Source organism: Marmota monax, unplaced genomic scaffold (assembly GCF_021218885.2).
Source record: "Marmota monax isolate L192 unplaced genomic scaffold, Marmota_monax_Labrador192_F-V1.1 WCK01_AAM20220418_F8-fsc00068, whole genome shotgun sequence".
Lineage (NCBI taxonomy): Eukaryota > Metazoa > Chordata > Mammalia > Rodentia > Sciuridae > Marmota > Marmota monax.
In genome coordinates, this window is record NW_026692352.1 from 1,302,514 (window position 1) to 1,446,692 (window position 144,179).

The following is a 144,179-nucleotide window of genomic DNA, read 5'->3' on the forward strand; positions in this document are numbered from 1 at the left end:
ATTTAACTTTTTGTTGTTTTCTTAATTTTTGTCTTAAAGGTTTGGCTAACAGCTTAAAAAACAATTATTTATAAGAAACTTAAAAACAATGCACTTCTATTAAAAATAAATTGGAAACATTCTAAATTAGAATGTGAATTAAATTGATGCAATATAAATAAAAGACTAAGTTGATAAACAACTAAAGTGATATTAGTGTTGTAATATTTTTAACTTTGTGAGACACTTTTATATTCTTCATTTTAAACTTATTAAAAGAGTAGAGAAAGAGGATTGAGAGAGATGGAGGAGGAGAGTGCATGGGAAATGAAAAATTTTTCTTTTTCTATGACAGTTGTACTGTTTTTAACCAATATAATCACTAAGCCCTATTAGTGAAATTTAATTAAATCATAGAATTTTATAAAAGTCTTGCTTTCATATTCTTATTTTAACATATATCATATTTTATGGTTTATATTTTGAATGGATCAAATATATTTATGACTTGTATTATATAATTCTTAAATTTGTAAATATGCATTTCCTTTCAAAATACTTAACATAAATTAAAATATTTAATAAATATAATAATGCCTTATTTCTATAGAAACATTTGTTACTATTAACCCCCAATTATGCTACCCATACAAACACACACACACACAAAAAAAAAAATACACAAAACCATTAAGTTCTCTTTCCCTTTACCCACTCCCCAATTAGACTTTATCAAATACTCTGGAAATTCAATACTTAATTATTATTTATTGAGGTACTTTTGGATTTCATTTTTGTCATAAAATAATCCATTATTCCTCCATAGTTCTGATACCACCAGTTATCGGTGACGAGTTCTGCTCCCTCGTATGCTGAAGTATAACATTAGAGAAGCATGCCAAGGCAAGCATATAAAGCAGGATTTATTTAAAAGGGGTAGCATAGACTTCTCCCAGGAGGGAGAAATGAGCCATCACTGGTATCCTGGTATCCCCAGAAGTGAAGTGTTCCACCTTTTTTATATGCCCTTCCTTTGTTTTCCTGCGCTCTTTCCCTTATCTCTCTCTTTCCTGAGTAAGTGACTAGGTCCAGGAGATGCTCTAGTGGGATGGCCAAAAGGTGAGAAGCAGATGGGCTGGAGGACCTAAGATACAGTGATTTGTGCAGGATGTGGGGCACTTTTATACCTTCCTGTAGGGAGGAGAAATTCCTGGGATAGGTTACCTTAGCAACAGGTTGGAGCAGGAGCAGGTAATCTTGATAGGATGGAGGAAGAGCTCTGAAGAATTTTAACATTTCAATTCCTCCATTCTCTGGATTCTACCCTTGCCTATCTGCCACTTGAATTCTGGCATCAGTACCATCATGCTTTCACATAAAATATCAATAGGGCTCCTAAGTCCCTTGTCAGAATCAACAATTTACATCTAAACATTCTAAGGAAGAACCACAAAACAAGTCCAATCCCAGAAACGGAGGACCAGGGTATGATTAAATTTAGCTTCCTTTTCTTAAGCAAAATCTCTGCTTTCTGGCTTGTTCATCCTCTCAACTCTGCCTACAATGTTGAAAATTTTATCATGCCGGTCCTGCTATCTCAGAAATAATCCTACAGGATACCAAATGCTTTATATTCAATGAAATAGAAGACTCTGTACTCTTGATGTGGTTTGTTATTGAGAGTTTTCCCTGAGAATGCTTCTCCCTCTTCTACCCAAGTAGCTGAAGCATTCATTCAATCATTACTGCCCATTATATAATCATGATTATCACTATTAACTAATACTAATGACCAGCATTTTGTAGGTATAAATGATGCAGTGACTTCAAAATGCTCATTTTTTTCTCCATAGGAATCAGACCTTGAGAAGTTCAGATTAGGGATGCCCTCTTGTAACAGCTCTCTCCCCCAGCCCTTGATATTTATTCTGGCTGGAATTCCTGGCCTGGAATCTTCCCATGGTTTCTTCTCTGTACCTTTTTTCTTGATATTTGTTATTACAGTCATGGGCAATGTCACCATCTTATGTATCATCCGAATGGAGAAGAGTCTTCATGAGCCCATGTTTCTCCTCCTAGCCATGCTCTCAGGTGTTGACCTATGCCTGGTCAGTGTCACTGTGCCCCGCATGCTGGGCATCTTCTGGATGGATGCCAAGGAAATCAGCTTTGATGCTTGCCTCACACAAATGTTTTTTATTCCTTCTTTTTATGTCATGGAGTCTGGGATCCTCCTGGCTATGGCTTTTGACAGATTCGTGGCTATCTGGTGCCCTCTGAGATATACAACCATCCTTGATAACAGCATGCTTGTGAAGATGGCACTAACTGTCCTAGCAAGGGCAGTGGCAGTGCTAACCCCAGCACCCATCCTGGCAAAAAGACTGGAAAGCTTCCAAACCCACATCATTGGTTACTCCTACTGTGCTTATATGGCTGTGGTGATGATAGCCTGTGGAGACATCTCTGACCACATTATCTATGGCCTCATGGTCATTGTGGCATCTGTAGGATTTGATTTGCTTTTCATCATTCTGTCGTATGGACTTATCCTTCATGCTGTCTTTCAGATACCATCTTGGGAAGCAAGAGGCAAAGCTCTTAGTACATGTGGCTCTCATCTTTGTGTCATTGGTCTTTTTTATTCTCCTGTTGTTTTCTCTGTTCTGGCCCAGATTTTAGGCTACCATATGGCTCCTCATCTACAGATCATCATCGATAATCTCTACTTCCTGGTGCCTCCCATGGTCAACCCCTTGATTTATGGAGCACGTACCAAACAAATGAGGGAGTGGGTATTGCGAATATTCCACTGTCAAAGAGACTGAGGCTGATTGATGCCTTTGACAGACAGGAGGCCTGGTTATGTGGAGCGGGAAGTCCTATTGGGTTGGAGGTAGAGATAATCCCTTAAAGGTTTGGGGCTTCATGAGGAAATAACCAATGCAAGAAAGAAAACTCATTCAGTATGGGAATGTGATGGAAGCATGTCCTTTCTACCAGGACGCAGTTGAGAACAAAATTCTTATAATGAGAATTCTCCCAAATACGCACACATGCAATAATATAGGAGAATATTCTATTGTTAATTTGACTTTATTGAATCACAGCTTTTCCTATAAACTAGAAATACAATTTTCAAATAAGAAACCTTCAATTTAGGTATATTAATTAAGATATAGGGACAAAAATAATTATCAAAAACAGTGACAATTTAACATTTTCTCTTTTGCATTCATGTTTTAGCTATTGTGTAGAAATAATACTAATGGAAATAGATATACATTGATATTCACTAGCTCATAAATAATTGATTATATCCTTTCCTCTGTATAGAGGACTTCAAGAGAAAATGAAACCATTTTTAGTAATATATAGTAGATTTCACCTGAAGATAGGCATTTGACATACAAAGAACCTTACAAAGCCATTTTTTCCTTCTAGCTTTACTTCTTACTTCATCTACATCATTTCATATATTTTTACAAATTTAAGATACCCAAATATATGCCTTAAATCATTTTGTCTGTTTCCCAGAAGATAAGTTGCAAAAGACTTGTGAACCCTTTTTCATGGGCACCTTAAACTTAATGTTCTAAAATTAGAATCCTAAAAATTTCATTTTATGTGGTAAAAGCATCTGAGATGTACCCACATAAAAGATACTTATGCTATATAATACAGTACATGTGCATAGCAATACTGTACTGCATACAAACTAAGCCCCTCATCTCCTTTCCAACCATAGGGTATTCTGTCTTCACCATATTTGTTCATTTGACTTGAGCCAAATTCAATTTGCAACCTTGAAATTATGTAATTATTTTTATTTCTGTTTCTTAGTCCAACTGATCACCAAGGTTTCTCTGCACATTTCCAGTAACTTTTTTCGACCTCACTATTATCTGACTTGTATGCATCTCTAAATATAAAATCCATGTACTTAACCTGTCTATCTTTAGTGGTTTTCTTATTCAAAGTTGTTAACATTGGAATTGAAGATGTGTTTCTCAAACACCTCATTTCATCTACTTAAAAATCTTCAGCATCCTGTTCCTCAAGGTAGAGGAGACATGCATGACTAGACTCCAGTATGAATAGAACCAGGAGTTCTCTTCTAAAGAAATCATAGAACAGGCATCAATCCAGCCCAACATGACTGCTTTGCTTCTAAAAAAACTCACATTGCTTACTATTCTAGCTGTTGTGATATTTAGAAGCCATTTCCCTCAGTCTTTCTTAGTTAAAATTCTTCCCACCTCAAGAGGCACTTCTTCCAATGGGCTGTCCTTAACACTTATTTGCAAATGGTGTCAACCATTCCTTTTCTTGACTTTAGCTTTCTTTGAGATTCATCCAGTATCTTCCCTGTACCTCAGTTGTTTATTTTCCAACCCTGCCATTGTTCCTCCAGTGACATTTTGTTAAGGACTAGGGACATATCCAGAAAATCAGTTTTTCACAGACTTTAAATCTATGTCATATTTTTTAAAGTTAATACTTACTTGTTCTTGTAAAGAACAATTTCTTGTAAAGAAAGGGTCTAGACATGTAAATAATATTCATCTTCCCATCTCTGATGCTATAGGTTGAGATATCCCCAGGTCTACCTGAATGAACAGAATTATGGATGATATTTACTCTCATGAATATATATAAATATACACACTTTTTAAATACATTTTTTCAATAATTTTATCTACAAACAGCATCTTGGCTCTGTCTCTCATGCTTACATAATTATATTTCTAAACCTCACCTGAAGTATGCATACATACACAGGAATGTGTCCTTGTACATAACCTAAATATGCATATTCAATTTCATTTTAAAATATGCAAAACCACTATTAATTCTCTCAGTTTTCATGTGTCAGTTTTCAAATGCATAGATTTGCTCAAAGAAATTGACAACCTTTCACATGCCTCAGAATACTGTCTTTCACATACCAATCAACATAATTAAAGATGATGAGAACTTTGTATGTGTGATTTGATTCCATTGGAGTTAATTTGATGATCTTGCTAACATCTGCAATTTAAAAACAATCATTCAGGAGTAATGTTTAAATTGGAACTAAAGGTGTAAATGTAAGATAATTTCATCACCAGGCAGGCATTTTCATTAATTCTGATGACAAATGGTGGACATTTGCCAGTGAAAACAAAAAAGAGAATGATTGAAGAAAGAGGATAATTATGTTGGAATGGATTCTACTGTCATGTACAACTAAAAACAACCAATTAAAAGAGCAAGAAAGGAAGAAAGAAAGAAACCCTTTAGTCTTTCAAGCTGAAATAAAAGGACTCTAGAAATAATTCAAATTCACATGAAAAATAAAGAGCACCATTAATGGTAATGAAAAGCATAAAAATAAAAGTGTAAACATGCAAAAAAAAAAAAGGAAAAAAAGAGCATATTAATCTACTTAGAAAACCTGGATTAGCCAGGCATGGTGGTGTAATGCCTGTAATCCCAGGGGCTCTGGAACTGAGGCAGGAGAATCTAGACTTCAAAGCCAGCCTCAGCAATGGCAAGGCACTATGCAACTCAGAGACCCATCTCTAAATAAAACACAATATAGGGCTGGGGATGTAGCTTAGGGGTTGAGTTCTGCTGATTTCAATCCCCAATACAAAAAAAAAAAAAAAAAAAAGAGCTGGACTGATGGGTTTTCAGTATCAACTTCATAACTGTGTTAAGACAGAGTCTACACAGCACTACTTAAGAGGAGAGATGCCTGTGGCCTGTGGCTCATGATCTCACTTTCATTATAAATTTCTCCTCATGTGAATTTTAGTTAATATTAGAGAAGTATAAATATTTTCACTTATTTTTATAGCAATGACAACACATATCATGGAGTAGTCAGAAACTAAGGGCTACAAATCACATAAATGTTCCAACAAGCCATTACCTGATAGAATCATTCGGTGAATATATACTGAATACTGAACTCCAACTATGACTCAGTCTTGGCAAGGGTCATGTGAATCACATGGAACCCACACTTCATGTAATGTGTAACTGATGCGGAGGGCATATCTGGGAAGCTGCATAAAACAAACTAACATATATATTTAGCAAATAACTTCACATTGTAGAAGCATGGAATATTTTGTCAACCATGATGTATTAACAGAGAACATGAAATTGGGGCAACATTGGACAGAGGGTCATATTTTCTCTGAGTATAGATCTGAAATATAATGGATAAGTTTTTTAAAAGCTAGGGAAAGAAAAGTCAATGCAGAAAAATTAGTAAGAAACATCTTAGGCAAGGCACTCAAGCAAAGCTCAAGTTGTTTAAGGACATATGGTCAACTAGTACACCAGGAATGAAACAGACATTTGAAAGATTGGTGCTATTGTGGCTGAGCAAGGACATTTGTGGAGTTCAAGGGACCACCAATGTCCTTGTTTAACTGCTCCTGTGATTGTGCAGAAAGATTTCAGATGCATGGCAGAGAGTAGCAGGTATGAGTTAGAAGAGATAGGAAATGGGGAAAAGGGGACACTCTCAAGGAAGAGCAGTGAATCCTTTCAGAGAGGAGAGGGGTGGCACACACCTCTTGCCCTCTAGTTGGGGACCCCAGGGAAGTTGACAAAGTGTCTTGCCCAGCTGTACTTTAGACTGTTGACAGCAGAATTTTTATCCAGGCTTCCAAGTCCCCACTGCACATGGTCTTACCCCATGGAGGGGAGTATTTACTACTGTAATGACATGTTAAAGATCCAAGGCAACTCTGGGTCACAGTGGCCCACGCTGACCAGCTCTAATTTGAAAAAGTTCTTTCAAATTTTTAGGTGAGGTGTTTTTGAGTCTAGTTATCCTATCTCCCTGAGTTCTAGAATCCATTCTGCATAAAGCTCCCCAAATTCCCCTCACTTGGGATAAGCTGTGTTCTTATCAACACGGAGGAGCTTTGGGGGCTTGTATCTCTCCTGCAGATAACAGGATATTGCTGAGGAATGTGACTTAATCGAGGTAGGGCTGCAAGTAAATTACTTTTAAAAGAAAGCATTTGGAGGACCACAGAAAAGGCCCAGTTTATAGAATTATCCCCTTAACCTCATGTTCCCACCACTCATGTCTGTCTGTTGTTTATCTCTGTGGCCTCTGTATATTAACCCTTAAGATTATTTTCTAGCACAATGAACTGAGGTAGATTAGAATTAAGGGGGCTTGTGTCAAACTCAATTTTTTAGCATAAAATCTTGAAACATAGCTCAAACAAGAATATTTTAAGCCATTTATGGTCTACCTGCAATGCATATCCAGTAAAATTATACCCAACATCTGTAGCCATAAATAAAATAAATAAGGAAGTATAATGATGAAAGGCTTATAGGGCCCTTCAGAGTGCTTTAACCAAAAGACTCCCCCATGATGCAGCTTTAGCCATATTACCTAGACATACCAGCTTTCCTTTCGCCTTGAATTCCCTGGTCTCCCTTCTTTATTCTCCAAGTTGACTATGGTCCCATGCAGAATGTCCTCCCATTCCTCATCAACATTCAAATCTGTCAGTGTGTAATCCAAATAAGTCTTATGCATGCCATTGTGACCTCAAATCCCTCAAATCTTTCTGACTCTCTACAGTGTCACATGATGTTACATTAAATCTGTAGGCATTTGTTAATTGCGTTGCTCTGATATGAAATTTTAATAGATCTTCTCTATTATCATTGAGATGCCAAAAAGATATAGTCAAAAATAGATCACTAAATTAAGTTTCCACAGTGGAAAGATAGACTTCAATTGTTTTGTGTATTTATATTTTTATGATTAATATTACCTAATAACTTAGAGTCATTCTAGGTCTTTAAATTTAAAACAGTTTAGCAACGTGGCTCCTGGAGAGACTGTACTAACATTCCTAGGAGGTGGAGGAGAAGAATCCCCTTTTGGTTTGCATAAAGGAGTGGATGAGGAGGGAATGGTCTCCTTTACTTCTGTAAGCAGAGAAAAGCAATTTCCTCCTACATATTCCGCCTATTGACTGTCTAGATGTTTGAGTAGGAAAGTAATCTGAATTTCACACCACTTAGATCGGCCACTCTGGTAAAGGGAAACTGATTTTCTTATGGTTGCATTGAGTAAATTAATATAAATCTAACCATAATCTGTCTACATCGCATAACACCTGCTATTCACACTCAGAGTAAAATTAGTAAAGGCGAGAATACCCAAGAGGTTATAATCACTTCAGAATGGAAAAGATAGTTTAGGCACATATAAGAATCTGATGTTGTCTCTCTTGCTGGCTGAGGCAGAGAAGATGAGGAATGAATTGCTGAAGATGCAGTACAGAAAAAAGCAAGCTGGAAAGATATGAAACAGCAGGTAGGGAACTTTCTGACCTAAACATGAGTTATGAAAGAGTTTAACTTAGTGATGGAATCTAGGGAAAAGATGTGAGAAGTTACTAGTAATTAAATAGTGAACAGGATCTTTGGGGATGGTAGAGAAACAATTATTTTGTGGCACTGGATATCGAACCCAGGGCATTATGCATGCTAGGCAAGCACTCTGCCACTGAGCTACACCTGCTGCACTTTTCATTTTTATTTTGATACAGGGTCTTGCTAAGTTGCCCAAACTCATCTCAAACTTGCAATTCTCCTGAATCAGCCTCCTGAGTTGATAGGATTACATGCTTGCACCCCCTTTTTATCTGGAGAGAAAAAAAAATTAAAGAACTAAATCATTGAAAATCTAAGCAATTGAGATAAGAACGATTTTAGAGAAGCTGAAAGGGGCTGGCAACTGATATGTACAGTGAAGGGGCAATGTTTCATAATTCAGATTTGGAAGACAGACTGTCAGTGGCAAATCATGAAAACACAGGCAACTTCTTCCTAATTCTTCCTTGAAGAAATGACATCCATCAGTAAAGTCAAAATGAGTAGAGAACAGAGAAGGCATGGGCAAGGGAGATGGGAAGAGCATCAGCAGCAGAAGCAAAAACATGAATTAGTTCTATACAGGAACAAAGCACAAAATGCAATTTGGTTGAGACTCAAGGAAAACTGAGGATGAGCTGAATAGCAGAAAGTGATGACAGAGAGGGAAGAGGACCCAGATTGTATAGGCATTGCTTATCATTTTGGATAGAGTCACTGTAATCCATGGTTTTAAGCATTTTGCACCAGAAGAAGTATTTACTTTACTCTGGCACACATCGTTTTTTTAATCTTAGTGGTATAGTAATTCTAACAATTGAAATTTGAAGCCAGAGATATCTGGATTCAGTTTCTGGCTTTGCCTTTATTAGCTGTAATGTTCTTTATAAATTTTTAAGTCTATTGTTCTTTATTCTCATCATTTATTGCGGTTTGTATTCCAAAGACTTCTGAAGATGAAGTGACAGAAAGAATTTTAAGCACTAATCCTAGAGTCTAATAAATAATGGTCTCAGTACATAAATTAGACCCATTTTTTTCTTTGTGTATGTGTGGGGGCATCTAATGTGTTATATATTTTCTGATACATTGAAAAAACACATTCCATATCAAACCACTCAGCAGATCATTGGAAATAATGCCTTCATCAATTATCTTAAGGGATAGTTCATTATAATTACTCCACCTAAAAGTAATTTAGATCTTGTAGTTTGGGAAAAGGACATTTATCCCCAGAAGGCCATCAATTTTCCCACCATGTACATCCTTTAACCAAGTGGAATCTGTAGTCAGCCATAACTCTAGCTCTTGCTCACTGAGGATGCTTTACATCTGCTCCTTATAGAGGTGACTCTCTGGAGGAATGCCAGTTTGGGGTTTGGTTTTGGTGAGTGAAGACAGAGATACAGAACAGGAAAAGAGAGAAGAGAGCTGTATTCAAGTATGTGCACTTACAGAATTATGAGATCCTCAAAAAGATAATTTTCAATTTTTTGAAAAGCTAAAGTTAAGAATAAAAATCACTGATGCATAATAATAAATATTAGGAAAAAGGAGGTAGGGAAAGGAAAGGTAATGGAAATGAGATTGATCAAATTATGTTATGTGCATATGCAAATAGCCTAATGAATCCCACTAATATGCAAAACTATAATAAAATCAATAATTTTTTAAATTTCAAAGCAAAGTTATACACTCTTATTACTGACATGCTTATTTTTACCTGTCTATTTGTTTTTAAGTATGGAGTCATATATACTATTCATTTGAATGAAAATAACATTATAATGCCATTATAATTATTTGTCCTGGGTAATTCATAGAGCAGAAAGAGCTGTGAACAAAAATATTTGTTTCCTCCCGTTCAGAGTTAGAAGTAATCCATCACGGTGACTCTCATAGGAGGAATAATATTTAGGAAGAAGCAAGAGGTGTCTAATAAGTTGAGGTTCTTAGTTGAATATGTATATTACAAGCCAAAGCTAAAATTTTCTTTCTACATTCTTTCTGTCCAAAACATCTACATCACTACACTCCCTTAGTTACAATAACTATTATTTTTAAAAGAAAAAAAATTTAAACACAATTGTATTAATATTGTCAATTTTTAAGCTATTTAATCTATTGAGACTAAGGTGAGAGACTAAGAATTAGAAAATATACTACAAACTGAAACTTTTGTGACATGCAGTTTTATCTAGAGTGGATGTTTCAACAAAGGCTATTCACATCTCCCTGTTCACTCCTTCTCCACCCAACCTTGATTTCTGGGGTAAAAGACAAGAAACACTAATGATTCCGAGGTAAAAATTAGAGAATGTCTTAATTGGTAAGACAGGAGTTTTTCAAGTGTTTTAAAATATGATTTTGTTTAAATAAATCTATATATAGAAAATAAATTTGAATATTTGCATAGTGTGCTTGAAGGCACCTTTACATGCTATTAGAAAAATTAAAGAATTATTTTGTGCTTGGATCTCTGGATATACAATATAAATTTTTATGATTCCATGTTAAAAAAATCAGATTTATAAAACTCTTGTTTGTTTCCCTCTCTAGGCATGTGGGAGTAGAGATATTTAGATCTTCTCTGGATTAATGTATCTTTAAATTTTTTTTTTGTTAAGTTTGAGAGTCAATAAAATATTGTAAAGAACTTTGTTTCTTTGCAAGTGGGCATATGGGTAATCAAGATCCTCCAGCTCTCAATTAGCAGTAACTGGTTTGGAATCCAGCATCAATTAGATCCCTTTTTTGTTCCTGGATTCTTTGCTTATAAATGTGACAGAACAAAGCAGATAAAAGAACAAATCTTTTTACATCACTATAAGAAGAGGTGGTAAGGACAATTCTCTTTTCTTAATTCATTTATATCTATCTTATATTAATTGAAGTGAATATTAGAAATGTAATTCCATTTAGTTAAGTGTCAGGTAGCAGCATAAAATGGCACTTAGACACATGACTTTGGAGTCAGACAAAACATGCAGTTGTAAAGATTTTCCTACTAATAATAACCCTGCACTGGTCTTTGGGCCGGATCATGATATTTCCTAGTTTTGCTAGAGTTTCTACCCTAAAAGCAATTTTATCCACAAGGGAGTTACTTTTAGGGTAATAATATATTAATGAGTATTGTGCTCTGCAATTTGATAAGACTATCAAAAATGTAAAAGTAAAACAGTTAACATATTAATAACAAATTTCTACTTAAGGTAATCCAGCAAAAAATCATAGATGATATTCCAATTGAACTGGATATTAAAAATAAGCAGCTGTTTGTAAAGGGAAATGAAGGGGGTTAGGGGCATGACCATCAAAAGAGTATGTGAAAAAGGCACAATATTTCAATGCAGCATGGTATATTCAGAGAATAGTTAGAAATTCAGTATTAACCAGTGAAAGTAAAGAAAGAGTAATTGTCTGAAAGGTTGGAAAAATTGCTTATTTTGTTATTAATGTGCAGCTCTGAGTTTGTTGAGTCTTTTCTCAGACACCATAGTGGAATCACATTACCTACAGAATAATGAAGACATGAACTCTTTCCAGTGCTTGATTAATTAAATTCATCTTTGCGTTGGGTGATATTCTAAGTTGTTGGCATGCTTTATTTAGTTAATTCTCCCAGAAACTTTTGCTTTTCCCACTGTACAGACTGGGAAGCTGAGGAATGAAATATAATTAACATGTAGAGAGCAAACCAAACTTCATGATGGAAATAAATGCATTTAGTAAGAACATAGGAAGAACATATGCTGGGAACAAAAACAATTAAAAGGAGGAAAAGGAGAAAATTGAAGAGACAGCATTGTTGGTATGATTTGATACATTTTAAGGTTTAATGAACTTTATAGCTTATAAGCTATATATCATAGTAATTGAATAGAATTGTGTAAATAATCATTTTATAAAGCCCAGGACAGACTAGGATAATTCCTAAATAACATTGACAGTATTTCTAATCAAGCATGCAATTGGTTTAACATTCTCCATATTTACTCAAAAATATTTGCTCATATGAGCATATTTATAATTGTAGTATACCTGGCCATACCTTGCAAGCTACAGTGGGGTAAAAAGAATTCATCATGTATAACTTCATTATTATTAAATTCAAAATATTATTACTTAATCAATAGCATATAGAGTATGCTTATAAGAATAAACCTAATTTTTAGAAGGATATAAAGGAGTCTGCAAATTACCTAAACATATTTCAAATTTATATTTTAATAATTTTTTTTCCTAGGTGACTGGGGATTAAACTTATGAGCACTCAACTTCCAAGCCACATTTCAGTTCTTTATTGTATTTTGTTTATAGACAGGGTCTCTCTGTGTTGCTTAATGTCTTGTTTTTGCTAAGACTGGCTTTGAAATCATGATCCTCCTGCCTCAGCCTCCTGAGCTACTGGCATTACAGGACTGCACCACTGTGCCTGATGTATTTCAATAATTTTTATACATAGGTAAAAAATCAGCAGGCAATTCTGATGGAATTAAAGTTCTGAACAGTGATAAATGCACAAAAATTAATTTCAAGTTGTTACCTAAAATAATATAATTCATTAAGTTGAAGAGCAAACCCTAGTTGTTGTTTTTCCCCCCTGTTTTCGGTTAATGCACATTAACTACACAGAATATGGGGTTCATTGTGTTGTATTCACATATGCAAGCAAAATAAAGGCAATGTTTAAATATTTGCTTAAATCTTGTTCTGAAAAGTGATTTAAAGTAATGTAATCTACTGAAAGTTTAAAGGTGACTATATATTTAATGTCTGCCACAGAAAATATTGTGTTTGGCAAAACATAAAAAAACATGAGCCCTGAAGGCATGAATTGTGTTAGAGTTCTTGTTTCTCAGTCACTCTGTGATGCTCTCCATTTTCTATAACTTTCTGGGCTGCTATTTGAATTGATACAATTCGAAAATAATATACAGCTTATATATTATTTCCAAGTTAAAATTGACACATGCAAAGGTCTAAGAACAGTGTCCTTTTCATGTTAGGAACAACTAAATATCATTTTTCTTCCTCATTTTGCATGTGAATGATATGAACTGTGATCATACATATAGTGCAATTACCAAAAGGAGTACTAGGTGAGTAGTCTCTGATGTGACTAACATGTTCAGATACACATGATGAAATTTAAGAGGTATAGGGCACATGGGAGAGTGTATAGAAAAGTGTAGGAAGGAAACAGATTTCTGAGAATTAAACATAAAATAAGTGGGTATTTTCACTTGAAAAAGAATTTTGTAGAAACATGCATGTTACTCTCAACTGTTACCACACAGAAAGTCCATTAAACCTGTGGAGCTCAAGAGGTTTGGGTCAATGTGTCTCAAGGTTCCTGAGTATAGCTTTTGGGAAGTACTAGGAAAAACAAATATGCAGTGGACTCTCTACAAACTGAATAACCTTACCTAAGAGTACTCAGATGTCAGCTAGAAAATTGTCTTTCAGGATAATAAAAATTAAAAAATGGGATTGAGGATTTCTAAGACCCTTTTCATTTATAAAATCTTATATCAAAAGTTAATTTGGCTTATAATTAAGAAAAAACTGAATTCAGAGAGCACTATTCAATTTTTATTTTATTGTTCACAGATAATTAGTATAGATTTTTTAGAAAATTCATTAGATTCTTGAATTGCAGCTGGTGCTTTGTGTCTGGCTAATGCTTAGGGCCACTTGGTGTGTACCTAGTGCTTAGTGTCACTAAGGATTTTTACTCTAAATTACAAACCAGAAAGTTTTCTAAAGTGAGCCTTTGGATCTTTCAGCATTTGTTTTCAGATTTGTGGTAATGACATTGGCAGAACACTTTTGCTCTAACCTGCAGAGAAGACAGAAGGCATCTGCACCATGGAACCAGCCAATAAGTCTGAAATATCTCCAAACAGCTTCTTGCTGATGGGCATCCCAGGGCTAGAGCACTTGCACATCTGGATTGGGATTCCCTTCTGTTCCATGTATGTGGTGGCTGTGGTGGGGAACGTGACCATCCTGGCTGTGGTGAGGGCAGAGCAAAGTCTCCATGAGCCCATGTTCCTATTCCTGTGCATGCTCTCAGTGACTGACCTGGTGCTGTCCACATCCACGCTGCCGCGCATGCTCTGTCTCTTCTCGCTGGGAGCCCACCACATAGCCTTTGAAGCTTGCCTGGCTCAAATGTTCTTCATCCACAGCTTTACCGCCATGGAATCAGGCTTCTTCTTGGCCATGGCCATTGACCGGTACGTGGCCATCTGTGAACCACTGCGCCATGCCACAATTCTCACCCACAGTCGCATTGCCAAAATGGGAGCTGCTGTGCTGGTGCGGGGAGTAGCCTTCTTTTCCCCACACCCCATCCTGCTCAAGCAGCTCCCCTACTGCAGAACTCGAATCATCGCACACACCTACTGCGAGTTCATGGCTGTGGTGAAGCTGGCGTGTGTGGACATAGGAGCCACCAAGCGTTACAGCCTCAGTGTAGCATTTATGATTGGTTCCTGTGATTGTCTCTTCATTGCTTTTTCTTATGCTCTAATCCTCCGTGCAGTCTTTCGTCTTCCCTCCAGAGAAGCCCGTCTGAAAGCTCTGGGCACATGTGGCTCCCATGTCTGTGTTATCGTTGTTTTCTACTCTACTGCTGGCTTCACTTTCCTGACTCATCGCTTTGGACACAATGTGGCCCCCCAGGTTCACATCTTCATTGCAAATATATACCTTGTGGTACCCCCCTTCCTGAACCCCATTGTTTATGGTATTAAGACAAAGAAAATTCGAGAGCATGTTCTTAGTTCTCTAAGGGTAAAACTTTCCTGATTATACTGAAACTATTTGCAGAGATAGTAAGAGATCAAGAAGGAAACACAATAAATAACCAATCACTTTCTCATATCTGACATTAAATATTTTTTTAGTGGATATCAGATATTTCATTAGATTTTACTGGGAAACAATGAATACATGTTATATGAGTTCCCTTATATTATGAAACCAACAGGTGTGATATTTCTTATGTGCTCCTGATCTTATTTAGAGCTTAATGTACAATGAGAAAATCTCCTGTTCATTGGTGGTACCAACTGAATGAGATAGTACAATTAATGAGTTCCATCTAGGTTTGGGTTTTTTTTGTAATGCAATAGGTCACCAGTTAAGGTTTTTTTCCAAATTTAAAGACCACTTCATAAAAATGAACTGTAAAACATTCCAAACACTTCATTGATCCATCCTGGAGACAAAAAATGGAAATGGTATCTCCTTTCTATCTCCTTCTTATGAACCACTTTTTATAAGCATCTTTAAATTAATGTTTTAATCAAACTCTCTACGAATGGTTGTTTTATTGTAGTAAAAATATTTTATATGAGGTTTGCCCTTTAACAGACATATGCTGTATAAATACAGTACACAAAGTATATAGTTCTCAGGAAGATAAGGATAATTCCTCCTAACCATAAAATCTGTAAGAATTTATTGTTAAGAATCCAGTTATAACTTGTAAGCATGTACCAGTATGACCTAGAGGTTAATGTACAATGGCGTAATGTACAAGGGCCTAATGGCCCTTCCTCAGCAGCTGATGCACTCGGCCTACAGGGAACTGGAGACCCGCTCGCGAAGAACGCAACTTGGCCTTATTGCCAGTCTTGCCGCGGCTGGACATAGTGCGCTAGGTAGAACAGTTATGGAAGTAGGACTTGAAAATCTGATGCCATCTTGCCATAGTATTCACTATACAGTTCACCTTGTTGCCAACCCTATGGCGCTCGGTACGCCCCACATTTATTATTTTGATAGGGGACGATAAGAACATGAGGTTAAGGGACTACTTTTATTAAATGGGCCCAATTTGCTGAATCCCAAATGCTTTCTTTTCCAAGAAACAATTTATGGGCAGCCTTGCCTGGCTTAAGTGGACAGTCTAGATCACATTTCTCAGCAAACTACCTGTTATCTACAGGAGAAATGAAGACCTGAAAGAATAAGAAATAAGAAGAACCCACGTTACTCTAGAGGAGGAGATTTTGTGACCCTTTTCATTAATCAGATCCTAAAATTCAGGAAGATAAGGATAATTCCTGCTAACCATGAAATCTGTAAGAATGTATGGTTAATAATCCAATTAGAACTTGTCAACATGAGTCAGTGTGACCTAGTGTTGTCATGGCAGTGGGCCTTGAAAATCTGATACCACTTTTCTATTAGTTATAAGTCAGGCAGTGGATTTGGGTAGGACTCTTGGGAAAAATTTCTTGGATCCCCCATAAAACCGGAGTGAAGGTAAGACATGTTGTCTCTCTCTTCTCTAAGAGGACCCACTCTCTCCATTCAGAGTATCCTCTTTCCCTTTTCCTATCCCTTCAATAGACTCATTCCTGTTTATCCGAACAGCATCTCTGAAATCTGTCTGACTTAATTGCAAGAATTGGAGTTTTGTTTGGGTGGGAGAGTCTTTGAGCTGTTTCAGTTTCCCATAAGGCCCCAGGCCTCTAACAATTTGACTTAAGCTAAATTCAACCTGCAGCCTTGAAATTACATAATTATTTTTATTTCTGTTTCTTCATCCAACTGATCACCAACGTGTCCCTATACATTCCCTCGACCTTTTTATCTACCACACACTTGTATGCATTTCTCACAGATTAAATCTTTTCAGCTTTAACTTCTCTCATTTTCAAATTAATAGTAATGAAACTGAAGTCATTTTCTCAAACACCGTCTTTCATCCACTTAAAATCTTCGGCATCCTGTTCCTCAAGGTAGAGGATGAACTCCTTAGAAGAGCCATTGCATGACTGGACAACAGTATGAATAGAGCCAGGGGTTCTCTTCACAAGAAATCATAGAACAGGCATCAATACAGCCCAACATGACTGCTTTGCTTCTGAAGAGCCTCACATTGCTTACTATTCTAGCTGTTGTGATATTTAGAAGCCATTTCCTTCAGTCTTTCTTAGTTAAAATCCTTCCCACCTCAAGAGGCACTTCTTCCAATGGGCTGTCCTTAATGTTTATTTGCAAATGATGTCAACCATTCCTTTTCTTGACTTTAGCTTTAAGATTCATCTAGTATCTGTCCTATACCTCAGTTGTTTGTCCCTCCCCCACCCCCCACCACCATTGTTCCTCCAGTGACATGTTGTTAAGGGCAAGGGACATATTTAAAAAATCAAGTTTTCACAGACTTTAAATCTATGTCAGAGTTTTTTTTTTTTTTTTAAATTAAATTCTTGTAAAGAAAGAGACTAAATGTGTAAATAATATTCATCTTCCCATCTCTGATGCTCCAGGTTTAGATATCCCCAGGTCTACCTGAAGGAACATAAATATGGATGATATTTACCCTCATGAATATATATATATAAATATATACACTCTTAAAATATATTTTTTCAATAATTTTATCTACAAACAGAGTGTTGGTTTTGTCTCTCATGCTTGCATACTTATATTTCTAAACCTCATCTGAAATATGCATATATACACAAGAATGTGTACTTGGATATAACCTGAATATGCATATTCAATTTCATTTTAAAATATGCAAACCACTATTAATTCTCTCAGTTTTCATGTGTTTATTTTCAAATACATAGATTTGCTCAAAGAAATTGACAACTTATTTCACAAGGGACTTCCACATGCCTTTATTCAACTTTTAGGAATCATATCTTATGCATACTTACTTCTTTCAGTCTTTCTTTTCCTCACCTCTCTTCTTTACCTTCACTCAAAATTGTTTTCCTTTTATTTGGTCTCTAATACCACCCATTTCTTCCTCATTCATGACCCAAATCGTTCAATATGAAATATTCTCTTTGCATGATCATGTTCTACACTAAAATGAATGGTTTCTATTCTTGTTCTTAAAGAATCTAGAATTTTCATGACATATAAGATAAATTTTATTAGTAGAGCAAGTAAGTCTTATCTTAAAGTAGCTTTGCTCTTGAAACTAGAAGATCACAAATAATGCACAAACTTCTACATTCAGTCCATCCACTAAAATAAAAGAATAGGAGAACAAAACTGTTGAGGAAAAGGAAGAAATTAAATAGGAAGAGAGGATAAAGGAAGAAGTATAGTGAGGGAGGGCAGGGAGCATTATATATTCCAGTTGATTTTCCTCTCCCCTTCTGAATGAAGTGGAACTATGTGGGTTATACCTGTGAGGTACCCCCATGGATCCTCTAACTCACTTTGATTTGATTCTACACCCTCTTTCTTGAAAGGAAAGCATATACTCTATGCTCATATTTCTGGTTGTATATACTCATTTTTATCACACCCCATTTGACATTGTAGTGATTAGGTTGGAATATGCTAATATATATTGTAACATATATATTACAATATATATATGTAAAATTCTAAAAGTGGAAGTAAAAGGAAGAATTGAAGACTACTGCTTCATAAGACATATTGCTCAGTTTTGAATTTCAAAACAACAATTCACTAGCTCTGGTGCTCTTTATCAAGACAAATCTCAGTAACTGAATTTCTTAAATAGTTGTACATGCAGATAATATTATTTCAGAAAATAATTTAAACTTTAAATATTTTTCTTTCTAAATTATGCTTTATCTATAGTTAACACTAAGAGAGAGAAATAGTTAATGTATTAATGACAGACAGAATACTCTTTGTTACATACCAATCAACATACTTAAAAGCAATAAGAACTTTAAAAAATTCTACATGAGTCTTGATTCCATTGGAGTTAATTTATCATGATCTTGCTAAAATCAGAAATTTAAGAAGAATATTTCAAGAGCAGTGTATAAATTGTAACCTAGAGTGGTAAACTTAAAGTAACTTCATCATGAGGAGGAGATTTTCATTAATTCTGATGACAAATGGTGGAAATTTGCCAATGAACAAGGAGAAGAGAATGATTCCAGAAAGAGGATAATTATATCAGAATGCATTCTCCTATCATTTATAATTAAAGAACCAATTAAAAATGAACAAAGGAAGAAAGGAAGAGAGGGAGGGAGGAAGAGAGGAAAAAAGACAGACTTAAGGTGGTCTTTCAAGCTGAAATAAAAAAGGACTCAAAAATAATACAAATTCACATGAAAAATGAAAAGCACCATTAAAGGTAATGAAATAGATAAAAATAAAAGTGTAAATATGCAAAAAAAAGGCAATTTAAATGCTTAGAAAAAACTGAGCTGGTGGATTTTCAGTATCAACTTTATAGCTGTGTTTATGCATCATCTTCACAGTGGTATACAAGAAGAAAAATGCCTTATAAGTTTATGTTCATGTGAATTTTAGTTAATATTAAAGAAACATACATATCTTCACATTTTTTTTTAATCAATGGCAACATGTTGGGGTTTAAGTGTGCAGAGTTTAGCTCCCTCAGGCCTGACATTTTGCAAGAGCTGTGGCTGTGATTTAGGTCAGCTGAGGCAAACCTCAGCTAGGAGGAGGAAAAGTTCTCTTCCCCTTATCGCAAGTCACAAGTTCTGCATGGTTTGGCCAAGAGGAAGAAGCTTCCTGCATACTTATCCTGGGAACAGTACATTCTGAAGAAACAAATGCATCCTCAGAGGAGTTGATAATGTCTACAAAGAACTTTAGGAGGGTACTTATCAAACAAACAGGAACAATTTGAATCTAGCTCTGTGTATCCGCTGAGGCATGATATTTGGACAATGTGGGTAAAGTGTTATTGAAGAATTGCTTGCTTTGTTAGAAGAAGTGTATAAAAGGAACTTGCAAATAAACTTCAGCATGCAGTTGCGATTGCTGCCTTGGCTCTGCATCCCCTGTGTCCCGGTTATTTCGTGACCCTTACCCAGGGACCCGAACGCTCTAGACGTTCACAGCAACACATATCTTAGAAGAGTCAGGAACCAAGGCTACCAATCACATAAATGTTCCAGTAAGACCTTACCTAATAAACTCATTCAGTGAAAGTACACTAAACTCCTACTATGATCTAGTCTTAGCAAGGAACATGTAAATCACATGGAAACCACGCTTCATGCAGTATATATCTGATGGGAAGGTCATATCTAGGAAGCTGCAAAAGACAAACTAAATTATATATTTAGCAAATAACTTCACATTGTAGAAACATGGCATATTCTGTCAAACATGATGTATTAACAGAGAACATGAAATGGGGGCAACCTTGGACAGAGGGTCATATTTTCTCTGAGTATAGATCTGAAATATAAATGGATAAGTTTTTAAAAAGCTCGAGTTAAGAAAAGTCCATGCAGAAAAATTAGTAAGAAATATCTTAGGCATGGAAGTCAAGAAAAGCTCAAGTTGTTTAAGGACATATGGTCAACTATTATACCAGGAACAAAACAGACATTTGAAAGATTGGTGCTATTGTGGCTGAGCAAGGACATTTGTGGAGTTCAAGGGACCACCAATGTCCTTGTTTAACTGCTCCTGTGATTGTGCAGAAAGATTTCAGATGCATGGCAGAGAGTAGCAGGTATGAGTTAGAAGAGATAGGAAATGGGGAAAGGGGACACTCTCAAAGGAGAGCAGTGAATCCTTTCAGAGAGGAGAGGGGTGGCACACACCTCTTGCCCTCTAGTTGGGGACCCCAGGGAAGTTGACAAAGAGTCTTGCCCAGTTGTACTTTAGACTGTTGACAGACAGCAGAATTTTTATCCAGGCTTCCAAGTCCCCACTGCACATGGTCTTACCACATGGAGGGGAGTATTTACTACTGTAATGACATGTTAAAGATCCAAGGCAACTCTGGGTCACAATGGCCCATCCTGACCAGCTCTAATTTGAAAAGGTTCTTTCAAATTTTTAGGTGAGGTGTTTGAGTCTAGTTATCCTATCTCCCTGAGTTCTAGAATCTATTCTGTATAAAGATCCCAAAATTCCCCTCATGTCAGGATAAGCTGTGTTCTTCTCAACACAGAAGAGCTTTGGGGGCCTGTATTTCTCCTGTAGATAACAGGATGTTTGCTGAGGAATATGACTTAATCCAGGTAGGGCTTCAAGTAAATTACTTTTAAAAGAAAGCATTAGGGGATCAGCAGAGGAAGCCAAGTTTATGGAATTATAACCTTAACCTTATGTTCCCACCACCCACATCTGTCTGTTACCTATCACTGTGGCCTCTGTATGTTAACCCCCAAGTTGTTAGTTTACCACAATGGGCTGAGATAGGTTAGAATAAAGGTGGCATGTGTTGAACCCAAGTTTTTAGGATAAAATCTTTACACATAGCTCAACCAAGAATATTTTGACTCATTTATGGTCTACCCGTGATGCATATCCAGTAAAATTGTACCCAAATCTGAAACTATAAAGACCAAGGACTTAAAGGACCCTCAGAGTGCTATAACCAAAACATTCCCCCATAATGTGGCTAAGCCATTACCTACACATACAAGCCTCCTTTTTGCCCTAGAGTTCTTGGCCTTTCTTCTGTATACTCCCAGTTGGTTATAGCTTCTAGATGGTCCAATACAAAGAAACTTCCTCCCATTACTCATCAACATGCAAACCTGTCAATGTAAAACCCAAATAAATCCTGTGTATGCCAATGTCACCAGAAGGTAAAACAGTTTTGCTTGATCACCCCCCAGATTTCTCCGAACCTCTACAATGTCACATGCCCTTAGGTTAAATCTGTAGGCATTTGTTAATTACACTGCTCTGATATGAAAGTTAAATAGCCCTTCTCTATTATCATTTAGATGCCAAAAAGTTATTATCAAAAGTAGATCACTTAATTCAGTTTCCAAAGTGTAAAGATAGGCTTCAATTGTCTTATATATTTATATTTTTAAGAGTAATATTACCTAGTAACGTGGAGTCATTCTAGGTCTTTAAACTTAAAGCAGTTTAGCTCCATGGCTCCTGGAGAGACTATACTAACATTCCTATGAGGTGGATGAGAAGAATCCCCTTTTGGTTTGCATAAAGGAGTGGATGAGAAGGGAATTCGCTCCTTTACTTTTGTAAGCAGAGAAAAACAATTTCCTCCTACATATTCCGCCTATTGACTGTCTAGATGTTTGAGTAGGAAAGTAATCTGAATTTCACACCACTTAGATCGGCCACTCTGGTAAAGGGAAACTGATTTTCTTATGGTTGCACTGAGTAAATTAATATAAATCTAACCATAATCTGTCTACATTGCATAACACCTGCTATTCACACTCAGAGTAAAATTAGTAAAGGCGAGAATACCCAAGAGGTTATAATCACTTGAGAATGGAAGATAGTTTAGGCACATGTAAGAATCTGATGTTGTATCTCTTGCTGGCTGAGGCAGAGAAGATAAGGAATGGGTTGCTGAAGATGCAATACAGAAAAGAACAAGCTGGAAAGATATGAAACAGCAGGTAGGGAACTTTCTGACCTAAACACAAGGTTATGGAAGAGTTTAAGTTAGTGATGAAATCTAGGGAAAAGATGTGAGAAGTTACCAGCAGTTAAATAGTGAACAGGATCTTTGGGGATGGTAGAGAGATCATTATTTTGAGGTATTGGATATTGAACCCAGGGCATTATGTATGCTAGGCAAGCACTCTGCCACTGAGCTACACCTCTAGCTCTTTTTATTTATTTATTTATTTTATTTTGCGGTAGGGACTTGATAAATTGTCCAAACTCATCTCAAACAATTCTCCTGAGCCAGCCTCCTGAGGTGGTAAGATGACATGTATGCATCCCCATGCCCAGCTAGAGAGAAAAAGTAAATAAAAGAACTAAGTAGTTGAAAATCTGAAGAATTCAGATAAGAACAATTTTGGAGAAGATGAAATGGGCCAGCAGCAGATATATACAAAAGGGGCAATGTTTCATAATTCAGATCTGGAAGACAGATTGTTGGTGGCAAATCATGAAAACACCGGCAGTGACAGTCCATCTGTAACCTTAAAATGAGTAAGGAACTGAGAAAGCATGGGCAAGGGAGATGGGAAGAGCATCAGCAGCAGAAGCACAAGCAAACCATACAAAAATGCAGATTCATTGAGACTCAAGGAAAATAAAAGTTGAACTGGACAGCCGAAAGTTATGCCAGAGAGGTTGGTTTACCCAGATTGCAAAGGCATTGCTTATCACTTGGATAGTTTCACTGTAAACATGGATTTAAGCATTTTGTATCAGAAGGAGTATAGACCTTCATTCAGGCATACAACATTCTTTGAATCTTTCTGAAATATTTGCATTGGTTACTGGCATTACCTTTAGTAGCTGTAGCGTTCTCAACAAATTTTAAGTCAATTGTTCTTCCTTTTTTCTCACTCATTTAATTTTAATTTGTATTCCAAAGACAGCTAAAGATGAAGTGAGGGGAAAATTTTTAAATATGAATGCTAAGTCTAGTAAATGATGGTATCGGAACATAAATAGAACCCCTTTTTTGTGTGTGTATGTGGGAGTTCTAAAGTGTTATATATTTTCTGATACATTCAACAAATATATACCATATCAAAGCACTCAGCTGACCCTTGGAAATAATGCCTTCATTAATTATCTTAAGAGACAATTCATGATAATTACTCCACCTCAAAGTAATTTAGGTCTTGTAGTTTGGGAAAAGGACCTTTATCCCCAGAAGGCCACCAATCATGTATATCCTTTAACTAAGTGGAATCTGGAGTCAATCATAACTCCAGCTCCTGTTAACTGAGCATGCTTTGTATTTGCTCCTTATAGGGGTGGCTCTATGGGAGACTGTCAGCTTTGGGTTCGGTTTGAGTGAGTGAAGGCAGAGATATCAAACACTAAAAGAGAGAAGAGAGCTGTATTCAAGTACGTGCACTTACACAAGTATGAGTTTCTCAAAAAGGTAATTTCCAACTTTTTGAACACCCATGGTAAAGTTAAGGATAAATACCACAGATAAATAATAATAAATATTAGAAAAAAGAATGTAGGGAAAGAGAAGGTAATGGAAATGAGATTGATCAATTTAGTTATGTGTATATGCAAATATGACCTAATGAATCCCACTAATATTCATAATTATAATATAATGGCCATCAAAAGAGTATGTGAGCAAAGGTATAATGTTTCAAAGAAGCATAGCATGTTCAGAGAATAGTTAGAAATTCAACATTGCCCAGTGAAAGTAAAGAAAGAGTAGTTGTCTAGAAGGTTGGGGAAATGGCTTATTTTGTTATTTAATGTGCAGCTCTGAGTTTGTTGAGTCTTTGCTCAGACACCTTAGTGGAATCACATTACCTACAGAATAATGAAGACATGAACTCTTTCCAGTGCTTGATTAATTAAATTCATCTTTGTGTCGGGTGATATTCTAAGTTGTTGGCATGCTTTAGTTAATTAATTTTTGCTTTTCTCACTGTACAGACTGGGAAGCTGAGGAATGAGATATAATTAACATGTAGAGAGCAAACTAAACTTCATGATGGAGATAAATGTATTTAGGAAGAACCTATGCTGGGAATAAAAACAATTAAAAGAAAGAAAAGGAGAAAACTGAAGTGTCAGCATTGCTGGTGTGACTTGATACATTTTAAGATTTAATGAACTTTATAGCTTATAAGCTATATATCATAGTAATTGAATAGAATTGTGTAAATAATCATTTTATAAAGCCCAGGACAGACTAGGATAATTCCTAAATAACATTGACAATATTTCTAATCAAGCATGCAATTGGTTTAATGTTCTCCATATTTACCCAAAAATATTGGCTCATATGAGCATATTTGCAATTGTGGTATACCTGGCGAGACCTTGCAAGCTATATGGGGGGTAAAAAGAATTCATCATATATAACTTCATTTTTATTAAACTCAAAATATTCATTATTACCTAGTCAGTAGCATATAGAGTATGCTGATAAGACTAAACCTAATTTTTAGAAGGACATAAAGGAGGCTGCAACTTACCTAAACATATTTCAAAAATATATTTTAATAACTTTTTTTTTCCTGGGTGACCAGGTATTGGTTTCAGGGGTACTCAACCTCTGAGCCACATTTCAGTCCTTTATTGTATTTTATTTAGAGATAGAGTCTCACTTAGTTTCTTAATGTCTTGTTATTGCTGAGACTGGCTTTGAAATCATGATCCTCCTGCCTCAGCCTCCTGAGCCACTGGCATTACAGGACTGTACCACTGTGCCTGATGTATCTCAGTAATTTTTATACATAGTACAAAATCAGAGATAATGCTGATGGAATTAAAGGTCAAAACAGTGATAAATGCAAAAAAATTAATTTCGAATTGTTACCTAAAATAATATAATTTGTCAAGTTGAAGAGCCAAGCCAAAATTTTTCCCCTCCTTTTTGGAGGGGAATTGGTACAATTTTTTTAAAATTTTAAAAAAAATTTTGGGTTAATGCACATTAACTACACAGAAAATGGGGTTCGTTGTGTTGTATTCACATATGCAAGCAAAATAAAGGCAATGTTTAAACATTTGCTTAAATCATGATCTGAAAAGTGACTTGAAGTAATGTAAACTACTGAAAGTTTAAAGGTGACTATGCATTTAATGTGTGCCACAGAAAATATTGTGTTCAGAAAAGCAAAAATAACATGAGTCCTGAAGGTATGAATTGTGTTCTAGTTCTTGTTTCTCAGTCACTCTGTGATACTATTTCTTTTCTGTAACATTGTAGGCTGCTATTTGAATTGGTACAACTTTTTAAAATTAATTTATATATTTTTTACAATTTGTTATTTATGATGGCAGAATGCATTTCAGTTCATAGCACACAAATGGAGCACAATTTTACATTTCTCTGGTTGTACACAAAGTAGAATCACCCCATTCGTGTCTTCATACATGTACCTAGGGTAATGATGTCCATCACATTCCACCATCTTTTCTACCCTAATGCCCTCTCCCTACCCCTCCCTTCTCTTTGCCCTATCTAAAGTACCTCCATTCCTCCCATGCCCCCCACTCCCAATATGGATCAGCATCCACTTATCAAAGAAAGCATTCAGCCTTTGGTTTGGGATTGTCTTCCTTCACTTAGGATGAAATTCTCCAAATCCATAAATTTACCTGCAAATTCCCTGATTTTATTCTCTTTTAATGCTGAGTAATATTCCATTGTGTACATATACCTCAGTTTCTTTACCCACTCATCTATTGAAGGACATCTAGGTTGGTTCCACAATTTAGCTATTGTGAATTGTGCTGCTATAAACATTGATGTGGCTGTGTCACTGTAGTATGCTGTTGTTAAGTCCTTTGGATATAATCCAAGGAGTGGGATACTTGGGTCAAATGGTGGTTTCATTCCCAGTTTTCTAAGGAATCTCCATACTACTTTCAGATTGGTTGCACTAATTTGCAGTCCCACCAGCAATGTAAGAATGTGCCTTTTTCTACCAGTAAGATAAGAATATGCCTTTTCCCCACATCCTCACTATAACTTATTGTTGCTTCCATTCTTCGTAATGGCCATTCTGACTGAAGTGAGATGAAATCTTAGAGTGGTTCTGATTTGCATTTCTCTAATTGCTAGAGATGTTGAACATTTTTTCATATATTTGTTGATGAATCATATATCTTCTTCTGAAAAGTGTCTGTTCACTTCCATGTATTGATTGGGTTGTTTGGTTTTTTACTGATAATTTTTTTGAGTTCTTTATATATCCTGGAGATTAGTGCTCTATCTGATGTGCATGTAGTAAAAATTTGCTCCCATTCTGTAGGCTCTCTATTCACCTCACTGATTGTTTATTTTGCTGAGAAGAAGCTTTTCAGTTTGAAACTGTCCCATTTATTGATGCTTTATTTTATTTCCTAGACTTTAGAAGTCTTGTTAAGGAAGTAAGGGCCTAATCTGTCATGATGAAGATTTGTGCCTTCTTATTCTTCTATTAGGCTCAATGTCTCTGGTTTAATTCCTATGTCCTTGATCTACTTTGAGTTCAGTTTTGTGCATGGTGAGAGATGGGGGTTTAATTTCATTTTGCTGCATATGGATTTCCAGTTTTCCCAGCACAATTTGTTGAAGAGGCTATCTTTTATCCAAAATATTTCTTGGTGGCTTTGTCTAGTATGAGATAACTGTATTTATGTGTGTTTTTCTCTGTGTCCTCTATTCTGAACCATTGGTCTACAAGTCTATTTTGGTGCCAATACCATGCCATTTTTGTTACTATTGCTCTGTAATATAGTTGAATTTCTGGTATTGTGATGCCTCTTGCTTCACTTTTCTTGCTAAGGATTGCTTTGGCTATTCTGGAACACAATATTCAGCTTACATATTTTTCCAAGTTAAAATTGACACATGAAAAGTTCCAAAGACAGTGTCCTTTTCATGTTAGGAACAACTAAATATCATTATCTTTTATTATTTTGTATATGAATGCAATTAACTATGATCATACCAATAGTGAAATTATCAAAAGAGTACTAGGTGAGTAGAGTAATCTCTGTTGTGACTAACATGTCAGGATACTGTTAAGGTGCTACTTCAAAATCCCAAATAAAACCTTGGGTCTTTTTGAAGCAAAGACTGTTAGAGTCTGTAAACAAGTCAAAATAACACCTGGCATTTTGCCAGGGGAATGTTAGAGTTCGTAAACAAGTCTGGATGGTGCCTGGCAAAATGCCAGAGGGAGTGGTTTGAGAAGTAACAAAAGCGAGCCATTAAGTGTGGAGATTCCTTATTGGTTGACTGATGTATCTAGTTTATGCTAATTAGATAAGCTGTGTGGAATGTATAAATACTGCTCCTGTCCTGCAATAAATGGCTCCTACTCCTGCTGTATCAACGTACACAAGTTATTCGTCACCCCCCTGATTATTTTGCTGCATCTGGACTGTGGCAAAAGACAAAGGATGTATTCTGGCCAGGCCCAAGGAAGCAAAAAGCAGAGAGTTCTGTAGCCCGAGGCATTGAACATTGGTGGGAAGCTACTTAAAAACAGAAAAACCATAAAAAATGGGGGGCAGCAGAGGTAAGTTCAATCATAAGACACATTTCATAGAGTGCAAAGCACCAAGTTAAATACATTCTCAGAATTTACACCTTTTTGTACCAACTCAGGAAGCAAGCTAGAGTAAGCTCCATAGTTTAAAGACACTGTGGTCAGGATGCAGTGGGTGGAGGTGGAGATGCCAGCTTCTATGCAAGTGGTCACATGTGTAAAGGGGAGCCAGCTTCACCCAGGTGACATGTCTGAACAAAATGGGGTCTTCCTGACCTAATTTTTAAATTAGCACATAACAATACACATGATGAAAGTTAAGAGGAACAGGACAGATGGGAGAGTGTATAGAAATGTGTAGGAAGGAAACTCAGATATCTGAAAATTAAACATAAAATAAGTGGGTATTTTCACTTGAAAAAGAATTCGGTAGAAACATGCATGTTACTCTCAACTGTTGAATCCATTAAGCCTGTGGAGCTCCAAAGGTTTAGGGTTATATTCCTCAAGGGTCCTGTGATTACCTTCTGAGAAATACTAGGAAAAACAAATATGCAGTGGCCCCTCTACAAAATGAATAACCTTACCTGAGAGTACTCAGATGTTAGCTAGAAAATTGTCTTTCAGGATGATACTAAAACTAAGAAAATGGAGTAGAGGATTTCTAAGACCCTTTTCATTTATAAAATCTTATATCAAAAGTTAATTTGGCTTATGATTAAACCAAACTAAATTCAGAGAGCATTATTCATTTTTTACTTTATTGTTCACAGATAATTAGCAACAATTTTAAAGGAAATTCTTCAGATTCTTGACTTGTGCAGCTAGTGCTTTCTGCCTGGCTGCATGGTTTTTTGTTAGTATCACTAAGTTTCCCCTCACCCTCCCCACTCTAAGTTCAGAAAGCTTTCTAATGTGATGGTTTGGAAACTTCCAGACACGTTTTTCATTTGTTTTCAGATTTATGGTAATGACTTTGGCAGAACACTTTTGCCTTCAGAGGACTCTTTCACAGAAGACAGAAGGCATCTGCACCATGGAACCAGCCAATAAGTCTGAAATATCTCCAAACAGCTTCTTGCTGATGGGCATCCCAGGGCTAGAGCACTTGCACGTCTGGATTGGGATTCCCTTCTGCTCCATGTATGTGGTGGCTGTGGTGGGGAATGTGACCATCCTGGCTGTGGTGAGGGCAGAGCGAAGTCTTCACGAGCCCATGTTTCTGTTCCTGTGCATGCTCTCAGTGACTGACCTGGTGCTGTCCACATCCACGCTGCCGCGCATGCTCTGTCTCTTCTGGCTGGGAGCCCACCACATAGCCTTTGATGCTTGCCTGGCTCAAATGTTCTTCATCCACAGTTTTGCTGCCATGGAATCAGGCTTCTTCTTGGCCATGGCCATTGACCGGTACGTGGCCATCTGTGACCCACTGCATCACGCCACGGTTCTCACCCACAGTCGCATTGCCAAAATGGGAGCTGCTGTGCTGGTGAGGGGAGTAGCCTTCTTTTCCCCACACCCCATCCTGCTCAAGCAGCTCCCCTACTGCAGAACTCGAATCATCACACACACCTACTGCGAGTTCATGGCTGTGGTGAAGCTGGCATGTGTGGACATAGGAGCCACTAAGAGTTACAGCCTCAGTGTAGCATTTATGATTGGTTCCTGTGATTGTCTCTTCATTGCTTTTTCTTATGCTCTAATCCTCCGTGCAGTCTTTCGTCTTCCCTCCAGAGAAGCCCGTCTGAAAGCTCTGGGCACATGTGGCTCCCATGTCTGTGTCATCCTTGTTTTCTACTCTACTGCTGGCTTCACTTTCCTGACTCATCGCTTTGGACATAATGTGGGCCCCCAAGTTCACATCTTCATTGCAAATATGTACCTTGTGGTACCCCCCTTCCTGAACCCCATTGTTTATGGTATTAAGACAAAGAAAATTCGAGAGCATGTTCTTAGTTCTCTAAGGGTAAAACTTTCCTGATTATACTGAAACTATTTGCAAACACAGTAACAGATAAAGAAGGAAACAGAATATATAATTGATCCATTTATCATATCTGACATTAAATATTTTTTTTAGTGGAAATCAGATACTTCATTAGAACATATTGGGAAACAATGAGTACATGTTATATAAGTTCCCTTATATTATAAAACTAACAGTTGTGATATTTGTTGTGTGCTCCTGAACTTATTTAGAGTTTAATGCACATTGAGCAAATCTCTGGTTCATTGGTGGTACCAACTGAATGAGATAATGTAATTAATGGGCTCCAATTAAGGTTTTTTTTAAAAAAAATTATATATATATATAATGGTTTTCCAATTAAGTTTTTTTTTTCAAATTTGAAAACTATTCCATAAAAATAACCTGTCAAACATTCCCAACATTTCTGTCAATTATTCTGTCCTAGAGACAAAAATGGAAGAAGTGTGGTTTCCTTTCTATCTCCTTCTTCCTTCAGCTCCATTAAATACCACTGTTTGGCCTTCTGCTTCCCAGGAGGACAACTTCAACAATTTCTACTGAAGTTTGCAAAGCAGTAGTTTTTAATTGCTATTTCAAGTCCAAATCTGTGTCATAAACCATGAATTATAACCATGCTCTAGAAAGCAAATTACAATTTATGTAGCACTTTTTATAAGCATCTTTACTGTTTTGCAAATTAAACTCTCTTTAAAAGTTTATTTTATGGTGGTAAAAACATTTTATGTGAGGTCTACCCTTTAGATGCATGCTACATAATACAGTACCTGTGGATAGCAGTTCACCAAGTAAACTGTTCACCTCCTTGAAATACCTATTACCCTTTGTACTCCCCACATTTGTCTTTTTGATAGGAGGTGACTGAAACATGAGGTTAAAAAGATAATTCTATAAATGGGCCCAATGTGCTAACCCCCATATGCTTTCTTTTCCAGGATGCAATTTACGTGCATCCCTGCCTGGCTCAAGTGGATAGGCTAGGTCACATTCCTCAGCAAACTACCTGTTATCTGCACGAGAAATTCAGGCCTGAAATAATAAGAAATAAGAGGAATCCACGTTAACCTGGAGAGGGAGAATTTTGTGACCCTTTTCATAGACCTGATCCTAAAACTCAGGGAGATAAGGATAATTCCTCCTGTTTAAAAAAAAAAAAATCTGTAAGAATTTATAGTTAAGAATCCAATTAGAACTTGTCAACATGGCCAATGTGACCTAGAGTTGTCATGGCAGTGGGCCTTGAAAGTCTGACGCCATCTTGCTGTTAGTCAAAAGTCAGGAGGTGAACCTGGGCAGGACTCTCTGGTAACTTCTCTGCAATCTCCTATAAAACTGTAGCAGAGGAGAGGCACGTTGTCCCTTTCCTTTCTGAGAAGACCCACTCTCTCTTTAGATGTCCACTTTCCCTTTTCCTATCCGTTCAATAAACTCATTCCTGTTAATCTGAGTGACATGTCTGATAACTTTCTGACTTGATCCCCAGAATCAGGGTTTGGTGGGGGAGGGGATTCTTCATGCTGCTTCCTTTTCTGTAACAATTTGAATTGAGCCAAATTTAATATGCAGCCTTGAAATTACTTAATTATTTCCTTATTGTTTCTTCACCCAACCAATCACCAACATGTCCCTGCACATTCCCACTACCTTTTTTCCTACCTCACAAGTGTATGCATCTCTAAAAAGTTTTAGCCTTTTTAGTTCTAACTTCTCTGTTTTTCAAATTGCTTGGAAACTGGAACTGAAGTCTTCTTTTTCAAACAGACACCTCCTTTCATCCAGTTAAAATCTTCAGCATCCCGTTCCTCAAGGTAGATGTGAACTCCTTATTGGAGTCATTGCATGACTAGATACCAGTGTGAAAAGAGTCAGTCAGGAGCTCTCTTCTCAACAAATCACAGGACAGGCATATCAATCCAATCCAACACTATTGCTTTGCTTCCAAAAAACTTACATTATTTACTAATCTATCGGTACTTCTGGTATCTGGAAGACATTTCCGTCAGTCTTTCTTAGTTAAAAATTCTTCACAGCTCAAAAAACACTTCTTTCAATAGCTGTCCTTACTGCCTGCCTTCACATGTCAACCAACCCTTTTACATATTCATAGATTCATCTATGACCTATCCCATACCTCAGTTGTTTGTTTCCAGACTTGCCATTGTTCCCATAGTGACATGTTTTAAGGGTAGAGCCATTCCCAGAGATTCTGTTTATTCAGAGGCTTTAAATCCTGTCATAGTTTTTGTTGTTGTTGTTGTTTGTTTGTTTTGTTTTTTGTTTTAAAAGTTTCTAAACAATTCAAACACCATGGATCTCCTTATCCACACAAACATGCACAAATACATATTTTTCTTTCCTACACATATTTCTAAGTCATTTTTTATCTATAAACAATCTGTTGGCTCTGTCTCTTTTTCTTTCATGTTTTCCCAGTACATTCATGTACTTCACCTGAGCTATGCATACATATACACAAATTGCATATGTTTATATATTAGATATGCATATTAAAGTGTTCTGACAAATCTCACAGCCTGTAGATGCCACTTTCCATGTACATAAATTTGCTTAAATAAATTGACAATTGTTGGGTTACAGTGCTAGGCCAGCTACGCCTGACATATGTTGTTGTCCATTTCAGAGGTTCCCAATGCCACACATTTCTTCCTCATTCATGATTAATATCACATGGTATAAAATATTCTCCTTGAATTATGAATAGTTTGTCGGTTCTTGTTTTCATAGAATCTGGAATCCCTGTGGCATGTAAGTTTGATGAATGTTTATACAATGGGTAAGTCTCATTTTAAAATAGCTTCTCTCTCAAAAAACAGAAAGATCATAAAAATACACAGGCTTATACATTCGGCCCATCCACCAAAATAAAAGAATAAGAGAATGAAAGAAGGGAAGAAAAGAAGGGGTGAAATTGAGAGAAATAGAGTGGAACAAGGAGAGAGGGTAGAAAGAAGCATTTTGTTTTAGCTGATTTTTCTCTCCATCTTCTGATAGTGAAGTATCAGCTGTATTTCTAAGTTTTATTTAAAAGATGTTCTTTTACCTTCAGCGGACCAATGTGTTCCTTGAATATAGTCTCCTTCTCAATTATTATGCTTACCTTTTTCAGAAGTATAAACAACTGCAGGGTTTAGAGTTTGGGTTGGCTATGATTAATTGAATCTTCTCTTGAGTTTGGTCACATGCCGATGGGAGGGGGAATGGGGCTGGAATCAGTTGAGTGTCTGAGGAGGATAAGTATTCAGTATGACATCCTCACTGATAAGCCTGGGTCCTTTGAATTCCTTGCCATTGTTTCTTCCTCATAATAGCCTTGTTTTCTTACATGGTATTCCAGGACTTCAGTAGGTAAAAGATTCAAGTGCTAGACCAGCTTTGCCCAACATGCAAAACCCTTAGCATCATTTCCACAGTATTTTACTGCTCAAAGCAATCAAAGAATCTGCTCATATTCAGAGAATGGGAAGTAGACTCCCTTCTTGATGGTTACATTGCAGAATGATGTGGTTTGAAAAATACTGTTGTGAAAAACAGTGCCATAGATCCCTTTCTGCCTACATGAATTCATGTCCCTTTCATGTGGTATTCTTTAACAAATATTTAGTTAAGATAATCCACATCAAATAAAATGAATAAATGGTAAATGGCAAAACAGATGCGTCAATTTTGTGTATGAGACTATGGCAGGAGGATTGAAACTATCCTCCACTAGTATATTCTATTCTTCAAAGACAATTACTTTATATTATCGAGAAATCTAACTCCCTTGATCTATTGTTTGTGTATCTTTCTATAAAAGGATATAAATGGAATTCTATTTTGTACACAAAGTATACAAAACAATTTTCATTAAAAATATTAAGTCTAGTATAAGAAGGTGATCCAATATGACTCAGTATTTCAGACAAGATTACAAAAATAAAGGTCCTCTGACCACTATCTTATGTCCCTGGAAAACTAAGGATGACTCATAATTTTTAGTTAAAAAAAATACTATAACAAAACACCACTTTCCACTAAATCTGGTTACCTGTGGAGTCTTTACTGGAAATATGGTGTTTCTCTTACACTTCTAAACAGCTGGCACTTTAATTTAGATTGCTTAACACAAATATTAGACCTCTTAGTATCTAATGACAAAATATTAATTATTTTACAAAGATAATTTCACAGGGAATGGGAGTTCTTTGCCACTGTACAATCTATGATGTATCCAACAGAGTCCACTACTTTGTTATCTTCCCCATGAAATGATGAAGGAAATTCAGAAAATAAAACTCCTGCCTCCATATTTTTGTAGTGTGTTTTCCTAGTAAATACTTTAAAAAAAAATTGGTGCTTTTTAAAAATTGCTCATATTCTCTCAGACTAATTTAGAAGTTGCTTGTAGACAATTCCTGGCCAAGCCAATGATTTCCCATGACTCTGGTATAAGACCTTTCTCTGGTTTGGGGAGTAAGATCTACCCAATTGCAATGTGTGCGAAGTGTTGGGAATGTGATATCCTAGGAGGTACCATCGGACAATCAAGAATGGGATCACTGAATAAATATCTCATATTTCTAGCCACTCTGTAGGCCAATGTGGAGTCCTATTTCTTATGGTTTTTTCCAAGTATCCCTAGCAAGAGAGAGCTCTTATACTCCATAGTAGTTACTTATTCAGTAGTAGATATTTATTGGCTTTCTCCCATTACTGTCTTGCTTGCTCCCACTTCCACAAGATTTTTCTTGAATCTATTTCCCAAATGTACTATTTACACCCAAATTCTTTTGGGTTTGCTTTGTATGGACACTTGATAGGAGACCCTTGACATTAATCCACTGTTTTAGATTGAGACCATAAGGTGAACTTTGATCTTCCTTTCTTATTCTAGATTATAATATAAGCCATTAAAATTACCATCAAAAGGGGAGGGGAAAAAAAACGCTATAGTGAGTGGAGAGACCAGATGAGTTGCTATAGTGTTCCCGTGGCGGTAGTCATGGTGGTGTATATGTGCTCAAGTAACAGAGGCTCTGGAGAGGAAGGTCTGACATGACAGGAGACTAACGAAGATAGGGTTAAACTTCAATGTCTTGGGTTTTCTTCACCAGCTTCTAAATCCTTTTGATCCATAGGGATAAGAACATGTGAGAAGACAATGCCATGGGTTCCTCATCACAGTCTTTCATTAATTTAATTGATCGGGTCTTAAAACTCTTGAAATTATCTCCTAATGACTTTTTGGTAAAAAAATAAGTTTATTAAGAGTTTCAACACAAAGGTGGATAATGGGCTTCATCCAAGGACATCAGAGGCAATTCTGGCCTGAGAAGTTGAATTGTTTGCTCGCCCAATAAAATCACTTTGTTTTTTCAGGTAAATAAAACCGAATATTAGATAACTGGAATATTAATACATAATCCCCTGCTGCAGAAGGATTTGTATGTTTTGGTCACTGATGGAGAGATGAAACTGTTTTTCTTGATTTGTAGTATAACTCATACCTATACATCTATGGGAATTATAATGATAAAAACTGAATTTAAATAATGATAAATAATATTTCATCATCTGAATAAAATGTTTTTATTCAAATATCACACTTCCCATGACTACCTCTGAGGTCTTCTACTATTTCTTAAATTCTACACTAGTTGCTCCTCATAGTGAAATTAATTTTTTTTTACCATAGCCTAACTAAAATTAAAATACGTTTGTACGATATTCTTATATCATCACCATAGAATCAAAGAATATGTTCTTGGGTCACATTCAAAAGATAAATTACCTTTAACATTACAGAAATACTCAATAGATATATGAATAGGAAGGAATTAAAAAAAGAGGAAATAAAGATGGAAAGAAAAAAGACAAAAAGGAAGATCAGAAAAGAAAGGGATAAATGGAGGGATGATAAGAATTTATGAGACACATACAAACTTTTTTGCCAGGTTTATCTCCCGTTCTGACTGTTCATCTTTGTAATATAAATTTTTAGGGGGCATTGTAATGTAAAAATTTCACAAATATGGCCACATATAGTTCACCTTAAACAGGCACATTTATATTTTTCCTCTGACATATTACCTGTTGGCTCATTGCTGGGTGGCAGACTTTAGAACAAACATCTGAGCAACCCTTCTACGGATCTCCCTGGTCTTCACACCATAGACAATGGGGTTGAGGGCAGGGGGCACAAGCAGATAGATGGTGGACAAGAGGATGTGGACATAGGGTAATACATGACCAAAACGGTGACTGAAGAAGGAAAAAAAGGCAAGGATATAAAACTCCAGGAAGACAACGATATGAGCAGTACATGTGTTGAATGCTTTGATTCGTGCCTCTTTCTGGGGAAGATGAAAAACAGCTTGAAAAATCAGAATGTAGGAGATGAAGACAAAGATCATGTCAAAACCTAGAATTGCAAAAGCCACAAAGAGCCCATATGATTTGTTAATACGGACATCTTCTGCAGCCAACTTGACTACAGCCATGTGCTCACAGTAAGAATGCACAATAACCAGAGAGTGGAAAAAATTCAGTCTTTTGAGTAGAATGGGTAAAATACCAACAAGCACTGTTGCCCGAATTGCCACCATCAGCACCACTCGAGTTAGAAAGAAAGGTGTGAGAATGGATGTGTGGCGCAAAGGATTACAGATGGCAACATAGCGGTCAAAGGCCATGGCCAATAGGATGCCAGACTCCATGCTCTGCAAGGCGTGAATGAAGAAGAGCTGGGTGAGGCAAGCATCAAAGGCCATGGAGTAAGAATCAAACCAGAAAATGGCCAACATCTTAGGAGCAATGGCCACACAGAGACCCAGGTCAGTTGCTGACAGTACTGCCAGGAAGATGTACATTGGTTGGTGCAGACTGCGTTCTATAGGGATAATGATTAGCAAGAAGGTGTTCCCAAGGAGAGCCACCAGACATACACCAAGGAAAGGAAATCCAATCCAAAACTGCACATGCTGTAGTCCAGGGATACCAATCAGGATCACTGTCTTTGGGTTCAGATATGACATGTTGGTGGATCCCATGGGGCTGCTAAGTCTTCTAATCATTATTTATTCTCTTACCTATCAGAGAAAAATCATGAATGGGAAGGAAGAAGGTCACTCCTTTATATTTCCTCTAGGAATAGGATAAATATGGATGAAAATGCCACCAAGTGACTTTAAATCTTTGGGCATTAACTTAGGTCAATATTAGAATAGTGTTCTTGGATATTGTTTTAAAAAGCCAATGTGTATGGTATGTGCATGAATAAATGTATCACACTGAAACCCATTATTCTTCATAATTAATATGCATTAATAAAAAGCCAATGTGATATCTGTGGCTGAGGAATGTGATTCAGTGTTCATCCCCTGGAAAGTGTCTAAATGAAAATTATGATTCAAAAATAATTGATTCTACTAGGCTTTGGAGTCTTCTCAAAATGTCACAAAGGCAATTATAATTTTTTTTCCATATCCATCTCCAAACTCCAGACATATATCATATTAAGTTAAATCCCCTTGCAACCTTTGAATTTGTAGTGTAGATTCTCAGTCTCATAACATTATTCCATCCATTCAAAGCTCAGAATCTTCAGGTAGTCTTAGCCTTGCCCAATTTTCCCATGTTCTCTAGATTAGGGTGAACAATACCTTCTCCCACATTTTAGGAATTGCTTCTCAGATCAGGAAACAGAATATTGTTCTTTCAACAATATTGAATGTTTACCTACATGTATGTCAATTCTCCAGGCTCTTATAGGCATTATGCAGGAGTTATTCTTTTACTAGTAGCTGTTGAGTCACTGAGTTAATTCCAGTTCATGAATGTAAGCAGAATAGGGTGGGAGGTGAAGTCCATATTCACAGATCTTAGAGGAGATAGCAAGTTGAAGAGATTGATAAGAAATCTATTGAATAAAAAAGTATATCATAAATTAGGATAAGATGTAGCTTGTCAGGGACTAGAAGGAAATTCTCCTTCAAAAAATAGCCTGACAGCCCCCTAGGAGACATCCTGCCTGGGAGACATCCTGCAGCTACCTATCTCCCTGGAACATCCTGAGGTTATCAGGATCATCAGACATCTTTATCAGGATCATCAGACATCTTACAGCTGGCAGTTTTACCACCCACATCCAGCAATTGCTGATTAGAGAGCTTCCCCATCCCCAGCATATAAATACCCCTGTGTGGACAATAAAAATTTGCAGCTTGATCAGAACTCCTGTCTTGCTGTCATCCTTTCCTGTCTCCTGTCTCTTGTCCCTTCATTCCTGCCCATCTAGGTTCCCTGCCCACGTTGATGCGTCCTGCTGCTGCCCACATTGATGCGTCCTGCCTGACGGGGGACAGTAGCTCACAAAAGCTAGCCTGTTGGATAACCTCATAGCTTAAGTATTTTGATATTACTGTTCCTTGGATGAATAAAGAATGGTGCTCTGCTGTTTATAATGGAGCTCAACCTAACTTAGGTTCCTCTTTTTATTTTATTTTTACCAGTTAACAGTGAATATAATTTGTTTGGGTACTGGGAATTGAACTCAGGGGCACTCAACCACTTTGCCACTTTGAATATATTGTCCCACTTCACACCTGCCCAAATATCTGATATTTTATAATTTTCTTGTTCTCTTTCTTTTGAAAATTCCTAACTAAAGTTTAAAGCAACCTTATATAACCTCTCATTTAATTTTTTCATTAACCATTTCACAAGCTGAAAATCATACAAACATCTTATTCCATCTTCTTTATGATTGTATCATAACAAGATATATTGATTGAATAGGGAGTATCACTCTAAATAGGATTTTATGTATTTTTATTAAAAGAAATCTAAAGAGGTTACTTATGTAAAATTTTGGAAAATAATAGAACAAGTTACAGTAAGTAGGAATACATACATGAGTATAATAACAAACTCCCTAACATTAAAAATATAAAATGTTTTTGTAGTTGATGGAGAGTAGGAGGTCCTGCTAACTGAACTCTGTATTTGTAAACATCAGATATAAAACATTCTAAATTTTGTTAGAAGAAATTTCTGTTGACGCCCATTATGACTGGAGGTTAAATCTAAGAAGTGGTGAATTCCTAAATGTGATTGTTGATAACAATGAGCACATCTTGTTTAAATGGCATGAGCTGCTAAAGGCAAAGCCTAGTGGAGCTACAGAAAGAAAATATATCTGAAATCATTGTGTATAAGTTGCCTGATAAGCTAGGAATAAAGGTCAAAATTAGCTCCAGGCTTGCATAACACACAATAATGTAACAATCACATTAATTTTTTTCTGTAAGTGTTATATGTAAAATTATGGGACATGCATTTAGAAATATAATTTACAATCCAATCACAGATCTACATAAATGGGGGGCTAAATCACTTAACTCATGGATTACTGGGAGGACTAAATGAGCTGTTCATGAGAGTCTGAGGACAACTTATGGGAAAGTATAACATCCAATATCTGACAGGTAATTCTTGCCAAACCTGTGGAGAACTTTTATGAAGACAAACAGGCACTGATGTCTTCTTGAAGAAATGTAGAATAAAATACATAAATGAGGCAATTTTCTCAAGAAAACATTATATAAGTTCCATTAGAAGATTAATTTTCTGGAGCTTCAGGTTACTGTGATTGGTCAGTCATATAAGCAGAATACACAATTACTTTTGCTTATTTAGTTTTTTTATGTGGTGCTGGGGAAGGAACCCAGTGCCTCAGGCATGCTAGGCAAGTATTCTACCACTGAGCTACTACCCCAGCCCCACATGATTACTTTTTTAACACAAAAATGACATCCCATTTATATGTATTCCTTGATAAAAATCAATAAATTCCACTTATTTAAACTAGCTTTGGGCACATCACCTGAGAAATATACATTTCCTTTTAAAGTTTTACTAAGTAGATGGGAACTGCATGAATAGGAACACACACTTTTAAAAAAAATCATTAAAATGTTTATGGGACAGCAAAGGGATTCATTGTGTGCCTCTTAGCTTTATGTGATAATGGGATCAGAAAATGTCATTTTCTCTGAATGGAGAAAGGAATAGAAAGGAGAAAAGAATAGAAACATTTCTTACATAAGAGAGGGCAAAGCATAGGACACGAGAACACAAGAAACAAAACTAGGAGATTTTAATATCCATGATACAGAAAAGATTGGCTTTCAGGGGATGGGAGCTGAACTGTGGTCACTGTGGCCCAAGGAACAAAGCTATCAATGACAAAAGGATACTTCATCTCTTCATATTGTTAGATTTCAAACTACACACAAACACACACACACACACACACACACACACGCACGTCCCAAACCACAGACTGTCTTTTCATATTTGAAAAATATTAGTAAATTTAGAACTACTTAGTAGGTGAAAAATAGAAGAGGATCCTGAAAATCTTATTCTCATCTTACTTTTGCTACTAATTGAGGAGAGCATGTCCATTTCTTCACATGCAGTTAGAAAGATGTTATTAAATCACCTTTCTATCTCTTCCACCTTTAAATGACAAGAATTTGGTCTCTCTCACATATTGTTGATAAAACAAACGAGCAAAAAAAATTGAGGCCAGATAGAGAAAATAATTATGCCAAAAGCAAGTTTGTTACTGAGAGATAGAGGATTAAGATAACCTGGTTTGGTATTTTTTCTTCATCCTCTTAAAATTTGCTATAATTAGAAATCCTCAGCTAAGTATAGGTATAACAAGTGGAGAAGAAACTCACCCAGATAAACAGCTTCCTAGCTGGAAAGTAAGAACAATGGATGGAACATATATTTTCTGACAGGTCATGGATATAGAAAGGTATTAATATCTAAGTGTCTTTCATCATCTGCTTTTAACTTTTTTGTTTTGTTTTGTTTTGCTTTGAATCTATTTGATCCCAGGTTAATGCTGTAGATCTGGCCTCTGGAGGGGTCATTACACTTATGAAAATCATTTGTGCTTTGCAAAAGTATATATTCATTACTTGAAAGTAGACAGAAAGTACTGTTACCTCATGAGAAGTTGTTTCCAGGGATAGCAAGGAAATATTTACAGTATGATGGATCTGAGATCATTTAACATGTGGAAAAAGAAAATCTGAGAAATGGAGAATTCGTAGACTGGAAAAACAACAACAACAAAAAAAACCAGTCCTTTTTTCCCCCCAATTTTCTGACTTAAGAATAATTTTATAGCTTAAGGAAACAAAAATAATACCATTTGTGTTTGTAAATATGTTGTTATAACTGTGATTTACACAGCTACAACTACTACTATTGCAATTAATATAACTATTACTAATAAAAATCACCAAAATCATTGTAGTGCTTTTCAAAATTGTAGCATTTCAAAAATAATGACATTTTCACTCTTTTATCTCCTTAGCAGAATGACACTGCAAACTTTTCCGGTTGCTTAGATCAATTTGAGAATGTACCACTCTGTGTTTTTATTTCATTTTGATATCACTTGGTACCACATCCCTGGTAATATTTATAAAATCTTACAGAGAAAAGTTATGCAACTCTAATATCAAAATATTCTTCTCAATATCTCTATGTGATGAATTTCATACAATCTTGAATATTTCAAGTATAATACTGGTATTCCAAATGCAAAATCATTGTAGTACATTTCTTTGCCATTGAATGCCATTAATTGTATGCAATATTGAAGCCAGAATTAGACAGGCAGTCAGGGTAGATAGGTAAATGGAGTCAGATCAGATCAAGGAGGCCAATTTTGAGTGAGTCTGGGAAGTTGGAGTCTGTCCCCTGAGGGATTGAAATGTTAATTCCTTCAGGGCCCTTCCTTCAGCGCCCTTCCTTCACCCTTATCAAGAACCTGGCCCTGCTCCAACCTGTTGCCAAGGTAACCTGTCCCAGGAATTTCCCCTCCCCACAGGGAGCTGTAAAGTTGTTAATGTGTACTTAGCTACTTCATCCTGCCCTTCCCCCTTCAGCCCACCTGTTTCCCACCTTTTGGCCACACCACCCAGCATTCCTGGGCCTAGTCATGTATGCAGGAAGGAGAAAGATAAGGGGGGAAAGGCAGGAGAACAAACGAAGCTTGGGACATAAAAAGAGCAGAGCACCTCACTTCTGGGGATACCAGGGTACCAGCTATGGCCCCCTTTTCCCTCCTGGGAGAAGTCTATGTTACCCCTATTAAAATAAACCCTGCTTTTTATACTTGCCTCCGCGTGCTTGTGCTTCTCTAATGTTCAGACTTCAACATGTGGGGAAGCAGAACTTGTCACCCATAACCGGCAGTCTCACTGGGACAAATAGTCTTTTTCAATGTTTCTGTTATGGCAGCTCTGATTCTGGGATTACCTTTATTTGACATATATAGCAATAAGAACATTTTACATCTAAAGTTTAAAGCATATAGCAATAATACAAAACTATATTTTTGTTGACCTAATAGATTCAGAACCAGAACATCTCAACAGTACTACTTTATTCACTATGCATTAGTAGATCTTGGCCTAACAGAAGAACCAGCCTCCCCCTCACATTCCACCCCTTCTCGCCTCTTCAAAGTTGTAAGGTTATGGACTTATTTAAAGACCTCATGATTTAAATTATTTCAAATGCAATAATATATACTATAATGTCAGGTCAGTGGCAGTGACTTAGGAACAAAGCACCAAGCAGCCCAGAACCGCTGGTCAATCCTGGATCTCAGCCAGTTGCCCCATCAACTCCAGTGGGACAAGGGACTCTAAAAACCTCTTTTCCTGTCCCAAGCCCTCCCTTCCAGCATAAGCTCCATAAAATTCCAGTCTGGTGGAGCCCCCACAAGGTTTCTCCCCAGACTCTCTTCCTCTGGGCTCTGTCATTAAAGCCTGGTTCAGTGGCCTTTTAAAATCTGCCACCTTTTGGTTGCCACCATTGCCTGACCTTGCATATAATAGGAAATATTATGACCTGGTAATCCTCTTATTAGAGTGTTCTTGCCAACTAATGTTCACTCAGTGCCCAACCTGCCCACAGACTCTCTCCATATCAAAACCCATCTCTTACTGTGGTTGATATGAAATCAGTTCATTTGGTGTTCAGGATTACTCCCTTTGGACCCAGGCAAACCTAGGTTAATGTTTTCACTCTCCTATTTAATAATGACCTTAGAGAAATCATTCCCTTAGCTTAATTTTATTTATCCACAGAAGTTGAAAAAGTGATAGTATCAACCTGCATCACTCTACTGGTAATTAAAAAAAAAATGTTGCATATCAGGTACCTAAACAATGTCCTAACACCCGATCTCTACTAACAATTGCTGGAATAATGAGCCATTACTATTATGGCTGTGGTTCTTTGCACTAATATTTGTTTACTAAATAAAATGTAACATTTTACTAATAGTATAGACAAGAAATTCATTATCCATGAAGGGACAATGTAAATCAAGTCCCCATCATTTAGTCTAAGTTGAAGGTTAGCAAATTCATCCAATTAGATGAGGAGTCTGTTTTAAGGCATATTCAATATATTCTAGGCCCTCATAGCATATTTAGTTAGGTAACAGAAGTAAAAACCTTTAGGATTACTTTAAGGATACCCACTAGGGAAAGTCATTTTTTCTGGAGGAAATTTACAAATAACTTCAATTTTATCCTGAAACATGGAATGTATAGAATGGAATTGGCTTCATCAAACAAAATGGAATTCTGTAACTCAAATTTGCTTTTTTAAAAAAATAACTGAGACTATAAAAGCATTGTCATCTTTATAGAATATGAATACTGAACACAGATGCATACACAAGTAGAGCAAGTGTGGCAACTCAGAGTGCAGAGCCAACCCCAAAGCCTTCCAGCTGATAAGAAAAGCAACTGTTTCCAGGAGAACACCTGATGACTACCATACTCATCTGTCAGGTACAGTCCATAGATCTGGACACTTGTCACTCACCAGGGCCCACGTCTGCAGTGAAAGTGCACTTCTTGCAGTGTCTCTTTCTGCAGGGTCAGGCTGGCCTTTGTGCCCAGGATCCCTGCTTTTATGCCTGTCAGGAGGATCACTATGACAAGGCGGTAACTCCCTGGAGAAGAACAGCCTGGCTCAATCTGTTCAGGAACTGAAAGCATCTGAGAGCTTGGGTCAAGCAATCTGATCCCTGTTGGTTCAAAGCTATATCTAAGGAACCAGGAATCCCTGTTGAATGTTTTCTCATAGGCACACCAACTTTTTATGTGGTTCATTTTAACATTTTTGTCTTCATTAACTCTATTTTAATCATGTTTTCTTCTTTTGCACTTGGAATCTACACTTTTTTTCAAATGTGTCCTTTCATTCACTTTTCTAACAATAGCTATGCTCATTGCTTTTTAAAATTCTATTTTTAATTATATAATAGCATGTAGACTCCTAGAATTGTCTTAACACATAATTGTTTTTATTATAGTCTATTTCTACATTAAGTCATAAGTAGTAGGGATATTAAAGAAATTGCCCCGGAACTCAGAAATTTATTTCAAATTCTGTTACACAACAGGTATATGGTTATGTGTAAGTTGCTTAAATTCTGAAGCTTAACTTACTATGAAGTGTGAACTATGTAAAGGACCAAATGTACTTCTTAAATATTGTAGGTGGTTAAGAAAATATTAGATGATAATTTTAGCAGTATTATTACTTTTTGTTCCATACTATTTATATGCTTAAATCATATGAAACTGAGGTGCTTCTTTTTTTAAAGACTTAAAACATAATTCAATAAGTTGATGCTATATTACTGCTCCATTTCTCAAAAAAACTTCAACTTTAAGGTCTCAAAAACAAATCAAACATGGTACACCAATAAAAAAATGCACAGCATAACTACCTAAAGTAGGCAAGACTAAGCGCTACTGTCAGACCAACAGCACCTAGCAACTCTATTCCCAAGATTATACTAGGCTTATCAAGAAAAGCTGTGAATAGCAACATCATAGAAACAAAAGGGTCACTTTCAGGTTTTTTTACCCAAGAAAAAGATGAAGGTATGTTAACACAATATTCTTTTAAAAGATACACTAAAATGAAAAGTTCCAAGAGAAAATGTCTTCCTTAGGACATGAAGGGGTAATATATAGGATATAACAGAACTTTCTGTATATTACTGTGACCTTTTAAGACAGTTTCCTGAATTCTCCCTGGGAACAAATGAAGCAATGGTCACTGGGGGATGTTTTGATTTTGTGCAACATGTGGCAGTATCTCTGTGTTTGAGGGGTATAAGGATGAGAAAGCAAATAAAACACGATGGGAAAAAATAAAAAAAGAATGGAATGATCAAGATTAATGGGGCTCTAACTGGATCTATTTTGCTATGGGTCCCCAGTTCTTCAACAATCACATTTGAGATTTTAGGCATGTTCCACATAGAATCAATTAAGCAATATGCCAACCAGAACTGGTTTGTTAAATACCAGCCCCCCAACACACTTACCTCTGCCTCCAGGATACTCCCCAGAGTAGTACAGGCAGGGAAGACCTAACTATAGAGAAGAACCTCTAACACTTTTCCAGGGTAGAGTTCTAGATAGTCCAAAAAGGGTCCTTCTTTTAAGTTTTGGGAAATTACATGCTGCAAATTTATCAGTATTGGCAATGTTTATTTGGAGCAAATTCAGCTCCGGGAGCTTCATGGTTGAATGGAGGAAGGATCCCACCAATTGCCCTGATTCCTTCTATCTTGGCAGCTTGGCCAAAGCGTTCAGTTGTTGGTGGGATCAATTCCAAAGTTCCATCTGGCATCATAGTGACAGGTTCTGGAAGAGCTGGAGAACCTGCTGGCACAGGAGCAGGGGACATGGTGCCTCTATAATTTATGCCCGTTTCACCTCCCATAGCCATCTGGCACATCCTTAACTCTTGCTTTTTCACATCAGGGAAGGTCACCTTGAATCCTTCCTGGTGTCACCACATCATCTATTCTTGTTGCCACTGCGTTTCTTCCTCAGGGCTGTGCTCCTCCTCCTGCCCGGAGATCCAGTTGCTTTCTTTTTTTGCACTTCTTGGTTTTACAGCTCTTCCATTCTTCAAAATTCTTCTTGGTGCCTCATCAAATCCTGCCTCATTAGCATGACCTGGTGCTCATGACAAGCAGGCTCCATCTCCATTTCCGGCTTCTCATAAGCCTCCTTGAGGTACCCCTGGTCCTGCGGCTATTTCTCCATCTCAAAGAGTGCCTTCCAATGCATAGCATACTCATGCTTAAAGGAACCAGGCTATGCAAATCTGGGTGGTTGCTCTCGCTCCTTGTGAAATTGCTGTTGTTTTTTTTTTTTTTTTTATAACAGGCTTCTCTGGAAGCCCTTCTTCATCATCTAACTGGACCATTAGCTCCACAGTCACAGGCTGAAGAAATGTGGTTATCAGGAAAGACCCTTCACTGCATCTTCCAGAGCTTTCCGAGCAGCTGGCTTTCCTGAGAACTCACAATGCCTTTTTCTGAGGGTCTTCCTTGGTCATCCACAATGACTCCAGACATCTCCAGCTGGCTAAACAACAGAAAAGCTTCTTCTAGCAGTTGGTTAAACATGTACTGAGAAAGATTTTGAACTGTGAGGATGCACTATGGTGGGCAAAACACACACACAACTGCTTCCCACAGAGTGGCATACTGCCCAGCTCCACTTTGGCAATTTCTGCAAGGGTTCATGTTTCCAAGGGGATAAAGCCAAATATTTATCCTTATGAATGAAAACTTTGTCTGCCTTCTCATATTTCTCAAATAGTTTCATCATTTACTCCTCTTCCTCATTTACTCCTCACTGATGTCACGAGGGAGATTACCCACAAAGAGACAACTAAGTTAGGTGAAGACCTTCTCTTCTGGTTTCCTAAAATTCTTCAATTCAATAGTCAAGACTACATTTTGGCTGCTGGCATGATGCCCATTTGCAGGTATTGGTGGTGGCTATGGCTGCTGCTGTTGCTGCTGGTGGTGATGCTGATGATGTTTCTTTACATTATGGTTCAGTTTCTCCAAATTAAAGGTTGTATCACTCTGCATTTTTGCACTCCTATACACACAATCCTCTCCTTAGAGTAAAGGCGATCAAGGTGCTTTCTCTTATTCTTATCTTATTTAAAGAGTCAAAATGCTTTACTAGTAGTGCCTTATACCCATTAAGTATATGTAAAGTTTATGCACATATTTTTGTTCCATAGTTTTAAAAGTGTGTTCAAGTTGTATATTTTTATTTACTCAGATGGGTACACAGTTTGTAGTCTCATTTTAAAATGCTACTTATCTTGATACAATATTAATGTTAACATACACTATTAGTATAATGTGCGTCGAAATAATTTTCCACAGACCACGTCTACCAATTCATGGACATATCATATTGTATGTTTTTTCCTATTTACAGATGTATTAAATGTTTTTTTTTATGAAAATACAGCTAAAATCATGGGGATTCCTCAAACAAAGAGGAATGGAACCATCATATGACCCACCTCTCCCACTCCTTTGTACATATCCCAAAGATCCATAATGAGCCTACTGCGAGGATGCAAGCACATCAATGTTTACAGCAGTACAATTTACAATAGCAAAGCTATGAAACCAGCCCAGGTGCCCATAAGCAGATGAACAGATAAAGAAAATGTGGCACATATATGCACAATGGAGTTTCACTTAGCCATAAAGAAGTATGAAATTATGGCATTTGCTGGTAAATGGATGGAACTAGAGAACATCATACTGAGTGAAGTAAGCCAGACCCAGACAGTAAAGGGTTAAATGTTTTATCTTATATGCAGAAGATAAAACAGAATAAGGGGGGAAAAAGGAAGAGAGAGGAGGGAAATAGAGAGAGAGAGAGAGAGAGAGAGAGAGAGAGAGAGAGAGAGAGAAAGTAAGCAGGCATGAGAGTGGGGAGATCCCATGAAAACAGAAGAGAGACTACTGGAGTAGAAAAAGGGTATTGGGAGGGAGGCAGGAGGGATGGGAAAAGGGAATGAATCTGATCAAAGTTTTCTTAGTACATATATGAACATACCACCTTGAATCTCACCTTTATTTATATCCACAAGGCATTAATTAAGAAAAAAACTATAAGTGAATGGCAGAAAAATCAATAAAGAGAAGAGAACAGGGGTAGGGAGGAGGGAAAGGAAAGGGGAAGTACTGAGGATTGAATTGGAGAAAATTACATCCCATGCTTGTATCATTATCTCAAAATGAACCTTAATATTATGTATATCTATAGTGAAATAATAAAAAAACGAAGAAGAGAAAATGCAGCCAAAGAAAATCTGAGCCCAAGTGTCTTTTGTTTCTGTGCTTTTTTGTTTTTGTTTTAGTTGATATTGTCATCTTATTGATGTTATTCACTAGCTATGGAAATTAGTTTTATGTTTTTATTTCTTTTCTTTTCCACTGTTCTTATTCACTTTCAGATTCTGTCACCGCAAGCCAACCCATATAGGAAAGATGTTATCCTGAAATGAACTGGAAACAATGAAAAACCAGTCTGTGCCTTTGTACTTTATACAAAATCTACCTTTGTTAGCTTAGCGTAATAGTGTTCACAGGTGGAAAAAGGAGCTTAAGACCCATCTGTGCAGCCACCTGGCCATATGTAGCTTCTATATTTTCACCTACTCTATATACTTTATTCTATGCCATATCGTTGCCTCAGTTTCCTACTGCTGTAAAACACGTTAATAAGTAGTACTTCTTATTGCAGATGTAAGAACTTAATGATTAGCTATATATTCTATAAATGTGAATATTATTATGCTATTTACTTTTGTCAACTTCATGTGTTTTACATGTAGAAATGATTTTATTTATCATATAGTTGACATGCCTACATTAAATGCTTATTTTTTGAGAATTTTTTCTCACTAGTGTAAGTGAAAAAAAAAATGTAAATCGGCATATAGGATACAATCTTCCCCCAGATATCCTAATTTTTACAATTTTGAGAATAGAGAATAAGGTCCACATTTCCCCCTACTTAAGCCTCTTAATATCTGAAATACAAATATCAAAATGTATTTCTGAAATTTCAAATTGCCCTCTTCGGATGCTTAGTTTTGATGACATAAATAAAAGAGTTCATAATAAGTAGTATAACAACATATAATTTGGCAGGAAAAATGTGGATATAAGAGGAACATTTCAGGCCATGAAGGAGAAAAATGCTAATATAGAGAAAGCCAGTATGATGCAGACCTGGGAGCCACAGGTGCTCAGTGCCTCTGGAAGGTAGGCAGGAGAGAATATGAGGATCTGGACATAGGAGAACATAATGGCTTTCTGTTAAAACAGATTAGAAATGGCACATATGCCAAGTTGATGTTAACTTTGATGCTTTCACAGCACAGGTGGGCAATGTCTATGTGCTTATGGTATGTGTGAGCAATGATTTGATGTCCACAGAAGTGAAGTTTTCAAATGAGCAGAATAAAGGGGACTTCAATGGATAAGGGCCTCAGGAGAATAACAAGTGATAGAGCTGACACCACCCTGTTTGTCAGCACCAATGTGTAGCGAAGAGTTTTACAGATGGCCTAATAGTGGTCATAAGTCATGGCAACAAGCACAGCTGACTTCCTGCCACTGCACAGGTGGTGGAAAAGCATAAGGATGACAGAGCCCTCAAATGTGCTTTCTCTCAGATTGAACCAGAAGATGCCAAGACCCTTGAGAATGGTGGATGTGAACAAGCCCAGATCAATTGATAACAAAATATCCAGAAAGCAGAATATGGGATGGTGGAGAATGTGTTCAGTTCGAATCATAAAAATAATTATAATATTTCCCAGAAGAAGAGTCAAAAACAAAATGGAAAACCAATCCACATATGCTAATCTTCGAGTCCTTCAATTCCCAGGGGATAAAAGTAGAAATGAAATTATGTGCCCTTAGGAGTGACCATGATTCTGTGGCCTTGTATAGCTGCACATGTCACAGACCAGATGTCTCATTCACAAACAGGCTCCAGCTCTTATCCAATATTATTGATTTACTGTAGAATTATAGAAGAACATACTTAATCTTTTCTAATAACCAAGCCCATCATGATGCAATTGCATATCTCCTAGGAAAACCTAAGTATTTGCTGCTTTGTTTAATTTTAATAAAGTTAATCAGATCTATTACATTTATTTTCATTTAAATGTAAAACATAGTTAAATAAATTTTTATCAAGGACCAAAAGAAAATCAGATAAAGACTAGGTATTTGGCATACATACATGTATCATGCCTTGCTGATTCTCTTAAGGAAGTTCTATATAGCTTAGAAATTTTAGTAGAATAGATCCTGTGACACAGGCATCTGCTTCCTTTGGCGTCTTTTCCTTCTTGGTGTCTCTATTTCTTCCTTTGTCATCTTTTTAATTCCAACCACTCCTCCCATCTTCATTTTTTCTTCTTGTATACTTTTTTCTTAAACACACACATACATATGAATCCTTAATCATGTGCATATGCATAAATACCATTCCACATCTGCTGATTTCCTGTGTGTGTATTGCATGTTGGAAGTAAGTATTTACATGACAGAAATATATTTCATTTTGTAAATTTTTTCAACATTATGCATGTGTGTGTGCACGTGTGTGTATCACATATATGTGTTTATGTGTTATATATGAATTTGTCACATGACAATATGGCCAATCTCAAGATACTAGCAGTTGAACAAACAGATTTAGATTTCCTAAATTTTTGATATTTTATGATATGCTTTAGTAAATAATTTTATTTGCTAAGCTAATAAAAAGATCCCCACATTCTTTTGTCCAGTGTGAATACTGACAACAGATATATATTTTTTTAACAGATAGGACTTTTCTTGCATCAAATAACACTACATGGAAATGTTGATTTATTGAGGAATAAAAAAATTGAAGTGGAATTAAATAATAAATCTAATTAGTCTCTATAGTCCATGTCTCTCCACTTTCTTTGAAGTTAGTAAATAACTATTTTTTTTAACAATGTTTGGTAAGTCCCCATATAATACACAATACAGTGCTAGGTACTATAGTATGTACAGTGATATATATATATAATGATTTCAAGACTTTGTTCCCCGGTATATGGGGCATATCACCATAACATTATAAGATGTTCTAAATAAAAATAATGTATGTTATAAGCATATAAAAGGTAAAAGAGGAAGGAGAAAGGTGAATGCTAAATGGAGGTGAACAAGTAAGAGTGTACATTTGTTCATATATTTGTTGATTAATTTTATATCCTCCTCTGAGAAGTGTCTGTGTTCAGTTCCTTAGCCCATTTATTGATTGGGTTATTTGGTTTTTGGTGTTAAGATTTTTGAGTTCTTTATATATTCTAGAGAGTGGTGCTCTATCTGAAGTGTGGGGTAAGATTTTATTCCCAAAATGCAGGCTCTCTATTGACCTCACTGATTGTTTCTTATGCTGAGAAGAAGCTTTTTAGTTTGAATCCATCCCATTTATTGATTCTTGATTTTAATTCGTGTGCTATAGGTGTCTTCTTAAGGAACTTGGGGCCTAATCCAACATGACAAAGATTGGGGCCTACTTTTTCTTCTACGAGACACAGTGTCTCTGGTTTAACTCCTAGGTCTTTGATCGACTTTGAGTTGAGTTTAGTGCATGGTGATAGATAGGCGTTTAATTTCATTTTGTTGCATATGGATTTCCAATTTTCCCAGCACCATTTGTTGAAGAGGCTATCTTTTCTCCAATGTATTTTTTTGGCACCTTTGTCTAATATAAAATAACTGTAATTATGTGGGTTACTCTGTGCCCTCTATTCTGTACCATTAGTCTATAAGTCTATTTTGGTGCCAATACCATGCTGTTTTTGTTACTACTGCTCTGTAGTATAGTTTAAGGTCTGGTATAGTGATGCCATCTGCTTCATTCTTCTTAATAAGGATTGCTTTAGCTATTCTGAGTCTCTTATTTTTCCAGATGAATTTCATGACTGCTTTTTCTATTTCTATGAGAAATGTCATTTGATTGGAATTGCATTAAATCTGCTTTTGGTCGTATGGTCATTTTGACAATATTAATTCTGCCTATCCAAGAACAAGGCAAATCTTTCCATCTTTTAAGTTCTTTAATTTCTATAACATTCTGTAGTTTTTGTTGCAGAGATCTTTCACTTCTTTTGTTAAGTTGATTCCCAAGTACTTTATTTTTTGATGCTATTGTAAATAGATTAGTTTTCCTCGTTTCTCTTTCTGAGGATTTGTCACTGATATACAGAAATGCCTTTGCTTTATGGGTATTGATTTTGTATCCTGCTACTTTGCTAAATTCATTTACTAGTTCCAGAAGTTTTCTGGTGGAATTTTTTGGGTCTTCTACATGTAGAATCATATTGTCAGCAAATAGTGCCAATTTGAGTTCTTCTTTTCCTATATATATCCCTTTAATTTCTTTCATCTGTCTAATTGCTCTGGCCAGTGTTTCAAGCACTATGTTAAATAAAAGTGGTGAAAAAGGGCATCCCTGTCTTGTTCCAGTTTTTAGAAGGAATGTCTTCAGTTTTTCTCCATTTAGTATGATGTTGGCCTGAGGCTTAGCATAGCCTTTATGATGTTGAGATATCTTCCTGTTATCCCTAGTTTTTCTAGTATTTTGAACATGAAGAGCTGTTCAAAATCTCTAGCAATTAGAGAAATGCAAATCAAAACTAAAGTAAGATTTCATCTCACTCTAGTCAGAATGGCAGCTATTAAGAATACAAACAACAATAAGTGTTGGTGAGGATGTTGGGGGAAAGACACACTCATACATTGCTGGTGAGACTGCAAACTGGTGCAGCCAATATGGAAAGCAATATGGAGATCCCTTGGAAAACTGGGAATAGAACCACCATTTGACCCAGCTACCACCCCTTGGTCTATACTCAAAAGACTTAAAAACAGCATACTACTGGGACACAGCCACATCAATGTTTATAGCAGCACAATTCATGATAGCTAAACTATGGAACCATCCTAGATGCCCTTCAGTAGATGAATGGATAAAGAAAATGTGGTATATATACACAATGGTATATTATTCAGCATTAAAAGAGAATAAAATCATGGCATTTGCAGATAAGTGATGGAGAATATAATGTTAAGTGCAATTAGCCAATCCCAAAAAAACAAATGCCGAATGATTTCTCTGATTCAAGGATGCTGATCCATAATATGCTGGGTGGGAGGAGGTTGGAGGATTAAGTGAACTCTAGATGGAGCAAAGGGGGAAAGGAGAGGGAAGGTAAAGGTGGGAGCATAGGGGTAGGAAAGACAGTGGAATGAGATGGTCATCATTACCCTAAGTACGTGTATGAAGACACACATACACACACAAAAAAAAAAAAAAGAAAGAAAGAAAGAAAGAGCATACAGTTAACCTGTGTAGAAAGAAAAATTAATTTCTTTAAGCAGAGAATATGAATTATATTCTAGAAAAATAATAAAAAATATTATATGTATTACATTTTTATTTGGCTTATTTCAGTGTATTTACTCTGTGCTTTTATATCAAAATGAATTCATGTATAAGTACAAAGAGACAATACATTTAAAAAACTATTATGCTGTTACCAAAAAAAAAGTTTCATTACAATCTGGCAGATGCAATGTGACCTCTTGTGTCATTCTGATTATTTTCTTATTTACAAAAGCCATTCATTCTTTGACTTGATGTTCACTTCATCCCTTCTATTTCTAACTTCTGATTCATTCAGGGATAGTTTTGTTCTGTATTGCTGTTGTTTTCAAGGTTTCTCATAAAATAAATCAAGTGTAAAAATCTGAAGGGCACAATTTAATGTTGTCTGGTGATTTTTTGCTCTATAACATTTCTGTTAGATAAATGCATTTTGTGCATATCGTTGGTTCATTTGTGCTTGCTCTTTTTGTTATTATTTTATTATGTTTTGTCTTATAGCTTCATATATGGTATTTATGAATTCATTACTTTAATGGGTAAATAAATATACTTACATGTTTTATTGAAGTAGGATATTTAAGTTAGTATTTTCTTTTTACAAATAAAAGCACTATGGATATTTTTGTAAGTGTATTTTGTTGAACACAATCACTCATTTATTTTGGATATTTTCCTCAGTAATTACTAGTCTATAAGGGACATTTACTTTTAATAGCCTCTTCCTGTTTCTGAACCCAGCAGTTGTTGCTTCATGTCTTTATGAGCAGTTGGGATGAGTGCTCTACATTGCAGTCATGCTGGGTGGGCTAGAGAGTGTCACCCTGTGGTGTGAATTAGCATTTTCCTGATGAGGAATGGTGATAAAAGTGTTTTATTGTACTCATTGGATATACTTCAAAGTCCTTTAAAGTACTAGAGCTTTTTTTTTTTTTTGGTTCTTATTCTTATATTAAATTGCCTGTGATTTATTTAGAGATTTGTACTATTAGTACTTAATGTATTATTTTTATGTGTGATTCATTCAAGAAATTTAATATGTCAATATATTTTTCATGATAATTATAAGTCAAGAAAGAAATTATATGATAATGGGCTATGAACATAAGGTATATTTAAAATATAATTAAAACTGGTGTATTTAATGCATATATCACCCCAGTCAGAACCTCTTTGTGCTCTTAATAGGAACTTTGGTGAGTAGTGTCCTTGTATTTAATTACAAATGATTTATCAATATTTTAATTTGACATTATTTGTTTTATAACAACTTAAGATGTTTGTCCAAAGGTTGGAGATATTTTACATTGGAGTTCTTTTTTTTTTTTTTTGCTATTTTAAATTAATCACATATTTTTAAAGAATAAATAGCAATGTCATTTTCACTGTCATTTGAGCTGTTTTGTATTGTATAACTCAGGGGAGGGAAAAAAATAGAAACCATGGAGTACAAAATAGAAACTTGGGTTTTGAAATCTTAGCATGGGAACATGTTAAACTATTTTTGTAATATTAGATAAAAGTTCATTATAAGTTTGATGCCATCCAATGGTAACTTGGGCTAGGCTGGTCACTTGGAGAAGGATATTTGGAAAGATCATGAAGAAAATTTAGATTGCAATGTAATCTACATTATTAAAAAGTTCTATGTCTTGTCTTTCAGACTATGCCCTTAGGTGGGGGTATATTTTATTTTATTTTATTTTAAGAACTTAGGAAGAAAGGAGATCCAATTTCTATTTCCATAACATTTGGAAAAAGAGTAAAACTCCTCTGTAGGTATGACTGCTTTGTGTGAACACAAGGTGTGAAATAGCTTTACAGAGTTCTTTCTTGTACCTGCATGATAGGACACTAAAGACAACAAAGATTCTGGGACAATTTGGTGTGACAAAAGGAGTGGAATTTGTGAACTTTTGAAGCATTGTAATTACATTCTATGTATTAGATCTCAAATTACTATGAAAAATACATAATATCTAAATGAGTTTAGGATGGGAATAGGAAAGAAATAGATTGAAGTGATCATTTCTATGGGTTCCATAGGTTGGGGAGAGTAGTGGGAAGGAAAGATGGGGAAAGTTTAATTAATGAGAAGTACATTACAGTTAGGAGAAAGAGCTTCTGATATTCTATTGCATAGACTATAGATTATGTAATATACTATTTGCTTTTTTTTCAAGTTTCAAGAAAAGATTTTGAAAGTTTTCACTGTAAATAAATGATAAATGTTTGAGGGTATAGGTTTACTCTGAATTGAATATTAAACACCATTTACAAGTATCAATATATCACATGCTATCGCATTAATATGTATCATTTTTATGGTCTAGTAAAAATAAAAAATAGAATAAAATTTTTTTTCTTATGAAAATCATCAACAATGAAAAACTACTTTTGCTTAATACTTTAATTTGTTTTAGTAATGCATATTGCTTAAATATATAAGAAAGATTTACACATTTTAAATTTCATAATAGTAACATCACACAAATATTAATAGAAAATATCACATTGAAGGGTACAGTGGTAGGAACCTTCCCTGATCCCAATCAGTCTAACCTCCAATTCTAGCCCTTGGAAAATATCTACCCTGAAAATGTCTATATGCATATTCTGACATTTAATTCCACAATACTTGATGATGGTTTCATTTAAATATTTAGTGATTCTTTCTTTTCAGACTGGATTCATTGATTACTTGCTATATAGATAAGGATTTTTATTAATATATTAACTCAGACAACCCTACTCTTCTTCTTCCTCTCTTTAAGTAAATATATATGTGTGTGTGTGTGTGTATACATGTATATGGTATTGATTAATTTTTGCTTTATTTCTACAAGTAATAGCATTTTATGTCAGTTTTAATCAGGACATAGAAATATTTATTTCTTGTCTTATAAGTTTTGATAATAATACACCTTTCCTTTAATTATAAATTTATTTCACATTAATTTAATTTTAAAAATTTGCATATGGGAAGTTCTGTGGATCAAACCCTAGGCCTCACACATGCTAAGTAAGTTCTCTCTTACTGAGAAACACTGCTAGCCTTAAATTTGTTTTCATTAACTTACATTTGAAGCCAATAGATTGCACACTGCATGGAAAAGATATGAATGACTTTATCTTATTTGACCCCAAGAATATAGCTTGATAATTAAAAATTATCAATATATGTTTATATATTGATATATATGGATATATGTTTTCTTTTTTAGGGATGGGTACTAGGCTTTGAATTTAGGAGTACTTTGCTACTGAACTGCACTCCTAGCCTTGTAAATCAACTATGCTGGACTTGCGATCCTCTTGCTTAAGCATCCCAAGTTTCTGGGATTACAGGAATGGCATGCAACCATACTTGGGTTAACTTTTTTTAATGTTCTAAGTTGGCATTATTATAGTGTCTTAGAAAATCAAGATGCAAAATTTACCCAAGAAGAGATTCTGTTCACCTCATATAAACCTGTTTTAGTAGTATTTTAGTATCTTACTTTGTATTGACAATGTGCGTATCCAGAGTAAGTGGGTGGTAGGTGTGTCTGTGCATCTCTCCCTGATGCAGAAAATAGCATCTTCCCCAGGAGACTCTGATGTATAGTCTTGGTTCATAAACAGATTGGAGTTAGCTTTAATTTCAGATAGGCTGCAAGGGTTATAAGTATGTATATTATAAAACTCTCCTCTTTAGTAGATATAAGAGGTCTCTATCCCTGTTTCTGGTCAAGGTGAGCTTCCCATTAAATGTGTGGTAAAGATGAATAGTGATCAGAGACTCGTGTTTAACCCTTATAGGTCAGACTACAGGTGAATTTATTAAGTTGACATTGTCTAGCTCACATTTATGTAAATATTTTCTGACTAAAAGAAGTCTTCTTTGAAAAACCTGGAACACTTAATTTTTTTTCTTTTTTTTTAAATTTGTTCTTTTTAGTTATATATGACTGTAGACTATATTTTGACATTGACAAAAACATGGATTCCTTCTTATTCTAATTAGGATGGATCTCAGTCTTGTGGTTGCACATTATGTGGAGATTCACTCTGGTGTTTTCATATATGCATATAGGAAAGATTTGTCAGAATTCATTCACTGTCTTTCCTATTCCTGCAGAGGAAAATTAAAGTTGTGGCATAATTAATAGTCTCTACTCCCAAGAACAAGTGTGTATTAGGATATTCATTTCCATAATGAAGTTAATAAGTAAGACTATCAGAGGATGAAAGTTAAGTGTGGATTCTTGATTCCAGAGAGGGAGACAGAGAAAAAAAGAAGACTGGATACGGACTTCACACACAGTCTCACAGGATTTACTGCCCCGGGGAAATATCTACATTTAAAATATCATTAATAAAACACTTCTTGAAATTTAGACTTTTCTCTATGACTTTTCTCTGGACTCATTTATACCTGAGACTTCTTCTCTTTCCTTTCTTTCTTCTCTTCACTGGTTTTCTTTCCTACTTTCCTTTCTTCATATGCTCCTCTGTCTATTCCTTCTCTTTTATATAGTCCTATCTATCACTTCTTTCTGAAAGAACAAAAGAGAGGAACAGAAACAGGTGAAGGAAGGAAGGAAAGAAAGAAGGGGAGAGAGGAAGTAAAGATAACAACAGAAGTGAGGTAAGTCAGTAGCACATATTTCTTGCCCTGATGTTGACCACCACTACTGTCTTTATTTCTTTCAAGTGTCCTTTCAACAAAACTTACTTCCTCCATGTAGGGAAGTGTATTGGCTGTCCCAGGATATTTTGGGGAATTTGGCAACAAGTAGAAATTCTTGGCATCTTTATTAATTTCTACCAGGATATGACTAAAAGGAGATGCATTCTCTGCTGGAGATGAGTTCCAGCAACAACAATATTCCACATATCTGGGCAATAATTTGCATATATGAGACAAAATGTAGTGTGTCTGTGTGGTTACATGAGTAATCATGGGCAAGATGAGATATTGAGGCATTATTCTAAATATAGACCATTTAAAATACTGACACTAAATAAATTAATTTAAGCTACTCTGCTGCATTTTCTGTTAACCCCTGTGTACAGGAACACCCATATTGTTGGATATACTGTCATCTTCTGCATGCAGGTATTAGTTTGCCTTTCTGTGATTTTATATGTTGATACAATTAAATAAGGTGTGCTTTGTCTCTGAAGAAGACTGTCATCACCACATAAACATCAATCTCAGGTCTTTGAATATTTTTCCAGGTTTTGCATGAGATTTAAGTGAATGAGTATAAAATATTATTGGACAAAGCCTCAGAGGGAGACCCACTATACAGTCCATGTCCCTTCTGCCTGAAGTATACTTAGTCTGTCCCTATATCTGACTTTGGACTCAACTATTAGCGTCTGATTTTCTGAAAAAGAAGAATCCACATACAAATTAAGCTTATTGGAGAAGTTTTGAGCTAAGCATTTCTAAATCTTAATTTTCTTTCTAGGAGTGATCAACTGCTTCTCTTCTCATTGATGGCAAGATGCTCCATACCAACATTACTACTTTCCACCCGGACACCTTTTTTCTTGTAGGCATTCCAGGACTTGAGGCTTTCCACGCATGGATTTCCCTACCTTTTTGCTCTGTTTATTTAATGGCTCTGCTGGGCAATGCTACAATTCTGCTGATCATCAGGTCTGACCATACTCTGCGGGATCCCATGTTCTACTTTCTAGCCATCTTATCAGCCATAGATCTGGCTCTCTCCACATCCTCAGTGCCTCGGATGTTAGGTATCTTCTGGTTTGATGCACATGAAATTGGTTTTGGAGCGTGTGTGGCCCAGATGTTTCTGATACACACCTTCACAGGAATGGAGTCAGCAGTACTTCTGGCCATGGCCTTTGACCGCTATGTAGCCATCTGTGTTCCACTTCACTATACAACCATTCTGACACCTCGGGTGCTGGCAGGCATTACTGTGGGAATCATAATGCGTCCTGTTCTGCTCATGCTGCCCATTCTGTACCTAACCTATCGTCTGCCCTTCTGTGAAGCTCGAATTATTGCCCACTCTTACTGTGAGCATATGGGCATTGCCAAGTTGGCCTGTGCGAGCATTCGCATCAATGCCATCTATGGCCTGTTTGTGGCTTCTTTCCTCATCTTGGATTTGGCACTGGTTGGGATCTCCTATGCCCACATTCTCCGTGCTGTTTTCCGCCTCCCATCACGAGATGCCCGCCACAAAGCACTGAGCACTTGTGGCTCACATGTTGGGGTCATGTGTGTTTTCTACACCCCATCCCTCTTCTCCTTTCTCACCCACCGATTTGGCAAAAAAATTCCACGTTATGTCCACATCCTTGTTGCCAACCTGTATGTGGTTATCCCACCTGCCCTCAACCCCATTATCTATGGTGTGCGGACCAAGCAGATTCGTGAGCATGTAGTCCATGTTTTCACTTCAAAGTAGAGGCTCTCATTTTTGTAGGTCTTGAGAGTGTGACTATAACCCAAGATGCATATTTTGGCTCTTTTCTAATGATCCTTAAAGCATACAAGCAAAAAATCCACCTGATACTAAAGTAGCAAACTTTGGAGTATGCTTTTATGTGTTGAATCTCTATATTGGCTTTAAGTGTTTATTCTTTTGAATGTAGGCTTCCATTACAGTGTGGTAATGGAATAGGGATTTCCACTGAAGCACTTTCTATTTTTAATCATTGAGATCAAATGAATTCATATGTCTTTCCATTTGAAAATAAGATGATATCTCAGCTTGGCACAATCAGTTGATTGCAATTTTCTTGAAGTTCTGTGAAGAGAGAAATATGTTCAAATGAAAAATAAGATCTTAATTGTAATCTCAATTACAATCTAAATGCATTTGATTTTTCTGAGAATATAATGGCAATATTGAGTCACAGTTTTTAGAATGTATAATCCTTCTTTTCCATTTTAATGCTTTATTCTTTCCTTTTCATAAAAATCTGTAGGCACCATGTGCCCTTACTGTAAAAGTACTGGAAGACAGTAGTTTTTTTTTAAGGAAAGATAATATTGTTTATAAGAGAAACTTGGATGTACAGAATTCTAACAAGCCAGTTTTCAAGTTATGCTTAATAATTTTTGTATGTATGTGTGTGTTCAGTATATTTAACCAACCATCTCTCTATATGGGCAATTATTCTGCTTTGAAGTCCTCTTATTTGTAGAATGCAACATATATCCACCCTGTATGGCTTGATATTTTTCTAAAGTAGGTCAGTCCCAGACATGTTCAGGTATAAGATAAAATTTTGAAGTCAGAAATTTCCTGATGTTCTTCCAAATATTTTTTGAAGTCTTATCAAGAAACTCTTAGGTTAAAGGCAAATTTTTATTGCTTTGTCTGAATTTGGTACTGGAAAAAAGAGATATGCATAGAGCAATGAGGAAATATTAGACAAAGATGACTTCTCAGGATATTAGAAACTAATTTTTGAGTGGCACATTCATCATCTGTGGCACAAAAATGACTGAGTTTTGTGACATTACTAAATAGACGAATAAAAAGAACAAATTAAATGATTAGTAAAAAAAAAAACTTCAGGGATCAGAAGTTTGGAAAATAGATTAATTTGCTTTACAATAAAGATCATGAACTAGAGATTTCAGTAAAATATTTCTGGAAGGAATTAATGGCAGGAAATATAAGAAATATCTATATATTTGTTATCTGAAAGATACATTTCTTATGTTTTTAGGATGTACTCTTTTCTATCAGAGATAAAAACATTCACAAATTTCTCATGAGTCTTTTTGTTCTGGAATAACAACAACAACAACAACAACAAAAATGTAGAAAAAGAATAAAATTAGAGAATTCTCATTTCTCGGTCTCAGAATTTATTACATTAAGAAGATAGTAAAGTGATGAATAAAGATGAATATATACATTCATGGAAGATAATAGAGTGTCTAAGGTTCCCAGCATGCTTAAGGTGCCAAGAAGCCAGACAGAAAAATTTAATCAACAAATAGTAGTAAGCCAATTGAATGTTCACACTCAAAGATTTGTAACCCCAAGTATCATATAATCATAAAAACAAACAATAAAGAAACAGATTCAAAGTTGGAGAAAAATCATAGAATTATGTATAAAAGATAAAAGCTTAAAACTCTCAATAGGAATTATAGGTGTAAATCTTTATGTCTTTGTACTGTGATGATTTTTAAAATATGAAATAAAAAGCAAAATCAATGAAAAAAACAAATACATAAAGTACATACATTTAAATTTACATACATTAATTTTGCTGTATCATCAAGAGATAATACAATTTACTGAATGGGAGAACATATTTGCCAATCATAAATCTGAAAGTACAATTATATATTTAGAATTAATAAAGAATTCTTGTGACAATATAATGAAAGTTAATTAATCCAATGAAAGATGGGCAAAGGAAGATAAGTACATGAAAATTTCCTCAACATCATTAGTCATCATGGTAATGCAAATCAAAACTACAGTGACACCATTTTACATCCATAAGAATGACCATAATAACAATTCTTTAAAAAGAAAGAAAATCATAAGCAGTGATGTGAGGATGTGAAAAAATCGAATCCCTCAGACCTCCCTTGTGTGAGTGTAAAATGAAACAGCAATTTAGGAAAACAGATTGCATTGTGAATGAGGAGCCAAAAGATAAGTTGGTGAATAAAGCTCATGTTTTAAACAAATACGAAGGGGAGAAAAAAAGATGAGTTGAAAGAGAATATTAAAATGTTGTCCATACAGCTGGGTGTAAAGTGATTCAGACCTGTAATCTCAGTGACTGAGGAGCCTGAGGCAGGCAGATCACAAGTCCAAAGCCAGCCTCAGCAATATAGTTAGACCCTGTCTCTAAATAAAATAAAAAGTTCTAGTGTGGCTCAATAGTAAAGGATCATTTAGTTCAACCACCTAGTACCACATACACACACAAAAAATGTTTTTGATAGAAACAGGAAAAAATATGTCATTACAAACATTATCTTGATAATGCTTGTATAATGTGTGTCCTGGGACTGTAGTGTGAGCATATATTTACAAATATGTTTCTGACCAAAAAGTGTCAATTGTGTTTATCAGTCAATAAAGGCAAATGTGGGTAGTGTTGAAAACTTAAGAAAAAAAATCTTCAAATCAAGTTATTGTAATGTACAGAGAGTGCACAAGTGTTGTAGGCTTTGAGAGTGTTGATAAATACATAAGTTGGTACATAGTAATTAAATTTGCTACCAATTTCATAATCACAGTGAAGCATAGAGTACAACCTTGTCTCACATGGAAAAATTTAGTAGGTAGTGTACCAAGGAAGATTTATGGCCCTTGTCATTTTTTAAAAAGTGTTTTTTTTAGTTGTACATGGACCAATACCTTTATTTTATTTTATGTTGTGCTGAGGATCAAACCCAGTGCCTCACATATACAAGGCAAGTGCTCTATCACAGAGTCACAACCCCAACCCCAGCCCTTGTCTTTTGATTACCACACAAAACACAATTCTGCCACTCTAGAGATAACATTGAGGGAAATAAGCGGAAAGCTATTTGTAAAATTTAACGAGCTCTCAGTTTGCAAAATTGCACTTCAAAAAATAGTATTTAATGACTTCATTTTTATTCAGTTCTACTAGTAAATGGTATAAAGTCCTCAGGCACTCCAGACCCTACTCCCTGCAAAAAAAAAAAAAAAATATATATATATATATATATATATATACATATATATATATATTCAATCTACCATGTTACATGAAAACATGTAATATTTAATAAAGCTTTACTGTATTTAGAGTTTACTAAACATTAAAATATGAACGTTTTATCATGACTCATAGTTTAGAAACTAGTGTTAGAAAGTATGAGAATAACTTGTACCAATATCATTGGATAAAATGCATAAAACATAGGGTAATGTTTTCCAAAACTGATCCTATTTCAAGGTTAGAGAATGTTCAAAAGTTAAACAAAGTTATAGAAAGCATTATTAGTTTTGATTACATAACTGAAATTTTATCGAAAATGTGTATATGGATTATCTGTAATTTTATTTGTGAAATCTGTTCCAGCCCATGAAAGTTAAAATAATATAAGGATTATCATAGTATTACCCCACAGGACAAGATCACTATGCAGATTATCATAAACAAAATGAGGAATTGGAGAGCTTATGAATTCAACCCTTGCGAGTGAACATTTTGATCACTCCCTCCCGGATTTGTTTGGTCTTCACTCCATAGACAATAGGGTTAAGCAGTGGCGGAACAAGCAGGTAAAGGTTGGACAGCAGAATATGCACATAGGGAGCAACATTGAAGCCAAATCTGTGTATGAAGGATGTAAAAAATGTGAGAATATAGAACTGAAGAAAGACAAAGATGTGGGCTGTGCAGGTGTTGAATGCCTTGAATCGTGCCTCCTTCTGTGGCAACTTAAACACAGCCTGGAAGATGAAGGCGTAGGATAAGAAAATGAAGATCACATCAAATCCAAGGACTGAGAAAGCCACAAACAGTCCATATGCTTTGTTGACTCTGACATTTTCTGCAGCCAGCTTTACCACAGCCATATGCTCACAGTAGGAGTGAGAGATGACTGTGGTCCGGAAATGCTTGAGGCGCAACTTAATTAGAAGTGGACACATGATGATGATGATGGAGGCTCGAATGGTCACTGCCATTATAATGGTGATTAGTACCTTCTTAGTGAGAATGGCAGAATGCCTTAAGGGCTCACAGATAGCCACATATCTGTCAAAGGCCATGGCCAGGAGAATGCCAGACTCCATGCACTGGAAAGTATGTGTAAAATACATCTGAATCAGACAGGAGTCAAAGTGAATCTCTCTTGACTGAAGCCAAAAGATGGCCAGCATTTTAGGGGTAATGCAGAAGGTCAGGCCTAGGTCAGTAGCGGCTAATACAGCTAAAAATATATACATGGGCTCATGGAGACTGTGCTCAATGCGAATGATGGTGACAAGCAGAGCATTTCCAAAGGTGGCCAGAATAAAAGAAATGAAGAATGGAATCCCAACCCAGTGTTGCACTGATTCAAGGCCTGGAATTCCAATGAGAGTGAAGACCCATGGCTTGAAGCAGGTGCCATTGGCAAATGGCATGATGGGACAATGATGAAAGAGCCCTCCAATCTTCAGGTCTAATCAGAAATTATGAAATTTATTAACAGCTTTAATTGTGCAGCGTCATCCTGGAAAAGTAATTGGAGAAATCATATAATTTAATGCATTCTTCTATGGCTAACTAGACTTTAACCTGATTTTATTAAAAGAAAATTGGTGGGTTAATTTTTTGCTTTTTAAAAGGGTTTATATGAATTATTATCTTAAATAAAACTTTTTTACTCCTCAAATAAAGCAAAATAGAAGCTTGATGAAAATGAAACAAAACTCACTAATGATACCTCCAAATAATATGTATTCTAAACTTAAGTATCTACTCATCTTCTTTACCTTTAACACTATTATAAATAAATTATAGATTAAGGTGAAGTACAGCTGTTTTACTTAGCAAAATATTATAAAAGTTTTTTAAATATATGAAATTGAGTGTAACTTTCTACTATAATATAAAATAAAATCTCCTAGTAGTATTTTTTTTCCTTATATATGATCCTCCCTCCTCCATGTACTTATCTTTTCAAACATAAACTATCTTTTATCCTGACTTATTTTAAATTTACTTTTCCAGTTATTTGTGGCACCCTTGTGATTCTACCACATTCTCTGATCAAAGGCTGATGTTAATAGTACAAGTTATTCTAAAGAATATAGAATTCTATGGATATTACATTAAAATTTAGCCTATACTTAAGATATTGTGTGTGTGTGTATATGGCTTGCATAGTTTGAAGTTTAACAGAAATAAACAAAATAAATAATAATCTCTTACTTTTTTTTACTTGCTAATAGGAAAAGAAGTTCCTGAAAAAATTTAATCAAAAGTAAAAAAAAACAATTGAAAAGATGAATGAAAATTCTCTTTAAGTTACTTTCCATTTAAAATCACTGATTACTGAGACCCTTCATGCCTAGTTCAAGGAGGGTAAAACAGAAAATATAAATATTGTTAAAGGGTCTGTTTTACTTCTTTAGCATCATTATGATCATAATTCTTTAACAGCTACTTTTGGATTTAATTAACTCATAGTATAAACACTAGTGGGTCTTTCTGAGATTATTTTATATTGAAACTCTTCTCTAAGGAAAATATAAGGTAGCAAAGGCCATGAGATCATGTTAAATCCCCGTCCCCACTGCTTGCACAAACATACTTTTAAAGTAATGGCCAAGTGAGTTGGACCTATGATTTTAGAGATAATGGGTAAATCACATAATGACCCTTATCTTTGATATGTCACCTGTCATGTAAAAATAATCAAAAACCAGGCCCTCTTAGTATCAGCTTTCACTTCACTGCCATTCTAGGCTTTTCCATACATCCTGGTCTTTGATCATGTTATTTTGCCACTAGGGGTTAGTGTTCCCACAGCATTGGATTTATTTCCCCTTCAGTCACTGCTGCCAGCACAACCCAAGTTGGTACAGTCCACAGAGAGAACCCCCAATTTATGCATTTTTTCCTTTTTTTAAGTATTTCAGCCATTTATAAAAAGGTATTTTGAGACATAGTCTTCCTAAGTTGTCCAGGTTGATATCCAACTTGAAATCCTCCTGCCTCAGCCTCCTGGATAGTTGGAACTATCCACCATGTGCAGACCTCCCATTTTTAAGGGTCACTGAGTAAGGATACAAATAAGGAAAGTAACTACCTGTCTCTTTCTTCACTTGAGATACCTACAACTCTAGAAAGACTAGAGGTGGCCTGTATTTGTGTGCTGGGAAAAAAACAAACAAAAACACATGTATATGTTTGAGTTGAACTGTCTCTGATCTAAGTGCAAGGTGAAAACACCTGAAGATTTATCTCTACTTTTTATATAAATGAATAGATAGAAGATTTGTAGTGAAAAATAAAAAACATTTATAGATATTTTTAATTTGCCTGTAGTCTTCCCTACTTTGTATACCTCAGAAAGAATTAAAAGATGCAATTTGGTATGGTTCAGACATGTGGGAACTGTATAAATAAATTATGCTACATTTATTTGATGAGGACTACTCTGATTATAAAAATATTTTAGTATTCTGAGTAATTTAAACAAATTTTATAATACCTTACATGTATAATAAGAATATATATTGTTTAAAAACACCTAAAATGTTTTGGTTATTTACAATGTACCCAATAATGTTCCATATTGCTCCTGACGTTTGTGAACAAAGAGAGGTCAAGTAACTGACACATTGTCTCAGAGCTAGTAAGCAGTGGAGACAGGATAAATGCAAAATTATCTTTAATCAGTGTACCAAATTAAATTATTTCTGATATATACTTTAATTCCATTGATGGAAAAATGTTTTTGCACAAGATAACTGATCAGAATTTCATTGACTTTTTATTATATAAATTTTAATATTAATGAAAGCAATCTTTGGATTGTAGAATTTGGGAAATTTCTTCATTTTGACATGTTACAATTTATTGTAAACACAGCAACCAGGGACAGGGCACATGCCTGTAATCCCAGGAATTTGGTTGGGGTGGGGGCTGAGGAAGGAGTATCTGAAGTCTAACCTGGCACCTTAGTGAGTCCCTGTCTCAAAAAAATAAGTGGGTCAAGGCCGAGGACATAGCTCAAGGATACAGCACCTGGGGTCAATCCCCATTTTGCAAAAAAAAAAATTTAAAAATCAGAAAGAAAGAAAGAGAAAGAGGAAGGAAGGAAGGGAGGGTGGGGAAGGGAAGGGAAGGGGAGGGGACGGGACGGGGGAGGGAAAGAAAACATTAAAATGAAGAATACGAACCCAACAAATGTTTTTCTACACTTCAGTGAAACTGGAAATGTCAGTATTTTCAATAAAACTAATATCACTGAAATGTCTATGAAGTTATTTTCCTCAACATGAGATTGTATGTTAAAAGTAAATAAACAATAAAAATACAGCCTCTGACTTCTAAGAACTCAGGTTTAAAATCAAATAATAAAGATGATGGTTGCAATATAAAAACAAACACAATGGTGTGAGCTAAAGGTAAACAGGACTGTACTTGCTCATAGAGCAGTAAACTTCATCTCTAGTCCTATGACTAGCTCCTTAATCTAACTTAGCTCAATGAATTGTACATTTACTCAACCAAAACCCCAAAAAGTGTTATGCACTTTCTCTGTTGGAGACACTGCTCAAGTGACTAGTACCACACCATGAGCGAATCACAGCAGCCTACAAAGCTCTGCACCCCAGAACCTCCATTATATAATGGGTGCCACTAGATGAGGAAATCAGGTTTCCTTTTTCTGGATCCCAGCACTTGCCTAATGGTTTCAAGCGACATTGAAGCTATCATTCTATAGGGTTATATGGGAAATATCAGCAATAACAACATATAAGCACTGTTAGCAATCTATGGAGTTAAGGACTTTTCAAGAATCCACATACATTATCTCATGTAATTGTAAGAAACAGTCCATGAACTTTCTTCTCTTTGAAATTAAAAACTTAGTCATGAATCTAGAAATTGAAAACAAGATGTACCTCACACATATGTTTTTTAGGTTAGGAAATGTTACTCAGTTTCTGCTTGTTACCATCTCTCTTGAATTCAAGAAGCTTTGTTCTTCAAAGCCCTTCTTAGCAATGTCAGGTGAGGAGAAACAAAAACCAGGACAAATATTCCTAATTGCCTCAGCACAATGATTTGTGTTTTGTCCCCTCATTCTCTTCCTTGTATATAGACATACTGCTGTCTATACTTTTGTTCTCTTGTAATAATCATCTCTTTCTTTTTCATTATCTTCTCTAGCAGAGTAAGGAACAGACTCCCATCTGTTTATAGCTTGTGAATTCTTAAATATCCCTTCTAGTTAGTGCTAAAATACTCACATAAATCTGGACTTCAGAAAACAAATGTGTAAGAGCCTGTGTTGGGTCACCTGAGCATGGTGCCTCAGGTCTGTGAGGACAGTGGCTGCCATGGGGTTGATAATACTAAGACACTTCCCTTAGGAGTCTGCTGGTACTCTAGAGACAAAGATAATTCTGGCTTTACAAAACCAGACATCCTATCTCAGACTGATTTTCTCTTTGCATTCTGAACTTCCTCTAACACCAAAAAAAAACAAAACAAAACAAAACAAAAAAAAAACAACCAAATAAACCAACAACAACAACAACAACAACAACAAAAAAAAAAACACCAAGGGCAATAAAAACATGTGAAAATAGACAAAGAAGCAAGAACAAAACAAAATAAACAATGACAACAAAAAATGTGTCTCCTCAACCATCAATAGTAAAGAAAAAATTTATATCTGTTGATACCCAGTATTTTTCCATAAATTATGGCTCTCTCCCACATCCCTAATTATATTTTCAGGAATCTTAAGAAATTTCTTTATTTTGACACATTACAATTTATTGTAAACACAGCAACCAGGGATAGTTATGCACATGCCTGTAATCCCAGGAATTTGGTGTAGAATAAATATTTAATAAACATTTGAATATAATATTATCTCACTAAAATATTTTGATTACCACAGATACTTTCCAGTGCAGTAAAATTCATAAGTATGTATTAAAAGAATTCTATTACTCATTCATTCATTCATTTAATGAATAATTATTGGCAATAGATGAGTTCTGAGCATGGTTTAGATGTCAGTAAAGTCAAATGTGAGATCTCTGCTTACATACCACTAACATTTTCCAATGTCACCCTAGCCTGCATCCCTTAATGACCAAGGAGAAGTTAAGTCTTATTTTTATCCACTATATTATAAATGTAAAGACTCTCATTTTGTTAATTTTAATGCATCCTTCAAATGAAAATTCTCACATCTTTCAAGCTCATCCCAAGCCTTCTTCATAAAGCCATCTCTCTGTTATAGTCATCCAATTTTGGTTCAATGTTTCTAAAGTAATTTGTATCCATTATTTTCTGCATAAAACATGATTTGCTAAGAGGTATTCTCTATCAAGACCATTCCTTGGAAGAGGAGACACAGGTGATTTTAATCCATAGATGTATTTCCCTGCTTATGAAGGCCTTCCTGATTGTCTTCCTATCAGTGAAACAATTTTACATATATTTTCTATTTTTGCCCTTAAGAATTTTATTATTTAATTATTATTTCATCCTGATTTTTAAAATTTAATTTTTAATTAAAATTGATTTTTAATTACAAAATATGTAAAATATTTTATTTGTCTTTTTATGGCAGGGTAATGCATGTTTGTGATTAGTTTAAAAATTGTGAGTTAAAACTGTTGCCACATTCCTGATTCTTGGAGAAAGTGCTTTCTATGTTCCAGGGTCTTTAACTTCCCTAAGGGTAACTTTGTGTTTAAGTATAGGGTGTTTTATTGGAGAAGGTTTTCTCTTAGAACTTCCATTTTTCCTGAGACACACAGGTTCTACAATATATATATATATATATATATATATATATATATATATATATATATATATACATACATATACATATATATATATATATATATACACATACACATACATATATATATGTATGTATATGCAGACATATATATGTATATGTGTGTGTGTGTGTGTGTAGATTCACATACATACATATGTACATTCATCACTATGTTACACTGTTGGAAGCAAAAACAAAATAATGAATAAAATAAATTGATAGATCACTCAAAATTGATATCCTATATGCCATTCTCTTGTTCCATCTTGTGCTTTGCCTGTTAGTATTCAATTCCTTGTTTTTCAAATCCTCTTAGGTTTATAATGGATATCGTCATGGGACTACAGTCTTTGTTGTGATCAAGGTTCATTCTAAGGCTTTGCCATGGCGATGAGCTTCAGGTGTGTGGCCTTTTAGTTCTCAAGTCCCTCCTCCGGATGCAGTTGTGGGCTGAGCCCTGAACTCTATCTCTCACACGAGAGTAAGAATAGAAGAAAATATCATTAACTTCATCAAATATATGCATCATAAAATTAAATATACAAAAGTCATAATCTTGAATGTTTAGAATTATTTCATGTGTGCATACATATATATACATATATGTAGATACATGCATGCATATATACATGCATATTATGTATGCATATATGCACATAAATACATATATATATATACATACGTATACCTTTATATAATATATTATGTATCTTGGCTCATTCCTGATTTTGAAGAAAATAATTCTAGGCTTTTAAGATTATAATTTTTGTGTATTGAATACATATATATGTACATATACAGTCAATTATTTATAGATATACATATTTGTATGTATAGATACATAAGTGTATATAGATTCACATACATACATAAATGTACATTCATCATTATGTTACACTGTTGGAAGCAAAAACAAAGTAATAAATAAAATAGATTAATAGATCAGTCAAATTTGATATCACATGAACCCCTGGGGAAAAACTTTATTCACTAGGTTAAGTGCATATGTGAGGTGTTTGTGTGGACCTATTTTTATTACTTTGGTTAGCTTACTTTTCCTCATTTGCTTTAGTGAAGTCTTCTAATCTCTCTCTCTCTCTCTCTCTCTCACACACACACACACACACACACACACACACACTTGTAATATGCTGTAATTTCTCACGTTTTTGATTTTGTCCTGTTGTCCCCTGTACTTCTTATTATTTTTTTAATTTGCGTTGAGAGCCACGGCCCGGGTAAATATGGTGCCTGGCATTTTGCCAGAAGGTGGGGTTCCTGCTGCCTTGGGTGCCCGCTGTTTTTGAGTTCTTGCGGAGTTCCTAGAGAGTTTGTGTGGGTTGGTTGAGTTCCAATTGAGCTCTCTCGGAGTTCCTGAAGGGTCTCGTGGATGGCGTTTGCGTGAGTTCGGAAATAAAGTTCGTTCCTGCTTGAATCTACAAGTGGCTCTTGACCTCCCGGTTATTTGTGCCCAGCCAGACTGCGGCAATTTGCGTACATTAAAGACTTTTGTGTTATAAATCCTATGTTTTTTTGTCACATGTAAAGTATCACATATCTTTCATTACAATATCATATAAAATACTTTCACCACTCTGAATATCACCTTGTGATTCACATAGACAACATCTTCTCCTCTCCCTGACAGTTTCTGATAGTTTCTGATACTTTGTTGTCCTTTTTTTAGACTTATTCACTTAGCAATATGTATTTAAGTTCAATATGCCTTTCCATGGTAAGATACCTCATTTCTTTTTAATGTAGAGTAATATTCCTCTATGTGACGTTACCAGTTTGTATATTCATTCATCTCTTGAAGGGCATCTTGTTGCTTCTTGTTCTTATAATTTATTAATAAAGTTGCTAAAATATCCATGTGCAGAATTCTTGTGCACATAGTTTTTAAAGCAGTTGGCTAAATTCCTTGAAGTACAACTGTATATTGTGATTAGACTAAATTTAATTTTGTAAGTAACTGTCAAACTCATTATCCAAATTGTCTGTGCTATTTCTTTAATGAATAACATATTGTTTAGTACATACAATTTCTACTTCTTTGGTAAATTTTCTCCCCAAGAATTTATTTTTGATGTTATTGTAAATGAGATTGATTTCATAATTTATGTTTCATATAGTTGAACTTCAGTGTATAGAAATGCTCCTTACTTGTGTAAGTTGAATTTGTATTCTGAGATTTTACTGAATTCTTCATTGATCAGGTCTATCTTTGTGGCAAAGTCCTCAGGGTTATTTATGTAAAAGATCATATTGTCAGCTAACATCTTCTCTTCCTATTTGGATGTCTTTTTATTTCTTTTTCTTGAATAATTCCTATGGCTATGACTTCTAGTATCATGTTGAACAGAAATTTTCCTAATCTTAGAGGAAAAGTTTTCAAATTTACGGCATGGAGAATAAAGATAGCTGTAGGCTTTTCATATGATTTCTATTGTGTTGAGGACCATTTCCATTATACCTTATTTGGTGAGAGTTTTTGCATGGAAATTTTTGGATTTTGTCAAGCTTTTTTTGAATATATTGAAATAATCATATTTTTAAAATTTTCATTCTGTTAATATGGTGAATCACATTTATTGATTTGTGTCTGTTAAACCATTGTTGCATTTCAGGAATAATTCACAATTGATCCCACGTGAATGTTCTTTTTTTTTTAATTGCTTTTATTTTTTTTAAATACATGACAGCAGAATGCATCACAATTATTATTACACATATGAACACCATTTTTCATATCTCTGTATATAAAGTAACATATTAATTGGATTATTTTATAAATTAGGTGTATACATAGATATCAGCATCTGTTGTTGGTTGTTCAAAACATTACATAGTTCTTGATATATCATATTTCACACTTTGATTCAAGTGGGTTATGAGCTCCCATTTTTACCCCATATACAGATTGCAGAATCACATGTGAATGTTCTTTTAAATTTACTATTGAATATGAGTTGTTTTTCTTTTTGAGTAATATACATATATGTTCATCAGTGTTATTGGACTGTAATTATCTTTTGGTGTACTATCTTTGTCTGACTTGGATACTACTATAATACACAAAAGTCATAATCTCGAAAGATTAGAATTATTTTCTTCAGAATTAAGAATGAGCCAGGTTACCTATTTTATTATACATAGGAATGTATGAGTGTGATAAATATAATAAGAGAGAGAGAGAGAGATGGTTATTACAAGACACTAAATGTCCAGCCAGAAGTATGTAATTGTAACCAGAATTAGACAGGCAGTCAGTGCAGATACGTAAATCGAGTCAGGTCAGATCAAGGAGGCCAACTATGAGTGAGTCTGGGAATTTGGACTCTGTCTCCTGAGGGATTGAAATGTTAATTCCTTCAGAGACCTTCCTCTACCCTTATCAAAAACCTGGCCGTGATCCAACCTGTTGCCAAGGTAACCTATCTGAGGAACTGTCCTTCCCTGTGGGGAACTATAAGGTATATATATATATATATATATATATATATATATATATATATATATATGGTGTACTATCTTTGTCTGACTTGGATACTATATATTATATATATACTATATATATATATATATATATATATATATATATATATATATATACACCATATATATGGTAGTGTCCTTGACTACTCTATCCTGCCCTTCCCCCTTCAGCCCACTTGTTTCCTACCTTTGGGCCATCCCACCGAGCATTCCTGGGCCTAGTCACAAATGCAGGAAGGAGAAAGATAAGGGGGAAAAGGCAAGAGAAGGAAGGAAGCCTAGGACATATAAAAAGGACAGAACACCTTGCTTCTTGGGATACTAGGATACCAGCTATGGCCCCCTTCTCCCTCCCAGGAGAAGTCTATTTTACTCCTATTAAAATAAACCCTGCTTTATATGCTTTCCTTGGCGTGTTTCTCTTATGTTCAAACTTCAACATGTGGGGGACTTGTCACCGATAACTAATATGTTAGTCCATAAATATGATTGACACTTTTTGAACAGAAACATGTTTGCAAATGGATGGTCACACTAGAGTGTCAGGATGCACATTTTATGTGCATTATCAAGATAATGTTTATAATGTCATATTTTTCCTGTTTTAATTAACAACATTTTTTGTGTGTGTATGTGGTACTAGGGGGTTGAACTAAATGATCTTCTGTACTGAGCCACACTAGACCTTTTTATTTTATTTAGAGACAGGGTCTCACTACATTGCTGAGGTTGGTCTTGGACTTGTGATCCTCCTGCCTCAGGCTCCTCAGTCACTGGGATTATAGGCATGCACCACTTTACACCAGTTCTGTGAGCAATATTTTAATATTCTCTTTCAACTCACCTTTTGTGCTTCCCCTTTGTATTTGTTTAAAACATGTACTCTGACCCACAGAGCACAGGCAGGCCCAGGTCAGCCCTGCTGACCCCACACAGTGCACAGGCAGCCCCAAGAGAGCTTCACTAATGCCTGCGGAGCCAGCACTGGGTCCGAACTGCATCTTTGAACACATCACCCAGTGCCACTGCCCGCACTCCCCCCCAACCCGACCTGACACTCCATCCCTGAAAGCAGCCGTCTCCATCTAGGGACATCTTTAGTTGTAGCAATTCCCAGCTTGGAACACAGGTTGGGCGGGTATCCATAGTCCCCAGCCCCCTCCTCTTCCCAGAAGTGGCTACCCCCACACTGTGACTGCCCAATACAAAAACAGCTCCTCAAGACAGGTTTGAAAACCCTAGAGTGCAACCCATAATACCTCCCAAAAGAAAGACCCCCAATTAAGAAGTAGAGATGCGGTTTAGGGCTAAATTAGAGATCAGGAACTGTGATGTCTACAGGCAATATAAGGATATAAGACTATGTGCCCACACCACACAAGTAGGTCCCAAAGGAGATCTTTGGTTTAGTCTTGTATCAGGGACCCACTGGTGCCAAACCTCACTTCCAGGTACTCTGCACCCAAGACCAGCCCTCCCACTCTGGTAACCTTCAACATCTTGAGGGTGGAGATGCCAGCTAACAGCACACAACCCCACTATTAGATGAGAAGGGAAGCAGGAAGATACTGATCTCCAACCAAAACGATCTTGTTTCTTCCTTCTTGACTTTTTCCCCTCCATCTTCCTCTCTATTCTCCTGCCCTCACATCCCCAATGTTTGTGAAACCAAGTACTATACACAAATTAGGATACTGAGGACTGAGATGTCTGAATAGTATATTACAGTTGTGTTGTATATTCTTTTATTTCCCATTTTTATGCTTTTTATTTTTCTTAATATTTATGTGTGTTTGTTTTATTTACTCTATTGTCTTACCACTTACTTGTCTCCCCAAAATCATTTCCTCTCTCTTCCCCTGTTTCTAACCATCGTCTTTAAATTCCCTTTTCACACTTCCTAAGATCTAATAACTCTATATCCTCACCCCGTATCCCTCAACATCTCATCTTACACTTCACCCCTGGTTCTTTGTCCACTATCAGAAACTGTAAACCCTTTTGCAAACCTACTGTTTATATTGTAGAAATTAATTTAACTCACCATTTCTGTGTATTGTGACAAAACTGTAAATGCCTTAATAGCAACCATTTGGTTTAAGGTTATGTATTGGTTGTATTGGGATCTGCTAACATTGTTCTTCCCCTCAAAGGAAAGGTATTGGAACCCTGCAGGGGCACTATAAGCTTAAAGTGTAAAAAATGGTAATGCTGTAGATCCTCAGGGCTAGAGGAAAGACACAAAAACAACATGAAAAAAACAAGGGAAAACACTGCCCCAAACAAATCAAGATACCACATTATTAGAATCCATGACTAGCACAACAGAAGAAATGACAGAGAAGGAGTCCAGGATGTACATAATTAAAATGTTCTGCAAATTAAAGAATGATATAAGAGAACAAATTCAGGGAGCAAATGATAATTTTAATAAAGACCTACATACGCAAATACAGGAAGCAAAAGATTACTTCAATAAGATGATGGAGGTTCTGAAAAAAAAAAAAAACAGAAATCCTTGAACTGAAAGAAACAATAAACCAAATTAAAAGTTCAACAGAAAGCATCACCAACAGATTAGACCACTTGGAAAACAGGACCTTAAACAATGAAGATGAAATATATAATCTTGAAAAGAATGTAGATCACACAGTGAAGATGGTAAGAAACTATGAGCAGAATATTCAAGAAATATGGGATAACATAAAAAGACCAAATTTAAGAGTAATTGGGATAGAGGAAGGCATAGAGTTTCAAACCAAAGGAATGAGCAATCTATTCAATTAAATAAAACATGTGCTTTACTCACCAACATATCTTTTGGACTCTATTCATAATTCAATCTGTTTTCCAAAATCGTGGTTTCATTTTACATTCACACAAGAGAGGTCTGAGGGATTTGATTCTTTCACAGTCTCAACATCACTGCTTATGATTTTTTTCTTTTTAAACAATTTTTATTATGGTCGTTCTGATGGATGCAAAATAGTATCACTGTAGTTTTGATTTGTATTTCCATGATGACTAATGATGTTGAGAAAAGTTTCATGTACTTATCTTCCTTTGCCCATTGTTAATTGAATTAATTGAGTTTTCATTATTTTGTCACAGGAGTTCTTTATGTATTCTAAATTTATACTTGCCCTTTCAGATCTATGATTTGCAAATATTTTCTCCCATTCAGTAAATTGTACTATGTCTTGATGATACAGCAAAATGTTTAAATTTAAATGTATGCCACTTTATGTATTTGTTTTTTCATTGATTTTGCTTTTTATTTCATATTAAAAAATCATCACAGTACAAAGACACAAAGATTTATACCTATATTTCCTATTGAGAGTTTTAAGCTTTTATCTTTTATACATAATTATATGGTTCTCTCCAACTTTGAATTTGTTTTTTTTATTGTTTGTTTTTCTGCCTATGGTGACAGTTGGGGTTACAGTTCTTTGAGTGTGAACATTCAATTGGCTTACCACTGTTTGTTGATAAAACTTTTTCATCTAGCTTCTTAGCACCCTAAGCATGCTGGGAACACTAGACACTCAATTATTTCCCATGAATGTATATATCCATCCTTATTCATCACCCTACTGTCTTCTTAGTATAGTAAATATTGAAACTGAGAAGTGAGAATTCTCAATTTTGTTCGTTTCCCACATTTTGTGGTTATTCTGTGATAAAAAAAAGGCCCAGGGGAAATCCATGAATGTTGCTATCTCTAATAGAAAGAAGTACATCCTAAAAACATAGGAAATGTATCTTTCAGATAACCATATATAGATAGTTATTATATTTCCTGCCATTGATTCCTTCCAGAAATATTTTACTGGAGTCTCTAGTTTATGATCTTTGTTGCAAAGTGAATTAATCCATTTTCCACACTTTGAATCCCTGAAGATGTTTTATTTTACTAGTCTATTCAGTAAAGTCACAAAATTTTAAAACCATCAGATGATGAATATGCTACTCAAAATTTAGTTCCTAGCATCCTGAGAAGTCATCCTTATCTAATATTGCATCATTGTTCTATGCATATCATTTTTTCAATTCCAAATTCAGACAAAGCAATAAAATGATGCCTTTGAGTTAAGAGTTCTCTTGATAAGACTTCAAAAAACATTTAGAAGAACACCAGGAAATTCCTGTTAAATGCATGAGTTCAAAATTTTATTTTGTACCTGAAGATGTTTGGGACTGTTCTACTTTCATAAAATATCAAGCCAAACAGGATGGATGGATGTTGCATTCCACAAATAAGAAGCCTTCAAAGAGGAAGTATTGCCCACATAGTTAGACAGATGGTTTGTTAAATACAATGAAAACACACAAACATACGAAAATGATTAAGTATAACTTGAAATCCTGCTTCTTAGAATTCTATACATCCAAGCTTCTGGTATAAACAATGTTTTTATTCCCTAAAACATACTATTTTCTGGTACTTTCACTACATGCTTCTCCAAAAAGGGAGGCAGTGGCAGAGTGAGGGCACATGGTGCCTACAGATTTTTATGAAAAGTGAAGAAAAAGGCATTAAAATGGAAAAAAATATTATACATTTTTAAAACCTTGACTAAATAATGCCATTAGGTTCTCAGAAAAATCAAATGCATTTAGATTGTAATTGAGAAATGTATTAAGATCTTATTTTTCATTTGAACGTATTTCTCTCTTCACAGAACTTCAAGAAAATTGCAATCAACTGAATGGACTAGTAAAATATCAAGCTGGGATATCATCTTATTTTCAAATGGAAAGACATATGAATTCACTTTATCTCAATAGTTAAAAACAGAAAGTGCTTCTGTGGGAATCCCTATTCCATTACTGCTCTGTAATGGAAGCCTACATTCAAAAGAATAAACACTCAAAGCCAATATAGAGATTCAACACACAAAAGCATACTCCAAAGTTTGCTTCTTTAGTATCAGGTGGAGTTTTTGCTTGTATGCTTTAAGGATCATTAGAAAAGAGCCAAAATATGCATCTTGGCTTATAGTCACACTCTCAAGACCTACAAAAACGAGAGCCTCTACTTTGAAGTGAAAACATGGACTACATGCTCACGAATCTGCTTGGTCCGCACACCATAGATAATGGGGTTGAGGGCAGGTGGGATAACCACATACAGGTTGGCAACAAGGATGTGGACATAATGTGGAATTTTTTTGCCAAATCGGTGGGTGAGAAAGGAGAAGAGGGACGGAGTGTAGAAAACACACATGACCCCAACATGTGAGCCACAAGTGCTCAGTGCTTTGTGGCGGGCATCTCGTGATGGGAGGCGGAAAACAGCACGGAGAATGTGGGCATAGGAGATGCCAACCAGTGCCAAATCCAAGACGAGGAAAGAAGCCACAAACAGTCCATAGATGGCATTGATGCGAATGCTCGCACAGGCCAACTTGGCAATGCCCATATGCTCACAGTAAGAGTGGGCAATAATTCGAGCTTCACAGAAGGGCAGACGATAGGTTAGGTACAGAATGGGCAGTATGAACAGGACTGGGCACATTATGATTCCCACAGTAATGCCTGCCAGCACCCGAGGTGTCAGAATGGTTGTATAGTGAAGTGGAACACAGATGGCTACATAGCGGTCAAAGGCCATGGCCAGAAGTACTGTAGACTCCATTCCTGTGAAGGTGTGTATCAGAAACATCTGGACCACACATGCTTCAAAACCAATTTCATGTGCATCAAACCAGAAGATACCTAACATCCGAGGCACTGAGGATGTGGAGAGAGCTAGATCTATGGCTGATAAGATGGCTAGAAAGTAGAACATGGGATCCCGCAGAGTATGGTCAGACCAGATGATCAGCAGAATTGTAGCATTGCCCAGCAGAGCCATTAAGTAAACAGAGCAAAAAGGTAGGGAAATCCATGCGTGGAAAGCCTCAAGTCCTGGGATGCCTACAAGAAAAAAGGTGTCTGGGTGGAAAATGGTAATGTTGGTGTGGAGCATCTTGCCATCAATGAGAAGAGAAGCAGTTGACCACTCCTAGAAAGAAAATTAAGATTTAGAAATGTTTAGCTCAAAACCTCTCCAATAAGCTTAATTTGTATCTGGATTCTTCTTTTTCAGAAAAGCTAATGATAATAGTTGAGTCCAAAGTAAGATATAGGGACAGACTAAGTATACTTCAGGCGGAAGGGACATGGACTGTATAGTGGATCTCCCTCTGAGGCTTTGTCCAATAATATTTTATACTCATTCACTCAAAACTAGATCGATGCTTATGTGATGATCTCAGTCTTCAGAGACAAAGCACACCTTATTTAAGTGTATCAACATATAAAATCATAGAAAGGCAAAGTAATACCTGCATGCAGAAATGATAGTATATGCAATGATACAGATGTTCCCAGATGAGGGGCTGACTTAATCTATCAGAATAGCTTAAATTAATTTGTTTAGTGCCAATCTTTTAAATGGTCTATATTTAGAATAATGCCTCAATAACTTATCTTGCCCATGTTTACTCATGTATCCCCACAGACACATTGTGTTTTATCTCAGATATGAAAATTATTGCACAAACATGCGGAACCCTGTTGCTGGAACTCACCTTCAGCAGAGAAATACATCTGTTTGTTACTCATATCCTGGTAGAAATTAAACTTAATAAAGACACCAAGAATTCTATCGGTTGCCAAATTCCACAAAATATCCAGGGATACTCATTGCCCTTCTCAACATGAGAGAAGTAGTATTTGTTGAAAGGATATTTGAAAGAAATAAAGGCAATAATGGTGGTCAATATCAGGTGAAGAAATATGTGCTACTGACTTACCTTACTTCAGTATGATCTTTACTTCCTCCCTCCTTTCTTTCTTTTCTTCCTTCCTTCATTTGTCTGTCTGTCCCTCTCTCTTTTATTATTTCAGAAAGAAGAGATTGGTAGGAGTATATATATATATATAAAAGGAAGAGACTAGAAATATAGGCCGAAAGGGAAGTAGGAAAGAAAATATGTGCAAAGAGAAGAAAGAAAGAAAGAAAGGAGAATATTGGAGGAAGGCATAAAGGATGTAAAGTTTTAGGTCTAAAGAAGTCCAGAAAAAAGTTATAGGACAAAGTCCAAATTTCAAGAAGTTTTTTATTAAAGCTATTTTAAAAATAGTGATTACCCCAGGCAGTAAATCTTGTGAGACTATACGTAAAGTCCATGTCCAGTCTTCTTTATTTCTCTGCCTCCCTCTCTGGAATCAAGAGTTCATATTTAACCCTTTTCCTCTGATAGTCTTATTTATTTACTTTATTATAGAAATCTATACTCTAATGCACACTTGTTCTTGGGACTGGAGATTACTGTTTGTGCCACAAGCTTAATTTTCCTCTGCAGGAATAGGAAAGACAGTGAATGAATCTGACAATACTTTCCTATATATGTATAAGAATACACCAGAGTGAATCTCCACATCATGTACAACCACAAGACTGTGATCCGAATTAGAATAAGATAAACTCCATGTTTGCATAAATATGTCAAAATATACTCTACTGCCATGTGTAACTAAAATGCATAAATAAATAAGGAGAAAAAAGTAAGTATCCCTGCTTTTGTAGAGAAGACTTTTTTTTTCATCTGAAAATATTTGTACAAAATGTCACTTAGTAAATTCAGCTGTAATCTGATCCATAACTGGTGAAAAGGAATCTCTGATCACCATTCATCTTCACTGCAAATTAAATAGGAAGCTCACCTTTACCAGAAACAGGGCTAGAAACCCCTTATAACTACTAGAGAAAACACAGTTTTATCATATTCATACTTACAGCCCTTGGGGCCTGTCTGAAATTAAAACTAACTCCAATTCGTTCTATGAACCAAGACAAACACATCATAGTCTCTTGGGTAAGATCCTATTTTCTGCACCAGGGAGAGATGCACTGACACACCTACCACCCACTGACCCGGACATGGACATTGTCAATACAGAGTCAGTGATAACAAAAATAATACTTCCAAAATAGTTTTATATGATGTGAACAGAATCTCTTCTTGGGTAAATTTTTCATCTTGATTTTCCAAATCTCTATAATAATGCAGACTTAGAAAATTAATTACATGTATATTTAATTACATATAAAATTGCATTACATAACATATTACTATATATAATAATTATTATACATAATTATACTATTATATTATACTATAGTAATTATATTATATATAATAATTCTATTTTGAGTGTCAAGTAAGATAAAGTCTCTCTTTCCTATGCAGTGTTCCAACTACTGGCTTCAATATTAAGTTAATAAAACCTAATTTAGGGCTAGCAGTGTATCTCAGTGGTAGAAAACTTACTTAGTAGTGTAAGACCCTGGGTTTGATCCCCAGAACTCCCCCCACACAAAGTTTTTTAAAAATTAACTTAATGTGAAATATATTTACAATGAAAGGAAAGGTGCATGATTGTCAAAATTACAATAAATAAATATTTCAATGTCCAGATTAAAATTAACATAAAATGCTTTTACTTATAGAAATAAGGCAATAATCTTAGAGAGAAAGGAAGAAAAAGAAGAGGAGAGTAGCGGAGTCTGAGTAAATATAATTAATCTAAAACCTTATCTATAGAGCAACAAATCAGTAAATCCAGTCTAAAATGAATGAATAACTAGACATTTAAATGAACCCATAATCTAGTGTTGGGATTAGGGAAGGTTGATGCCACTGTGCCCTTCAGTGTGATATTTTCTATTAACATTTATGTGATATTAATATTGTTAAAATTGAAAAGTGAAAGGTGTTCTGATATATTTAAGCAATATGCAATTCTAAAACATATTAAAGTACTAAGTGAATGTAGATTTTTGTTATAGTTTCACAAGGAAAAAATTCAAGTCATCTTCTTATTTTTTACTAGAACATAAAAATAATGAATATTAATAAAATAATGTGATGTTTTGTATACATTGTATGATATTCAATTAACAGTAAACCTACAGACTCATTTATCATTTCTTAAGGTGAAAACTTTCAAAATATTTTCTTGGAACTTTAAATAAAGCAAACAGTACATTATCATAATCTATAGTTGATGCAATAGACTGTAAGAAGTTATTTTTCCTAACTGTAACTTAGTTTCTATAATAAACTTTCCCTATCTGCCTTCCCTCTTCTCTCCCTAGCCTAGCCTATGATAACATCATTCTGTTCTCAACTTCTATATGATAAATATTTTTAGATTCCATGTATGAATGAGATCATAAAAATATTTATATTTCAAATCTACAATCCACTGGATAACAGAAATATTAGCAGCCATTTTAGTTATTCTTCTAATTCTTGATATTGTTTCTGAGCCTATCCATAATGTTGACATTTTTGAAAATGCCCATTAGCCAGTTTATTCCCCTCCTCATTGGTCTTTCTGAGTTTTGCTGAGCTCATTGTTTTATTCCCATAGAAATGATCTCTTCAGTCTATATCCCCCCTATTTCATTTCTAAGCCCAGTTGGATATTATGTATTTTCTATGGTGATTTTGAGATCTAAGACACAGTGCACAGTGTTTAATTGCAATGTTTCAAAAGTTCACGAATTTCATTCTTTTTTTGTCACACCATGTTGCCCCAGAATCTTAGCGTTATGTCATGGAGGTACCAGATTAAATCTGTAAAGCTATTTTGGACTTTGTGTTCACACAGAAGCAGTGGTACCAGCACAGGAGTTTTATTATTTTTCCAAACTTTATAGAAATAGAAATCTGATCTCCTTTCTTCCTAAGAAGTGAAAATAAAACTAAAAACATATCCCTTCCTAATGGCATGGTCTGAAAGACTGGACATAAAATACTTTTTAGTAATGAAGATTACATTATAATTTAAATTCTCTTCATGATTCTTCTAAATATTATTCCCCACACAACCATCCTACTCCAAGTAACCATTAGGTGATATCATATTTATAAGGAACTTTTATCTAATATAGAAACATACTTTAACATGTTTTCCCATGCTAGGGTTTCAAAACCCAAGTTTCTATTTTTTATTCCACGGTTTCTATTTTTATTTCTTCCCTGAGTTACAAAATACAAAATCACCCAATTGACCCTGAAAATGGTACCAAATTAAAATTTCTTTGGACTTTGATATTTGTTATTTTAAAATATGGAATTAATTAAAATAGCACAAAATGGACTCCAGTATAAAATATGCCTAACCTTTGAACAAACATTTTGTTATAATTTTCATTGACATATAATTAATGTATATTGACATGTTAAATTTTTTTGAATGAATCACACATAAAAATAGTATATTGAACTCACTACAAATCTCTAAATAAATCACAAGCAACTTAATATAAAAAATAAGAACAAAAATAAATCTAGTACTTTAAAGGAGAAGTATATCCAATGAATACAAGAAAATGTTTTCACCACCATTTCCGATCAAGAAAATGCTAATGTAAATAATAGTGTGACACTCCCATACCCCACCCAGTGTGGCTCCAAAGTAGACCACTCATCTTAACTGCTCATAAAGATCACTACTGAGTTTGGAAACAGGAAGAGGCTATTAAAGGTGAGTGTCCCCTATGGACCAGTAATTAATCTGATGAAAATATCCAAAAGAAATGAGTGATTGTGTTCAACAGAATACACTTACAAAAATATCCAAGGTGCTTTTATTAATAATAGAGAAATACTAACTTAAATATCTTACTTCAGTAAAACATATATGTTAACTTCATTTGTTCATTAAAGTAGTGTATTAATTACATATTATATATGAAGCTATAAGGCAAAACATTATAGAATGATAACAAACAAAAAGAGAAAACACAAGTTAACTGATATTACACACAAAATGGATCAATCTAACAAATATTATTGAGCAAAACCTATCCAGACACACATCAAATTGTGCGTTTCAGATTTTTGCACTGGATTGATTTTATATGAAATCTTGAAAACAAGAGCAAGACAGAATAAGACTATCTCTGCATGAATCAGAAATTAGGAATGAGAAAGCATGAGATGAATATTAAGTCAAGGAATTAATGGCATTTGTAAATAAGAAAATAATCAGAATGACACAAAAAGTGACAGAAATGTCAGGAGATAATTATTGCATTACATTTGCCATATTGTAATGAATCTTTTTTGCTTTTAGTAACAGAATAATGTTTATTTTTTAATTTTTTTTATTTTATTGGTTTCAAAAATAAATAGAACCATGGAGCAAAAAGAAAGCAACATCCCTAGGTTGTAAGGGTCTCCTTTACTTACATTTAAAGCATAGTTTGGACATCACAAACCTAAATGTACCTGTGACAAATGCTAGGCAAAGTGTGTAATAAAGGATGTGTTTCCCATGACTTACTCACTTTCTTCCATGAACTACATCAGAACTTGATGGCACAATGCAGCAAGCTTGACACTCTTGATGGAACTTTAGAATGCCATTATATAGTAATTGTGATGGAATGCAAATGACTAATATTTCTGGAAATAGAGGAAAAATGAAATGAAGGAGAGGAGTGAAATGGAAAATAAGATGAAAATATACAGGGAGGCTTAGATATTAAACAGGGAGAGTAAAATGTGAAAACACCCACAAGAATGATAGTGTATGGTGCCCAAAAAATTATGCAGGACTCTAAATCAGACTTTAAACCTGGGGACATCATTGATAAAAAAAAAATAACATGTAAGATTTTTATGGGCTGTCATTTACCATAATAATCAGATAACCAAAATTTAGATTAGTATTCCTTCTAAATTCAATAATGCCACTTATAAAAGGAAACAAAGATAATTAAAACTTTATGTAAAACATATTTAAATTTAAATAACATTATGAGGTGTTTTTATGCTCAATAATTTCATTTGATATGTATTGGGTAGTATTCCTAATTCTTTATTTTTGTAATAATATTTTCTTTACATGATTATTGATCTGCTTGGTTCTGACCCCATAGATGACAGGGTTGAGCATTGGTGGCACTACAACATACAGATTGGCCAGGAGTATATGGATATAGCGGGGGACATTTCGACCAAAGCGATGTGTCATGAAGGAAAAGAGGGCAGGTGTATAAAAGGCCAGGATGACACAAACATGAGAACCACACGTGCTGAGGGACTTGAGACGGGCTTCCCGGGAAGGGAGACGGAAAACAGCACGAAGAATCTGAATGTAAGACAGGGTTATGGCGATAATGTCAAAAACAAGGATTGAAATAGCACCCAGGCCATAGATGATATTGATCTTGATGCTAGCACAAGACAGGCGAGCAAGACCCATGTGCTCACAGTAAGTGTGGGGAATGACGTGGTTCCCACAGAAGGGCAGTCGTAGTATGAGAAATACAAATGGAATGACAGAAACAAACGACCTCACTAATACCCCAAGACCAATCACAGAAACAATCTTGTTGGTGAGGATGGTGCTATATCGGAGAGGGTTGCAGATGGCCACATAGCGGTCATAAGCCATTGCCAAGAGGACTGCTGACTCCATGCCAGTGAAGTTGTGGATGAAGAACATCTGGGTGAGGCAGGCATCAAATTTAATCTCCTGAAAGCTAAACCAGAAGATCCCAAGCATCTTAGGGATGGTCGCAGTGGAGAGTCCCAAGTCAATGGTAGCCAACATGGCCAGGAAGTAGAACATGGGCTGATGAAGACTGCTCTCAGTCCTGATCACCAAAAGGATGGTAAGGTTCCCTACGAGTGCAATCAGGTATACAGCACAGAAGGGAAAGCCGATCCAGATGTGAAGAGCCTCTAGTCCTGGGATCCCCAGCAACAAGAAGGTAGAGGGGTGAGACTGACTATCATTGGAAAGGTACATCCTGTTTGGGAATGCGTGAGTCCATGTTTTTTAGATTGGTATTTACATCAAAACTGCAAGTCACCAGTTTTCTGCAACCTCTGAGACCTAAAGATAATATAAAGAAAATATTCTTTCAATACAGATTATACAACAGAATCAATACAGATTCTTCTGCAAATCAGACAAATTGAAATATACTTTCTACAGAGAACTTCAGATAGGTGACATCCAAGGATAAGTCCCTAAAAATGATTATATATTAAATTTAAATGAAATGTTCTGCATGTGACTTTAAACTTTGCTAGCCTTCTCCTCTTTGATACATGATCAATATCACCAATATAATTTTACCTCTCTATTCATCAGCTACTTTTTCTTATCATCAGTATCATCAATACCAGAACCCTCCTGAATTTTGATCAACTTAGGTGTCTGCTAGCCTTTGAATACAGTACTGGAAATTAATCCCAGTTGATTGAATGATAACATGCAAGGTGAAATAGAAAATTGGTAACATATACTCAATAAACAAATAAATTTGCCAAAATATATAGCAAAATATTAAAAAGTACTCTAAAGGATTAAAATTTGGTCATTCATTAATTTTCAGTCATATAATTACAAAATGAGATAGAGAACAATAGTAAAAGAGCAATACAAGCCACCAATTGTTGCAATACTGTCCATTATTTATAAAACTTTTTTTTTAACTTGGGAAAAATCATTTCGAGTCCTTACAACAAACATGAAGAATATCAATTTTCCATAATTATGTGAGCAATCTAAGACTTTAAGAGACTTCCAGAAGTTTACAATGATCTAATGGAAATTAAACTAGGGACGAAAGTGGTGAATGGAAATGGAAAGAGAATGGAAAGAAATAAAAGGACAATGTAGACCTTATGTATACTATATATGAGACACAAATAACCCTCCACATGAAGTATGCAAATACACAATTGTGTTTAAAGCTCAGAGAATCTATCTGATTAACATAAATTTGTATCTACAGCTAATTGCTCCGACAATGATGGATATTGATGAAATGTTGAAGTAAACACCAGAGAAAAAAGCAAAAGGAACAATGGAAAATTAGATTCATGATAACTCAATCATTTCAAAAGTTAGCTAAATCCCCATTAGCCATCTACATGTGCCTTGCTTATAACATTTTAAAGGAGATTAAAACATCTCACCTATATGCATAATTATCTTATAGCAAAAAATCTTTCTTCTGACCATTTGAATATTCCAGAGAGCAATACTAATTATGACCTCCTTCTTGGTGAAGAAAAAATGTTAGGGTATTATCTAGGCATTGGTATAAAGGAAACAAACCAAAGAAAACATGTGACAGAGAGATTGTAGAAGGAGTAGTACTCTATGGGTGATAAGCATGTGAAGAGAAGCATATCCAGGAGTAGGAGGCACTGGGCAGGTGGTGCTCTGTGGCAGGACCAGGAGGAAGAAAAGGTATTTTCATGAGTGATGGGATTGTGATTTTTTTAAAGGTATGACAGTTGATGAATGGAGGAGTAAAAATATAATTCACTCATGGAGACAAAATTTTCTGTGGATTCCAATGGGTGGAAAATGGTAAAATATCAACAAAAATATCTTTTGTCCAGTTGTACATATATGCAGGAGTTTCTGAATAAATAGAAATTTTACTTTTAGTAACAGATGTAGAGCTGATTATTAATGAATAAAAGTAAATTACTTATTTGGCATTTCCGGGGGGGGGGGGGAGAAATGGTGTTATATTCTCTGATTGCAAATAAATGGGGGAATTTATGTTTCCTAGGTCTTATGATTATATCCTGAAATGGTGCAAAGTCTAAACATTAGGTAGATAGCCAAATGAATTATGAATAAATGATTTAGAAGACAACTACAAAAAAAGAAGCAATACATACACACACACACACACATGCACATACACACACAAATATCAAGGGCTGGGAACGTGACTCAGTGGTAGAGTGCTTGTTTAGCATGAACAAAGCCCTATAATAGAATTAGGGAATATAGAAAAGAGGGAAAACCTCTAATTTCTAGGTTATATAAATGTTTACACTCCTATTGATATTTATTTAAGAACAAAATTGCTAAGGAACAAAAATGTTGAAACTTCAGAATTATCTAAAATTATATGGTGGTGAGACAGCACAGTAAGGGTAGTTTTAGACCTGTTGACAAGAGATTTGAGAATTATCAAGGTCACTGGGAGAAAAATGATAAAGGCATGAATGCTTTAAAGGAAGAATTGTTAATTAGAATCTCATCTTCCAAATCAAGGATGCCTATAGTCTTGTGTTTAAAAACATCTTGCATTTTCACTCTTTTCCACAAGTATCCTGCTTTTTTTGGTGTTGCTATAAAAACAACTTGATATTTCTTGCTGGGCCTCCTGTAGACTTGATCCTGTCTTCTTCTGGGTATCCAAAAGTCTTAATACCAATCTCTCTTAATAACAATATATCATTCATGTCTACTTGTCTGTGTCTTATTTAAAATACGGAACACTCAAAAAATGTCCATCAACAATATAAAATTAAATACAATATATTTATAGAGTGAAATGTCATATTTATGAACAATTTACAACTGTATACAAAAATATGGAAAAATCTTAAAAATGAAGATTAGAGAAAGAAATCAGATAAAAAGCAGGAAAAACTGATATATTGCTTAAGAAGTCAAAATAATTATTACTCTGTGGTATATTCCAATAAGTTTAAATGGGAATTCTGAAGTGCTAAAAACATTTGTTGATTTATACACTGGTTATACAGGTGTGATCATTAATCAAGCTGCACATATACAATGTATGCTTTGTAGATGTGAAAATTCAATAAAAAGTTCATAAAATATGAATTGCTTAATGGCAGATGGGATATATTCATTCATTTTTGCACCCCAGGATCACTTATTAGAATTCATTGTTTTAATTCAAAAGTTAATATGAAAATGATGAATGACTATAAAAAGTGCCTAGGCCAATTACAACTTGTACTCTAATCTTATTGTTAACAGTTTCATGCATGTGTCCATTAAGTAAATACTTTATTTTTTTTGTTGTTATTTGCAACTATTTTGAGGCAATTTTAAATAGAAATTGAAGTCCATGCAATATGACACCCTTCCCTATATGTATATATTAGTGTTTATAAAAAAACTCAGTGTCTATAAACAGGAATATTTATAGAAAATATTTCTTAGTATCTGATTTTGATACTTTTCTTCCATTAGTAAAATAAGTTCCACAGCAGTATTCTAATTTATCATAATCTGCTCTAAAATTAATAAAGTGGATGTTCTCAAAAGTAAGAACTTCTGATCCATCCACACATGGAAATCCTCAATAACATGACCAAGTGCTTCCCCATGAATGTCATTATTAACACATGATGACGTTTATAACTATAGAATTATATAATGAGATTTGTAGGCTCTAGAAAGATAAGCCATATACTTTTCCAGTTTTCTTTCTACCTCTCTTAGTTTCATATTTTTTATGCTTTCAGTCTTCTTTAAAGATATTTGTCCCTCTGAACATTTATTAAATATACGTAATTCTTAATCTTGGGTCTTAAGTCCAATTTTCCCTCCCTCCTTTGTTATCTCTTTCCTTCAGTGCTTTGATTGTTCCAAACAAAGTTGTCACACACAAAATTAAAGAAGATAACAAAACTTGGAAACATGAAAAAAAAATCCACATGGATTTTGCAAGTATCCTAACCTAGGGATAGTGATAAAAATGTAAATAATGATTTAAAAGATTATACCTCAGTTTTTTGGCCCATTTGTTGGTTTTTGGGTTTTTGTTGTTGTTGTTGTTGTTAAGGTTTTTGAGTGCTTTAGATATCCTAGAGATTAGTGCTCTATCTGATGTGCTTGTGGTAAAGATTTGCTCCCGTTCTGTAGGCCGTCTATTCACCTCGCTGATTGTTTCTTTTGCTGAGAAGAAGCTTTTTAGTTTGAATCCATCCTATGTATTGATTCTTAGTTTTAATTCTTGGGCTATAGGAATCTTATTAAGGAAATTGGGGCCTAATCCGACATGATTGAAATTTGGGCCTACTTTTTCTTCTGTTAGGCACAAGGTTTCTGGTTTAATTCCTAGGTCCTTAATCTATTTTTAGTTGAGTTTTGTGCATGGTGAGAGTTAGAGGTTTAATTTCATTTTGCTACCTGTAGATTTACAGTTTTCTCAGCACCATTTGTTGAAGAGGATATCTTTTCTTCAATGTACATGTTTGGTGTGTTTGTCTAATATAAGAAAACTGTAATTATGGAGGTTGGACTATGTGTTCTCTATTCTGTACCACTCTCTCATAAAAGGATATGCAATCAATCAACAAACTTATGAAAAAATGTTCAACATCTCTAGCAATTAGAGAAGTGCAAATAAAAACTACTCTAAGATTTCACCTCACTCCAGTCAGAACGGCAGCTGTCAAGAATACAAACAACAATAAATGTTGGTGAGGATGTGGGGAAAAAGGCACACTCACACATTGCTAGTGGGACTGCAAATTGGTGCAGCCAATATGGAAATCAATATGAAGATTCCTTGGAAAACTTGGAATGGAACCACCATTTGACCCAGCTATTCCACTCCTTGGATTATACCCAAAGGACTTAAAAACAGCATTCTACAGGGACACAGCCATATCAATATTTATGGCAGCACAATTCACAATAGCTAAATTATGGAACCAACACAGATGCCCTTCAGTAGATGAATGGATAGAGAAACTTTGGTTTTTATACATAATGGAACATTGCTCAGCGTTTAAAGAGAATAAAATCATGGCATTTGTAGGTAAATGTATGGAGTTGGAAAATATAATGCTAAGTGAAGCAAGCCAATCCCCCAAAACCAAAGGCTGAATGTTTTCTTTAATATGAGGATGCTGACTCATAATGGCGATGTAGGGGATGGAGCATGGGAGGGATGGAGGAACTTTAGATAGGGCAAAGGAGAAAGAGGGGAAGGGAGGAAGCAAGAGGGTAGGAATGATGGTGGAATGAATTAGACATCATCACCGTAAGTACATGTATGAAAACACGAATGATGTGAAAATACTTTGTGAACAATCAATGACTTGAAAAATTGTGCTCTATATGTATAATATAAAATGAATTCCATTCTGCCATTATGTATAATAAATTAGAATAAATAAATAAATAAATAAAAGATTATATTACAACTTTAAAAATTTAGCATATTTAATAGAAGAGAATAAATGACTACTAGAAAAATCTATCTGCATACGAAAATCATCTTCATGAAAAATGTGTCAATGTACAAAACAATTCTAGGCATCATTTTTCTGAATATATGACACCACATAAAATGTTGCTAAAGAGATAAAAAGGCACTACTTTTTTTCTGAGAACTAAGGTCTACCTATCCAGTTTCACATATTACATCAAGCATTCTTCATTTACTAAAATCTATTCTGAATGAAACTATAAGGTCATTAAATTAAATTGTCAGTGAAATATAAAATAGTTCCAGTTTTTGGGAAAATCTTTCTTCTGAGACTCACCTTTGAGAAAGTTACATCTATATGACTTGTTCAAACTCTGTAGAATTACATAGTTCTTTATGAATTATTTTATTGTGAACATCAGTGTCTATTTCAAGAAAGGCATACCCCAATCCATGTAAATTTGGAGTAATTAAGGAGATCATCAGGCTGAAATAGTTTTTACAAAGGAAAACGTAGAATTGAAGCACAGATTCACTCATTATTTTTCCGTGTGTGTGTGTGTGTGTGTGTGTGTGGTACATATGCACTTACATACTATCTAGTATACTATAAATACTATATACTGTATGTACTATATATATATATATATATATATATATATATATATATACACTCAAAGATGGTTTCGTATGTCTATAAAACACATATACATAGTACAATTTGGGAAAATTGGAATAAGTAGCATTTAAGCACTAAGTATCATTTGAACAAAAAGATAATTTTTCTTTTTTATCATGATTAAATATCTAGAGATCAAGATCATTTTGCTTGATATTTTTAACCTTCATAAAGCCAAATTTAACAGTTAAGAATTTATCAAATATGATATCTTTAGTCAAACAGAATATCTAGGGTGTTCCCATTTTGTTGCTTTATCTTTAAGTATAATACACTTGCCTATTTTTTTCTTTACTTCTTTTCTCTTTTTTAAGTAATTTTCACATGGCTTCTGACCAATACTACAATAATATAGGCATGGTATATACATCCGTATATAAGGCAGCCCTGATTTTTGCAAAGAGCCATTAATATATGTATTGGCTAACAACGTGAATACAAAAAACATTTCCAATATAGATGGAATAGTCAAATATCAACTTATGGAATTTAATAGATAAAACTGGTTAAAATAGATATCCCAAATATGTACAATATAAGGAATACATTAATTAATAATAGTACTTGTTGTAGTTCTATATTTAATAAGATTTATGCAACCTCTTCAAAAAACCAGTGATTTCAAAGTTTACATATTTTAGGATTTCTGAAAATTGTATCTTATGTCAAAGAAACTTATTTGCACCCTGATAGTATAGTTTATATCATATCTTGTATAGGTTTATATCTATATTCTACATAAAATAACAGCTTACTCTATTGCTTTTAATTTAAAAGTTTTACCTATAAACACCCTCTTTGTTATTATGAGGTACTTCATTTTCATTCAATGTAGTCAATATGGAAAATCTCATTCACATTCACTGTTTTGATAGCTATCTTTCTAATAAAGACTCCTAAATAAATGTGTCCATAATATTTATTCAACTAAAACTGAGATTTACATGACTAAATTCTCCTAATTATTTTTACTTTTTTTTTCCAAAAATAGTACAAATTAAATATTTCTAAAATTGAATTCCCAACACTGATTCCACCAAATGCCAATTTCACTTATTCGTACCTTTGCTGCTGTCTAATTCTATGAATACCATTATCATTCAGCAATTTGGTCAATTAAAAATATAAGCATCATCCCTTTTCCTTTTTCCACCTCTTTAAAGAAAAACACTATCAATTCCTCTTTTAAAAACCTATCAAAACCAGTACTCTGTCTACATTCTAATTGGAATAATTCAAATCACCATTTCTTGAAGTCATTACAGTTCAGTGCTTCCCAAGGCTCAAGAACATGAGCTCTGCACTGGACTGATTGTGTTGAAACTTAGCTTTATGACTGAGTCACTCTGGATTTAAATGGAACAAAATAGTAAGTATTGTTTATTAGTTGTGTGACTTTGCATAAGTAATGTAATATTTCTACAACTCAGTTTCTTAATCTAGGAAACAGAGATAGTAAAGATAAATAACTTAAATCTGTTATTAGTTTTATAACAGATAATTCCTTCAAAACATTGAAACATGTTCCAAAGAGATCATATTATCTCTCATGCAACAGATATCAATTTTTTTCCAAAAGGCACACCTATTAGATTCAGAATGAAATCTAAATGCTTTTACTAATATTACATAGCCTTTATTCGCCATGATCCTATTCTTTCCCAAAGTTTCATCCTTACTCTGTTTTCCTCAAACATAACTCTTGTCTCCTGTCATCTCTTCTATGCCTCTTCTTTTCCCTGTGCATCTCTAATTTGAGAGACAGAAAAGACTCACCAGGCTGAGCATCAAAACAGATTCATATCTCTGTATTGTCAAAACCTGCTCAGTTTTTATGAGAGCATTGTTTTTTGCCTAGGAGGAACTTTCATTAGAAAATTCCCTAGAGCCAGTTTTTTAAAAGTACACAGGTCTCTGTGGATTCTGGTTTCCAATCTGGGTCATGAAATGCACCTTGACTTACAAGAAAATAAAGTCAGGAGAAACAGATTTCTTTTTTTTTTTTAATTTTTTATTGTGGGTTGTTCAAAACATTACAAATTTCTTGACATATCATATTCCACACTTTGATTCAAGTGGGTTATGAACTCCCACCTTCACCCCATACACAGATTGCAGAATCACATCAGTTACACATCCATTGATTTACAAATTGCCATACTAGTGACTGTTGTGCTCCGCTGCCTTTCCCATCCTCCACCCTCCCCCCTCCCCACCTCTCCCCTCCCCTCCCCTCCTCTCTCTCTACCCCCTCCACTGTATAACCCTGAGGGTCTCCTTCCATTACCATGCAATTTCCCTTTTCTCTGCCTTTCCCTCCCACCTCTCATCCCTGTTAAATGTTAATCTTCTTCTCCTGCTCTTCGTCCCTACTCTGTTCTTAGTTACTCTCCTTATATCAAAGAAGACATTTGGCATTTGTTTTTTAGGGATTGGCTAGCTTCACTTAGCATAATCTGCTCTAATGCCATCCATTTCCCTGTAAATTCTATGATTTTGTCATTTTTTAATGCAGAGTAATACTCCATTGTGTATAAATGCCACATTTTTTTTTTATCCATTCGTCTATTGAAGGGCATCTAGGTTGGTTCCACAGTCTTGCTATTGTGAACTGTGCTGCTATGAACATCGATGTAGCAGTGTCCCTGTAGCATGCTCTTTTTAGGTCTTTAGGGAATAGACCAAGAAGGGGAATAGCTGGGTCAAATGGTGGCTCCATTCCCAGCTTTCCAAGAAATCTCCATACTGCTTTCCAAATTGGCTGCACCAATCTGCAGTCCCACCAGCAATGTACAAGTGTACCCTTTTCCCCACATCCTCGCCAGCACTTGTTGTTGTTTGACTTCCTAATGGCTGCCAATCTTACTGGAGTGAGATGGTATCTTAGGGTGGTTTTGATTTGCATTTCTCTGACAGCTAGAGATGTTGAGCATTTTTTCATGTACTTGTTGATTGACTGTATGTCCTCCTCTGAGAAGTGTCTGTTCAGGTCCTTGGCCCATTTGTTGATTGGGTTGTTTGTTCTCTTATTGTCTAATTTTTTGAGTTCTTTGTATACTCTGGATATTAGGGCTCTATCTGAAGTGTGAGGAGTAAAGATTTGTTCCCAGGGTGTAGGCTCCCTATTTACCTCTCTTATTGTTTCTTTGGCTGAGAAAAAACTTTTTAGTTTGAGTAAGTCCCATTTGTTGATTCTAGTTATTAACTTTTGTGCTATGGGTGTCCTATTGAGGAATTTGGAGCCCGACCCCACCGACTATAGATCGTAGCCAACTTTTTCTTCTATCAGACGGCGCGTCTCTGATTTGATATCAAGCTCCTTGATCCATTTTGAATTCACTTTTGTGCATGGCGAGAGAAAGGGATTCAGTTTCATTTTGTTGCATATGGATTTCCAGTTTTCCCAGCACCATTTGTTGAAGATGCTATCCTTCCTCCATTGCATGCTTTTAGCCCCTTTATCAAATATAAGGTAGTTGTAGTTTTGTGGATTGGTTTCTGTGTCCTCTATTCTGTACCATTGGTCCACCCGCCTGTTTTGGTACCAGTACCATGCTGTTTTTGTTACTATTGCTCTGTAGTATAGTTTGAAGTCTGGTATCGCTATACCGCCTGATTCACACTTCCTGCTTAGCATTGTTTTTCCTATTCTGGGTCTTTTATTTTTCCATATGAATTTCATGATTGCTTTCTCTATTTCTACAAGAAATGCCGTTGGGATTTTGATTGGCATTGCATTAAACCTATAGAGAACTTTTGGTAATATCGCCATTTTGATGATGTTAGTTCTGCCTATCCATGAACAGGGTATATTTTTCCATCTTCTAAGATCTTCTTCTATTTCTCTCTTTAGGGTTCTGTAGTTTTCATTGTATAAGCCTTTCACCTCTTTTGTTAGGTTGATTCCCAAGTATTTTATTTTTTTTGAAGATATTTTGAATGGAGTGGTTGTCCTCATTTCCATTTCAGAGGATTTGTGGCTGATATACAGGAATGCCTTTGATTTATGCGTGTTGATTTTATATCCTGCCGCTTTGCTGAATTCATTTATTAGCTCTAATAGTTTCTTTGTAGAGCCTTTTCGGTCTGCTAGGTATAGAATCATATCATCTGCAAATAGTGATAATTTAAGTTCTTCTTTTCCTATTTTTATGCCTTTAATTTCTTTCTTCTGTCTAATTGCTCTGGCCAGTGTTTCGAGAACTATGTTGAACAGAAGTGGAGAGAGAGGGCATCCCTGTCTTGTTCCAGATTTTAGAGGGAATGCCTTCAGTTTTTCTCCATTCAGAATAATGCTAGCCTGAGGCTTAGCATAGATTGCTTTTACAATATTGAGGTATGTTCCTGTTATCCCTAGTTTTTCTAGAGTTTTGAACATAAAGGGATGCTGTACTTTGTCAAATGCTTTTTCCGCATCTATCGAGATGATCATATGGTTCTTATTTTTAAGTCTATTGATGTGGTGAATAACATTTATTGATTTCCGTATATTGAACCAGCCTTGCATCCCAGGGATGAATCCTACTTGATCATGGTGTACAATTTTTTTGATATGTTTTTGTATCCGAGTGGCCAGAATTTTATTGAGGATTTTTGCATCTAGGTTCATTAGAGATATTGGTCTGTAGTTTTCTTTCTTTGAAGTGTCTTTGTCTGGTTTAGGTATCAGGGTGATATTGGCCTCATAGAATGAATTTGGAAGTTCTCCCTCCTTTTCTATTTCCTGAAGTAGCTTGAAAAGTATTTTTATTAGTTCTTCTTTAAAGGTTTTGTAAAATTCTGCTGTATACCCATCCGGACCTGGGCTTTTCTTAGTTGTTAGTCTATTTATGGTTTCTTCTATTTCCTCAATTGATATTGGTCTGTTTAGGTTTTCTATATCCTCCTGACTCAATCTGGGCAGATCATATGACTTAAGAAATTTATCTATGCCTTCACTATCTTCTAATTTATTGGAGTATAAGGATTCAAAATAGTTTTTGATTATCTTCTGTATTTCTGATGTGTCTGTTGTGATATTGCCTTTTTCATCCCATATGCTAGTAATTTGAGTTCTCTCTCTTCTTCTCTTCCCTAGCATCGTTAAGGGTCTGTCGATTTTGTTTATTTTTTCAAAGAACCAACTTTTAGTTTTGTCAATTTTTTCAATTGTTTCTTTTGTTTCAATTTCATTAATTTCAGCTCTGATTTTAATTATTTCTTGCCTTCTACTTCTTTTGCTGTTGTTTTGCTCTTCTTTTTCAAGGATTTTGAGATGAAGTATGAGATCATTTATTTGTTGGTTTTTTCTTTTTTTAAGGAATGAACTCCAAGCAATGAATTTTCCTCTTAGAACTGCTTTCAATGTGTCCCATAGATTCCGATATGTTGTGTCTGTGTTTTCATTTATCTCTAAGAATTTTTTAATTTCCTTCTTGATGTCTTCTATAACCCATTGATCATTCAGTAACCTATTGTTCATTCTCCAAGTGATGTATACTTTTTCCTTCCTTCTTTTATCGTTGATTTTCAGTTTCATTCCATTATGATCAGATAAGATGCATGGTATTATCTCTACTCCTTTATATTGTCTAAGAGTTGCCCTGTGACATAATATATGATCTATTTTTGAGAAGGATCCATGTGCTGCTGAGAAAAAAGTGTAACTGCTTGATGTTGGGTGGTATACTCTATATATGTCAATTAGGTCTAGGTTATTAATAGTGTTATTGAGTTCTATAGTTTCCTTATTCAACTTTTGTTTGGAAGATCTGTCCAGTGGCAAGAGAGGTGTGTTGAAGTCTCCCATGATTATGGTGTGGTGGTCTATTAGACTCTTGAACTTGAGAAGAGTTTGTTTGACGAACATAGCTGCACCATTTTTGGGGCATAAATATTTATGATTGTTATGTCTTGTTGGTGTATGGTTCCCTTAAGCAGTATGTAGTGTCCCTCTTTATCTCTTTTGATTAACTTTGTCTTGAAATCTATTTTATTTGATATGAGTATGGACACGCCTGCTTGTTTCCGAAGTCCATATGAGTGATATGATTTTTCCCAAACTTTCACCTTCAGCCTATATATGTCTTTTCCTATCAAATGCGTCTCCTGTAGGCAGCATATTGTTGGGTCTTGTTTTGTGATCCATTCTACTAGCCTGTGTCTCTTAATTGGTGAGTTTAAGCCATTAACATTTAGGGTTATTATTGAGATATGGGTTGTTCTTCCAGCCATATTTGTTTATTTCTGTTACTAAACATGGTTTGTTTTCCTCTTTGATTATTTCCCCCCCCCTTTACTGTCCCACCTCCCACTGTTGGTTTTCATTGTTATTTTCCATTTCCTCTTCCTGTAATGCTTTGGCGAGGATGTTTTGAAGAGATGGTTTTCTAGCTGCGAATTCTTTAAACTTTTGTTTATCATGGAAGGTTTTAATTTCATCCTCCATCCTGAAGCTTAATTTTGCTGGATACACAATTCTTGGTTGGAACCCATTTTCTTTCAGTGTTTGAAATATGTTATTCCAGGATCTTCTAGCTTTCAGAGTCTGTGTTGAAAGATCAGCTGTTATCCTGATTGGCTTACCCCTAAATGTAATCTGCTTCCTTTCTCTTGTAGCTTTTAAAATTCTCTCCTTATTCTGTATGTTGGGCATCTTCATTATAATGTGTCTAGGTGTGGATCTCTTATGATTTTGCACATTCGGCGTCCTGTAGGCTTCTAGGATTTGGGATTCTGTCTCATTCTTCAAGTCTGGGAAGTTTTCTCGTATTATTTCATTGAATAGACTGCTCATTCCTTTGGTTTGGAGCTCTGTACCTTCCTGTATCCCAATGACTCTTAAGTTTGGTCTCTTAATGTTATCCCATATTTCTTGGATGTTCTGCTCATGGTTTCTTAACAGTCTTGCTGAGCTGTCTATGTTCTTTTCCAGTTGAAATACTTTGTCTTCATTGTCTGATGTTCTATCTTCTAAGTGTTCTACTCTGCTGGTAGTATTCTCCATTGAGTTTTTAAGTTGGTTTATTGCTTCCTGCATTTCTAGGATTTCTGATTGCTTGTTTTTTATAACCTCTATCTCCCTGTATAGTTGATCCTTTGCTTCCTGGATTTGTTTGCGTAATTCGTTGTCGAAGTGATCTTTCATTGTCTGATTTTGCTGTTTAATGTCTTCCTTGATACTCCAGATCATCTGAAGCATGTATATCCTGAATTCTTTATCTGACATTCCATCTGCTGCAGCTGTTACCTCTTCTAAAGTTGCGTTGAACTGCATTGCTTGTGGTCCTTTCTTTCCTTGTCTTTTCATACTGCTTGCGTATCTTTCCTGCAGGTGCGGGCGGCGGCTCTGCTCTCTCCTTATTCCAATTGGGGTGTCGTGGCTACCACGCCGGCAGGTCACTGGGCCTCTTCTGGGAGCTGGCGGCGGCTCTGTTCTGCCCCTACTCCAATTGGGGTGACGAGTGTACCACGCCGGCAGACCACCGGGCCTGATCCGCCGGTCGGTTGCAGGTTTGCCTACCCTGCAGGCGCGGGCGGCGGCTCTACTCTGCCCCTACTCCAAATGGGGTGACGTGTCTGTCGTACCGGCAGGCCACTGGGCCTGTCCCGCTGGTCGGTCGCAGATCTGCCCACCTTTCGGGCACGGGTGGAGGCTCTGCTCTGCCCCTACTCCAATTGGGGTGTCGTGACTACCCCGCCTGCAGGATGCTGGGCCTGTTCCTGGCACAGGCGGCGACTCTGCTCTGTCACTACTCCAATTAGGGTGGTGTTTGTAACACGCCGGCAGGCTCCTGGGCCTGATCCGCCGGTCTGTTGTAGGTCTGCCTACCTTGGAGGCGCGGGTTGCGGATCTGCCCTGCCCCTCCTACCACGCCTGCGGACCCCTGGGCCTGATCTGCAGGTTGATCACTGGTCTGCTCACCCTGCGGGCACGGGTGGCGGTTCCGCTCCGCCCCCACTCCAATTGGGGTCACGTGACCACCACACCGGCAGGGCCTGATCCGGGCATGGGAGAAGGATCTGCTCTGCCCCTACTCCAGTTGGGGTGATGTGTGTACCACACTGGCAGGCCACTGGGCCTGACCCGCCAGGCTGTCACAGGTCTGTTTACCTTGCAAGTGCGAAGGGCGGCTCTGCCCTGCCCCTCCTACCACGCCCATGTACCACTGGGTCACGGGTCTGCCCACCTTGCGGGTGTGGGTGGCGGCTCCGCTCCGCCCCCTCTCCAATTGGGGTCACACGGTCACCACGCTGGCGAGCCGCTGGGCCTGCTCCGGGAGCTGGCGGCGGCCCGGCTCCTCCCCTCTGGCTCGACGACAAATTGAGGAGACTCGGGTGACTGTGCCTCACCCCCCCTACCAGGAGACCAACTGCTTATGTCACCGCTGGTATTGATGAAGTTCTATCCTCCGCCGCTTTCTCCTGACATCAGATCTCTGCCATGTTGGTATCCTATGCGAATGGCAGCATTTCGTTCCCCTTGCCGGGCAACCAAACAACGGGTGAGTCCCGACCGGCCCTCAGCAGGACCCGGACCGAGACGCAGTTTCCGCGGGCTCCTAGCCCCGGGCCAGGGAAGTTCCGGGAGCTGGAACTTGGCCGCTCCGTGCTCGGTGTAAGCTCCTATAAGTGTAAGCTCCAAGAAGCAGTCCCCGCGGGCTCAGTTCCGGGAGCCGGAATTCGGCTGCTTAGTGCTTGGTGTATGCTCTGATAGGAGCAGGGTCCAAGAAGCAGCCTCCGCAGGCTCCGCGGCCCTGGGCCAGGGCGGTTCCGGGACGGTTCCGGGAGCCGGAACTCGGCTGCCCCGCGCTCGGTGTTCGCTCCGATAAGATCAGATTCTAAGAAGCACCCAGGCTCTGAACCCTAGCAATCTGTCTGCAAGCCGCAGGTGATTTGCAGCCTGAAATTACCTGTTCTATGGCTGAATGAGCTGCGGTCAGTCGAAAACAGGGAAGGTGACGTCAGTTTACCAACATGGTGGCTGCTGGCCTCCTCTGTGGTCTGACCGGTGTGCAGAACCGAGATGGACCGCTTCCTTCCCCCGTCTCGAACCCAGAATTCAGCCCTGAGTACGGTGCTTGCACGGCTGGCAGAAACTGCAGCGCTGTATCCCTGCGTCGCTATCTCCTCGTTTCCCAGCGCGTGCTGCAGACTCTAGCCGTGGGGCGATTTGCTGAATAAGCAGTGTTACCCTCCGTGCGACAAACCTCTCGCGTTTGAGTCCCCGTAGCCGATCCTCGTGCGATGGAAATCCTTCCTCCAGGTTCCGGAGCACCCCACTATTGCTGGAAATTCCTAACAAGATATCCTTTCGCCGTCCTGACTTGTCATACTCCCACACAGTGAAGCAGCACACGGGGGCAATGCACTCCCCTCGCCGCCATCTTCCATGCTATTCCAGATTTCTTAATTACCTAGCAAATTCCTATGAACCTTTCATTAACTCATTCTGTACTGCAAAACAATAGTAGATGGAGCTCTTGCCTTCATTATTCTGGACCATCATTTATGGAGAAAATATGCTTTTGTGTCAAAAGACAAGGATTTCCCAGTCAATGCCTCTGCTCTACATACAACATTATAAATTTTCTAAGTAAATTGATATTGGACAGATCATCCACTTAATTTACTTTTTTATTTCTTCAGTTGCTCCTTTTTTTTAAAACCCAATCTATTTCTCATTCATAGTTACTGGTACAGGTATGTTCCTACAAAGTCATTTCCCCTTTTGCTACCCTGAAATAATCACTAACCTATATATCCTCAAAGCTGAACTCACAGAGCTTAGCTAAGGCCACAGAGGGCTTCATGAGTGTGTGCCTGGGACAGTGCATAGCACTCTAAAACAGGGCCCAATGCTTGTTTGGGGTTAAATGCCCTGTGGTTGCAATCTTGAATTTTTAAAATAATTTTGTTTTTGAGTTTATCTTCTACAATTGAAGTCTCACATGAACATGGAGCAGATGCTGGAGAGTTGGAGCTCAGCTCAGATACACTCATGTCTTTTGCAACCTCTGCATCTCCTCAGGATGATTTCTTAGGCATTTGCTGCTCTATCTGTGCCCTGAGACTGCTGCTGTCCTTTGGCCTTGGCAGGATCCTGACCCTCAACCTATCCACATCTGTGTCCAGAGCACATATGCTCCTGCTCATGTTTATACTACCTTAGTGTTTCCTGTTTGTATGAGTCTTTACCTTATCATTCTCTTGGCTCATCCATAATTCAGCAACCAGCTCTGAATGTACTCCAGGACAGCTTTAATGCCTGTGGATCAAAGGTTTGGCTAACCAGAGACAAGCATCTCTGATTAAATCACAAACAGCTTTTTCTCATTCCCTTTTCTCATTTGTTTGAACCTGAGAAAAAATTTCAGAACAATTCAGGCAATCCTTTGCATCTGGTTGTGGGCATCATTGTGCTATGATTTAGTGCTCTTTTCATTATTTCTTCGTTTTCTAAGTCTAAACAACAATACAGAAGTCCCCTGCTGCACACTTTTTTTTATTCCTATAAAATCTGTGTTAGATGTGTATTTCTTGCATATCTCTGGAAAACTCATACCTTTCAATCATTTATGAAATAAACTTACAAATGTGAGTGAATTCCATCTTTCTAGACCAGCTAAATCTTTTATCTATGTTCTTACAAAATTTAGAACAGGGATCAATACATTTAGTCTCCTTTGTATGGTCTGCCCAATATCAATTTAGAGTTGAGTAAAATAGTCAGGGTTTTTGAGGCATTTATGTATATAAGCAAGAGTCCTTGATCTAGTATACTTATATTTGATTTTTTGGTTTGATTTTTCCCCTTATTTTGTTAGAATCCATAAGTAGAAAGACAAGAGAGGGATTAGCAACAAATGGAAGTAAATGAAGAAATGTCTCCCCTCTAAATGCAAATAAATGTAAAGATGTGACTAAGATTGTAGAACCAGTGAGAGTAGATGAGAAACTGATGTTTAAGTGCCACATGAAGGAGGTCTATGGTGGACAGTTGTGAGAAGATAATAATCCAGACAGAGAGAAATGTTCTAATTAAGGAAGAAATTTGCCAATAGGATACCTTTAAATAATTGTAACTTTCAGAATATGTTGGTCTGTCATTACTTGTGGGGCTGAAAAACAGGGACTGGGATGACTTAAGGACAACCTGTACCTGTAGGGTTTTTCTAGCAGAGTAGAAGACACTAAAAACAAATATTGAAAGTTGTTAACATGCATGTAAAATTAGTGGTAAGTATTTAGGAATCTAACATATCATTTTATTTTTTTTTATGCCAGGGATTGAAACCGGGGTATTTAACCACTGAGTAACATCTCCAGTCCTTTTTATTTTATTTTTTACATTTTGAAATAGGGACTTATTAAGTTGCTTAGGGCCTTGCTATGTTGCTGAGGTTGGCTTTGAACTTGTGCTTCTCCTGCCTCAGCCTAATTTTTTTCTATCTTTGAATATTGAATATACCCTAAATATAATCACATTGAAGTCAACAAAATGTTTGAAGGAATAAGTTATTGCTTATGAGATTAACCAGGAGTAATAAATGGAAAATGGAATGGGACAGGAAAATAGAGGGAGCAACTGAAAAAATAAAAGATAAAGGAAAAAAGACATGTGGTTTAAGAACTTAACAAATGCAATGTTTTAGTTGATTGAAATAGCTACAACTAGAACAGAGTTGCTCTTCTCAAGAATGTTTATCCTTGAATAAGCAAGTATGCTTTGTTTTTAAATTAAAGTCAGGGATTATGAAGGAACATGGAGCATCAGTTACTGCACTCCAACACAGAGTGAGTAAATTAAGGGTTCATGTAGATTCACAAGATAATTATTAAATTTCACATTTCTTTTTAAGTTTTGCATTTTATTCTAAGATTCATACTACCAGTAATATGTTTGTATAACTTCTGCCTTTTTAAAGTATACCACTGGGGTTTAATTGATGCACCAGAAAAAGCATATTCAATGTATACTGTTGGATGAATTTGGAGGTAAATATGCATCCATGAAACCACAATCTGTGTCTTCAATGGTCCATTAACTTTCAACGTTTCCTTCAAAGATTTTGTGTTTTCTGTGTCATAATCAGGAAATCCTTGCCTATAAAATGTCAGGGAGGTTTCCACCTAGGTCTTCTTATAGGAGATTTATGTTGTCATGTCTTAAGTTTTGAATGAATGTTGTTTATTATATATGATAAGGATACAGTTTTATTTTGCCTCCGGATATTCACTTTATTAAAGGGATTATCTTTACCTTATGTGTATCCTTGGAACTCTTTAAGAAAATCAGTTGCCATATGTGGATGGATTTATTTCTGGACTCCTGGTCTGTTCCATTAGATTGTATTTCTGGTTTTGTGCCTGTGCCATACTCTTCTGATTACTATAGAATATGCAAATATTTTTACATCAGGAAGTGTGAGGTCTCTAATTTTGTTCTTGCTGAACATTTATGTTTTGGGGGGGCTTTTAATTTGTGATTCATTATGAAGGATTGTTTCTTATTTCTGTAAAAAAATAGTATTTGGATTTTTATGGGGTTCACATTGAATCTGTAGTTAGCGTTAGTTAATATGGACATTTTAAGGATAGGAAGTCTTCCAATCCATTAATGTGGAAGGTGTTTTTATTTATTTATGCTTGCTTTGACTTCTTTTGACAGTGGTTTATACTTTTCAGTATAAAAGACTTTGACTTTATTGAAGTTCTAAGAAAACACCTTCTCTATATCTATCAAGATGATGATTTGATCTTTAGTTATGCTTACTTACAAAATTTTTAGATATGTTGACACAATCTTGTACTTGTATCCCAGGTGTAAATTCTACTTGGTCATGATATGTGAATATTATATGCTAACAAATTAAGTTTCCTACTATTTTGTTGAGGATTTTGGAGCCATGTTCATCAGAAACATTGACTTGGAGTTTTCTTGCAGTGTCCTTTATATAGAGCTCTCTGTTTCATTTGTGGATTTGGTATCATTTTTAATAGTGATTATCATAACTTAACACCAAGAATGAGAAGGCATGTAAATACCCTTATGTATTATCAATCAACTTTTTAAAGAGTAGCTATAGATAACCTGACAATGTGTTTATTTCTTCTGCTACCATGCCTTTAAAATTATATTTAAGAATGAAAAAAAAAAAAAAAAACAAGTAATTGGGTTTACCTAAATAACCTTCATGATCTACCCTGATTGCTAGACATTATGAAGATCTCCTTAGGCTCTATCCTACTCAGAGACAGCCTATGAAATGTGTCATAGTGGAGGTCTGTGGGTTCCTAATTTTGTTGCATCATAGAGACTTTGATTCTGTGGAATGTGTTTTCCTGTACCACGCCAAGATACTACAGCTTTCCTTTACATTTTCTGATCTCTCTGCCTAGAATGCTTCTCTTCACCTCCCCTAGATTTCACAAGACTTACTTCCTCACCTCCTTCAAACCTTTGTTTAAATGCCATATGCTTAGTGTCAGTTTTCTGATGATCTTAGAACTGCCAACCCTTACCATCACCATCCCCACCCTGCTCTGCATTTTATGTTTCCATATAATTCATAATATCATTCTTATACTAACCTTAATTGTTCTGACTGTTGCTCTTCTCTTACTAAAGAAAAAGCATTTTGTAGGTTCTGTTTAGTACAAAACAGTGCCTGAAACAGTGTCAAATGTAAAGTTCATAATTGCTTCATATTTGTTGAATCATAAGAGAGTGAACCATGAAACTTAATCTTCTGAGAGTCTAACATCAGTCCCTGTCACTCAAGGGCAAGCCTTCTAGGATGGAAGACTGAAATTCAGTTCTATAGAATTTCTCTGACCTTCTCTACTTCTGCCTCCATATCAATTAAGTAGGATAATAAATTCATGTTAATATAAAATAAATTGATCTTTGTTGACAATTTTACTCCTTTTATAAGCTTCAAAACTGAGGTTAAGAGAATAATGAAATTTTTACATGGTTTTATATACACAGTCAGTGGGAAAATGACGACAACATGACTAGTTTCTGCCCTCTGCATTTTTGTTTCTGGCTTCCATTACTGACAGAAAAATCTCTAGTGGAATGGCATGATAGATGCTAGTGTATGCAAAACTGTATAAATTTCTAACTTTAAGATAAGTGCTAAATATTGAGTCAAGGTAATGGTCATATTATGCTTGCTTAATTTTTTTGTAGTAGCACAATTATAATAAATATGAGTTAATGTGGTAGTTGCACACTATTAAGAAGATAAACCCAGCAGTATTATAGTCATTAGCCAACATATTAAGGGCCATGGAAGGGCCCCACCCTGCTTGGTGATTTCAGGATAAAGACCTTAGAACAAAATCCAGGCCCCCTGTTGCAAAAAAAAAATGTTTAAGAAATTAATAATAATAATAATTATTATTATTATTATTATTCCCTGGAATTAAGATAATCCTAGATTTCAGAATCCAGTACCAGAATCAAAACATGGATTATCTATTTCTTTATCTCTTAACTTCATGTGAATGGGTTAATTCTGATTTCAGAACTTTGTGGTCTCCAGAGTCCCTAGGATCCTCCTAACATCTCACTCTGGAGTTTATGAACACAGTATAAAACGCCACCCTCTTAAGCATACAGAAGAATGTTAAGGGAGACAAGATCACTTCTCCAGGTGTCTCTGCTGATAAGTAACATTTTAGTTTGTATTCTTATCTATGGCTAGCTGAGCACAAAGGAAGAATAGTAGGTGATATAGTAGTGGGAAGAAATTAAAGCCTTCGAGTAAACGGAAAATGATAAGAGAACTGATGGTAAGAATGTGTTGGTATAATTTTTTCTACACTTGAGCAACTATGGCTTTCATTCTTTCTATGTAGTCTCTATGTGCAGTTCATGAATTATTTGACATTTTTGCTAATTTTTCTGTGTATCCTATCTATTTACTGATCTATGAAGGTTCTTTCTCTTCCTATTTTCTGATTATTTCTCCTTGTTATGTTTTCTTTAATCCCTTGTAACATAACTTAAAGGTCTGATAATTTCCTTAGCCTAAGCCTGTTTGACAAGAAAGGAGAACTATATTTGATTATCTGAGACCATTCAAAATTATCCCTCACCCCTTGCAGCCATTTAAAACACAACTAAACTACTTGCTACTTTCCCCCAGGTAGTTCTAATCATTTGCATGATGTAGTCTCTAAGTGTGTAACTCTTATGTGCAGATCACTAAAGATAAGGAAAATCAGTTGCCTTTAACTCTATTAAAATATTTATACACAGATAAAAAGAGGATCAAGACTTAATATTTACTAAGCACTGCTAGGGATTCCATGACAATCTCTGTCAGTACTAAGCTCACTATAGCTTTTTACTTTGTGATATTCTTAAGAATAGAATAGCCTTAACTATCCTACTTAGACAAACCTTAACTACCCGTGCCCCCTTTTTGATGACCCGACTTGTGGACATAAGAAAAATAATTTTCCCTAATTTCCCCAAAAGGAGTCATACAGCAATGAGCTAAAGAACATGAACACAATCCCCATGTCTATTTCTTAATATTCTACCATAATCATGCATAAAACTCTGTTAAATTAGCTAAAACAAAGTTAAGAGAAAAAAATGTGAATATAGATAAAGATCAATTACATCTCCTTCCCAAATCCCTTAGTTTACTTCTCTCATATAGTCATCCCTGCTCAAATTAGGAATAGTTTTCTAAACAGTTTTTTTTTCTTGGAAAATTTCTTATAGTCTCTCAATCTAGTGGTTTGTTTGCTGTTGACTAATTATCTTAACTCAATTTGTTGTCTCCTTCCAATAGCTGTGATCAAATTCTCCGTTATAAGGCTTTTTTTCTTTAAAATGTTTTGTCTTAGTTGTAGTTGGACACAATACCTTTATTTAATTTTTATGTGGTGCTAAGGATCAAACCCAGTGTCCTGCATGTGGTAGGCAAGCGCTCTACCTGTGAGCCACAACCCCAGCCCCACCATTATAAGGCTTTTAAGGGAATTTTTTCAAGACCAGAGCTGCTATGCATCTTTGCAAGACACACCCATGCACCCATACATGAATACATATGCTGAGAAGTATGTGTAAGAGAGCTCTTTAGTAGTGCTTTATTAATGGGATATATCCTGACAAAAACTTGGTATAATAAGAAAATAATAAAATTAGCATCAAGGGGTGATGTATATAAACTACTTTAAATACCTGATAATTTGTAACGTCTTATAAACTTGAACATTAATGTTTTTGTGTGTGCATGAATGTAAATCCATGTTTTTTTTCTTGATAGTGTCAACCAGAAGATACCTAAAATCAGCAAAGCCTGTCATCATGCCAGAAATGAACAGTGTGTATGTGTATTCTATTAGAAGCAGACCACAGAAACAGAATTGTCCTGAAACATAATTTACTGTGGCTTCAATAGTATTATTTCAAGGCAGAGTGTATTGGAGAGATCAGAAGACAACTATGGAATAAGAAATAGTTTCAGAAGCTTAAATAATAGGATGTCTACACATATTCAAATTGTTTTAGAAGATTCTAGTTTGCTGCATTGATGTTTTCTTTGAAGATTGAATTAGATTTGCACAGAACAAAAACATGGTCTATATACAATCATAATGACTTTTATCATGCTAACTCCATCTTTACTTTTTTGTTCACAAATATATATTCAAAAATGAAATAATTCTTCTAAGAATAGCATAAAAATTCCAGGATATTTCTCTGTGTATCTAAAGTGGCAAGGGTATAATTTTATCTTAATAACATTTTATTAATTTAAATTGCTGACTTGTGTAACTGATAACAACCACTAACACTAACTTTAAATCACTAATACTTTAAGTTTCTTGAAGAAAAGAACCTTTCTCTTGTTTATCATTTGCAATAAGTCTTTGCATACAATTCTGCAAGCAAATGTTGGATAATAAGTTTGTTGAACTGAAATGTTGAATTAAATTGAATGGTTGTGATGAAGTGACACCACATTGTACCATTAAGCTTTGTGTACTTTCAGCCCTCTATGATGCATAAATATGGGTAAATATGATAGAAGTTTCTTTTTCTCTCTCTCTCTCTCTCTTTTTTTTTTTTTTTGTGTGTGTGCACTAAATAAGGATGAGACTCACTCAGTGAATGAGAGGAATTTGGCCTTAAATGTATTTTAATATAGAGTGCTCCAAAACATGGCCTCACTTAATACCACCCTATTTCATCCACACTCTTTCCTCCTTCTGGGGATCCCTGGACTGGAAAATATGCATCACTGGATTGGTCTTCCTTTCTTTGCTGTGTTCCTGACTGCTGTACTTGGGAATATAACCATCCTTTATATGATCTGGACTGAACACAGTCTCCATCAGCCCATGTTCTACTTTCTGGCCATTTTGTCATCTATTGACCTGGGCCTGTCCACATCCACCATTCCCAAGATGCTTGGCATCTTCTGGTTCAACCTGAGAGAAATCACGTTTGAGGGCTGTCTCATCCAGATGTTCTTCATCCACCTGTACACTGGCATGGAGTCAGCTGTACTTGTGGCCATGGCCTATGACCGCTACGTGGCCATCTATAACCCTCTTCGTTACACATTAGTGCTGACTAACAAAGTGCTGTTCATCATTGCGTGGGCAATCCTCCTGAGACCCTTGTGTATCGCCATTCCTTTTGTTCTACTCATCCTGCGGTTACCATTTTGTGGGCACCATGTCATCCCACACACTTATTGTGAACACATGGGCATTGCCCGCCTGGCCTGTGCCAGCATCAAGATCAACATCATCTATGGCTTGTGTGCCATTTCTATCCTGGTGTGTGACATCATAGCCATTGTCATTTCCTATGTCCAGATCCTTCAGGCTGTATTTCGACTCTCTTCTCAGGATGCCCGGCTCAAAGCACTTAGCACCTGTGGCTCTCATGTGTGTGTCATGCTGACTTTCTACACCCCTGCATTTTTTTCATTCATGACCCATAGGTTTGGCCAGAACATACCACGCTACATCCACATCCTTCTAGCCAATTTCTATGTAGTCATTCCACCTGCGCTCAACCCTGTAATTTATGGAGTCAGAACTAAACAGATTAGAGACCAGGTGCTGAAAATGTTTGCCAAGAAATAAAATAGCCCTAGTGTTTACAAAGAATAATTTAAGAAAGGAGTAGTGAATTGGGCATGGTGGCACATGCTGGTAAATACCAGGGGCTAAGGAGGCTGAGACAGGAAGACTGCCAAGTTCAAAGCCAGTTTTGGAAACCTACAACACCCCTTCTTAAGAAAAAGAAAAAGACTGGGGATGAAGTTCAGTAGCAGAATGTTTCTAGATTCAATTGCTAGTCCCACAAGAAAAAAGTGGAAGGAAAACGAGAAAGAAAGGAGTGGCAATAATTTCTGATGTTCAAAATGGAAGGAGAACATTAGGAAGGTACATTGATTATCTCAGGGAAGGCTACCAATAGCAATTCTTTGGCCTGTGAGGTCTCCTTCGTCAACCCAAAAATAAAGCCCAAGTCTTATGCATATATAAAGTATTTATAAATTCCCATTGTTTATGAATTATTCAGATTTCTACTGTGGAAGAAAACCAACACTATCCTGCTTCCATTTTGACTGAGCACGTTGCAGTTACAGGAAGCTGAAAGCAAAACCAAGCAAAATCCACGTGTGAGCAAACAAAGAAACAAAACAAAACAAAAAACCTAAGACTTTCATATTTAAACTAAAGACAAACATAAAGACTTTCATATTTTACCTTTAAAAAAGCGTACCAGATCTGTTTGATTAGTGTTGATAGAAAATAGCAAATACTGGAGTATTTTCTATATGCCTGGGATTCAGTGTCAAAAAGAATGTTTTCTTGCTTTGCTATGTTAATGTCAGATGGTAAGAAAGTGATATTGTGAATATCATGATTATGTGAGAAAACCGGAAATTTTGTTCTATTTGTTGTCTTTTATTTTTAAAGATCTATTGTTTCCTTGTTGGATGTGTTTACAGAGTCAAACTTACTGATCTCTTTTCAAATAATCTATTCTCTTCCAGTTTTGTCTATTATCCTTTTTTAATGAACACTTAGAGGAATTTCATTCTTATGGAATATTCAAGTCCCTGTGATGTTCCAGGTCTGGCACCACCTAAGTGGGTTTTTGTTTATTTTAATTTAGGGAACTCTAGTTCCATACATTATCCCTCAGTGTTATCTAGGTCCATGTGATATTTTAACATTTTGTGAAGAAAAGATTCAAGGTAAAATTTGTGAAATCTTAGAAAAGACTAAGTTTCTAACACTACTTTTATTTTAAAACCTCAGAGTTTTTTTTTTTAATCACAAATAATCATTTAAAACTTTAAAGGGTGATTGCTAGAGTACTCTATGTAGAATACCCCATGACACTCATATTCTATAGAATGCACTTTAAAGAAAAAAAACACCCTTACTATTACTTGTTACACTAGAAAATATGATGTCACAAATTCTTAGATGGAATTTGTATCAACATTGAATCCCCAACTTGAATTCCTTTTTTTTTTTTTTATTGGTTGTTCAAAACATTATAAAGCTCTTGACATATCATATTTCATACATTAGATTCCAGTTGGTTATGAACTCCCAATTTTACCCCAAATACAGATTGCAGAATCACATCGGTTACACATCCACATTTTTACATAATGCCCTATTAGTAACTGTTGTATTCTGCTACCTTTCCTATCCTCTACCATCCCCCCTCCCTCCCCTCCCATCTTCTCTCTCTACCCCATCCACTGTAATTCATATCTCTCCTTGTTTATTTTCCCATTCCCCTCACAACCTCTTACATGTAATTTTGTATAACAATGAGGGTCTCCCTCCATTACCATGCAATTTCCCTTTTCTCTCCCTTTCCATCCCACCTCATGTATCTGTTTAATGTTAATCTTTTTTTCCTGCTCTTCCTCCCTGCTCTGTTCTTAGTTGCTCTCATTATATCAAAGAAGACATTTGGTATTTGTTTTTTTAGGGATTGGCTAGCTTCACTAAGCATTGAATCCCCAACTTGAATTCCTTTGAAAATAAATCCATCAGTTATGCTCTGTGGTTTTTCCTGGACTCCTTCAGTGAGACTGAACTCATCTTTTATATTTCTATTTATTTTACTTAGAAAATAACCTCTAAATTTTATTCCCTCATTGTATTCTGAGTGAGTTTTAAAGTGTTCACTTTCTTTCTAAATATTGGATATTTTGTGTAGAATTGATACACAGTCCTTGAAACTTGGTTGAATTCCCCAGTGTAGACATCTGAGCTTAGAGTTTTCTGTTAGGTTGCTAACTACACATTCAATTTATTTAATGAGTAAACAACTATTTGATTCATCCATTTCTTCATGCTGCTATTAAAGTCTGTAGTGACTGTAGCCCAGTCTACAGAGGGCCTTTCTGAATGTCTACCCTGCTGTCAGCTTGAGGTGTTCCCTTTGCTCCTGAATCATAGATATGCCCAGTTCCCAAGTTCTTGAGGCTCCCTCAGCTGATTGCTTCTTCTCCACCCCCGCTTATCTGGTGGTGGGGGATGGGGGATATTTTATTATCTGCTAGGATGGGTGAGCTTCAGTCTTAGGCTACTATAATTTCTGGGTGCTGGAGGTGGAGGCTTCCCAGTGATTGTACCCCTTGCTGGGCTGTAGGAGAGTTTGGGTGATCTTGCCAGATGTTATGGTTAGAGGGATTGTTGATGCTACTTTCTCTTAGCAGCAATGGGCTTCATCTGTACTATGCGCCAGTAACTTAAACTCTTGCTCCTCTGGGGAAAGAAGGGAGAAGCAATTAGGTAGGTATAGCTCCCACCATATACATATTTCGCTCTACTATGTCAGACCCATGATGAGTACTTTATCAAGTGTCTAGACCTGTTGCCAGTTTTTCTGATGATTACCTGGTAGAATTCTAGGGAGAAAAACCTGATTGGGTTTTCCTAGTTTTAAATACAGCCTTCATCTTAATTAGCAGTTTGACTATAGAAAGTTAACTACTTTCTCTGTGCCTCATTTTCCTTATGTATAAAATAAGCATATTTTGAGGGGAGTTATGGGATTTGAACTCAGGGGCATTCAACCACTGAGCCTTATCCCAACCCTATTTTGTATTTTATTTATAAACTGAATTCCTTAGCACCTCACTTTTGCTGAGGCTGGCTCTGAATTTGTGATCCTCCTGCCTGATCCTCCAGAGCCACTTTACAGGGGTGAGCCACTGGGATTGCAACCATGCACAATTGCACCTATCAAAATAAGCAGATTAAAGCTACAAATCTTGTAATGTTTGGTTGAAAAATTGTTGGGTTAGATACATAAAGAATTGAGGAGAGATTGTATCATTATTAGATGTGATTATTCCGACATCATGTCCTTAATCTAAAAAAGAATATTTACATACTTGAATCAAATTTTTTATGTGGCTCTGAGGATCAAACCCAAGGCCTTGTGCATGCTAGAAAAGCTATCTACCACTAAGCTAAAACCCCAGCACTACTTGAATCAATTTTTTTCAAACTACTCAACCACTGAGCCACATCTCCAGCTCATTTTTAAAACTTTGAGACAGAGTCTCACAAGTTGGTTAAGACCTTGCTAAGTTGATGAACTTGAAAAATTTGGTAAGACTAAACTGACTACCTTGGAATTTATGCTAAAAATATTAATATCATCATACTATAGTGATACATACATGCTCATGTTTATAGCAGCACAATTCATAATAGCCAAACTATGGAATGAGTCTAGATGTCAGTCAACAGAGTAATGAATAAAGAAAATATGATGTGTATACACAATAGAATTTTATTTAACTATTAAGCAGAATGAAACTGTGTTATTTTCAGGAAAATGAATGGAACTTGAGCACATTATGTTATGTTATGGATATGTGTTCTACCCTGAAAGCTCATGTGTGAGACAGGCAAGAATGTTCAGAGGTGAAATGATTAGATTCTGAGACTTGTAACCTAATTGGTGACTTAATCTGCTCATATGAATTAACTGGGTGGTGACTGTAGGCATGCAGGGTATGGCCACTGGAGGTGGGCCACTATCGGCATGGCTTTGAGGTTTATATTTTGTTCCTGATGAGTGGAGCTCTCTTTCTGTTTCCTGTTGTCATGTCCTGAGCTGCTGTTCTCTGCCATGCCCTTCTGCCATAATGTTCTGCCTCACTTTGGGCCTATTAGCTATGGAGTCAGCTATCTATGGACTGAGACCTCTGAAATCATGAGCCAAAATAAATCTTTTCTCCTTTAAGTTGTTCTTGTCTTTTGGTCACAGTGATGATAAAGCTGACTAAAACAGAGTTAAGAGAAATAAGCCAGGCTCAGAAATTCCAGAGTCTTATGTTTCCTGTCATATGTGGAAACTGAAGAGAAAAAGTAAAAGAAAGTTGGGGTGGGGGTGCTCATGAAAAGTGGAGGTGATCAGTAGAGTAGAGGAAAGGGATCAGGCGTGAAAAGAGAAGAGGGAGAGGGGAAATATTGGGTAATGATATTGGCAAAACTCTATTGTTATATTTTGTGTACATATGAATATGAATTCCACCATTATGTATAACTATAAAGCACCAATAAAAATATGGGGAAAAAATAAACTGAGTGAGTTTATTTAAGAAGCTTCCCCTTCACTTCTCAGTAAGTTATCTTTCTATAGAAGTTCTGTTTCCCCATGCTCCTCCAAGCCATAAATCTTGATGTTCCATTTAGGAATACATGTCTAACTCTAGGATTTAATGAAATGTTTACTGTCAAAATCAAACAAAAATGTCCACAATAGTCTTCATCAATATGAAAGATACTATTTGGGAAGCACACCTCTCCACTTCTATTTTACCTCCATCTTTTCAGGAATCACAATGGAAAGAAAAAGATCTATTTATTGAGTGTACCACAGAAACCCTTACTTGATTACAAACCCAACCTTAAGCATATCAGTCTTCCCAGTGAATTCTGCTCAATAAACATTTGTGAACTACATCTAAACCAAAGGCTGTTATGAAGTATGAAAAGAGTAGTTTCAGCACATGGTTTGTAGAATGCTGTATCTGAAAACCTTATTCAGTGATATTTGGTATATATATAATATTATTGTGAAATATTATATATATATATATATATATATATATATATATATATTATATATAATATTGTGGAATTCTAGAAAAATTGTGACTTCTCAGGTAGAAGGACTTCAAATCTTCATTCTTGACTTACTAGTCAGTTAAATATATGAGCATGCTGAGGTATTTGTCGTTAGGTATCTATGATAATCACATATAAAACTATTGTTAAGTAATTATGCACACAAAATACACAGCAGAGAGCTTGGAATCCAGCAAGTGGTTAATAAATGTTGATTGTCCTCACATTTTTTGGATTGAGGGGTGAAGTATTTGGTTAAAACATTTTTCTAATGACTTCCTAATTTCTCCATGCCTCAATTTAAATAGCTACAGGTCAATTTTTGTATGCAAAAATACAGTTCTATTGAGTATTTCTCATTACAGAAAAAAACACATTACCTTAATAGTCTCAAAAGTAAGGATTTTAGAAAACAATATTTTATTATCATTAAAAATATCAGCACATTATCTCTTGACATGAGAAACAAATAGGGCAAATATAACTAGTCTTCATTTCTTATATGAGAAAGAATGGAGGACAAAGTAAAGTCTCTCAATAGTTAGGTAAGCAGAAATAACATAGGAATAAATAGAAATCTAAACATAATATCCTAGGAAGAAGTAAGAGCGTTGTGATAAAAGCTTAAGAGGTTAGACTGATGAAACTCGTGCAAACTTCCCATGACTCAAGAGACTTCAACATCAGGCTGGGCAGCATAGTATGACTGCATCTCAAAATCAAGCAAATCAAAGAAGGTGCAGAAAAAGAGAGGTTAGTGGGGTTTTTGTTTTTTGTTTTGTTTTGTTTGTTTTTGTTTTGCATAGACTCCTGCTTTTCTACAAACCCAATTCCTAAATGAATTTCTTATACTGATATTATAGAAGTATTTCTATTAATGGGTACTCTCATATACACAGAATATCAGTCATAGTGACTACATAATAATTATTATTGAGTGGAACAATGATTTCTCATTTTAGACCAAGTGCACAACTTATTTGGAAAATACTGCTGCTATGCTTTCATAATCATCACTTACATCTGTGATAACACGTTGTCTTTAGATAGGTTACTTCACAGACAAACTCTTAGCCATCTGATCATGAAAAGAGGGCCTTAAGGAAGAAACCACACATTTTAAGATAGACAACACTGTGTTTTATTCAGATATTGATCAAAAATGAAAATACTTCAATACAGAGGCTTTCAAAAACTGAATGATTTAAGGAAACTGTTTCATATCCTCTTGTACATAATCAGGTTCACCATGGGTGGGATGAGAAGATAGATGTTAGCCACAAATATGTGGACATGGGAAGCCACTTGGTGCCCAAACCTATGGGTGAGAAAGGAGAAGAAGTCTGGGGTATAGAACACTAAGATAACACAGACAAAGGAGGTGGAGGACACAGGTCCCAGGGTCTTAAGTCTGGCATCCTTGGATGGGAGGCAGAAAACAGTGCGGAGTATGAACACATAAAAACAAATGATCAGTGCTGGGCCCATCCCTCAACCACCAGACACCCACCAAAGCTCAGGCTCTGGCACAGGACCACCTCTTCAGGCAAGAGACCACTGCAGGAGCCCAATCCCAGTCCCCAATCCGTCCACACCCACATATGCACAGGACCCAGGTGCAGGGTAGATCTGAGTTCACTCCCCCCTCCCCACATCTGAGAGTCCAAGCCAAACTCATTTTCATCTTGAGACACTGCAGACATCGCCATAGCCTTCCCCATGCAGTAGCCCCTAACTTTTTGACGACAGGGCCTAGAAGCAACTGAATCTCAGAACAGACATCCCAAAGATAGTGTTAGGCCCACCCTTTCAAACTCATCTCTGTAAGACATTTCATCCATCTTGGGGCACCTCCACTATTATCTCAAGTTACCTCTGCTATTGCTGCGCCACCTTTAGTTGCAGGAGCATACATTGAGCAATATCAGTAGGGTCTGGAAGCCCAATATCAACATGAGGTACAGATAATCTGTACAGGTACTACAAGAATATAGGGTAGAAACTGTAATATCTCAGTTCCACACTGCAAGAAAGGAAGACACATAGACAACATGAAAAAACAAGGGAGGAAAGTGCCACAAACAAACCAGGATACTATAACAACAGAATCCATGGAAAGTGAAGTAGATAAAATGTCAGGGAAGGAGTAGAGAATGTTCATAAATAAAATGATCTGTGATTTAAAGAATGACCTAAATGAGCAAATACAGGCAAGAATTGATCACTCAAACAAAGAGATAAGAGAGCAAATATAGGTAGCAAAAAATTACTTCAAAAAATAGATGGAGACTCTGAAAAAAAAAGTCAGAAATCCTTGAAATGAAGGAAACAATAAACTGAATAAAAACCTCAATAGAAAGCATAACCATAAGACTAGTTCACTTGGAAGAAAGAATGTCAGATAATGAAGACAAAGTATACAATCTGGAAAATAAAGTGGACCACACAGTGAAGATGGTAAGAAACCATGAACACAACATCCAAGAATTATGGGACAACATTAAAAGACCAAGTCTAAGAAAGGCACAGAGTTTCAAACCAAAGGAATGTACAATCTCTTCAATGAGATAATACCAGAAAATTTCCCAAGCATAAAGAACAAATTGGGAAACCATATACAAGAAGCTTACAGGACACCAAATGTAAAAAAATAAAAACACCAAGGCACATTATAATGAAAATGTCTAGCATACAGAATAAGGATAGAATCTTAAAAGCTGCAAGAGAGAGGAATCACATCACGTCACATATAGAGGGAGACCAATTTGTATCTCAGCAGATTTTTCAACCCAGACCCTCAAAGCCAGGAGGTCATGGAACAACATATACAAAGCTCTGAAAGAAACTGTATGCTGGGCTGGGATTGTGGCTCAGCAGTAGAGAACTCACCTCACACATGCGAGACCCTGGTTTCGAGCCTCAGCACCACATTAAAAAAAATAAGTGAAATAAAGGTGTTGTGTCTAACCACAACTAAAAAATAAATATTTAAAAGAAAAAAAAATGGATGCCAACCAACAATCTTGTGTCCAGCAAAATTAAGCTTTATATTTGATGATGAAATAAAAACCTTCCATGATAAACAAAAGTTAAAACAATTTACAACTAGAAAGCCTGCTTTCTGTAGTCAGAACATCCTTGGCAAAATATTCCATGACAAGGAAATAAAAACAATGATGAAAATAAGCAGAGGGAGATAGTACGTTAAAGGAAAAACTAACCAGAGGAGAAACCAAGTCATGTTAAACACCAAAAATAAACAAAAATGTCTGGGAATACAAATTATGTCTCAATAATAACCCTGAATATTAATGGCTTAAACTTACCCAAAAAAAGACATAGACTAGCAGATGGGATAAAAAAAAGACTCAAATAATGTGTTGCCTCCAAGAGACTCATCTCATAGGAAAAGACATGCACAGACTAAGGTGAAAGTTTGGGAAAAATCATACCACTCACATAAACTGCAAAAGCAAGTAGGAGTTTCCATTCTCATACCAAATAAAGTAGACTTCAAGCTAAAGTCAATCAAAAGGGATAAAGAAGGACACTACATATTGCTCAAGGGAACCATACACCAAGTCTTAACAAATATATATATATATATTATACACACACACACACACACACACACACACACACATCCTCCAAACAATGGAGCATCTACATTCGTCAAACAAACTCTTCTCAAGTTCAAGAGTCAAATAGACCACAACACAATAATTTTGGGTGACTTTAACACACCTCTTTCATCAGTAGATATATCTTCCAAACAACAGCTGAACAAATAACTTAGACTTAACTGACATATTTAGAATATTTCATTCTCAATAAGAGAATATGCTTTCTTCTCAGCAGCCTATGGATTCTTCTCTAAAATAGACCGAATATTATGCCACAAAACATAAATATAAAAAAGTAGAGATATGATATTCTATCATATTAAAATGGAATGAAATTAGAAATTAATGGTAAAATAAGAAATAAAACTACTCCAACACCTGAAGACTAAATAAAATGCTACTGAATAAACAATGGGTTGCAGAAGACATTAAAGAGGAGATTTAAAAATTTTAGAGGTGAATGAGAATACAGATACAGCATATCGAAATCTCTGGGACACTATGAAGGCAGTTCTAAGAGGAAAGTTCATGGCATGGAGTTCATTCCTTAAAAGAAAAAAAAAGTTAACAAATAAATGACTTAACATTACATCTCAAAGCCCTAGAAAAAGAAGAACAAATCAACACCAAAAGCAGTAGAAGACAGGAAATAATTAAAATCAGAGCTGAAATCAATGAAATTGAAACAAAAGACACAAAATTAAAAAAATTGACAGAACAAAAAATTGGTTCTTTGAAAAAATAAATAAAATTGACAGACCCTTAGCCATGCTACTGAAGAGTAGAAAAGAGAAAACTCAAATTACTAACATATGTGATGAAAAAGGAAATATCACCACAGACACTACAGAAATACAGAAGATAATTAGAAATTATTTTGAAAACTGTACTCCAATAAAATAGAAAATATTGAAGGCATTGACAAATTTCTAAAGTCATATGATTTGTCCCAATTGAATCAAGATGATATGCCCAATTTAAACAGATCAATTTCAAGCAATGAAATAGAAGACACCATAAGCAGCCTACCAACAAAGAAAAGCCCAGTACCAGATGGATACACAGCTGAGTTTTACAACACCTTTAAAGTGAACTAATACTAATACTCTTCAATTAATTTCAGGAAATAGAAAAAGAGGGAAGTGCTCTCTTTCTATGAGGCCAGTATCACCCTGATTGCAAAACCAGGCAAAGACACATCAAAGAAAGAAAACTTCAAACCAATATCTCTAATAAACATAGATGCAAAAATTCTCAATAAATTTCTGGCAAATTGAATACGAAAAAATATGAAAAAGATTGTAAACCATGATCAATTTGGGTTCATTCCAGGGATGCAAGGTTGGTTCAACATACGGAAATCAATAAATGTAATTCAACACATCAAAAGACTTAAAGATAAGAATCATATGATCATCTCAATAGATGCAGAAAAAGCATTCAACTAAATACAGCACCCTATTATGTCCAAAACACTAGAAAAACTAGGGATAACAGGAGCTTATCTCAACATTGTCAAAGCTATCTATGCTAAGCCTCAGGCCAACATCATTCTAAATGGAGAAAAATTGAAAGCTTTCCCTCTACCTTGCTATTGAATTGGCAGAATTAATATTATCAAAATTACCATTAATACCAAAGGCACTATACAGATTTAATACAATTCTAATCAAAATACCAATGACATTCCTCCTAGAAATAGAAAAGGCAGTCATTTAATTCATTTGGAAAAATGAGTCCCAGAATAACAAAAACAATCTTTAGCAAGAATAGGGAAGCAGGTGTCATCTCTATACCAGACCTTAAACTACACTACAGAACAACAGTATCATAAACAGCATAGTATCAGCACCAAAATAGTCTTGTAGAGCAATGGTACAGAAGAAAGGATACAGAGTCTAACCCACATAATTACAGTTCTCTTATATTTGACAAAGGTGCCAAAAACCTACATTTGAGAAAAGATAGCCTCTTCAACAAATGGTGCCGGAAAATTGGAAATTCAGATGCCACAAAATGAAATTAAATCCTTATTTCTCTCCATGCAAAAACTCGACTTAAAATGGACCCAGGACCTAGGAATTAAACCAAAGACCCTGCGTCCAATAGAAGAGAAATAGGCCCAAATCTCCATCATGTTGGATTTGGCCCCAACTTCCTTAATAAGACTCCTATAGCACAAGAATTGATATCAATAATCAATAAATGGAATGGATTCAAACTAAATAGCTTCTTCTCAGCAAAGGAAATAATCAGTGAGGTGAATAGAGAGCCTACTAATTGTGAACAAATTCTTACTGCATGTATGTCAGATGGAGCACTAATCTCTAGAATATATAAAGAACTAAAAAAAATCTTAACACCTAAAAAACAAATAACCCAATCAATAAATGGGCCAAGGACCTGAACAGACACTTCTCAAAAGAGAATATACAATTAATAAACAAATATATAAAAAGTGTTCATCATTTCTAGCAATTAGAGAAATGCAAATCAAAACTACTCTAAGATTTCATCTCCAGTCAGAATGGCAGCTATTAAGAATACAAACAACAATAAGTATTGGTGAGGATGGGAGGAAAAAGGCACACTCATACATTGCTGGTGGGACTGCAAATTGGCACAGCCAATATGGAAAGCAGTATGGAGATTCCTTGGAAATCTGGGAATGAACCACCATTTGACCCAGCTATCCCCCTCCTTTGTCTATATCCAAAGGACTTAAAAACAGCATACTATAGGGACACAGCCACATCAATGTTTATAGCAGCACAATTCACAATAACTAAACTGTGGAGCCAACCTAGACATCCTTCAATGAATGAATGGATAAAAAAAGTGGCATATATACACAATGGAATTTTACTCAGCAATAAAAGAGAATAAAATCATGGCATTTTCAGGTAAATGGATGGCATTGGAGAAGATAATGCTGAGTGAAGTTAGCCAATCCCCCAAAAAACAAAAGTTTTTTTCTGATATAAGGAGGCTAACTCATAGTGGGGTAGGGAGGGGGAGCATAGGAGTAATAGATGAATTCTAAATAGGGAAGAAGGGTGGGAGGGAAGACAAGGGGGCAGGGGATTAGCAAAAATGGTGGAATGTGATAGACATCATTATCCAAAGTACATGTATGAAGACATGAATTGCTGGGAACATAATTTATATACAAACAGAGGTATGAAAAATTGTTCTATATGTGTAATAAGAATTCTGATGCATTCCACTGTCATGTATTTAAAAATAAAAACAATTAAAAAAAGGTGGAGGCCCCATTTTACTACATGAAGACTGCTGTTTCTCTATAATTTCTTGGGGTAGGATAACAAATTCTCTTGTTACTTAAGCCAAATTGAAACAAGGGTATCTCTCTTATACCAAAAACATCCTGCTAAATACTGGTATAATTAAACACCATATTTACAAATCCAAAACCATTAGTAATCACTGTTTAATCAAACCCATGTTTTCTCTCAGCCCTGACTCCAAAACCTATTGTAATACAACATTTATATTAACTCTCATTGAATTGTACTGTCACTCCAGTAAGATTGGCAGCCATTATGAAGTCAAACAACAACAAGTGCTGGCGAGGATGTGGGGAAAAGGGTACACTTGCACATTGCTGGTGGGACTGCAAATTGGTGCGGCCAATTTGGAAAGCAGTATGGAGATTCCTGGGAAAGCTGGGAATGGAACCACCATTTGACCCAGCTATCGCCCTTCTCGGACTATTCCCTGAAGACCTTAAAAGAGCGTATTATAGGGATACTGCCACATCAATGTTCATAGCAGCACAATTCACAACAGCTAGACTGTGGAACCAACCTAGATGCCCTTCAATAGATGAATGGATAAAAAAAAATGTGGCATTTATACACAATGGAGTATTACTCTGCATTAAAAAATGACAAAATCATGGAATTTGCAGGGAAATGGATGGCATTAGAGCAGATTATGCTAAGTGAAGCTAGCCAATCCCTAAAAAACAAATGCCAAATGTCTTCTTTGATATAAGGAGAGCAACTAAGAACAGAGCAGGGAGGAAGAGCATGAGGAAAAGATTAACATTAAACAGAGACGAGTGGTGGGAGGGAAAGGGAGAGAGAAGGGAAATTGCATGGAAATGGATGGAGACCCTCATTGTTACACAAAATTACATATAAGAAGTTGTGAGGAGAAAGGGGGAAAAACAAGGGAGAGAATTGAATAACAGCAGATGGGGTAGAGAGAGAAGATGGGAGGGGAAGGAAGGGGGGATAGTAGGGGATAGGAAAGGCAGCAGAATACAACAGTCACTAATATGGCATTATGTAAAAACGTGGATGTGTAACCGATGTGATTCTGCAATTTGTATTTGGGGTAAAAATGGGAGTTCATAACCCACTTGAATCAAATGTATGAAAGATGATATGTCATGAGCTTTGTAATGTTTTGAACAACCAATAAAATAAATAAATAAAAAGATAAGGAAAGAAAGAAAAAGAGGAAGAAGTACATTGGCTCATGGAGGCTGGGATCTGACTTGATGATAAACAGAAGAAAAGAGTTTCCCAGGAGGGCCAAAGGGTAGACCACACAATGGAGATCCAGATGTGAGCAACCTCCAACCCAGAGAATGAAGGTTGATGGATGGACATCAGTCTAATTGTATGCTGACATCACAAGGATCAGTTATTTCAGTTTACTCTTCATGGATGTTTTCTCTAAACTGACAAAATAATAATTTGTATGTTTTACAGACTGTCAAAGAAAGCCACATTGTAAGAAACTGTGTGGGTCATTGAGTAATTACCATACCTTTGAAGTTTTAGATAGAAATTTTTTCATTATCTACAGAGTCAGGTGTTATTAACACTTAAATATAGATAAAGATGGTGTATGTGTATGTGTGCGTGTGTACACTAAGATCTTCAAGAAGTATTTCATTTTTCTAAGATATATTGAATACTGGGAATCTTCTAAAGCAGGCATGGAATGATTTTAATAATTCTACCAATATATTGACATTGATTGATGAATTTTAATTTGTAATATGAGTGATGTATGGATAATAAATGAGGAAAAATAAATGTAAAAATTCAGAGTTAAATATGTCACAATCCTATCATGTGGCTAACAATTGAGAATTAAAGAATGTTTTAAAGTTTGTGTTTGGAGGAGTAAGAACTAGGGCAGTATAAGTGTGAGACAGAAGGAAAGTTTTAAATAGAGAAATCTTTTTTTTTTTTTTTTAAAGGATTTAGCATATGCCGCGACCAGCACAGGCAAACTAGCAGGTTCTGGTGAGAGGCGATGGGAGATTAGAAAAATAAAGACTCATTTATGCAGATTGTTGAAGATAACATCGATATTGGGTGGCATGCTGCTCTCTGATGGAGAAGTAGGTCTAAAGAATTACTCCAGAAATCTTTATTATATATGTCTCATTAATAAGATTAAAGTCTATGCAAGCATTATTCTTTGTATTCATGAAAGTTATAGAGTTAGCAACATTATGCAGTTTATTCCTTAGTTACTTACTTCAGTTGCAATGTGCAATGTTAGGAGCTTTGTGTAGCTCTCAACAAAGTCCATTGTTCAAAGTTACTGTTATGCCAGCAGGTTCAGGAGCAGCAAAGCTGGGGAAACATTGTGGTTATCTAGCAAAAGAGTTTCTTAATTCCCAGGAGCTGTGTGCTTGAGATCAATGTCCAGGATGATAAGACTCTAGCACAGAGCTTCCTAATTGAGGGCATTACCATAGCAACTAGGCTTCCTGCACCTCTGCACAGAAACTTTCCCAGACACCAAGCAGGCCACAGCCACGAAGTCATCAGGGACCCCAATTTTAGACACCACTTTTCCAATCACTGTTACTGCTCTCCACAGTCATGGTAGTTTATACATATGCCAAGCAACAAGGATCAGCTTTGATATAATGCTGAAAAAACAGAATATAGCAGATGTGTCATTTATGGAATGATCACAAGGAGTTTTACTCACACCTGCATGAGACTCATTAAGATGAAAACAGGAGGTTGACACAGTGTGTTAGGAAATGAACAAATCATTGTACTTTCATGACTCTCTTCAGGCCACACAGCTGAAACAACTTGATTATAACCTGAAATCTAAGGTTTCATGACTTACTTTTATTTCTGTAATTAGTACAAACAAAACAAAACAAAACAACAACAACAAACAACAACAACAACAAAACTTGCTCTTGGGTAAGTTCATTCCCCATGCATTTTTCTCTAAGCCTCAGTTTATGATTTTCCCTTTCTTCTTCACACTTCTGCATTTTGTAATCCCCGCCTGTAACATCATACTGCAATTGGTTTATTGCACTTGTTCCTTTTCTTATGAATGATTGTTAGAACAGCATTCTGAAAACCACAGAAGTCCCTTAGTAGACATTCTTTTCTTATTTTCCTTTTTAGAAATGTGATTGTCACCGTGGCAGAAACTCTTTTTATATTATTAGAGATATTCACAGTTATGGAGTACTAGTAATTGTAAAATACAACCCTTCAGCCAGTCTTCAAAAAGTTCCTACCAAAGCTTCTGCTTGCTTTCACTATTTGAACTTCAAACTCTGTAGGAATAGAGACTCTCTTTTGCCCATGGTAACAGCTACATATCGCATCAAGGGCACTTTGGAAAGCCTGGAAATGCCATTTCTGACCCAGGGTATATATTGGACAGAACAAGAATGGAGGAAACCAGATTATTGGAAAGTTGTTTACTAAGACAATATCTATAATCCAATAATAATTTCATAATTCAAATTATTAATAGTAGCCATTCTTCATAAAAGTAATTGTTAAATTTAAAAATTTGTGACGAGAGAAGTGGAAGATGGCGGCGAGGGGAGTGCATTGCCCCCGTGTGCTGCTTCACTGTGTGGGAGTATGACAAGTCAGGACGGCTAAAGGCTATCTTGTTAGGAATTTCCAGCAATAGTGGGGTGCTCCGGAACCTGGAGGAAGGATTTCCATCGCACGAGGATCGGCTACGGGGACTCAAACGTGAGAGGTTTGTCGCACGGAGGGTAACACTGCTTATTCAGCAAATCGCCCCGCGGCTAGAGTCTGCAGCACGCGCTGGGAAACGAGGAGATAGCGACGCAGGGATACAGCGCTGCAGTTTCTGCCAGCCGTGCAAGCACCATACTCAGGGCTGAATTCTGGGTTGGAGACGGGGGAAGGAAGCGGTCCATCTCGGTTCTCCACACCGGTCAGACCACAGAGGAGGCCAGCAGCCACCATGTTGGAAAGCTGACGTCACCATCCCTGTTTTCGACTGACTGCAGCTCATTCAGCCATAGAACAGGTAATTTCAGGCTGCAATTCACCTGCGGCTTGCAGACAGATTGCTGGGTTCAGTGCCTGGGTGCTTCTTAGAACCTGATCTTATCGGAGCGAACACCGAGCGCGGGGCGGCCGAGTTCCGGCTCCCGGAACCGTCCCGGAACCGCCCTGGCCCAGGGCCGTGGAGCCTGCGGAGGCTGCCTCTTGGACCCTGCTCCTATCAGAGCATACACCAAGCACTAAGAAGCCGAATTCCGGCTCCCGGAACTGAGCGCGCGGGGACTGCTTCTTGGAGCCTACACTTATAGGAGCTTACACCGAGCACGGAGCAGCCGAGTTCCGGCTCCCGGAACTTCTCTGGCCTGGGGCTAGGAGCCCGCGGAAACTGCTTCTCGGTCCGGGTCCTGCTGAGGGCCGGTCAGGACTCACCCGTTGCTTTGGTTGCCCGACAAGGGGAATGAAATGCTGCCATTCGCATAGGATACCAACATGGCAGAGATCTGATATCATCAGAAAGCGGGGGAGGAGAGAACTTCATCAATACCAGCGGTGACATAAGCAGTTGGTCTCCTGGTGGGGGGGTGAGGCACAGACACCCAGGTCTCCTCAATTTGTCGTCGAGCCAGAGGGGAGGAGCCGGGCCGCCGCCAGCGCCCGGAGCAGGCCCAGAGGCTCGCCAGCGTGGTGACCGCGTGACCCCAATTGGAGAGGGGGCGGAGCGGAGCCGCCACCCACACCCGCAAGGTGGGCAGACCCGCGACCCAGTGGTACATGGGCGTGGTAGGAGGGGCAGGGCAGAGCCGCCGCCCGCGCTTGCAAGGTAAACAGACCTGTGACAGCCTGGCGGGTCAGGCCCAGTGGCCTGCCAGTGTGGTACACACGTCACCCCAACTGGAGTAGGGGCAGAGCAGATCCTTCTCCCACGCCCGGATCAGGCCCTGCCAGTGTGGTGGTCACGTGACCCCAATTGGAGTGGGGGCGGAGCGGAACCGCCACCCGTGCCCGCAGGGTGAGCAGACCTGTGACCAACCTGCAGATCAGGCCCAGGGGTCCGCAGGCGTGGTAGGAGGGGCAGGGCAGATCCGCCGCCCGCGCCTCCAAGGTAGGCAGACCTGCAATAGACCGGCAGATCAGGCCCAGGAGCCTGCCGGCGTGGTAAACACACCGCCCTAATTGGAGTAGGGGCAGAGCAGAGTCGCCGCCCGTGCCAGGAACAGGCCCAGCGTCCTGCAGGCGGGGTAGTCACGACACCCCAATTGGAGTAGGGGCAGAGCAGAGCCTCCACCCGTGCCCGAAAGGTGGGCAGATCTGAGACCGACCAGCGGGACAGGCCCAGTGGCCTGCCGGTATGACAGACACGTCACCCCATTTGGAGTAGGGGCAGAGTAGAGCCGCCGCCCGCGCCTGCAGGGTAGGCAAACCTGCAACCGACCGGCGGATCAGGCCCGGTGGCCTGCCAGCGTGGTACACTCGTCACCCCAATTGGAGTAGGGGCAGAACAGAGCCGCCGCCAGCGCCCAGAACAGGCCCAGTGACCTGCCGGCGTGGTAGCCACGACACCCCAATTGGAATAAGGAGAGAGCAGAGCCGCCGCCCGCACCTGCAGGAAAGATATGCAAGCAGTATGAAAAGACAAGGAAAGAAAGGACCACAAGCAATGCAGGTCAACGCAACTTTAGAAGAGGTAACAGCTGCAGCAGATGGAATGTCAGATAAAGAATTCAGGATATACATGCTTCAGATGATCTGGAGTATCAAGGAAGACATTAAACAGCAAAATCAGACAATGAAAGATCACTTCGACAATGAATTACGCAAACAAATCCAGGAAGCAAAGAATCAACTATACAGGGAGATAGAGGTTATAAAAAACAAACAAACAGAAATCCTAGAAATGCAGGAAGCAATAAACCAACTTAAAAACTCAATGGAGAATACTACCAGCAGAGTAGAACACTTAGAAGATAGAACATCAGACAATGAAGACAAAGTATTTCAACTGGAAAAGAACATAGACAGCTCAGCAAGACTGTTAAGAAATCATGAGCAGAACATCCAAGAAATATGGGATAACATTAAGAGACCAAACTTAAGAGTCATTGGGATACAGGAAGGTACAGAGCTCCAAACCAAAGGAATGAGCAGTCTATTCAATGAAATAATAGGAGAAAACTTCCCAGACTTGAAGAATGAGACAGAATCCCAAATCCTAGAAGCCTACAGGACACCGAATGTGCAAAACCATAAGAGATCCACACCTAGACACATTATAATGAAGATGCCCAACATACAGAATAAGGAGAGAATTTTAAAAGCTACAAGAGAAACGAAGCAGATTACATTTAGGGGTAAGCCAATCAGGATAACAGCTGATCTTTCAACACAGACTCTGAAAGCTAGAAGATCCTGGAATAACATATTTCAAACACTGAAAGAAAATGGGTTCCAACCAAGAATTGTGTATCCAGCAAAATTAAGCTTCAGGATGGAAGATGAAATTAAAACCTTCCACGATAAACAAAAGTTTAAAGAATTCGCAGCTAGAAAACCATCTCTTCAAAACATCCTCGCCAAAACATTACAGGAAGAGGAAATGGAAAATAACAATGAAAACCAACAGTGGGAGGTAGGACAGTAAAGGGGGGGGGGAATAATCAAAGAGGAAAACAAACCATGTTTAGTAACAGAAATAAACAAATATGGCTGGAAGAACAACCCATATCTCAATAATAACCCTAAATGTTAATGGCTTAAACTCACCAATTAAGAGACACAGGCTAGTAGAATGGATCACAAAACAAAACCCAACAATATGCTGCCTACAGGAGAAGCATTTGATAGGAAAAGACATACATAGGCTGAAGGTGAAAGGTTGGGAAAAATCATATCACTTATATGGACTTCGGAAACAAGCAGGAGTGTCCATACTCATATCAAATAAAATAGATTTCAAGCCAAAGTTAATCAAAAGGGATAAAGAGGGACACTACATACTGCTTAAGGGAACCATACACCAACAAGACATAACAATCATAAATATTTATGCCCCAAACAATGGTGCAGCTATGTTCATCAAACAAACTCTTCTCAAGTTCAAGAGTCTAATAGACCACCATACCATAATCATGGGAGACTTCAACACAACTCTCTCGCCACTGGACAGATCTTCCAAACAAAAGTTGAATAAGGAAACTATAGAACTCAATAACACAATTAATAACCTAGACCTAATTGACATATATAGAGTATACCACCCAACATCAAGCAGTTACACTTTTTTCTCAGCAGCACATGGATCCTTCTCAAAAATAGATCACAGGGCTACTCTTAGACAATATAAAGGATTAGACATAATACCATGCATGTTATCTGATCATAATGGAATGAAACTGAAAATCAACGATAAAAGAAGGAAGGAAAAAGCATACATCACTTGGAGAATGAACAATAGGTTACTGAATGATCAATGGGTTATAGAAGACATCAAGGAGGAAATTAAAAAATTCTTAGAGATAAATGAAAACACAGACACAACATATCGGAATCTATGGGGCACATTGAAAGCAGTTCTAAGAGGAAAATTCATTGCTTGGAGTTCATTCCTTAAAAAAAGAAAAAACCAACAAATAAATGATCTCATACTTCATCTCAAAATCCTTGAAAAAGAAGAGCAAAACAACAGCAAAAGAAGTAGAAGGCAAGAAATAATTAAAATCAGAGCTGAAATTAATGAAATTGAAACAAAAGAAACAATTGAAAAAATTGACAAAACTAAAAGTTGGTTCTTTGAAAAAATAAACAAAATCGACAGATGCTTAGCAATGCTAGCGAAGAGAAGAAGAGAGAGAACTCAAATTACTAGCATACGGGATGAAAAAGGCAATATCACAACAGACACTTCAGAAATACAGAAGATAATCAAAAACTATTTTGAATCCTTATACTCCAATAAATTAGAAGATACTGAAGGCATAGATAAATTTCTTAAGTCATATGATCTGCCCAGATTGAGTCAGGAGGATATAGAAAACCTAAACAGACCAATATCAATTGAGGAAATAGAAGAAACCATCAAAAGACTACCAACTAAGAAAAGCCCAAGACCAGATGGGTATACAGCAGAATTTTACAAAACCTTTAAAGAAGAACTAATACCAATACTTCTCAAGCTACTTCAGGAAATAGAAAAGGAGGGAGAACTTCCAAATTCATTCTATGAGGCCAATATCACCCTGATACCTAAACCAGACAAAGACACTTCAAAGAAAGAAAACTACAGACCAATATCTCTAATGAACCTAGATGCAAAAATCCTCAATAAAATTCTGGCGAATCAGATACAAAAACATATCAAAAAAATTGTACACCATGATCAAGTAGGATTCATCCCTGGGATGCAAGGCTGGTTCAATATACGGAAATCAATAAATGTTATTCACCACATCAATAGACTTAAAAATAAGAACCATATGATCATCTCGATAGATGCGGAAAAAGCATTTGACAAAGTACAGCATCCCTTTATGTTCAAAACTCTAGAAAAACTAGAGATAACAGGAACATACCTCAATATTGTAAAAGCAATCTATGCTAAGCCTCAGGCTAGCATCATTCTGAATGGAGAAAAACTGAAGGCATTCCCTCTAAAATCTGGAACAAGACAGGGATGCCCTCTCTCTCCACTTATCTTCAACATAGTTCTCGAAACACTGGCCAGAGCAATTAGACAGAAGAAAGAAATTAAAGGCATAAAAATAGGAAAAGAAGAACTTAAATTACCACTATTTGCAGATGATATGATTCTATACCTAGCAGACCCAAAAGGCTCTACAAAGAAACTATTAGAGCTAATAAATGAATTCAGCAAAGTGGCAGGATATAAAATCAACACGCATAAATCAAAGGCATTCCTGTATATCAGCCACAAATCCTCTGAAATGGAAATGAGGACAACCACTCCATTCAAAATATCTTCAAAAAAAATAAAATACTTGGGAATCAACCTAACAAAAGAGGTGAAAGACTTATACAATGAAAACTATAGAACCCTAAAGAGAGAAATAGAAGAAGATCTTAGAAGATGGAAAAATATACCCTGTTCATGGATAGGCAGAACTAACATCATCAAAATGGCGATATTACCAAAAGTTCTCTATAGGTTTAATGCAATGCCAATCAAAATCCCAACGGCATTTCTTGTAGAATTAGAGAAAGCAATCATGAAATTCATATGGAAAAATAAAAGACCCAGAATAGGAAAAACAATGCTAAGCAGGAAGTGTGAATCAGGCGGTATAGCGATACCAGACTTCAAACTATACTACAGAGCAATAGTAACAAAAACAGCATGGTACTGGTACCAAAACAGGCGGGTGGACCAATGGTACAGAATAGAGGACACAGAAACCAATCCACAAAACTACAACTATCTTATATTTGATAAAGGGGCTAAAAGCATGCAATGGAGGAAGGATAGCATCTTCAACAAATGGTGCTGGGAAAACTGGAAATCCATATGCAACAAAATGAAACTGAATCCCTTTCTCTCGCCATGCACAAAAGTGAATTCAAAATGGATCAAGGAGCTTGATATCAAATCAGAGACGCGCCGTCTGATAGAAGAAAAAGTTGGCTACGATCTACAGTTGGTGGGGTCGGGCTCCAAATTCCATTCCTCAATAGGACACCCATAGCACAAAAGTTAATAACTAGAATCAACAAATGGGACTTACTCAAACTAAAAAGTTTTTTCTCAGCAAAAGAAACAATAAAAGAGGTAAATAGGGAGCCTACACCCTGGGAACAAATCTTTACTCCTCACACTTCAGATAGAGCCCTAATATCCAGAGTATACAAAGAACTCAAAAAATTAGACAATAAGAGAACAAACAACCCAATCAACCAATGGGCCAAGGACCTGAACAGACACTTCTAAGAGGAGGACATACAGTCAATCAACAAGTACATGAAAAAATGCTCAACATCTCTAGCTGTCAGAGAAATGCAAATCAAAACCACCCTAAGATACCATCTCACTCCAGTAAGATTGGCAGCCATTATGAAGTCAAACAACAACAAGTGCTGGTGAGAATGTGGGGAAAAGGGTACACTTGTACATTGCTGGTGGGACTGCAGATTGGTGCAGCCAATTTGGAAAGCAGTATGGAGATTTCTTGGAAAGCTGGGAATGGAGCCACCATTTGACCCAGCTATTTCCCTTCTTGGTCTATTCCCTAAAGACCTAAATAGAGCATGCTACAGGGACACTGCTACATCGATGTTCATAGCAGCACAGTTCACAATAGCAAGACTGTGGAACCAACCTAGATGCCCTTCAATAGACGAATGGATAAAAAAAATGTGGCATTTATACACAATGGAGTATTACTCTGCATTAAAAAATGACAAAATCATAGAATTTGCAGGGAAATGGATGGCATTAGAGCAGATTATGCTAAGTGAAGCTAGCCAATCCCTAAAAAACAAATGCCAAATGTCTTCTTTGATATAAGGAGAGTAACTAAGATCAGAGTAGGGACGAAGAGCAGGAGAAGAAGATTAACATTTAACAGGGATGAGAGGTGGGAGGGAAAGGGAGAGAGAAGGGAAATTGCATGGTAATGGAAGGAGACCCTCAGGGTTATACAGTGGAGGGGGTAGAGAGAGAGGAGGGGAGGGGAGGGGAGAGGTGGGGGGGGGAGAGGATGGGAAAGGCAGCGGAGCACAACAGACACTAGTATGGCAATATGTAAATCAATGGATGTGTAACTGATGTGATTCTGCAATCTGTGTATGGGGTGAAGGTGGGAGTTCATAACCCACTTGAATCAAAGTGTGGAATATGATATGTCAAGAAATTTGTAATGTTTTGAACAACCCACAATAAAAAATTAAAAAAAAATAAAAAATTAAAAAAATAAATAAATAAAAATTTGTGACACATTTAGATTATGTTTTACTCAGTATCCTGAAAACAAAAAGGCATATTGCGATGGATGGATATCAGAGATTTTCAAATAAAATGTATATTGATGTGATATTTTCCACTTTTATTTGGAATATACATAAAAACATATATGCATGCATATAATATATATCCACATAAGCTGAATTTTTTTAGACAAAGAAAGAAACCTAACTGAATGCATACACAAATTAGGAGTAGTCTCAAATGTGTGATGAATAAAATGAAGCACAAACAGAGTATCATTTACCTTTGTCACTATGGTGTGCTTTTTTTTTTAAGAATTTAACTTTTCTGTTATTTATTTGTTTTTATACAGTCCTGAGAATTGAACCTAGGGCCTCACCTTTGCTAGACAAGCACTTTACCCCTAAACTACAACCAGCCCAACTATGGTGTGCTTTTTTAAATAGTCACAATGTATTCAACATATTTATGGTCCCCTCTAGTGTTTAAGGTAATAAAATAAATAATTCAAAGCTGAAATTATATTAATTGCATAAAAATAAAAACCAGGGACATAAAAATAAGATGTGTTCTTTCCAACATCTTGTATTACTGATTTTTCTAACCATTGAAATACACTTCTCCACACCTATCTCCAATGGAAACTGATAACTTTCTCTACCAATGAAGCAATAATGCTGTGTCATTCTTCAATGTGTTTTTCTTTTCAGAGATAAAAAGCATTTAATAGATTTGTCTAGAGGTAAAGTCTCTATTCACATATCAACTGTTCTAAGATTATTTTTCTAGACATTTGAACAATCACAACTTCCTTGTTGTCCCTATGGTATGAACACTTGACACTTAATCATATTTTTTTCATATTGTATATTATATTTTATCATGTCTTTCTTTTTATTATATTGCAGATTATTACTAGGTAGAAATTGTATTTGCTATATATTTTCTTTGCACTCTATTGAGTTAATGCAGAATAAATGGGGGAAGGTGAGATGGTATTTTTATTTTTTTCTGGAAAGTAATTTCAGTATAATTTTAAGATAAGCAATAATAAATCACTCTAAATTTATCAATATTAACATAGTATAGTCAATAAAAATCCTCAAACCCTGTGCTGTACTAACAATCTTCTGATTATAATATTAAATGTTGAGACATATCCAGGGATAAGTTTCAAGCAATATTAAATCTAGTCAACATTTATTTGTTTCTGACTACATTATAAGGAAATTGGGAGGGAATATAAGAGAAAAAAAAGCATATGCATACATTTGGAGAAGAATAAATGAATGGTTTATAATGACTTTTGGGGAAATACTGTGGCCCATATCCATCTCTTCACAAAATAAAATAATATAAACTGACATTAATCGGGCATCTATTACATACTATGTTAGTTGTACTGTTGACTTTTTCCCATTTTGTCCTCAAGGGTGTTTTATGGTACATGATACTATTATGACATAGAAAAGAAAAGTAGCTGAGACTGACCAATAGGTTTCCCAGAGCTATTCTACTGTCATTTGAACTTCAGATATTATAAAGTTTTTATGCTTTCATTAAATACTCAAATATATGTACCCCAGAAGTCTTTATAAATGGAAAATGGCATGATGCATTTCTGACTACTTTGAGTAGGATGAAGCATTGCTGAAAATGCATAGATTTCAAAGATTTTCTCAGCATATCTTCTGATGCATATCCTCCCAATCATTTCATTAATCAGTCTTACACTGATGTACTTAATTTCACAGTAAAACCCACATTTTTAAAGAAAGTTGCAGCCCAGTCTGAAGATATGAAAGAGTAGAGATGGCATTGATGCACAACAGATGCAGCCTGTTCAGGGTATCCCCAAACCAATGGCATCTGTTCTCCCTAGAAATATTACACACATCAGTTTTTCAGTGCATGCCTATACTCAGTAGAGCCCTGGAAACTACCTATTGTCCAACTAGTTTGGGATATAGTGAGAGTAACTGTTACCTTAGTAGGGTTCTGTGTGGATCAAAAAGAGCAACCACCTGGCTTGAGCACATCTTGTGTTCTCCCTTTCTGAATGAGATCAGTCATAGACAGATTCCAGGTTCCTAAGCTCCCGTGAACAGGGAGGTGGATGGCTTCCCCACTGTGTCATGGAAAGAAGCCATTGGGAGTTGCAGATTTGAGTTCAGAATGCAGCCTCTATATGTTTCAAGTCAACATCTAGTGAATGGATAATCTAAGAAGTGGGAGGGAGGGAGTCTTCACCATCTGTCTAGTAAGCCTTTATCTCAGCATCTCAGCAGGATAGCAGAAAATCAGCATTGTTGATTTTGATATTTAAGTATAAAATAAGAAAATTCTGACTCAAAGTTTTGTTTAAAATGTCTTTTTATTTTTAATAAGAAGGTATTAAAATATACTAACATAGGCAATACAATCTGGCTATCAGGGATAATTTTATTTCATAGCTTTCTGTTTATGTAATTTTGAATATTTATATCACATTAGATTTCAAAAATTTATATTATACTCCAATTTGTGTGTTGTAATATTAACCATATTGATTTCATAAACAATCAGAATAAATCTCATATAAAATAATTTGATTATGTTAAATAAGCAAAATTATGAGAATTAAATTTTATCTAAACATTAATATGGAAAATTTGACCCCAATTTTGTTAATTGTAAAACTTGAGATTTTGTCATTTTATCAATATATCTTTTTATTCTTCATGTACATCTTAAGCATGTATTTAATATAAATTACATCTATATTATTGAGTCTGAGAATTGAAAATTTGTCTAGTCCCTAAAATGCACTTGAAACCCGAAGTAAACTTTGATGGCCAAAGTCATTTTCAACATGCAAATATCTGTCAGACTTTCAATTTCTGACATGGATTGTCCAAGCTGAGGTTGACCAAAAATCTGAGATCTAGATTCAGCTCATAATGTAAATGAATGTCCTTTATGCTGTCATAATCATACATTCTCTCTCTTTTTTCTATTTTTTTTTATGAATTCCAGTCTTTAAAGTAGCCTATAAGTATAGTGCTGAAGTTCTATGTGTTGTTCGTAGGTGCCAGAAATTTCTCATGTGCCTTATGGAGAAAATAACTTTGTTAGATAATTTTTCATCCTGAAATGGGTTACAGTTCTTTAGATTATTAATTCAAATAATTATTAATCCAAATTGTTAACCCAGAAAAAAAGAGTTCACATACTTGTATATGAGGCCTATCTGGGACATATTAAAGCAACATCTATCATGTGTGATAGAGTTGTGGGAAAGGTATGTTACATAAAATTTTCTGGCGGTCATTATTTTGGACTGAGACCCAGCAGAACAAAATAGCAAGGCATCACTTGTGGTAAGTGTAATATAATTAAATGAAATGCTAATAGACTCTAAGCAGGTCAGTTTCTCCCGTAAATGGGACATTCATAGCAACCAATAAGAAAGGGTCCAGTTGACCTGGCCCATCAGCATAAAGAAGTCCCATTCTTTGGACCCTTACAAGGAAAGTAAAATGATCTTAACCAACTCAGTTCTTTGTCTTATTCCGTGTTCTTGTTCCTGCTCAATCTGCTCTACAAACGCAACAGTTCAGTTCTGCCCAACAGAGCTCCTTCTGTTTTGAGACAGGATGATGCCCAATTATTGGATCACTAATAAAAGTCTTTTATTTAAACTAAATTTGCTGAAATTTGCATTCCTAGTGGATGAAGAATATGGCACATTTGCGTATTCTTGAGATATCAACCACTAAAAATCGGTGTAGAATACAGCTTTGTTGTGAGGTCGGAAGACAAAGTCATTTACATTCAAGTTAACCAGGGTTGTAATGTGGCTAATTCTTTTTGGCTGATGCATGTGATTGCAGGTTTGAAGAGATCATAAGGCATAAAAAATGACAACATTCTAACAGAGGCAGCTTCTGCCTATAGGAATACAGCAGAAGGATATTTTAAAATGACTGCTAAGTTTTTCACAGGCAAATACTTATGTGGAAGAGCAAGTTTTCAATACTGAGAAGATTGGTGGGTCATACCAGAATGTTAGCATTAGTACTTATATAATACAAGTGCTCCCTTGAGTGCCTGGTACTAAATCAGATTGTGTGATTTGTTTCTAAGAATTATATACTAAATTAGATATTCTTCTAAAACATACCCCTAATATAAAGTTATACTTTGATCACTTGAGAAAATACTATGATCCAAAGCTCATATGAACCGAACACTGTAATGAATAGTTCCATATATTTGCTAATTAAGAATTCAAGTGATTTTATAGAGCATAACTACTATGAGCAATGATAATTGACTTTGAAATTGTAAATATACAAATAGGTATATGTCTATGGGCAGAATTGTTCATACTTTTAATTTCAAAGAAAAATTGTGCATAGTTACAGTGTACAACATGATGTATTGACCTGTGTATACATTTTAGAATAGCTAATTCAAGCTATTTAATACGTAAATTGCATTGTACTTATTACTTTTGGAAGTTGAAACACTTCTGATCAGTTCCCTTAACTATATTCTAGTATCAATATATTGTTGCTAATGATCCTCCTCATGGTGTACACAGGATTTCTCCAGCTCATTCCTCTCACTTAAATATTGCATTTATTTAATCATGTACATTTGGTCCTAGGTTTCTAGTCTCTTGTCACCCTATTTTCCTGTTTCTATGAGCTATGCTTCTCCAGATTTGTTATATGAGAGCAAGCAGTATAGTATTTTTGTGCCTTGATTAATTAACATAATATCCTTTAGGTTTATGTATGTTGTTGTAATGACAGTATTTACTTTAGTCTGCTTATAAAAATTGCATGGAGAACCTTAAAGCGTGAGTGACAGGACACTATTCCCACTGCAGTTTTGTCTTTTCTTTAGTTCCATTTGAACACATTCATATAGCATGTAGTTTTTATGTGTCTGAGTTTCATCACTTAACATAATACCTGTGAGATTTATCCATGTGAAACAACAGAACACAAAGAAATGCACAAGACTTAATAGAAATCAGTGAGAAAGAATAATTATCTATTAATTAATGACAATTTGGCCAATAGATGTTTTACAGTAATAACATTTAAAGAGGAGTAGGGTAGTGACTTGAAAAGATTAACTGAATATTATAACTGGAAAAACAAATTGGGTACCTACAAAAGCATGGTTCAAGAAGGAGGGTAAAATAATGAAATATTTAGAGGAACTGATAAGAGAGAAGGTAATCTTTATTTAGTAACAGTGTATGTTGAATGTCAAATTACATACTGAAGAAAGATGTTAGTTAAAAGGTGAAGAAAAAGAAGTGTGTAAATATGGCTGTATGTCACAAAGGTCTAACAATGACCTACTGTCCTGTGTGATGTTGATTTAGATCTAATCCTTCCTATCTCTATCTCTCTTGTTTCTGATTATTTCCCACACATTTTTTTCTTGTTTAGTTTTGTTTTTGAGAAAAGAGCAGTTTAATAAAGAGTTGTACTTGGAATACACTTGTCTCAGCACAATGTTTGCCACAACTTTTATGCACATTAGCTGAAGAGGAACTTAAAGTAAAAATGACCTGCAAAAATCCTAAAAAGAATAGCAGACAACATATAAAAATATTTTCCTTGTTTTAGTAATTTTTGATATATTACTACCCAGAATGCTGAATAGATTTCAAAAAGTTTAGATATTCAGGAAAACCATGAGAATATAAAATATTCAGAGTCATATAATTCAAGCAGTCAAATATCATTTCATATATGCTCCTATTAAATAATTTACATTACAGAAAAATAAATATGGTCATCTCAAAATTTAAAATTTCAGAGAGAGAGACACCAGAATTTTATTATGATTGAAGAAATTAACATATTTTCCTGGACATATGAAACATAAATAGGTCAAATTCAATTGGTCTTCAAATATAGAAAAAAATGATGATTAAGTAAGATCTCTCAAAATAGTTAGGGAAGAATAACATAAAATAAGCAGAAATCTAAACATAACATCCTAGGAAGTACTAAGAGGGTTGTCAGAATGGTTCAGGAGCTAAGAATGGTGATATACACCAGCAGTGTCAATTACTGGGGAGGATTGCAGACAAGGCTAGGCAACATAATGAGACCATATCTTCAAAAAATAAAACAAAATTAAATTAAAATTTAAAAACACTGAGAAAAAGACAATGATATATTCTTGCAGACTCCTGTTTTTTTTTTCTAAAAACTTGATCCCTAAATATGTTCAGACAATGGTTTCTATAATTACAGTACATAGCTATTAATGTTAATTGATAATATTATAAACACTGCAGGTCAACCATAGTCATTATATTAAAATAATTATTATTGAGGAGAATGATGCAATTCTCATTTTAGAGTAAGGCCACAATTTAGTTGGAGAACATTACTGGTATGCTTCCATAATTGACACATCTGTAACAAAACACATTGTCTTTGGATAAATCATTTCCCACAGAAAATTCATACTCATCTGAACATGAAAAGAGCAGCTTAAGGAATAACCACACATTCTAAGACAGATAATTATCACAGCGTTTCTTTTTTTGTTTTTGTTTTTGTTTGTTTTTGGATACCAGGAATTGAACTCAGGGACACTGGACCACTGAGCCACATCCCCAGCCCTATTTTGTATTTTATTTAGATACAAGGTCTCACTGAGCTGCTTAGTTCTTATTTTACTGATCATGACTTTGAGCTCACAATCCTCCTGTCACTGGGATTATAGGCGGGCACCACCATGCCCAGCTAACAGAGTGTTTTATTCAGATATTAATCAAAATTAAAATTCTTCAATAGAGAGGCTTTCAAAAACTGAACAATTTAAGAAATCTGTCTCGTATTCTCTTAGTCCTTACTCCATAAATAATGGGGTTCACCATGGGTGGGATGAGAAGATAGATGTTAGCCACAAATATGTGGACATGAGGAGCTACTTGGTGCCCAAATCTGTGGGTGAGAAAAGAGAAGAAGGCTGGGGTATAGAACACCAAGATGATACACACATGGGAGACACAGGTTCCCAGGGTCTTGAGTCTGGCATCCTTGGATGGGAGGCGGAAGACAGTGTGGAGGATGAGCACATAAGAACAAATGATCAGTATGAAGTCCACTCCTCCAGTAAGGAAGGCAACAATGAGGCTGTAGGCTCTGCGGATTCGTGTCTCAGCACAGGCAATCTTGATGAGGGCCATGAACTCACAGTAGGTGTGGGAAATTATGTTGGTTCTACAGTAGGGAAGCCAACGAAGCAGGAAGGGATGAAGACTGAGAAGTGTTGTACCCCGGAGGACAATAGCTAGACCTATTCCTCCTATTACTCTGTGTGTCAGAATAGCTGAGTGTCTTAGTGGATTACAAATGGCTACATAGCGGTCAAAAGCCATGGCCAGGAGGAAGCCAGACTCCATGGTGGAGCAAGAGTGAATCAGAAACATTTGAGTGAGACAGGCTTCAAAGGGAATCTCTCCATCATCGAACCAAAAGAGGCTGAGAAGTTTGGGGACAACTGTAGTGCACACAACAAGGTCAGCAGCAGCCAACATGCAGAGGAAGAGGTACATTGGCTCATGGAGGCTGGGATCTGTCTTGATGATAAACAGAAGTGAAGTGTTTCCCAGTAGATCCAAAAGGTAAACCAAACAAAAAGGAATGGAGATCCAGATGTGAGCAGCCTCCAACCCAGGGATGCCAATGAGAACGAAGGTTGATGGATGGATATTGGTTTTATTGTATGCTGACATCCCAAGGGTCAGATATTCCAGTTCTTCTCATGGATGTTTCCTCTAAACTGAAAAAATAACAATTTATATATTTTTCAATAATTTATAAATTTTACAGACTGTCAAAGAAAGCAAATTGTAAAGCAATGTGGGTCATGGAGTAATTACCATACCTGTGAATATTGATAGAAATTGTTCTATCACCTGTAGAGTCAGGTTCAATTACAGTCAATCTGCCTTGAGAAGAAAGTAGCAGGAAAGGATGAAAAGAGTGCCTGAAGGTGCCGTCTACACTGAGGATGAGGATGGAAGGACCACTCGTTCTTATTGACATGTACCAAATCATGGGAATCTTTTTAACCTTTCCCAGATTAACTTCAACCATTTTTACAAATACATAAATGTTGATATTTTCACTGATATATGAATTTGGAATTTGCAAGCACTGATATACAGATGCTAAATGTGGAAAAATCTTTAAGTACCAAAAAACAGAGATAAATGCATATATAAAAATTTTACCATGTTCCAGGAGAATTAAATTATCATGTTGCATCATACCAATTGAGAATTAAAGAATGTTTAAGAATCTTACATTTGGAGGAGTAAGAGAGAGTGCAGTTATAATACTAAGACAGGAGGAAAGTTGCAAATAAAGAATTTTTTTTTTTTTTTGGCGGGGGGTAAAATGATAGTTTATACACATTCCAAGCAACAGTGTGTGGCTTTGAGACAGGACAACCAACACTGAGCAGATGTGTCATTTATAGAATGATCACCAGGACGTTTACTCACAACTGCATGAGACTCATCAGAATGATAACAGGAGAAGTGTGACACAGTTTTTCAGGAAATAAACAAATCATTGTACTTTAATGACTCTCCTCAGGCCCCACAGTTGTCTGTTACTCTTGACATAAGTTTCTATCACTTCCTTAATTTATGTAGTTGGTTAAAAATCTTGCTCTTGGGTAAGTGCACTCTGCACCTATGCACCTACTAAGCTTAAGCATGTACTTAAGCATCCACTTAAGCATCAGTTCACAATTTTCTCTCCTACACACACTTCTGCGTTTCGTGACAACACTTCAGCCTCATAATGCAATTTGCTTATTGCACTAATTCCATTTCTCAGAAATGAATTTTAGAACTACATTTTGTTTTTAAATCATGTAGGCCCCTTAGTAGATAGTCTTTTTATTTTTAACTTTTATTTTCGAGAAGTATGGTCAGTGCTGTTCCACAAACTCTTTCATTACTATTATAGATAATTATAGTTTTGGAGTACTGATGATCATGAAACATAACTCTTTTAAGTCATTGTCCAAGGAAGTCATTGTTGGAATATGTACGGCAGACTGGGCTGTATTGAATTGCAATGATTTGATAATTTTAGCTACTGTTTTTAAAGTTTCACAAACACAGTTTTGGCTTACTCTCACTGTTTGAACTTCAGAGTCTCTTTCTCCCATGGAAACAGTGTCCACTGAGCTTTGGAAAGTCTGGGGATGTCATTTCTGATCCAGGCTATATTAGAGAGAACAAGAATATAGGGAAATCAGATTACTGGAATTTTGTAATGATACAATAATTGTAATCAAATAGTATTTTTCAGAGTAAATTTATTCTTTTACTTTTAGTTTTTTCATCAAAGAATTACAGGAATAATTGAAAAGGGCAATGTTTTTGGAACATTCATAACAACAGCAACAAAATCTCTTCCCTCATGTTTGTTTACTATTTTTTTAAGGGACAAAGAATTTTAACTCTTAGTTATTAAAATGCTCTTACTTTTATCAAACCATAATTTAATCATTCAAAATGTTTAAGAGCCACCATCCTTCATAAAAGTAGTAGTTAAGTTAAAAATTTGTGCTACCTTTATGTTATGGTGCACTAAGTATAGTGAAAATAAAAAGGCATATTTATCTGAACTGATATGGAAGATAACAAAATAAAAGTAAACATTAATTTGATATTATTCATTCTCAGAATATACATATAAAACATAAAAAAATGAATATTTAGGATAATATAAATACAGTTAAACTGAATTTTTTTAGACACAAAAAGAAATCTAAATGAATACACACCCAATATAGAAAAAGTCTAAAATATGTGATAGGTAGAAAAGATTATAGACAACATATAATTTACCTTTACCATTATTAGGCTTTTCTTAATTGTCAACATGTTTTCATGATTACCCGTGGTGTTTAAGATAACAAAATAAGTAATGCAGAAATAAATTGTATAAATTAAAAAAAAATGCAAACCAAAGCATTAGGATAAGATGTGGCCTCTCATGCTTTTATAAAATATTAATAAATTTAAATAAATATTGAAACACTTTTCTCCACTTCTCTCCATAGAAAACTGGTCACTTTCTGACTAATTGTATCAGTAACCTTGTGTCTTTGTTCCGCCTGGTACTTTCAAACTTAAAAACATATAATAATTATTTACTAGAAATGAAGATTCTATTCACATTTCAAATTCCTCTGGATTATTTTCCTAGATACTTTGGATGATCATGGAAACCCTCCTTGATAACCCTGTAGTAGGTATACTTACCTTTTATTTTTTCTCATATTGTATTTTATATCTCTTCATGTATATCTCCTTTTTATATTGTTTATTCTTACTGAATACAAATGATGTTTTTTCCATACACTTGTTTTTCATTCCAATGAGTTAATAAATAATAGAGAGAGAACATACTAAAATATTTTATTATTGTAAAAAATAATTTTAGAATAAATTTAAGGTAATCATTCTATGATCACAACAACTTTTAGTATAAACATTGTATAGTCTGCAAAAATCCTCAAACCCTGTGTGCACTAATAGTTTCCTGATGCTAATGTTAAAATCTGAGATATATCTGGAATCCTCTCCAACAATATAAAATTCATTTAGCACTTATTTTTTGCTGACTCCATCCTGAAGAAATTGGTAGGGAATAGAGGAGAAGAAACTTACCAATGTTTTTGGAGATTAATAATACAAATTGTCTATAATGTTTTTATATCCATCCTGCATGCATTATCCATGTCTTTAAGAAAACAAAATAATATAAACCAATAT

The 144,179-nt window shown here is 36.0% G+C and overlaps 10 protein-coding genes and 1 pseudogene across 10 annotated transcripts; 5 read left to right on the forward strand and 6 right to left on the reverse strand.

Moving 5' to 3' along the window:
- The first annotated feature begins 1,862 nt into the window (after positions 1-1,862).
- On the forward strand, positions 1,863-2,807 carry LOC124091184 (olfactory receptor 52K1-like). The gene has a single exon (XM_046442144.1). It carries the CDS (start codon positions 1,863-1,865, stop codon positions 2,805-2,807), a length of 945 nt encoding a protein of 314 aa, XP_046298100.1.
- An 11,452-nt stretch (positions 2,808-14,259) lies between these two features.
- LOC124090958 (olfactory receptor 52P1-like) lies at positions 14,260-15,204 on the forward strand. The gene has a single exon (XM_046441768.1). It carries the CDS (start codon positions 14,260-14,262, stop codon positions 15,202-15,204), a length of 945 nt encoding a protein of 314 aa, XP_046297724.1.
- Positions 15,205-29,292: 14,088 nt separating this feature from the next.
- On the forward strand, positions 29,293-30,237 carry LOC124090951 (olfactory receptor 52M1-like). Its single transcript, XM_046441760.1, has one exon. The coding sequence runs from the start codon at positions 29,293-29,295 to the stop codon at positions 30,235-30,237; it is 945 nt and encodes a 314-aa protein (XP_046297716.1).
- Positions 30,238-36,341: 6,104 nt separating this feature from the next.
- LOC124091145 (olfactory receptor 52A5-like) lies at positions 36,342-37,298 on the reverse strand. The gene has a single exon (XM_046442116.1). The coding sequence runs from the start codon at positions 37,290-37,292 to the stop codon at positions 36,342-36,344; it is 951 nt and encodes a 316-aa protein (XP_046298072.1). The 5' UTR covers positions 37,293-37,298.
- An 8,542-nt stretch (positions 37,299-45,840) lies between these two features.
- On the reverse strand, positions 45,841-46,991 carry LOC124091255 (non-POU domain-containing octamer-binding protein-like; annotated as a pseudogene).
- A 12,152-nt stretch (positions 46,992-59,143) lies between these two features.
- Positions 59,144-60,079, forward strand: LOC124091220 (olfactory receptor 52J3-like). The gene has a single exon (XM_046442188.1). The coding sequence runs from the start codon at positions 59,144-59,146 to the stop codon at positions 60,077-60,079; it is 936 nt and encodes a 311-aa protein (XP_046298144.1).
- A 3,735-nt stretch (positions 60,080-63,814) lies between these two features.
- On the reverse strand, positions 63,815-64,759 carry LOC124091146 (olfactory receptor 52A5-like). The gene has a single exon (XM_046442117.1). The coding sequence runs from the start codon at positions 64,757-64,759 to the stop codon at positions 63,815-63,817; it is 945 nt and encodes a 314-aa protein (XP_046298073.1).
- A 13,935-nt stretch (positions 64,760-78,694) lies between these two features.
- Positions 78,695-79,630, reverse strand: LOC124091216 (olfactory receptor 52J3-like). Its single transcript, XM_046442184.1, has one exon. It carries the CDS (start codon positions 79,628-79,630, stop codon positions 78,695-78,697), a length of 936 nt encoding a protein of 311 aa, XP_046298140.1.
- Positions 79,631-85,542: 5,912 nt separating this feature from the next.
- On the reverse strand, positions 85,543-86,478 carry LOC124091202 (olfactory receptor 52E2-like). Its single transcript, XM_046442167.1, has one exon. It carries the CDS (start codon positions 86,476-86,478, stop codon positions 85,543-85,545), a length of 936 nt encoding a protein of 311 aa, XP_046298123.1.
- Positions 86,479-108,672: 22,194 nt separating this feature from the next.
- On the forward strand, positions 108,673-110,465 carry LOC124091213 (olfactory receptor 52E1-like). Its single transcript, XM_046442180.1, has 2 exons — positions 108,673-108,688; positions 109,519-110,465. Exons 1-2 carry the CDS (start codon positions 108,673-108,675, stop codon positions 110,463-110,465), a joined length of 963 nt encoding a protein of 320 aa, XP_046298136.1.
- Positions 110,466-140,177: 29,712 nt separating this feature from the next.
- Positions 140,178-143,462, reverse strand: LOC124091147 (olfactory receptor 52K2-like). Its single transcript, XM_046442118.1, has 2 exons — positions 143,453-143,462; positions 140,178-141,136 (listed from the first exon to the last, which is right to left on the reverse strand). Exons 1-2 carry the CDS (start codon positions 143,460-143,462, stop codon positions 140,178-140,180), a joined length of 969 nt encoding a protein of 322 aa, XP_046298074.1.
- Positions 143,463-144,179: the final 717 nt, after the last annotated feature.

Bases quoted from the DNA above. Each gene is read 5' to 3' on its own strand.
- LOC124091216 (XM_046442184.1), bottom strand. From the start codon at position 79,630: ATGCTCCACACCAACATTACCATTTTCCACCCAGACACCTTTTTTCTT.
- LOC124091145 (XM_046442116.1), bottom strand. From the start codon at position 37,292: ATGGGATCCACCAACATGTCATATCTGAACCCAAAGACAGTGATCCTG.
- LOC124090951 (XM_046441760.1), top strand. From the start codon at position 29,293: ATGGAACCAGCCAATAAGTCTGAAATATCTCCAAACAGCTTCTTGCTG.
- LOC124091202 (XM_046442167.1), bottom strand. From the start codon at position 86,478: ATGTACCTTTCCAATGATAGTCAGTCTCACCCCTCTACCTTCTTGTTG.
- LOC124091146 (XM_046442117.1), bottom strand. From the start codon at position 64,759: ATGCCATTTGCCAATGGCACCTGCTTCAAGCCATGGGTCTTCACTCTC.
- LOC124091220 (XM_046442188.1), top strand. From the start codon at position 59,144: ATGCTCCATACCAACATTACTACTTTCCACCCGGACACCTTTTTTCTT.
- LOC124090958 (XM_046441768.1), top strand. From the start codon at position 14,260: ATGGAACCAGCCAATAAGTCTGAAATATCTCCAAACAGCTTCTTGCTG.
- LOC124091184 (XM_046442144.1), top strand. From the start codon at position 1,863: ATGCCCTCTTGTAACAGCTCTCTCCCCCAGCCCTTGATATTTATTCTG.